Genomic DNA, 144,179 nt, shown 5'->3' on the forward strand with positions numbered 1-144,179 from the left:
GAATCGCTGGAACGAGGTTTTAGAACAGTCCAGACAGGGGATGAGAGTTAATGCACAAGAGAAGGACTGGCTTCCTTAGGAGTGCTGAACAATCTGATAGTTGAAGAGAAAGCTGAGCATGGGCAGAATTGTAGGAAGATGGTATGTATGCTTGCTTCCATTCGGTGCATGAATGAATTAACTGAACTTTTTTTTTTTTCAACAACAGAAACAGAGAGAGAAACAGAGAGGGGGACAAATAGGGATAGACAGGTAGGAAGGGAGAGAGATGAGAAGCATCATTTCTTTGTTGCATCATTTCCTCAGTTGTTCATTGATTGCTTTCTCATATGTGCCTTGACAGGGGCAGGGGGCTCCAGCAAAGCAAGTGACCCCTTGCTCAAGTGCGACCTTGGGTCAAGCCAGAGACCATGGGGTCATGTCTATGATTCCATGCTCAAGCCAATGGCCTAGAGCTCAAGCCGGTGACCTCAGGGTTTTCAATCTGGGTCCTCTGCATCCCAGTCCAATGCTCTATCCACTGTGCCACTGCCTGGTCAGGCCGAATTAACTGAACTTTAAAATGTGCTACCAATTTACCTGAACAACAGTCATATCTATTCTTCTCAGAAGGGAATGAATGGCATTTGGGGAAGGGGTAGGGGGAGAGTGTGGAATGGTATTTTTGAATCTGGAATTGATTACAAGTTCTCATTCATATGATGCCATTTTCTTAAGTGTGACCAACACTTGGACAATTCCTTCCACGTTTTCCTTAGGTCATACTCCTTTTTCTTACCTGCTCAGATATGGCTATTAAAAAATCATTTTCTTTAACTTTTTACACATTTGGGGAAACTATTTCTTAAATGATTTTGAAAATTGTGTTTCAATGTTTGTCTTCAAGCTTTCACTATTTAGGTAAGCTAAGCACAATACTTGAAGGAAGGAGGTAAATCTGAAATAATATTCAAAATTCCAACTTAAATAAGAAATGAATAAAAACAAACTCTGAAGGAGAAATTATCATTCTTGTGATAATGTTTATTTTTCATTAATGTTCTGTTTCAATAGTAACTAAAAAATATTTTTAACACTATTACTAAAGATGCCTACTTATGGAATTTCCAAATAACCCAAATTGCTATTTAAAAAAACTAGTAAAATCCGGCCTGACCTGTGGCAGCGCAGTGGATAAAGTGTCAACTGAGTTCACCAGTTCAAAACCCTGGGCTTGCCTGGTCAAGGCGCATATGTGAGTTGATGCTTCCTGTTCCTCCCCCCACTTCTCTCTCTCTCTTCTCTCTCTCTCATTCTCTCTCTCTAAAAAAATGAATAAATTTTAAAAAATCTAAAACAACAACAAAAACCCTAGCAAAATCCATCAAATTACTTCTTTACCTAAGGAAAAATTACAGTTTTAAGTCCCTATGGAACCTTAAATGAGAAATCTTAAACCCAAGATCCTTCCAATTTAAAAAAATGCCGGTAACAGTTAGAAGTGTGTGAGGATTTCCTTCATCTCTTGTGATAATCATAAACTTAAATATGTCCTTTGTATAAATAAATGCCTTGTGGTAGGGAGGGCAGGGATTTTCAGACACTAGTAAAAAGGGGGGGTATTTTAAAGGAGCATTAAAATTACAGTTTAGATAGCTTCATCTCACTCATATGTCTCATTGGTCAAGAAGACCAAAACTTTCAGGGCCTCTGAGGGTAAAAATCTCAACCTTTAAATAACTCAGCTAGGTGTGAATTGAATTTCCACTTTTAGCTTCATTTTTCTCTGTCCAGTAGTTCCAACTTTTCATCAGGTGAGGGCAGCAAGGAGACACCTATTTGTCTGGTATCAGTATCTTTAGGATTTTTCTCAGAGGCAGAAAGATGCAGATTCTGTTTCCTGTACCTGCCAAAGATACTTCATTTTAATCTAGGATAAACCTAAGTGCTTTTCCTTATCCAATCGGCAAATTCAAGGTCAGGATCAGTTTGGGGGTATGAGGTTAAGAGCTAATGAGAGAAGGCCCAGGGCACTTCTGTTAACCTAAAGGAGTCTGGGAGTCTGGGTAAGGAGGAATCACGGAAAAGGAATAAAAAAATCCAGACGGGAAGGCCAAAGGGCAGGACTTGTTCTAATGCAGACTTTCTCCTTTCTGCCTTGGAGAAACAGGCAGTAGCTAATAATTCTGAGTCCTGGACTGCTTCTCTCCTTGACTGTGGCAATTTTATCACACTGTATAATATCATCATTTAACAATTACATGTTTATGAGGAAGGACATTTTTAAAGTAACTCTTTAAGCTAAATAAACAATGAAAAAATGAGAGAAAAGAGAAATAATGAGATACTGAGTCCATCATTTGTAGATATTGCAGGAAAAGAGATCTTACAGAGAGAATTTTTAGTTCTTACAGCTACTACGGAAGACAGTACGAAGGTTCCTCAAAATATTAAAAGTAGAACTGAGAGGGGAGAAACCAGAAGAATGCAGGAGAAGGAGAAGAAGCATGCAGGAATGACTGACTCAGCCAGTTAAAGATTATCCGCGTCCTATAGATCTCTAACTGATCTCCTGGAAACTTTTACAATACAGTACTCACAAGAAAAACAGGATCTGTAAATAAATAGGACCAGAGGTCCGGAAACCCTTTCCCCTTGCTGCCCCGCTGGAACTCCTCCGCCTCACCTTGAGTCATGAGGTGCATATAGGGCCTAAGACAAAGGAGTCACGTGCCCCTTGCATGGACACTGTAAAAGGTATATAAGATGTAAAAACAGAGGCGGATTTAAGGGTGGGCGCCCCGACTTCTGAAGGGCCCTGCAAAACCTCCAATTTACACTTTTTTCTAATGTAAAGGGCCCAATATTTTCTTCTGCACCTGGGGCCTCAATCAATCTTAAATCACCTCTGTGTAAAATGATCTAACTTCGGGGAGCTTGTGCTTTAGTGCTACTAGCGTCACATGCTCTGCTGGCTACTAATACATTCTTCCTCTATTAAGTTGTCTGGGCATCTATTATCCTCTGTTTGGATGTCATTTCCTGAAACAGAACTACTATATGATCCAGCAATCCCACTTCTGGGTATTTATCCAAAAATTTGAAATAAGAACCTCCAAGAGATATCTGCACTCCCAAGTTCATTATGACATTATTACAATAGCCAAAATATGGAAATAACCTTACCATCTATTGACAGATTAATGAGTCAAGAAAATGTGGTATATACATACAATGGAATATTATTTGGTTTTAATAAAGAGGGAAATCCTGCAACTGCGACAACATGGATGGTCCTTCAGGACCTTATGCTAAGTGAGAAAAACTAGTCATAGAAATACTGCCCAGTACCACTTACATGTGGAATCTAAGAGTCAAACTCATGGAAGCGGAGAGTGGAATGCTGGTTGCCAGGGACTGTGGAGGAGGGGAAAATAGTGAGGCGTTGGTCCAAAGGTACAAAGTTTCAGTTATGCAAGATAAATAGTTTTGGAGATCTACAATACAGCCTAGTGCTTATAGCTAACAGTGCTGCATTATATACCAAAAATTTCCTAAAAGAGTAGATTTTATGTGTTTTTACCATAAACTGAAAAAAATGATAAAGCCTGTGAGGGGAAAACTTAGAGAGTATGACCTTGATGGTAGTGATAGTTTCAGCTGTGCATAGATACTTATCACCAAATCATGGAATTGTAAAAACAGAACACAACTAGTTCTTTAGGAAATTTAATTTTTTTATTGAGTGATTTCAGAGAGAGAGAAGAGAGAGAAACATCGATTTGTCCCACTTATTTGTGCATTCACAGATTGATTCCTGTATGTGCCCTGACTGGGGATCAAACCTGCGGCTTTGGCTATCAGGACGATGCTCTGAGTTACCCAGTCAGGGTTATAGGACATTTAAAAATATACTAGATTCTGTGGACCATACATTTCAGAGAGTCATTTATTTCACGTGCTTCTTTTTTAAGGGCCAAACTGTTTCTAATATTGCGGACTGGACTCCTAAGTTAAATCCCTCTTGAACAGCACATGCTACTTGTAGAGCTGAACATTTAAATTTTTTTCTTCTAGCAGCTTAGTGGAAGGAAGGGTCGTGTGGAATAAAATATCCGAAACTATGCAGTTAAGAGTGTGGGGCACGTTCTCGTTCAATCTTACTAGGTGACCTTCACGCATTAGCCCCGGAAGGACGTCAGCACCGGAGGGCGTCTCCGCGCGTTGCCCTGGCCCCGCCCGCTCGGGCCGGAGGCGGGGCGGCCTGAGGAGTCAAATGGAGTCGAGGTTCGGGCGCCCAGTGGACCCTCCACCTGGTTTCCCCGGCACCACCACCACCATGGATAAGGCGCAAACTGCCGCTCGCCTGCGCGTCATGCTGGCCCACCTCTGTCCCCCTTCCGTCGAGGCCGTCGTATCCTTTGGTCTGCACGGGACGGTTTTCGGGCTGGGAGAGTGGGGATCTCCAGGGTCGATCGCGCAGCCGCCGACCTTTCCGTCCTTGGCGCCGCGGACCCCGTGACAGTCACGGCCCTCCCGGGCGCCCGGCGCGAGGGGCTAGGGGAGAAGGGCGCATCCCCAGGCGCTGGTGCTGGCCGCACTGGGCGATGCGGCATCCTGCCTCCTTTGTTACCGAACTGGCCTGCCCTCGGAGGCCTGGTCAGTTTCTGGACTGGGCTGTGCGTGACCTCCGCGGCTGCGGGGAGAACTAGAAACGTCACAGCGCAGCCGCCCCGAGAGCGGGAACGCAGGGCGGCCTGGAGGAGCCAGGGGAGGGCAGCAGGGGAGTGGGCTCTGCCGGGGACGCGCCCGCAGCTCTGCGAGAAACTCAGGGCTGCGACACCAATGAGTTTACAATTGTCTCCCGGAAAAGAACTTGGTGCCCGGGTCTGCCTCCGGATTCGGCATCAGAAGTTAATTCTGGAGGGATTGAGTGCGTTGCGATGTTGGGTCCAGAGAGCTGTCGATACAGCACCGGACCCGTAAATCAAATTGTTCTATTTGATTTGTTCTTGCTGCCTAGATTAAGTGTTCTCTTTCAGGACACACTTCTGGAAGCTCCCGACAAAATTCTGGCTGGGATTGCTCCTTAAACGACGTGATATTAGCCTCTGTCCGGCTGTGTATACTATACACTGTATAGGATCCTAAAATCTCTCATAAAATGATTATACTGGCCTTTCTTTTACTTTCACTACTGCTCTCCCGGCCCTGTTCCAAGCAGCGATGTATCAGAACCATAGACTGATGGAGGGAATCCAGGAGATCACATAATCTCATTTTATACATGAGAAAACGGGCTAGGAAGAGGATAAAACTCTGGACCAAGGTCGTTTAATTAAAGCAGCAGTTGTAAAAGTGTGCTCCCCAGACCATCCACATCACGTGGGAACTTGTTAGAAATGCAGATTTTCAAGCTCATCTCAGACCTAGAGAATCAAAATACCTGGGGATTGGTCCTCCTGCTGTTTCTGACACATGCTCAATTGAGAGAACCACTACTGTATTGAGCTAGATATAACTGAAACTGCAATTAAGGTTCCTCTCCAGTCTGTTACTACTTTTAAAGTTTGATATTCTGATCCTGCTGGTTCTTGTTATAAGTGTCAAAGTAAGAGCTTAATATTTTCATCTGTATTTACTTTTTTTTTTTTTCGCTGGAATGCTGACATTTGAACTGTCCTGGCAATCACATTTTTCTGAGAATAGATGGCAAAGGTCACTCATTAACTTCTCTGCCACATGGAAAACAGACAGTAGCTGGTAATTCTTCCTTCTGGCCTGCTTTTCTTTTTTTGGACTGTAACATTGTTCCCAGTTATATAAAGATAACAATGTTTAGTATGACCGGTGGTGGTGCAGTGGATTGAGCGGCTGCCCAGGACACTAAGAGCGCTGGTTCAAAACCCTCAGGTCACAAGCTAGAGCACTAGCTTGTGGGTTTGAGCCCCAGGGCTTTCCAGCTTGAGCGCAGGGTCTCAGGCTTGAACATGGGCTCACTGACGTGATCCCAAGTCGCTGGCTTGAGCCCAAGTTTGCTGGCTTGGCTGGAGTCTCCCCCAACTCCCTTTTGTCAAGGCATGTATGAGAAACAATAAACAACTAAAGTGACACAACTACAAGTTGATGCTTTTCATCTCTGTCTTCCCCTTCTTCTTTCCTGTCGCTCTCTCTAAAAAATAATACGTTTACAAGAGGTGACATTCTGCAAATAAATCTTTAAAGGTATGAAGAAAATGATATTTGACTGTATGAATCATATTTTCCTTGGAGTCATTGTTTATTTTATAGATTCTTTTAAAGTGTGTGTTTTTAAAATTTTCTTTTTATTTATTGACTTGAAGGGAGAGAGAGAAAGAGAGAGAGGGAAACATTGATTTGTGTTCCACTTATTTATGCAGTCCTTTGTTGATTCTCATATGTGCCCTGACTAGGGATCAAACATTCAACTTTGTATCTGGACGTTGCTCTATCCAACTGAGCTACCTGGCCAGGGCTTATTTTACAGGATTTTTTTTAAATGACCTGCCAAACTGCTTCTAATATTTTGAACTGGACTTCAAAGAAATTAAATAACTATTCTGAATCTCCTAGAATTGAACCTTTCAATTTTTATTTGTTCATTAGTTTAGTGGAAGGAATAGTCATGTGGAATAAAATAGATAGAAGCTATAAAGTTAAGAATGTGAATCAAGTCTTGGCTCAGCCATGTTCTGTTGGGTGACCTTGAACCAGTTACTGAGCCCTCCAAGCCTAGGTTTCCTGCTCTGAGTGGCAGGACCAATGAATTACAAAGCTCTTGGGCTTCCAGGCACCTCCTCAGGCAACTGTGGAAATGATTTTACCAGCCTGTATAACTGTCAGAGGCTATGTATGTAACCAGTTTGCTTGATATCCCTTTAGGACTAGTCTTCTCTTGTGAGAGCCAATCCAGGCTCTAAAAAAGGATATTTCTACAAAAGTTAACTCTTACATTTTTATTTGCCTTAATTCACATCCTAGATAGCTTACCCCACTTCAGAGGCTATTTCTCCTGCCAGTTTCCTTTCTCAACAATTCCAGTAAGTATATCTAATTTTAATTTTTTAAAATTATTATTAAGTGAGAGACAAGGAGGCAGAGAGACAGACTTCTACATGCACCCCAACCGGGATCCACTTGGCAAATCCCCTACCAGGCAATGCTCTGCCCATCTGGGGCCCCTGCTCCGTTGCTCAACAACTGAGCTATTTTAGCACCTAAGGCAAAGGCTATGGAACCGTCCTCAGCAACTGAGGTCAACTTGCTTGAACCAGTCGAGCCATGGCTGTAAGAGGAGGAGAGAGAAAGAGAAGAGGGAGGGGTGGAGAAGCAGATGGTTGCTTCTCCTGTGCCCCCTGACTGGGAATCAAACCTGAGACTTCCACATGCTGGGCCAATGCTCTACCACTGAGCCAACTGGCCAGGGCTCTGATTTGAATTTTTAACCATACAATGTATATAAAGGCTTTTCTAGTGGTAACTAGGTTATAAAACACAATGTATCGTGTTGCCTGGTAAGATTTCATTATGCAAAGCTTCCATTTCCAGGATTTGTTCTAATTAGAATAATTGTGGAAGTTTTTGAATAGTTAACTTTAATTTTCTATTTGTATTTTAAAATTCAGAAAGAAGGGAAAATGTCAGAAAGGGTGAAATCTGGTTTTTAAAATTTAGGCATGGTATATCTCATTTAAACTCACCTGTCATATGGTCTTAGCATATATCAGCTGTCATCCTTGGTTTGTTTGTTTGTTTATTTATTTATTTATTGTATTTTTCTGAAGCTAGAAACAGGGAGGCAGTCAGACTCCTGCATGTGCCCGACCGGGGATCCACCCGGCACACCCACCAGGGGGCATCGCTCTGTTGCAACCAGAGCCACTCTAGCACCTGGGGCAGAGGCCATGGAGCCATCCTCAGCACCCGGGCCATCTTTTGCTCCAATGGAGCCTTAGCTGCGGGAGAGGAAGAGAGAAACAGAGAGGAAGGAGAGGAGGAGGGGTGGAGAAGCAGATGGGCGCCTCTCCTGTGTGCCCTGGCCAGGAATCGAACCCGAGACTTCCACACACCAGGCCAACGCTCTACCACTGAGCCAACCGGCCAGGGCCATCCTAGGTTTATTTTAAATTACCTTTGAAGAGGAAGTCATTTCATCTCCATGAAATATTCTCACACAGCCACAATTCCAACTAGAGGAATGGAGTAGGTGACTTGAGTTTGTGTGTATGATGTACTCTTCTTTGGATTTTGTTACTTTGACTTCTTTGGAGAATGCATGAACTAGACAATTAAAAATATAAAGTCTATTGCCTGACCAGGCGGTGGCGCAGTGGATAGAGTGTCAGACTGGGATGCAGAGGACCCAGTTTCGAGACCCCAAGGTCATGAGCTTGAGCGTGGGCTCATCTGGTTTGAGCAAAGCTCACCAGCTTGAGCCCAAGGTCGCTGGCTTGAGCAAAGGATTACTCAGTCTGGTGTAGCCCCACAGTCAAGGCACATATGAGAAAGCAATCAATGAACAACTAAGGTGTCGCAACGAAAAACTGATGATTGATGCTTCTCATCTCTCTCTGTTCCTGTCTGTCCCTGTCTATCCCTCTCTCTGATTCTCTGTGTCTCTGTAAAAATATAAAGTCTATTGAATCTGTTGCTGATTTGAAAAACCATGACTGTTCATTACAAAACAAAATTTAAAATCAGAGAAATAAAAGGAATCATTAAAAAGATACATATTTTCATTACCTAGTGACACTCACTGTTAAATTGTTTTTTTTCTTTGCAGCCTTTTTTTATAGTGTCTTAGTTTGTGAACTATAATCATATTTTATTATAATAAGTTTTGTCCCTGTTATTATATGCTGTTCATTTTTTCTTTTTTTCTTTTCTTTTTTTTTTTTTTTTCATTTTTCTGAAGCTGGAAACAGGGAGAGACAGTCAGACAGACTCCCGCATGCGCCCGACCGGGATCCACCCGGCACGCCCACCAGGGGCGACGCTCTGCCCACCAGGGGGCGATGCTCTGCCCATCCTGGGCGTCGCCATGTTGCGACCAGAGCCACTCTAGCGCCTGGGCCATCCCCAGCGCCCGCGCCCGGGCCATCTTTGCTCCAATGGAGCCTTGGCTGCGGGAGGGGAAGAGAGAGACAGAGAGGAAAGCGCGGCAGAGGGGTGGAGAAGCAAATGTGCGCTTCTCCTGTGTGCCCTGGCCAGGAATCGAACCCGGGTCCTCCGCACGCTAGGCCGACGCTCTACCGCTGAGCCAACCAGCCAGGGCTATATGCTGTTCATTTTTAATGTCTGAGTCATATCCCATTGAGTGGAGATGATATAATTAATTAATTATTCCTCCAGTTCTCGGTGACAGTAGTTAATGCTTTGGATTTAATTTTTTATTTATTTATTTATTTTTACAGAGGCAGAGATAGACAGGGACAGACAGACAGGAACGGAGAGAGATGAGAAGCATCAATCATCAGTTTCTCGTTGCGCGTTGTGACTTCTTAGTTGTTCATTGATTGCTTTCTCACATGTGCCTTGACCGCGGGCCTTCAGCAGACCGAGTAACCCCCTGCTGGAGCCAGCGACCTTGGGTCCAAGCTGGTGAGCTCTTTGCTCAAGCCATATGAGCCCGCGCTCAAGCTGGCCACCTCGGGGTCTCGAACCTGGGTCCTTCCGCATCCCAGTCCGACACTCTATCCACTGCGCCACCACCTGGTCAGGCTAATGCTTTGGATTTAAAGCTTTAAATATTTTTTTCTGATTATTTCCTTAAAGTCTTCAAAATAGAAATGTTGGATGGAAGAGAATCACCATTTCTTAGGTTCTTGATACATCTTCTTAGGTTTTATCTGTAAATTAGACTTACTTGAGATTTTTTTTTCTCCTTTAGGTATACTCAGGACAATAACGTTCTAAGCCTAGAACAGAGAAAATTTTATGAAGAAAATGGGTTTCTTGTCATTAAAAATTTGGTATCTGATGCTGATATTGACCGCTTCAGGTATGGTAACTATTTGTTATTGTTTTATTTTTGTGATGGGAATATGGCAAGATAGCTTGTACACGTTTAGACATCCTTCAGTGACATGATTTCTTAGGAAGTGGTCAGGAACAGGGGCTCTGGAGCCAGGCTGGCCAGCTTTCATTTTAGCTCCACCATTTTACGTTGTGTGTCCTGGTGCAGTTTATTTAATTTTTCCATGCCTTTGTATTCCAATCAAAATTGGAATAATAATAGTACTTATGTCCTAAAGTTGTTGTTAGGGCTAAATAAGGTAAAAATACTGAGAGAAGACTTTGAAGAGGGCCTAGCACATGGTAAGTGCTATGGACGTGTTTGCTATTATTCTTCAGATGTAACCAAACCATGTATATTTCCCCAGATGGTCTGCTAGGCTAAGGAATACTTGAATTCTGCTAGTGAATTCCAACCTCACAATTAGGAGGCAAGGACTTCTGAGTTGACCATGTTCTCCTCCTTTCCATCAGAATTATTCAACCTGGGGCTAGAGGCCAACTTAGTGCAGAAAAACACACTCTTACCCCAAATCTATGACTCTTTTCAGAACAGAGCCAGGCAGGTACTTGGATCCAGCAGTAACGACATTATTTGCCAATTTAATTTTCTAGGAATGAGTTTGAAAGAATCTGCAGACAGGAAGTAAAACCATTTGGATTAATGTTAATGAGAGATGTGACCATTGCAAAATCAGAATATTCTCCAAGTGAGAAAGTGATTACCAAGGTCCAAGATTTCCAAGAAGATGAGGAACTCTTCAGATACTGCAGTCTCCCTGAGGTTCAAGACGTTCCTGCTTTTTTTTCTTGTTTAAGCTAATAATCCCTCTGCATGCTTGCCTCTGAGATCTGTTCTTTTTACTTACCTAGTGCCTTTCTACTGTGGCCCTAGAGCAGTGGTTCTCAATGGGAGATGGTATTTTCAGGGTCTGGAGACATGCATGGTTTTCACACACGGACAAGAAGGATGGTGTGCTACTGGCTTCTGAGGCATAGAAGCCAGGGAAGTTGCTGATGGGGCCTAGGGATCCTGTGATGCACAGAACAGCCTCCTCCCCAAAACAAATGATTATTCAGGCCCAAATGTCAGTAGTGCCCAGACGGAGAAACCCCACTGTAGAGTTTGCTAATTATCTTTGGTCGAGAAGCACAGGAATTCTGCGTTAAAGGGAGAGTCTTTCTTACACTCTCTATAGGCATATCACAGGGGTGAAATTGCTGAGGCCATTCACAGTAAATCCATTATGTTGTCCTTTTGTTTTATGAATCGGGTCAGCAGAGCTGTAGGTTTGTTTTCAAATTTAAACTAGTTTTTAAAAAAATTATTCTTCAAAAGCAATTCATACTTATGAAAATATCCAATTAGTCCAGAAGGGTATAAAATGAAAAGTAAAGCCTTCTACCCATAGCCTTTTTATGTGTTCCACTAGAATATTTTGTGTATATGCAAGCATATCTGTATACCCCCACTTTGCAACATGGGAACATACTGGACATCACCTTGTTTTTTCCATTTCTGGTAGATCTTAAACATCTTTCCATTAGTATCTATGGACCTACTTATACTTTTAAAACTACTGCATAGTATTCCCTTGCACACATGTACCATAGTTCATGAACCATTTATTTAGAATAGTCTTAAAGGAAACGTTACATATATTACTTATTAGAAAGTATAACCCGGCCCTGGCCGGTTGGCTCAGTGGTGGAGCGTTGGCCTGGTGTGCAGGAGTCCCGGGTTTGATTCCTGGCCAGGCACACAGGAGAAGCGCCCATCTGCTTCTCCATCCCTCCCCCTCTTCTTCCTCTCTGTCTCTCTCTTCCCCTCCTGCAGCCAAGGCTCCATTGGAGCAAAGTTGGCCCGGGCGCTGGGGATGGCTCTGTGGCCTCTGCCTCAGGCGCTAGAATGGCTCTGGTTGCAACAGATCAACGCCCCAGATGGGCAGAGCATCACCCCCTGGTGGGCATGCCAGGTGGATCCCGGTCAGGCGCATGCGGGAGTCTGTCTGACTGCCTCCCTGTTTCCAACTTCAGGAAAATACAAAAAAAAAAAAAAAAAAAAAAAGAAAGAAAGTATAACTCCACAGGCTCTTAGAGAATTTGACTCACAAAGAAAGACTATATTGGTCCATGATGTCCAGCCCCCTGTGTGGGTGGCCAGAGGAAAAGTGGTCCTTCTGGACCATCCACTCATCTCAACCTCAAGTTGTGTTATGGAAATGGAAGCTTTGTGGTAGGTCAAGAATGAAAATCTCGAGATTATATCCAGCTTGTGGTAAATGAAGCATTACCAGAATTTTCAGATTTTCTACATCTCTAAAGTATGAACCATATATCTGGTAATTCCTGCAATAATTTTTAAGAGGTGTACTGTATTTTAGTAGCTATCTATTTTAATGTGTGTTCAAAAAATAACCAGTACATCTAACCCATGATTTCAAAAATATTAAGTCAAGATAAGACTAAGTAAAAGGAGTTAAAGAAATTATTAGCTAATTATATTGGGAAATTAGCTAATTAAATTCTGTGAAGTGTGGCAGAAATAGTAAGGATGGCTCTTGAATGACTGAAGTTTAGAAAATACTGACCTAAGTGAAAAATGAACAAAAAAAATATTATAGGCTTTATAAAAAATAAGTATTGGACCTGACACCTAGGATTTTTATAACATTTTAAGTGTTTTGTATACATATTACCAATACTCCTTAAGGTCAACAGAGAGAAAGCAGAAAGATGTGTTTCATTTTTTGGAGTCAGGCAGAACTGAGCTTGAATATTAACTTTTTCATGTAACTGGCTCTGCCAACTTGAGCAACTTATTAGCCACAGGCTTATTTGTGTGGGATGTTCATTTTCAAGGATTATTAAATGACAGGGACATTACTTTTCACGGATTACTGGAGCTGAATGGGGCTGATGTGTACAACCTCTGGCAGGTAGCAGGCATTCAGAGTTAAGTGCTTTCTGCTTTTCACCCCTTCCAAAATGATTAGGTACTGGAGGCAGCACCCAGCTGCCGGAGCCTGGGGACGTTTCAGCATCCCTGTCACATGCTCTCATTGCAGCATCTTCTTCATGGCCTGTGCTTCAACCACAATCTCCCATGTCATTATCTGTTTAACGTCTTTCTTTCTACTAGACTAGAATATAAACTCCATGAGGCAGTGATCTGCCTATCTTGTTCACTGTTGTGTCCCCATTTCCTGTTACCCTGCGTGGTTCACAGATCACAGTAAAGAGTTGTTCAGTGAACAGCTACACTGATTGTAAAGTGTCCTCTGCAGTTCTCCTTCTCCCTGGGCTACTCATGATAGCTGCAAGTGTGTTGGGTCCTCTCCTGGTCCCTTCCTATAAACAGTGTCCACAAAGGAAGAGGAAGCTGGCTTCTCACTGGGCAACTGTTGTCAGCTTTGATTGAAAGAAGGGTATACCTGTCTTTTCCACTTGAAATTTCTATGAGAGCATAGAAATTTCTACCTCTCTTGTAGAAAAAGTGGTTCTAACAGGCTCCAAAAAGCTTGCTGATTCAGAGTGTTATAAATTTACAAGTGGTGACTTTTTCATGCTTTGTTTGCAGTGTTGTGAAATACCAATTGTTTTTTTTTAAGCTACTGTCATCTTAGTTCTCATAAAGATAATTGTACTTTGTGCCATTTGCCTGTGTATCTGATCTCCCATGAATTTTTCCCCCTTTCCCTTAGATTCTGAAATATGTGGAGTGCTTCACTGGACCCAATATTATGGCCATGCATACAATGCTGATAAACAAACCTCCAGATTCTGGTAAAAGGATTTTTTATTTGTTAAGGACAAGCAAAAAAAAAATGTTCAATTGAAATTCATATTGTTGATGTTTTAACTATAGACATGTGTATAAGTGCTAAATTTTGCATAGTATATGTATAGTATTAAAAAAGAGAGATGAGAGAGAGACAGAGACAACAGGCCTAAAATGAAGTCACTTGTGCTGGCCATGTCAGTAAACTGAGGCGTAACACCTAACCTGATCGCAGTTTCTGTTGCGCTCTGCCTTCCCCTAAAATAAAGTGACCTTTCCTGAAACAATTCTCTTTTCTAGTAACTTCCTTATCCCTCCACCTTCCACCTACCAAAGCCTTCCACTTTGTACAGCTTCTAGGAGTTCCTTAGTTGTAAATCATTGACTAAAACCAGTTAGATCTTTACATTTACTCAGTTGAATTTTGTTTTTTTATAGTACTTTAATTCAAAATAGCTTTCATCCTAATAATATTGAAATATAATAGTGATGTCAGATATTAACTGTAGAGTTCTTGCTGGACTTTCAGATGACTAAATTGTTAAAAATATAGGTTAAAAAAACAACTATTTATATAGCATAAGCTCCTGTTATTCAACATCTCTAAGCTTTCTTAACCGTTTTCACCTGCGACAGAGTGGATTCTGCTTTCCTGATCTGAAGAAATTATTATTATGAACAGAATTAAAACTATTTTTATAAACCACATACTACAGTTGATTTTCAAATGTCTTATGCTTGCTAAAATGTAGCTTCTAAAACCTCACTTCCCAAGAAACTTATTCGGAAGGTAGAACCCAGGAATCTGCATTTTATTAACCATTCTCCAGAGAGTCTTATGCAACTGGCTGTTGGGCCATGCTGACAAACCTGCACTAGCAGTAATAAAGTGACCAGTAGAGATCCTTTCATCTTCTCTATGTTTTCTTTCTCCTGAGGGCTGGGAGAGTTTATGACACAGGCCTATAGTTTAATATCCCCACATCTCTCCCTCTCTGGCCACCTTTTCTGGAGAGATCAGGTGGCCCGGGAAATTGAAGTCAGAGAGCAAAACCAGGGAAAAATGTAAATGTGGTCAAGGCATCTCTGGATCCACACAGTGATTGTACACCAAATGCTTCTGGTGAAAACTCTTAGAGGCCTTTTAATTTAATTATAATTATTTTTCTTTGCACTAGCTACCTTGCACACTATCAGGGGGCCTCAAAGTTGCTCACTCTCTTCAATATAAGTAGTCAAACTTTTTAAATTAATACTAGGACCTGTGCCCAAAGCAGAGTTAGAAAGGAATAAAGCACAACAGAAATGATGACATATGTACGACTTGCTAGAAAATAGTGTGTGTAAGTACTCAGCTATCAGAAACCCAGAAAAAAATAGAGGATCTGGAGTCCCTGTGTTGATTTGATATTTCAACTTGGTGCTTATCTCTCAAGGCTGATTTTCTAGAATATTGTTTCATTTGTTTGGCTTTTGCAAGGATAGGTCATTTTTCTGATTTTTCAGGCAAAGGGAAAGAATTATGAGACTTGAGCATCTTTTAACAGCAGCTTCCATTTCAGGCAAGAAGACATCCCGCCATCCCATGCACCAGGATCTGCACTATTTCCCATTCAGGCCCAGCAATAGCATTGTTTGTGCTTGGACGGCCATGGAGCACATTGACCGGAACAATGGCTGTCTGGTGGTGCTCCCAGGTACACACAAAGGTACCCTGAAGCCTCATGATTATCCCCAGTGGGAGGTAGGTTTGCCTAGCAGTGAGTCTTGATCAGAATCTTTTATTGTTTTGATTTTCTAGAAGTATAACATAAAGAGCTTTACCAATGACATGGCATTACCTTTCATAGCAGAACATTGGACTAAGATTTGGAATTCAGATAAGGGAATATTCAAGAATGTTAGATAAAATACTTGTTTTTGAACTTTTCAATAAGGGTTTGAAAGCCAGTCAACATGGGGAACTTTGATAGGTGTTGTGTGTAGGATCTAAGATTATAGGGCCTAATTGTAAAGGTAAGTCATAAATACTGCAAGACCAGATACATGTGCCAAGTGCCAAGTAGGTCTTACACACTGATTAATGGCTCTCAGAGTGAAAAAGAGGGAGAAATCATCTCCTTCTGGATGAAGAGACCAGCAGAGGCTCTGGGGAGGAGAGCAGTATTCCACTGCAGAGCTGTTCCATGGTTTATCAAGTCAGCTGTTGATGCTGAAGGACATTAAATGCTTTGAGCTCAAGAGTGATGAGATCAAATTGGTTCTTCAAGAACGACAGTCTTAGGATATGGCACCACTGAGGCAGAGGAACTAGAAAGGAGGCTAATAGTCTTTAGTGCAATAATGTCTTGAAATCCCCTAATGATGGTTAAAGTGGGAAAGGCACCTGTTCTTAAGACAGGAAGAATGAATGTGGTTCTGTAGAAAGAAAAGAGAATATGGCTTTAAGGACTTCTGTCTCAGAATTCATGTGCTGATGATTAGTACTAAGTAAAAGAATTTGAAACTGGATTCTGATATAAAATCTGAAATTGTGAAATTTATCAATTTAGGTGAGGTTTATGAAGGTTTTGTGCAAGCAAAAGGGAGTATTTTGGAGAGCCACAGGGTCATGCTGAGTCCGTGGAAGGCTGGCTAGCTCTGGTGGGCAGGAAAGTGGGCACTGTTGTTTGGTGGGAAGAGTGGAGGTGGAGCATCTGTTATGGGTAGTTGAACCCTGACTATGTCTGGTCTCATCCATCCTCTGCTCTGATTTGAATCTGAGTGTCCTTAGTGGGAGGTCAGATTGGCTTAGCTTGGGTCACATAATCACCCTGGCCAGGAGAGAAATGTACTGGATCACAGTCCTAACACAGTCCAATAGGGAAGCAGTCATTCCTCAAAAGAGATAGTCTTAAGAAGGGGAATGGGATGCTGCCTTCCTCTACCCTAGAAGAACAACTCCTCCATTTCCTCATAAAGGCTTGTAAACTTCAAATCACTTCTCACTGTAGTTTTTAATGGAGACATAACCATTACCTAAAGCAATGACTAACTTTGGAAATAGTTATAAACAAACACAATGTTTTAATATTCCTTCTTTGCTCTGGACGTGATATGAGTGGTTTCTAAGCTTAGAAAAATTGAGCATTTTCTCTTCCCTGGTCTGGGAGAAAAGTGTTTCAGAGAAACTCTGGAGTAATAGAAGAATAAATTATGCAAAGTTCCAGGTGAGAAGAGTATCATGCTGGGAAAGAATGATCATGGGTTCAGGCTGGAAAGGAGTACTCCTGTGTTAACTGAAAAATGCAAAGCTGAACTAGGTCTTCATTTATTATTCAGTAATGAAGGTTAGGTGGAAATTCCAAAGTTTTCATTTGGTTCAAAAAATCTGTGATTTTAATATTAACATGTGGCTTTTTAAAACCAGACACCTAGAAGCTTTTTTGTATATTTACATTGTTTTAAAGAATCTAATTTATTTATTTCTTTCTCTTAGAAGAACTTAGAGGACCTTTGCTTTTCCAGATGAGTCGTAAAGTTTGTAATTACTGGCTTCCTCAAATACAGACTTGGCTTCTTTTCTGTGTTCTAGGGAGGAGTTAACATAATGTTTCATGGGATCCAAGAATATGATAAAAACACCCCCCGGGTTCACCTTGTAATGGAGAAGGGAGACACTGTTTTCTTTCATCCTTTGCTCATCCATGGATCTGGTCAGAACAAAACTCAAGGATTCCGGAAGGTATGCATTAATATTATTGTACTTTCCAAAGATGAATGGTTAAACATGAAAATGTCAAGATACGTTGAAATTGAAAAGATTTGTGACTTTTAACTAAACTTGCTTGCAGTCCAGTTTATTTGCCAGGAAAGATATATGCCTGCTTCATGCTTTTTTTGCTCATATTGGTAAGAAGCCAGGTGATCTCAGGGTCCCAACCTTATTGATACTGAATCATGATCATTCATGATTTGCTTCAGAGCAAGAGCTTACTCGGTAGCTGACAGCCTATGCTTCAGAAGCAAAAACTATTGCTGATATACTGAAATAATAAAATTTTGAATGGGAATGTATATACCTCATAGTCACCATATAAGAGGAAGGTTTATAATACCATTGCTATTGAGAAAAATATTATTCATCCAAAAGAAATGTTCTGAGTTGGCTGCCTAGTAGTTTGTTTTAGCAGGCCATATTTTTCACCCCTCAGTGTTGAGTATTTTAACTTAATGATTTTATTGCTTATATTAAAAATTGACAAATTTTTTATAAATTCCCAGATTTCTTATTTCTCTAAAATTCAGAACATTGGGCAGTACTGTGGACTCAGATTTTCCTCATGACAATATGACTATCAATACTAAATACTGGAGGCTTCCTTGGGACTGAGTGGAGCTGTTTGTTTATTACATTGACCCTTGTTGTCTCCCTGACACAAAGGGTTAGTTTCCAGATTTCATCTTTCATTCATTCATATTTTCACCAGGCTCAACAGGGCCAAAATAAGGCTGAGATGAGAAGGCATTCTCTTTGGGGGCAAAGTTAAACTGTGGGGGTTGACTAAAAAAACTAAAAAAAACCCAGTTAAATAATAGTCTTAACAATAATAGTGTGGTTTTGTGTTTTTGTTTTGTTACAAAGACAGAGAAAGAGAGAGGAACACATAGGGACAAACAGGAAGGGAGAGAGATGAGAAGCATCAATTCTTTGTTGCAGCTCCTTAGTTGTTCATTGATTGCATTTTCATATGTGCCTTGACTGGGGAGCTACAGCAGAGTGATTGACCCTTTGCTCAAGCCAGCGACCATGGGGTCATGTTTATGATCCCATGCTCAAGCCAGCAACTCTGCACTCAAGCTGGTAAGCTAGTACTCAAGCGGATGAGCCTGCGCTCAAGCGGCGACCTTGGGGTTTTGAACCTGAATCCTCTGCATCCCAGTCCGATGCTCTATCCACTGTGCCACTGCCTGCTCAGGTCCCTATCTGTCCCTCTTTCTGTCTCTCTCTCTGTCTCTGTCAAAAAAAAAAATTACTGCAAAACAATCCACGATGAGCACAATGCTAAAATTTTAAATAAAGACAGTATTGGACTCTTTACTAGTATGACCCTTGGCACTATGCAGTGGGGATGGGGCGGGGTACAGGCACCACGATATAGAGATTGAGAATTTTAATATACTGACTTTACAATTTTTCAATATTTTTTCAACTACTTTAATGTTTGGAAAAGCATTAACCTTAACCATTAAGAAAAACACACATAATGTCATAAAGGAGGCACATTTCCCCTTTTGCCTCAGGCTTCATTCACTATTGCTTGGCATGGCACTGGGGCTCACACAAGAGCTTATGGCTCCATTGCATAGAAATGGGATGTTTTGGGCAAAGTGGGAGGTCCTGACAGCTGTGCCTTGCAGCATATCTGTTTATAACTTTTTCAAAAATGGGAAGAGCCAAGTAATTTCTGTCTTACCTTCATTAGGAAACAAGACTGGTATCTTACATGAATGGTGTCAGATTTTAAATGTAAATGTCCTTTTGATTTTAGAGGAGTGTATGTGTGTATTATTTTCCTTTGCAAGGTTTTTTTGTGTTGTTTTTTTTTGTAATTTGTGGCCCTTGAATAACAACCCATCACAGACTTGATTAACTTCTGTGACTTGGAAGATGCTGAAAACCCCTGGAAATACATTCCTTTTTAGCACTTGGGGATATCCATCAAATGTTAAGAAGTTAAAGCTCTTATTTATGTAATTATGTTCCCTGTCCTATAAATGACTTTGAAAAGAAATATGACAGCTAGTTAAAAATTTCTTGTAATTTCTCAAATAACCTTCAGCTGTGGGGAGTGGGAGAAGCCACTGAACACAGAGACTGATTTAAGACACAATGGAACAGCTCTCTCTTTTTTTTTTTTTAATAATATTTTTAATGAGGCGACATCAATAAATCAAGATACATATATTCAAAGATAACAAGTCCAGGTTATCTTGTCGTTCACTTATGTTGCATACCCATCACCCAAAGTCAGATTGTCCTCTGTCACCTTCTATTTAGTTTTCCTTGTGCCCCTCCCCCTCCCCCTTTCCCTCTCCCTCTCCCTCTCCCCTCTCCCCCTGTAACCACCACACTCTTATCAATGTCTTTTAGTTTCACTTTTATGTCCCACCTACGTATGGAATAATGCAGTTCCTGGTTTTTTCTGATTTACTTATTTCACTTCGTATAATGTTATCAAGATCCCACCATTTTGCTGTAAATGATCCGATGTCATCATTTCTTATGGCTGAGTAGTATTCCATAGTGTATATGTGCCATATCTTCTTTACCCAGTCATCTATTGACGGGCTTTTTGGTTGTTTCCATGTCCTGGCCACTGTGAACAATGCTGCAATGAACATGGGGCTGCATGTGTCTTTATGTATCAATGTTTCTGAGTTTTGGGGGTATATACCCAGCAGAGGAATTGCTGGGTCATAAGGTAATTCTATTTTCAGTTTTTTGAGGAACCACCATACTTTCTTCCATAATGGTTGTACTACTTTACATTCCCACCAACAGTGTATGAGGGTTCCTTTTTCTCCACAGCCTCTCCAACATTTGCTATTACCTGTCTTGTTAATAATAGCTAATCTAACAGGTGTGAGGTGGTATCTCATTGCAGTTTTGATTTGCATTTCTCTAATAACTAATGAAGATGAGCATCTTTTCATATATCTGTTGGCCATTTGTATTTCTTCCTGGGAGAAGTGTCTGTTCATGTCCTCTTCCCACAATGGAACAGCTTTCAATCTAGAAAACAAACATTGTGTAAAATAACTGATATTCTAAATTAAAAAAAAAATTTTTTTTTCTTCTACAGAGACAGAGAGAGAGACTCAGAGAGAGGGATAGACAGGCAGGAACGGAGAGATGAGAAGCATCAATCATTAGTTTTTCATTGCAACACCTTAGTTGTTCATTGATTGCTTTCTCATATGTGCCTTGACCGCGGGCCTTCAGCAAACCGAGTAACCCTTTGCTTGAGCCAGCGACCTTGGGCTCAAGCTGGTGAGCTTTTTTCTCAAACCAGATGAGCCCGCGCTCAAGCTGGCGACCTCGGGGTCTCGAACCTGGGTCTTCCGCATCCCAGTCCAACGCTCTACCCACTGCACCACCGCCTGGTCAGGCATAACCGATATTCTAAAAGAAATCTTGCTTGGTTGCTGGTGTTAGTAGGATTTTTCTTTCCCTAATATTAATTAATTGATTCACTTTGCCCAGGCAATTTCCTGCCATTTTGCCAGTTCCAACTGCTACTACATCAATGTGAAGGACACCAGTCAAGAAAACATTGAGAAGGAAATTGTGGCGCTGGCAGAGAAAATGTTTGGAGTTAAAGATGTCGCCCTGAAGGTATGTTTATGAAATGACAAAGTAATGATCTTGGTTTTTTTCTTTTCTTCACATGCTCAATAATTTTCAGACTTGATTTAATTTGAAAGTATAAAGTGCTTGGGTTGAAAGTTCACTGCAGAAATGTGGCTGAGGCCCAAGAAGGACCACGAAATTTCAGCTTGTACTGCTTCCCCAGTGTGGGGAGCTGAGAACGAGTTTGAGTTGTCCTGAGGCACTTTGTTCCAGGACAGACAGGTGGGAAAGAAAATAGAAAACAGATTTAGTTAGAGAACAGGAAATGAAGAACGTATACAAGGGAAGTGACAGGTTTGGAGTGTCAATCATAGTCCTCATTTATTCCCACAGAATAGGATATTTACACATTAGGCAGTGCATTAAGACTTCCAGGAAGCAGTTCTCAGGGCAAGTTTTTGTTTGGGTCACTTTGCACCTGCAGTTTAATGACAGGCACAGCTTGCCTGTAGCAGAGATTAAAGATCATTAATGCTTATCAGTAAGGGGTGTGAGACGATATTTCATATGCTTTTCTAATTCATACACAACAGTTATAAAGTATTTGTTTTTAATTAGTGGACATTCAATGCTTTTGAGGACCAATAGAAAAATTATCAGTCAAGGCAAATAAATGAACATATTTGATTTGTTGACTATATACATTTTAGCCTCTGAACCAAGAAGCTGATCCTATTTTTTAAATTTATGTTAATCATAAATGCATGCATTTCCTATGGGTACGACATGATCCTCACAGAGACTGAGTACAGAAGGCCACAGTGATGGTAACTGTGGGCCTTTCAGTACTGTGAAGAGCATTGCACACCAATGGCAGGCTACCAGTCTGTGGGGAATCATTTTCTGAATACCTTCCTAGCTCAAGAATCTTATTTTGGCCTGACTAGGTGGTGGCGCAGTGGATAGAACATTGGCCTGGGATACAGAGGATCCTGAGGTTTTCGGCTTCAGCATGGGCTCATCTGGCTTGAGTGCAGGCTTAGTAGTTTGAGTGTGGGGTTGCTGGCTTGAGCGTGGGATCATAGACATGACCTTGTGGTTTCTGGCTTGAAGCCTAAGGTCACTGGCTTGGATGGAGCCCCCCAGTCAAGGCACATATGAGAAAGCAATCAATGAACTAAGGTGCCACAGCAAAGAATTGATGCTTTTCATCTCTCTCTCTTCCTGTCTGTCCCTCTCTTTCTCTCACGAAAAAGAAAAAGTTACTTCACCCTTTAGAATCTATGAATGTACTCCGTATCTGAAAATGCTCTGATTTCACATTTGCAAAACCTAGAAAACATTTTCATATCCCTTTTCTTATTTTCTTCAAAATTCAATGGAGCAGTAATTATAGCTTCAAACTCTTTTTTTTCTTTTTAAGTGAGAGAGAGACAGGAAGAGAGAGAGAGAGAAAAATTAGAAGCATCAACTCTTAGTTGTATCACTTTAGTTGTTCATTGATTGTTTTCTCATTGTGCCTTGACAGGGTGGGGGTAGGGGCTCCAGCCAAGCCAGTGACCTTTGGGCTCAAGCCAGCTACAATGGGGTCACATCTATGATCCCACGCTCAAGCTGGTAATGGGGATTCAAACCTGGGTTCTTAGCATCCCAGGTCAATGCTCTATCCACTGTACTACCACCAGGTCAGGCTATAGCTTCATACTCTTAATGAGAAAATAAAGAGTCCTAGAGGTTGGTCTGTTAGGTAAGTGACACAGCTAGACTTTAGAGTCAGGCCAAATTCCAAAATTGCTCTTTCCACCATACCTTGTTGGTTGCACCATACCTTGTTGGTTGCTCAAAAATAAACAATAAGAAATTCATTATAAAGTCTGAATTGGGCCTGACCTGTGGTGGCGCAGTGGATCAAGCGTCGACCTGGAATGCTGAGGTCGCTGGTTCAGAACCCTGCACTTGTCTGGTCAAGGCACATATGGGAGTTGATGCTTCCTGCTCTTCCCTCCCTTCCCTCTTTCTCTCTCTCTCTCTCTCTCTCTCTCTCTCTCTCTCTCTCTCTCACACACACACACACACACACACACTCCTCTCTAAAATGAATAAAAAAAATTTGTAAAGTCTGAATTGTTTAAGAACAAAGAAAAATAATAATAAACCAGTAACCTATAATACCATTTTCATGATTATGATCTAGTCAGTAGGAGGTCATTCAAGATGAATCAGGCAAATAACCTAAATAAAAGCAGGAAGAGGAGTAGTGAACTCTTTGTACTGTGATCAAGCATAACACTCAGCCAGTCACAGTACCTGTGATCAACAAGAGTACCAAATACAACAGGGCTGACAGTTTGGGGACTCCCTGTCTTAGATTATTTAACAGGATATTAGATGTTGGCAAGTAAATTAATCAGTCTCAGAATATGATTATTTTCTAACTGTTAGGACTATTGTGGAGGCTTTTTAACCCTTATTTAACCATTTATAAATGCTAGAAATTTACTTTTATGATGAAGAGACAAATTGAAATGTTCTATAAATTTATTTTGTTTGGCATTATTTCCAGGATATTTGGAGAATTCGAGGACGGCTTGTGAGAGGACAAAGACTCAACCTTTGAAACAGCCCTTTGTTATAACTTTATTAAAGAAAACCAAAATTAAACAAGGTATCTAGGGAAAATATTTTCTTAATGAGTTGACAATCTTTTCTATCACTTGTTAAACAATATCAAAATGCATGTATCAGGTATTTAGTTGCAAGTGAGTAATTTTGCAGTGCAGTGGTGTTGCTTTAATGAATGTAAAGACAATAAAAGTGACATATTACTGTTTTAAGGAAAATGAAGTTAGGATTACAACTGAATAAAGGTGATTGTTCTATAATGTAAGTGTGTTAAATCTATTTCTTTCATTCAGTTAGGTCTTTACCCAAGCAGAAATGAATGCTTTTAAACCCAGGGGGTGTTGAGCTTTGCATCACTGCCCTTGAAAACACACTGTCTGGTTATTTCATGTCATGACAGACTTCTTGTCAAATATAGAACAATAGGTGTATACTATATTAACCCATGTATAGATACACACATTTTTGAAAAATTTGAGGTCTAAAAACTGGGTGCATCTTATACATGGGAAATACGGTAATACAGGGATGGTTACTGAATGGCATAGGAAGAGAATCATGGAATAAAAACAAGGGTGGCTCTTCACACTCTTGATACAGGGTTCCTTCTATGACTTCACCAACCCAGACACCCCTCCCTATGAAAGTAGACTGAACTGTCCAAATCTTTCTAAAAAATGAAAACAAGTGTAACATCTTTTATTTCTTATTGGGTAGGGCAGCTGGAAACCTTCAGTATTTATGAATGATACAAAACCTCTTTTAAGGTACAGGGAAATTTTAAATAGTTTTGGTTTGGATTTTGAATGAGCAAGAACTGGAAGGATTTATTGTGACAGCATCTTTCTCTACCAGCTGAGGGCAGCAAGACGACCCAATCCTTTTCATTTTCTTTTCTCTTTTTTTAAATTGCAGTTTAGTAAGAAAGAAGTAAAGTGTCTTTCTTGTCATTCTGCTAAGTACAAGTTTTCCTAAATCTAACTTCATGGTTTTTCTGTTTTATTTTTTTGTCAGTTTCTCTTGGAAGGACACCCAGGTAAACTCTGTTCCATCTGAAACCGGGAGGACAAGATTATTACTGACAGGGTCTAAGGATGTTAGATTATGGAATAATTGAAAATAAAATATACATAAGGAGTGCCAGTGTAAACAGCATGTAGAGAGCATTGCTCAATATTGTTTGAGTTTCTTTGCCATGGAACCAGGAAAAGCTCATCTTTAAGATTGCTGAATTCATCATACCTTTGGCTTGGGACATTAGACTGAGAGTCTCTTGGGGCTCATCTCTCCCCAAAGAAATAAAGTGAAGGGCGTTTACTCTACTGCTCGGGGCAGCAACTAGAGAAGAGCCCTTAGTCCCACCATCCAGCCTCCAGGTCCGGGCACACTGTGAGCTCTGACCATGACCTACTTGCTTCCCCTCCAGCCTCCTGCCTTATTACCCCAGAGACTAGCCCACTGCCCATCTGCTGAGCTGCGCCAGGCTTTGGGAGTGGCACCTTGGTGCCCAGGGTTGTTGGTGCACCACGGCTTTAACTTCCACTGCTTGGAAACTGACCTGGCAGGGATGTGGAGAGCACCCCGGTCAGGGTGGCCCCAAGCCCCTCTCCAGAGGATGACCCTTGAGGGTGAGAAGCCTGTGCCTAAGGAGTCAGTGCTGTGGGAGATGATGACAGCTTAGCAGTGGCAGCCACCCGGGGAACTAAAGTCTTGACCTAGCTGCTGACCTGAACACAAGTCACCAAGGCCAGGTTCTGGCGTAAACCCCAATCTCACCAGGCCATTGCCTCAAGATCAACCTCCCAAGGTGCAGATTGTATTACTGGGACACAAGATACTTAGCATACAGCCAGAGAGAGACTGAACTTCTGTACTCTGCTATTGCTATCAGATGGGGGGACTTGAATGTCCTCCCTCTAACTATAGATGGAGGTGCCTACCTTTCTTTATAGGGTCCAGGGATATTGTTCTCAGACCTGACTACACATTCCAATCTTCCTGGTGCTTTAAAAACACCAATGCATGGGCCTTGAATGCTAAAAGTCTATGTATGTGTGTGTGCAATTTGGAAAAATTCATGTCTTTTTATAAGCAAGTGTTCATCAAAAAAAAAAAAAACCTGAATCATTCAATTTTTTTTCTGCTTTACTGAGGCATAATGGACAAATAGAAATTGTATATATTTAAGGAGCATAACATGGGCCCTTCCATTTCTGTGCTCAAGGGTGTCATCACCTCCCCCTACTGGATAGACTGAGATTGCCCCAAACCACGTTCAGGTTGCTGACACTTGTATCATACCTTACTATGTGCCAAGTGTTATTGTAAGCACTTAACTTGTATCAATGTTTTTACTCTCATAACAACTTGACAGAGTAAGTACAACTATTCCAATTTTATATATGAAACAACTCATGCCTAGAAAGCTTCAGTAACTTGCCTAAGGTCACACAGCTAGCAAGTGGTGAAGCCAGGATTTGAACCCCAGCAGTAGGGGTCTTTGCCACTTTGTCATTGGAATAATGCATTAGAAGTTTATGTACAATATCACTTATATGTTTTTTAGCTAACAACTTTCTTATATAATGTTTAAGAACTAAATTTTCCCAAAATTTTAGCCCCACTACAATTTAACTTAAATTTCTTAAAATGTAACAACAGACAGAATAATCTTGCCTGACCAGGGAGTGGCACAGTGGATAGAGCATTGGACTTGGATATGGAGGACCTAGGTTCAAAACCCCGAGGTTTCCAGCTTTAGTGCAGGCTCATCCGGCTTGAGCGTGGGCTCACCAGCTTGAGTGTGGGATCATAGACATGAGCCCATGGTCACTGGCTTGAGCCCAAAAGTTGCTGGCCTGAGCCTAAGGTTGCTGGCTTGAGCAAGGGATCCCTGACTCAGCTGGAGCCCCTGGATCAAGGCACATAAGAGAAAACAATCAAGGAACTAAGGTGTCACAATGAAGACTTGATGCTTCTCATCTCTCTCTTTTCCTGTCTCTCTGTCCCTATCCCTGTCTTTGTCTCTGTCACACACACACACACACACACACACACACAGAAAAAGAAAAACGGAATAATCTCTAGTAGAGACTTTAGTTGTTAATGGAAGCCAGTGTCATAAAGGGATTCTACTGTGTATAGAAACTATGTCCAGCAATCCGCTGATAAACAGCTGTCAGGAAATGGACAGGTTACAGAATACACAGAACAAAAGAGCTGGAGAGGATCCTTTCATTCATTCATTCATTCAATTACCAACACTCACTAATCATTTTCTTTTGCCAGGCATATGCTGGGTATGAAGCACTCTTTCTGACTGCAAGGAATGCAGCCCTGAGCTCTGAGAGCCTTGAGCTCAAAGAAAACCCTGGGCTGAAACATGTACCAACAATTTACTAATTGCTAATCAGGGAAGGAGAAAAAACAACCCCCAGCAATACTTTACCTTAAAACAGCTATGATCTTTTCATTTGATTAAAAAGAATGTATTCATATATGTATTACTGTATTTAAAAATTAATTTTGAAAAGTTCATGCCTATTAGTCTTGTTAGTAAAAACACAGTGTAGTTCATTAGGCCAAGCAGAGAGTTTTGAAAGTTTTTTTGTTTTGTTTTACTTTGAAAATAGTAGATAATATTACCGAAACAAATCATTAAGTGCAAAGTCTAAGTTGGACATGCCTATTTGAGTTGAGTTGGCTAGGACCTTGGGTATATGTCGCAGACCTGCACAGCTAGAAATTCTGGATCTTGAAGGAGAACAGTGCGGAATTAAGAAAATAGACTCACTGAGAAAAGAGGATGGGATCAGGAGCCCTCTTCAATGCTGATGGCAATATCTGAGAGCCAATTACCCCCAGTTTGCTTTATTATATAGCCATATTCAAATAAGGAAGTCTTTGATACAAAGTCACACATCTGAGGCAAAACCAGGAACTCTCTTAAGGCATAAAGGGGAATTCCCCTACCATGCAAAAGTGAAATCAACCAGCATCTGAACAAACAAAGGGTGAGAGGAAGGGCATGTAAATTGCTTCCAGCAACTTAAGCAAGCAAGTGAAGTGGGTGCAAATACTCAGCTTCATAGCCAATATGGAGGTGGGGGGGGGAGAACTTAGCCTTTTGCTAAGCCTCAAATTTACAAAGGCTTTTTGCCACTTGCAGTCTACCACAGGTATAGGAACCAGCTTGAGCACAGTAGGCCCTTTACCTCAAGGATACTGGGCCAGTTCATGGCATCTAAGAGAGAAGGACTGCAGGACAGCTGGCCAGGGACACAAGGGTTTCAGGGAACCCAGGACTCCCCTCTCCAGTTCCCAACTCTGCTCCTCTCTGTATAGCTGCTTTGTTCTCTCTCCTCACAGCTTCTCCTGACTCCCAAATGACAGTGGAAATAGGCTTCTGCAAACAGTTCTGAATTTATATATCCCCTTTCCCACAGAATGGTCAGACTGTAGAACCTCTTAGTTTTATTACAGATTCCTAGAGAAGGGGCTAACTGGCTCATTTTAGATCAGGTGCCCCTCCCTGATCTGATTATTTTTTAACATTGTAAGCTTCTCTCTTACATAATGCTAGCAATAGCAAGTAGTCTCAATCAAGTGTGTGCGTCAGGGGATGGGGAGGAAGGTCAGAGGACAAAAGGTGTCAGGTGATGTAGGAACTGGAAAGAGGCTGATCAGATAAAGTACAGGACAGTCAATATATTAGGCAATGTATCGCTATTAAAGTACACTGATCCAATCGGCAATTCCACTTCTGCGCAGTTACTTAAAAGAATTGAGCACAGAGTACACTGTGTTCCTAGTGTAACATCCACTGGGTACAAGAACAAACGTCGGAGACTTTCAGGAGTATAGATGTAACTTTATTGGCCAGTTTTACCTGCGCAGGGGCAAATACCCGAGGTGTCCAGAGACACTGTGCTCACAAGGAGCTACAGATGGGAATCGCACCTAGCGCTCACAGCTAAATCTTTTTATAAGGTAAGCAAGCAAGCCTAATACAGAAGCAGATGTGGTGGTAACCTATTTGCTAAGGGGGCTGCACATAGCATAGCAACAGGGGCTGGGGTCTAGCTCATTGGCGAATTCCAAACCTAAACTTCTGATAAGGGTCTTTTAACCAATAGAATGCAAACGTTTGTCTCTTTTTCTTTTTTTTTTTTCTTCTCTCTCAGCCTCCCAGAGTCCCTATCTGTCTCTGCTTCTTGAACGACCTTGGGCATGTTATTCCTAACAGAATAGGAGCAGGACCTGCCTGTAACCCTTAAGTTCCCTGTTCCATTAGTGCCCTGCTTATTTTCTGATCTTCTCTTGGTCCTTACACCTAGCAGCACTACTTAGAGCAGCCAAAAGGTGGAAATGACTCCAGAGTTCATCGGGGGATAAATGGATAAACAAAAGTGCTCTATACATACAATGGAATATTATTCAATCTTAAAGAGGAAGAAAATGCCAATTCATGCTACAGCATGGATGAACAGTGAAGACATTATGCTAATACTGCCATCATAAAATGACAGGTATTGTATGTCTCTACCTATCTATATGAGGTACCCAGAGCAGTCAAATTTATAGGGACAGGAGCAGGAAGCATCAACTCCCATATGTGCCTTGACAGGGCAAGCCCGCAGTTTCAAACCAGTGACTTAGCATTCCAGGTCAACACTTTATCCACTGCACCACTACAGGTCAGGCTAAAAAAATCTTTGATAAAGAGTCTGACTGGTGGTAGCACAGTAGATAGAACATTGACCCAGAATGCTGAGGTTCTGGATTTAAAACTCTGAGGCCACCAGCTTGAGCACACGATCAACAACATGATCCCAAGGTAACCTTCTTGAGCCCAAAGGTTGCAGCTTGAGCAAGGGGTCAGTGGCTTGGCTTGTGTCCTCTGGTCATGGCACATATGAGAAGCAATCAATGAACAACTAAAGTGAAGCAACTATGAGTTGATGCTTCTTTTTTTTTTTTTTTTTTTTTCATTTTTCTGAAGCTGGAAACAGGGAGAGACAGTCAGACAGACTCCCGCATGCGCCCGACCGGGATCCACCCGGCACGCCCACCATGGGGCGAGGCTCTGCCCACCAGGGGGCGATGCTCTGCCCATCCTGGGCGTCGCCATGTTGCGACTAGAGCCACTCTAGCGCCTGAGGCAGAGGCCACAGAGCCATCCCCAGCGCCCGGGCCATCTTTGCTCCAGTGGAGCCTTGGCTGCGGGAGGGGAAGAGAGAGACAGAGAGGAAAGTGCGGCGGAGGGGTGGAGAAGCAAATGGGCGCTTCTCCTGTGTGCCCTGGCCGGGAATCGAACCCGGGTCCTCCGCACGCTAGGCCGACGCTCTACCGCTGAGCCAACCGGCCAGGGCAAGTTGATGCTTCTTATCTCTCTTTTTCTCTCCTTCCTCTCTCTCCCTTCCTGGCTCTCTTTCAAAATAAAAAAGTCTTTGATAAAACACATCCAAATTTCATAAAAAGCTAGGAAGAAAGAAAGATACACTCAACTTTGGCAATCTTATGGAAAGGACTATTTCCCACTTGTAAAGACTTAGAAAGGGGCACCCAGAAGGAGTCCAACCCCTCTTTGGCTGGGTCTCTGTGTTAGCTCCACAGCTGCTCGAGTTAGCCCCCAGCAGAGGTTTAGGATAATCCTTCCTGCACAGTTCAGCACTGACTCCAGGGGCTTGGTGACTTGACCCTGTGGGTCTGGTCACTGAGACCTGGCTCAGCTCTGAGGAAACCACTTTCTCCCCACCACATACTGTTATAAAGTATGTTACTTTAATCCGCGGGTTACATAGAGACACCAGGCAGGTCACAGAAGAAATTTAATTAGCTGCTAGCCACACGGGGCACAATCCCAAATCATGTAGGTCCTCTTACCATTCTAGACCTTCTTTTATACAAAATAAAGTACTGGTGGGGCCTGACCTGTGGTGGCGCAGTGGATAAAGTGTCAACCTGGCCCTGGCTGGTTGTGTCAGAGGTAGAGCATCAGCCTGGTGTGCAGAAGTCCCGGGTTCGATTCCCGGCCAGGGCACACAGGGGAAGTGCCCATCTGCTTCTCCACCCCTCCCCCTTTCCTTCCTCTCTGTCTCTCTCTTCCCCTTCCGCAGCTGAGGCTCCATTGGAGCAAAGATGGCCCGGGCGCTGGGGATGGCTCCTCGGCCTCTGCCCCAGGCACTAGAGTGGCTCTGGTCGCAACAGAGCGACAGCCCGGAGGGGCAGAGCATCGCCCCCTGGTGGGCAGAGCGTCGCCCCCTGGTGGGTGTGCCAGGTGGATCCCGGTCTGGCACATGCGGGAGTCTGTCTGACTGTCTCTCCCCGTTTCCGGCTTCAGAAAAATACAGAAAAAGAAAAAGAAAAAGAAAAAAAAAAAGCATCGACCTGGAACACTGAGGTTGCCGGTTCGAAACCCTGCACTTGTCTGGTCAAGGCACATATGGGAGTTGATGCTTCCTGCTCCTCCCCCCTTCTCTCTGTCTCTCTCTCTCCTATCTAAAGTGAATAAATTAAAAAAAATAAAGTACTGGTGGGTAAGGAGGGAGCATGGTACAATAGTCAGTTACTAACAAGCTTACCACATCAATCTATAGGATCTATTAAAAGGAAAAAAAACATTCCTACACATTAACTACAAGATAACAATAGTGATAAATGTCATTTTACATATTAACATAGTAGGGGTAAATATTGTTTTACACATCAAAGATATTCCCAAATCTTCTAGTGTCTACCCCCCATCCCTGTCGCCACAGTGAAATGGTTAGCTTAGGATAAGGAGAGAGTGTAAGATATTTTTCCCCACCAAGAAGGAAGAGGAAGGGGCCGGAGCCACAAAGTGTGGAATAATAAAAGGCTTTATTGAGTACAGAGCATGCATCCTGCCTGGCAAAGTTCCCTGGCCTCGAGGAAAGATGGAGGCCAGGGAAGTCACAAGAATTAAACCACGTGGGAGATATTTAAAGGGTCCCTCTAGGGAAGTCGAGCTAATATGATGTGGTGAAATCTCACTGGCTGGCAGATGGTCGCTTTTTTCCAAAGGGTTTCTGCGAAGCTTCTTTTGGCACGCTTGGTTGTGGGCGGTCCTAGCCAAAGTTCACGGGCCTGGGTTCCCCACGTGACCATCCCCCATTATCCACCGACCTTACATTCTGACCTTTTGTGTTAAATAGAAAAAGGGGCACCGTTTATTCGTCTGGCTACTTCCTGCTGATTAGGGGCGTTGTGGGGAAGGCGAGATCAGAAGGTGGTGGCTTGGAGGGGTGTCAGGAGGAACATCTGTGTGGTTGTGAGTTGAGAAACTTCGCAGATGCGGTCCTGTAAGGATTTAAAAAAAAAAGAGGAGTAATAGGGAGATTTGTAGGGTCTAGCTTTTTGGTGAGCTGGAGATGGATGGAGTCCAGTGGTTCCGACTGCCAGTGGTCCTGTAAGGAGGCAAGCTTGAGGCAAAACTGCATGTCAGGAGTGGCGTAAAGGGGGAAAGGAAGGGGTCCCATCCATTCCCATAACCGAGACCTGTGAGGGAACTAGAGGTCCAGAGTGTGATGGCAAAACAGAGAAGGTAGCCCCCGTGTCCACAAGAAATGAGATAGACTTACCCACTTGTTGCAGCATACCCTGGGTTCTTCGAGTCCAGGCCATGTCCTAGGAGTTTGAGCAATGCACCCACCTGGCTGGATTGGCCTCCCATTTGGGCAGCTTGTCCTCCATGTAGAGGCGCCGAGGAAAAGCCTGTTGCCCAAAGGGGCAATTGTTCCCCGCCAGTGACTGGGCTGTTTGCAGTCAGGGCAGGGCTCAGTGGGAAGCTGCCGGCAGGGGCCCTGCCAGGACCAGTGGTCCTGCTTGCCACATTTAAAGGAAGCTGCTGGTGGAGTTTCTCTTTGTGGCTTGGATTTGGTTCGGGAACTTCCTGTGCCTTGCCTCTGTTGTTCTACAGGCCTCAGGGCTGCCACAAGGTCCACATTACCAATAAAAACAAAGAAAATCACTTCTCCAGTAACAACTATGCCTAAGATGTTGCCAGCACCTTGCAGGGAATGCGGTAGGTTAGACCAGCTTAAGTCAGGGAGACTCATGGGATGTAATTTCATGTCAAATCCTCATTGCTCTGATGAAATCATGATCTTCCTCCAAAACCAAACCAACAAAAACAAAAGCATCCACATTTCTTCCATTATCTGATGGTCTGGAGGTCTTTAGATTTTTCCCATTCACTTCTTGTAATTAAAAATAAACAAATAACACCTGGGTGTTGTGTGTGTATGTGTGTGTGTGTCTAATAGGTGATAATCTGCTCAATATGAAGACATTTGTCTCATCAAATCCAGATTACTTGAAGGGGATGTAGAAAAACTCGAGCAGGGTGAGTGGGAATAAAAATAAGTAGAGGGTTGGAAATGAGGACTTAATAAACGGCAAAGACAGCTAAAAAATCTTAGGCTGACAAAAATTTTGAGGAAAACAAAAAATTTTTTTTAAATTTATTTATTAAATTTAATGCAGTGACATTGATAAATCAGGGTACATATGTTGAGAGAAAACATCTCTAGATTATTTTGACATTTGATTGTGCTGTATACCCCTCCCCCAAAGTTAAATTGTCTTCTGTCACCTTCTATCTAGTTTTCTTTGTGCCCCTCCCCTCCCCCAACCCCTCTCTGGAGAATGATTGAGCAATATAAAAAATTGACACCTCCCATCTATCAGAAAATAATATTAGCAAAATAAAAGAAAATGTACCTGTTAAATATTTAAATTGTATGAATATTAGAGAAAAAGTCTATGTTCCTGCTGCAGAGAAGTCTTTGAAATAAACAAGAAAAAACTAATTTGGGCCCTGGCTGGTTGGCTCAGTGGTAGAGCGTCGGCCTGGCGTGCAGGGGACCCGGGTTCGATTCCTGGCCAGGGCACATAGGAGAAGTGCCCATTTGCTTCTCCACACCCCCTCCTTCCTCTCTGTCTCTCTCTTCCCCTCCCGCAGCCAAGGCTCCATTGGAGCAAAGATGGCCCGGGCGCTGGGGATGGCTCCTTGGCCTCTGCCCCAGGTGCAAGAGTGGCTCTAGTCACGGCAGAGCGATGCCCTGGATGGGCAGAGCATCGCCCCCTGGTGGGCAGTGGATATAGATTCACACTGGGAAACAAAGGACCCATGTTTGAATCCCGAGGTTGCTTACATAAGCACGGGCTCACCAGCTTGAGTGCACAGTCATTGTATTGAACATGGGATCATACATATGACCCCCATTGTTGCTGGCTTGAGAAGGGGTCAGTCACTCCCTCAGCTGAAAACCCCCCACCTTTCATCAAGAAACACATGAGACAGCAATAACAAAACACTAAGGAAACTAAGGAGCCATAATAAAAAACTGAAGCTCCTCATCTCTGTCCCTATATGTACCTCTCGTTATCTCTATCTGTCTCTGTAACACACACACACACAGGCACAGAACTGATAGATTCCCAGAGAACAAATCATTAAAAATACACAAATACATTACAGAAATGGCAAATTGGAATCAACGTTTATAGACAATCCTCTCTACCAAAATTTCCTTTGGACATGCACTGAGGCGTGATTCCCAAGATGCACACGAGGTGGAAGCAGAGAAACACGTGTAACAGAGACCATTATTGTATGTGCTATCGAGCAAGTTCCAGCAAATTCAGAGGATTAAAATGATATCAAGTATGTCTCTTGCTTTCACTACAGTTAACATTGAAACAAGTAGCAAACAGTAACTCCAAATTCCTTATATTTACAAGTTATAAAATTATCTTCTAGATAGCATTGGACTCAACATTGATAGATAACGCACAACACACAACTGCTGTATTTATCCAGGTGAACTACTCTGAGCTGTCATTTCCAAGGTGCACACGAGGTAGCAGCAGAAAAACGCACTTGGAAACTATTTACCACAGACAATCCTGTATGTTCTTTCAAGCAAGTTTCAACTACTTCAAACCTTTGAAATGATATAAAGCATGTTTCTTCTAGTCATTACACTCAATCTAGTAATCAGTAATAGAAACTAACTAAAAAATCCTTCCTTTTTTAAGTTAAGAAATTAACTCCTAAATAACCCCTCCTCAATATCACAATTCAAGTTACAAAATACTTTAAAATTAATGGAAATAAAAACTACATAAGAAAACCTATGAAAAAATATAGTGATGAATATATTTTAGAGAAAAAAACCTTAAAATACAGTCTTTCCACCCATACTAAGAACCAGGATACTAAATAAAATCCAGAGAAAGTAAAAGAAAAAAATATTCACAGCCTGAGCAGATGGTGGCACAGTGTCTAGAACATTTGACTGGAAAGCTGAGGACCCAGGTGTAAGATCCTAAGGTCGCCAGCTTAAGTGTGGGCTCATCTGGTTTGAGCAAAGCTCACCAGCATGAGCCCAAAGTTGCTGGCTTGAGCAAGAGGTCACTCGGTCAGCTGTAGCCCCCTGGTCAAGGCACATATAAGTGAGCAGTGAATGAACAACTAAGGAGTCATAATGAAAAACTGATGATTGATCTGTGACCTGGCACATAATAAAAACTCTCTCCATTTCTGTCTCTCTGTCCCTATCTATCCCTCTCTCTGACTCTCTCCCTGTCTCTGTAAAAAAAAAATGTTCACAGAGACATTTGAATGGTGTTTACCATATTTCCCCATATTAAAACTCATCTTTTTTGAAAAATGTGGGGTTTGTAAACTGGGTGAGTCTTATACAGTGGTTGTAGTATTTTTAACTTGCATTTCCTGTTTATTTGCATTTGTTATCATTTTCTCAAATTTTGTGCCCCAAATTTAAGGTGTGTCTTATTCAGGGAGGCATATTATACATGGGGAAATATGGTACTTTACAACCTTACCACTTATTTTCTCTTAGTGTGAAATTTTGAAAAACATAATTCATTCCTCTATAAAATTTAAGCTGCAAAAACAACAACAAAAAATTCATTGTCATTTTTTTCTTTTATTTAATTATTAATGTTAGAAAGATGAAGAGGGGGAAAAGAGACAGACAGATAGTCAGAAACATCAATCTGTTTTTGTATGTGCCCTGACCCAGGACCAAACCTATGACATTAATGTATGGGTGTGATGCTCTAATTACTGAGCTCTCTCTTGAGAGCAAGCCATTGTCTTTTGGGGCAAAAAATTATTAGAGAAAACCTGAGGTAATTAAAAAATTAAATAATATTCTAGTGTGCTGAGGTGACAACACAAGAAGTCTTTTATTTGCTTTTGAAAGTCAGGGGCATAAACACTCTTTCTAATTGTTTAGCCCAAAGTGACCCCTTTCCTTACATGCACTTTTATTTGTGCCATGGCAGCAGTCCAGACTGAGAGACCTCTGAAGCTTTGGACATCAGAATTTATCTGAGCCTGGGTAACCACTTACAAGCTAGGTTGTTTTGGTCACAGAACACCTCCCAGGGTCTTTGTTTCATCACTTGTAAATGTTCTCAGTTTTATAGCTGAGAACACACATTGCTGAAAACCCGAGACTTATGTCTCAGCTCTGCCTTCCGAGAAACTGATATACTGAACCTCGCCATGATCAATCAGAACTGGGACCAAAGACATTGCACTACCATATCCAGTGCTTGTCAAAACTTATAATTATTTTATTTATGTATATTTTCCTTCCTATGTCTACCCCATGACAGTGTAGTATTCATAAAATCAGAAAGTGAGTCTGTCTCCTTCACTATAGGCAACCAGTGTCGAGCACAGTGCCTGGCATGTAATAGAAATAGAATAGGTATTTACTGAATGAATAAATATATAGTCATTTACTTAGGTACACAGATATAAACAAATGACAGATATTGTGGACAAAGAGAGATATGCACATGTGCAATGCACATCTATGCACAAAGATGTAAACACACCAAATGTACCTGAGTACATATAGATAGGGAAATATATTAGGTACACGAACAATATGGAAAGAAAATGTCCTAATATTAACAGTAGATATCTTTGTATGAAAATTTGTTGTTTTGTTTTTTTATCATTTTTCTAGCACTTCCGCAATAAGAATACAGATTTTATAATAAAAAAGCTGTTAAAACTCAACATACTTGTCAATCAAAGCACATCATATTTTACAATACGTTAAGAAGATTTAAATAAAAGAAGTTCTAAAGACAGAAGTAAAAATAGTAGAATGGGAAGTCATTGAGGGCAGGGACATGAGTTCCTAGCACAGTGCCTGGTATATGATGGGCACGTTCAAAGGCTTTATAAAAGCATGGCTGGAAGGTAAGAAGAAAAACAAGATGAACCGATAAATTCCCAGTAAACAAACCACTAAGAATACACAAAAAATTTACAGAAACGGCAAGTTGGAATCAACGTTTGTAGATAATATGCTCTACCAAAACTTTCCTTTGAAAATCTACTGAGGCGTGATTCCCAAGATGCACATGAGGTGGCAGAGGAGAAGCACTTGTAACAGAGACCATTATTGTATGTGCTAAAGAGCAAGTTCCAGCAAAGTTCAGAGGATTGAAATGATATTAAGTATGTCTCTTGCTTTCACTACAGTTAACGTTGAAACAAGTAGCAAAGAGTAACTAGAAATTCCTTATATTTACAAGTTAAAAAAGTATCTTCTAGATAGCCTTGGATTCTACATTGATAGATAACACACACACACCCAACTGCTGTATATTTCCTGGTGAATTGCTCTGAGCTCTTATTCCCAAGGTGCACACGAGGTGGCAGCAGAGAAGTGCACTTGAAAAACATTTACCACAAACAATCCTGTATGTTCTTTTAAGGAAGTTTCAACTACCTCAAACCTTTGAAATGATATAAAGCTTGTTTCTTGTTGTCATTACACTTACTCTAGTAATCAGTAATAGAAACTAACTAAAAAACATTTCCTTTTTTAAGGTAAGAAATTCACTCTTAAATAGTGTCCCCTCAAATACAAACTTCAAGTTACAAAATACTTTAAAATTAATGAAAATAAAAACTACATAAGAAAACCTATGAAAAAATGTAGTGATGAATACATTTTAGGGAAAAAAAACCCTTCAAATACACAGCCTTTACACTCATACTAATAACGAGGATACTGAATGAAATTTAGACAGAGTAAAAGAAAAAAATATTCACAGCCTGAGCAGGCGGTTACACAGTGGATAGAACATTTGACTGGAATTTGGAGGACCCAGGTTTGAGAACCCAAGGTCACCAGCTTGAGAGTGGGCTCATCTGGTATGAGCAAAGCTAACCAGCTTGAGCCCAATAGGGTTGCTGGCTCGGGCAAGGGGTCACTTGGTGAGCTGTAGCCCCTTGTTCAGGGCACATATGAAAGAGCAGTCAATGAACAACTAGGTGTCAAAACAAAAAACTGATGATTGATCTGTGACCTGGCACATAATAAAAAACTCTCTTCATTCCTGTCTGTCTGTCCCTATCTAGCCCTCTCTTTGACTTTCCATCTGTCTCTGTGAAACAAAAAACAAAACAAAACAAAAAACAAACAAATAAAAAAGAAATGTTCAGAGACAAATGCTTGACTGCCTAGAATAAGGGTCCCCAAACTTTTACACAGGGGGCCAGTTCACTGTCCCTCAGACCGTTGGAGGACCGGACTATAAAAAAAAAACTATGAACAGAGATGGCAGCGGAGTAGGTGGATGCACAGACGCCCAGCTCTCACCACCAAACTGGAATACAAATCAATTTAGGAAAAATCAGCATGAAAAACCAACTCTGAACTATAAGAACAGCTCTCAAAAACCAAGGAGCAAAGAAGAAACCACAACAATCCTGATAAGGAGTGCCTGAACCTCCTCTGCTTACTGGAACAGAGGGGGGGGGGTGAGGCTGAGAGCCCAGAGAAGATCTCACAGAGGGAAAAGTCAGAAACTACTGCTCACAGCCACTTGCCTGGCGACCAGGGAGCGAGATAAGCGAGAAAAGTCCAGCTTATCTCCCAAGTGGAAAGGACAGGGAGAGGGACAAACTGTCAGGGGCTAAGGAATGAAGGAAATGAACTAAGAAAAGCTGACTCATCCATGCTGGAGGCGGCCATAGCTGGGTGAGGGACTGAACCTTTCACAAAACAGAGCCTAAGTGCTTCTGGATCAGAGATCTCTGGACATCTCTCCAGCTCCAATCAGCGCAACAAGACACAGCTGAAAACAAGAAGTGGGGAGGAGGGGCAGTAACTCAGGTCTCCATGGAGATCTGAGAAACACCTCCCCCTACTGGAAGCTGAGAAAACACCCTGATCCCAGTGAGATTAGCTGGCTAAAGAGGACTTCAGAGTCTCAGGTTACACCCATCGCATTCCTGGATACAGTTTCAAGGAAGCCCCCTGCTGAGATCAGTAAACAAGACTATCACCTGTTAAGAAAACAAATAAATCAAGACTTCAAAGCTGCCTAAATCCAAAAGTGGATTACAGATAACAGCTGATACCAACCCAAGAAGACTTAGAAATAACACAACTGAAAACTGGAGGCAGAGAACACCAAGCCTAGACTCAACCAACTCTACAAATAAAACATCATGATGAGAAGACAAAGGAGTGCAATCCAAATGAAACCACAAGAGACACCTTCGAGAGATGAACTGAGTGATATGGAAATAATCAAACTTCCAGATGCGGAGTTCAAAATAATGATTGTAAGGATGCTTAGGGATCTTAGAACAACAATGGATGGTCATTATGAAAACCTAAATAAAGAAATAGCAAGTATAAAAAAGAATCAGTTGGAGATGACAAATACAATATCAGAAATAAAGACCACAATGGAGGAATTAAAAACAGGATAGATAGAGCAGAGGACCGAATCAGCGAGATAGAGGACAACTGGAATGAAGGCATGAAAGCAGAGAAGAAAAGAGAAAAGAGACTCAAAAAGTCTGAGGAAACTCTTAGAGAGCTCTGTGACAACATGAAGAGAAATAACATCTGCATCATAGGGGTTCCTGAAGAAGAAGAAAAAGAACAAGGGATAGAGACTTTGTTCAATAATATCATAGCTGAAAACTTCCCTAAATTAATGCAAGAGAAACTCTCACAAATCCAAGAAGCACAGAGGACTCCATTAAAGAGAAACCCAAAGAAACCTACACCAAGACACATAATAATTAAAATACCACAGCTAAGCGATAAAGAGAAAATATTAAAAGCTGCAAGAGAAAAAAAAGTTATCACCTACAAAGGAGCCCCCATAAGGATGACATCTGACTTCTCAACAGAAACACTTGAGGCCAGAAGGGAATGGCAAGAAATATTCAAAGTAATGCAGAACAAGAACCTACAACCAAGACTACTTTATCCAGCAAGGCTATTGTTTAAAATTGAAGGAGAAATAAAAAGCTTCCCAGACAAAAAACAACTCAAGGAGTTCATTACAACCAAACCAATGCTACAGGAAATGTTAAGGGGCCTGTTGTAAACAGATCAAAGTGGGAAAATAATATAGCAAAAAAAGGAATACACCTTTAAAAAAGAAAATGGCAATAAACAACTACATATCAATAATAACCTTAAATGTAAATGGATTAAATGATCCAATCAAAAGACATAGGGTAGCTGCGTGGATAAGAAAACAGGACCCATACATATGTTGTCTACAAGAGACACACCGTAGAACAAAAGCCACACATAGATTGAAGGTAAAAGGATGGAAAAAAACATTTCATGCAAATGGAAATGAAAAAAAAGCTGGGGTAGCCATACTTATATCAGACAAATTGGACTTTAAAATAAAAGATATAGTAAGAGATAAAGAAGGCCACTACATAATGATAAAGGGAGTAATCCAACAGGAAGATATAACTATTATAAATATCTATGCACCTAATATAGGAGCACCCAAATATATAAAGCAGACTTTGATGGATTTAAAGGGTGAGATCAACAGCAATACTATAATAGTAGGGGATTTCAATAACCCACTAACATCACTAGCTAGATCCTCAAGAAAGAAAATTAACGAAGAAACAGCAGACTTATTAGAAACACTAGATCAACTCGATTTAATAGATATCTTCAGAACCTTTCACCCTAAAGCAGCAGAATATACATTCTTTTCAAGTGCTCATGGTACATTCTCTAGGATAGACCACATGTTAGGGCACAAAAGTGCTCTCAACAAATTTAAGAAGACTGAAATCATATCAAGCACTTTCTCCGATCACAATGGCATGAAACTAGAAATGAATCACAACAGAAAAGCTCAAAAATTCTCAAACACATGGAAACTAAATAGCAGGTTGTTAAATAATGAATGGATTAAGAATGAGATCAAAGAAGAAATAAAAAAATTGCTAGAAAGGAATGACAATGAGCATACAACAACTCAAAATTTATGGGACACAGCAAAAGCAGTGCTGAGAGGGAAGTTCATAGCACTACAGGCACACTTTAAGAAGCTAGAAAAAGCTCAAAAAAACAACTTAACCCTGCATCTAAAAGAATTAGAAAAAGAACAGCAAGTAAAGCCCAAATGTAGTAGAAGGAAGGAAATAATAAAGATCAGAGCAGAAGTAAATGACATAGAGGCTAAAGAAACAATACAGAGGATCAATGAAACTAGGAGCTGGTTCTTTGAAAAGGTAAACAAGATTGATGAACCTTTAACTAGACTCACCAAGAAAAAGAGAGAGAGAGGACTCAAATAAAATTAGAAATGAGAGAGGAGAAATAACAACGGACACAACAGAAATACAAAATAGTGTAAGAAAATACTATGAAGAACTGTATGCCAAAAAACTAGACAACCTAGATGAAATGGACAAATTCCTGGAAACATACAATCTTCCAAAAATCACTCTGGAAGAATCAGAAAACCTAAACAGACCAATTACAACAAAGGAGATCGAAACAGTTATCAAAAAACTCCCAACAAATAAAAGTCCAGGGCCCGATGGCTTCACAACGGAATTCTACCAAATATTCATGGAAGAACTAACTCCTATCCTTCTCAAACTATTTCAAAAATGTCAAGAAGAAGGAAGACTTCCAAGCTCCTTTTATGAGGTGAGCATAATTCCAATTCCAAAACCAGGCAAAGACAACACAAAGAAAGAAAATTATAGGCCAATATCTCTGATGAATATAGATGCTAATATCCTCAAGAAAATATTAGCAAACCAGATCCAACAATATATGAAAAAAATCATACACCATGATCAAGTGGGATTTATTCTGGGGAGGCAAGGCTGGTACAATATTCACAAATCAATCAATGTGATTCATCACATAAACAAAAAGAAGGAGAAAATCCATATGATAATTTCAATAGATGCAGAAAAAGCATTTGATAAAGTCCAGCACCCATTCATGATCAAAACTCTCAGCAAAGTGGGAATACAGGGAACATACCTCAACATGATAAAGGGCATCTATGAGAAACCCACAGCCAACATCATACTCAATGGGCAAAAATTAAAAGCAATACCCTTAAGATCAGGAACAAGGCAGAGGTGCTCCCTTTCACCACTCTTATTTAACATAGTCCTGGAAGTCCTAGCCACAGCAATCAGACAAGAAGAAGAAATAAAAGGCATTCAAGTTGGAAAAGAAGAAGTAAAACTATCATTATTTGCAGATGATATGATATTGTATATAGAAAATCCTAAAGTCTCAGTCAAAAAGCTACTGAACCTGATAAATGAATTCAGCAAAGTGGCAGGATATAAAATCAATACCCAGAAATCAGAGATATTTTTATACACCAACAATGAACAGTCAAAAATAGAAATTAAGGAAACAATCCCCTTCACAATTACAACCAAAAAAATAAAGTACCTAGGAATAAACTTAACCAAGGAGACTAAAGACTTGTACTCGGAAAATTACAAAGCATTAATAAAAGAAATCAAGGAAGATTCAAACAAGTGGAAGCACATACCGTGCTCATGGTTAGGAAGAATAAACATCATTAAAATGTCTATAATACCCAAAGCAATCTATAAATTCAATGCAATACCAATTAAAATACCAATGACATACTTCAAAGATATAGAACACATATTGCAAAAATTTATACGGAACCAAAAGAGAACACGAATAGCCTCAGCAATCTTAAAAAAGAAGAATAAAGTGGGAGGTATCACACTTCCTGATATCAAGTTATACTACAAGGCCGTTGTATTCAAAACAGCCTGGTACTGGCATAAGAACAGGCATATAGATCAATGGAACAGAACAGAGAACCCAGAAATAAACCCATAATTTTATGGACAACTGATATTTGACAAAGGAGGTAAGGAAATACAATGGAGTAAAGACAGTCTCTTTAACAAATGGTGTTGGGAAAATTGGACAGCTACCTGAAAAAAAATGAAACTAGATCACCAGCTTACACCACTCACAAAAATAAACTCAAAATGGATAAAAGACTTAAATGTAGGCCGTGAAACCATAAGCATCTTAGAAGAAAACATAGGCAGTAAGCTCTCGGACATCTCTCGGAGCAATATATTTGCTGATTTATCTCCATGGGGAAGTGAAATAAAAGGCAGGATAAACAAATGGGACTATATCAAACTAAAAAGCTTTTGCACAGCTAAAGACAACAAGAACAGAATAAAAAGACAAACTACAATGAAAGAATATATTTGACAATATGTCGGATAAGGGGTTAATAACCAAAATTTATAAAGAACTCGTAAATCTCAACACCAGGAAGACAAACAATCTAATCCAAAAATGGGCAAAAGAGATGAATAGACACTTCTCCAAAAAGGACATACAGATGGCCAACAGGCATATGAAAAAACGCTCAACATCACTAATCATTAGAGAAATGCAAATTAAAACCACAATGAGATATCACCTCACACCAGTCAGAATGGTGCTTATCAACAAAACAACACAGAATAAGTGCTGGTGAGGATGTGGAGAAAAGGGAACCCTCCTGCACTGCTGGTGGGAATGCAGACTGGTGCAGCCTCTGTGGAAAACAGTATGGAGATTCCTCAAAAAAACTGAAAATCAAACTGCCTTTTGACCCAGCTATCCCACTTTTAGGAATATACCCCAAGGACACCATAGAACGGCTCAAAAAGGAGAAATGCACCCCCATGTTTGTGGCAGCATTGTTCACAATAACGAAGATCTGGAAACAGCCCAAGTGTCCGTCAGAGGATGAGTGGATTAAATAGCTTTGGTACATATATACTATGGAATACTACTCAGCCATAAGAAATGATGACATCAGATCATTTACAATAACATGTTTGGACCTTGATAACATTATACGGAGTGAAATAAGTAAATCAGAAAAAAAAACTAAGAACTATATGAATCCATACATATAGTTGTATGAAAGGACATAAAAATGAGACTCAGAGACATGAACAAGATTGTGATGGCAACAGGGGTGGGGGGTGGGGGGAGGGGGGATGGGGTGAAGAAGGAGAGAGGGGTTGGAGGAGGGGAGGGTCACAAAGAAAACCAGATGACAATTTAACTTTGGGGGAGTGGTATACAGCACAATCAAATGTCAAAATAATCTAGAGATGTTTTCTCTCAACATATGTACCCTGATTTATCAATGTCACTGCATTAAATTTAATAAAAAAAAAACTATGAACAAATCCCTATGCACACTGCACATATCTTATTTTGAAGTAAAAGAACGAAACGGGAACAAATACAATATTTAAAATAAAGAACAAGTAAATTTAAATAAATAAAAAAAAAAGAAATGTTCCTAGACATTTGGAGTGTTTATACCATATTTCCCATGTATGAGACTCATCTCTTTTGAGAAATGTGGGGTTTGAAATCTTGGTGCGTCTTATACAGTGGTTGTAGTATTTTTTACTTGCATTTCCTGTTTATTCGCATTTGTTACCATTTTCTCAAATTTTATGCCCCAAAATTAAGGTGCGTCTTATACACGGAGGCATCTTATACATGGGAAAATATGGTACTTTACAACTTTACCACTTATTTCTTCTTGGGGTGAGATTTTGAAAAACATAATTCATTCCTCTGTGCAATTTAAGCTGCAGAAACAACAACAAAAAAGCCATTGTCATTTTTACTTTTATTTAGTTATTAATGTTAGATGCAGAAAGAGGGGGGAAACAGACAGACAGATAGTCAGAAACATCAATCTGTATCTGTATGTACCTTGACCCCAGACCAAACCTATGACATTAGAGTATGGGTGTGATGCTGTAACTACTGAGCTCTCTGGTTAAAGAAAGCCATTAATTTTGGGGGGAAAATTATTAATAGAGAAATCCTGAGGTAATTAAAAAAATAAAATAATTATGTAGACTGCTGTGGAGACAACAGCAGAAGACTTTTCTTTGCTCTTGACAGTCTGGGGTATAAACACCATTTCTAATTGTTTAGCACGATGTGAACCCTTTCTAACAAGCACTTTTTCTTGTGCTGTGACAGCAGTCTAGACTGAGAGACCTCCTAAGCTTTAGACATCAGAATTTATCTGAGCCTGGGTCACCACTTACAAGCTAGTTTCTTTTGGTCACAGAACACCTCCCAGGATCTTTGTTTCATCACTTGAAAATTTTCTCAGTTTTATAGCTGAGAACACGCATTGCTGAAGAAGCGAGACTTATGTCTCAGCTCTGCCTTCCGAGAAACTGATATACTGAACCTCGCCATGATCAATCAAAACAGGACCAAAGACATTGCATTACCATCTGGTGCTTGTCACAACTTATAATAATTTTATTTATGTATATTTTTCCTACCTCTGTCAACCCATGACAGTGTAGTAGTCATAAAGACAGAAAGTGAATCTGTCTCATTCACTATAGGCAACCAGTGTCGAGCACAGTGCCTGGCATGTAATAGAAATACAATAAGTGTTGGCCCTGGCCGGTTGGCTCAGTGGTAGAGCGTCGGCCTAGCGTGAGGAGGACCCGGGTTCCATTCCCGGCCAGGGCACACAGGAGAAGCGCCCATTTGCTTCTCCACCCTTCCCCCGCGCTTTCCCTCTCTGTCTCTCTCTTCCCCTCCCGCAGCCAAGGCTCCAATGGAGCAAAGATGGCCCGGGCGCTGGGGATGGCTCTGTGGCCTCTGCCCCAGGCGCTAGAGTGGCTCTGGTCGCAACATGGCGACGCCCAGGATGGGCAGAGCATCGCCCCCTGGTGGGCAGAGCATCACCCCTGGTGGGCATGCCGGGTGGATCCCGGTCGGGCTCATGCGGGAGTCTGTCTGACTGTCTCTCCCTGTTTCCAGCTTCAGAAAAATGAAAAAAAAAAAAAAAGAAATACAATAAGTGTTTTCTGAATGAATGAATAAATAATCATTTGCATACCTACACAGATATCCACAAATGACAGACACTGTGGACACAGAGAAATAAGCTCACGTGCAATGCACATTTATGCACATAGATGTACACACACCAAATGAACCTGAGTACATATAGATAGAGAGGGATTTTGCCTTCAGTTTTAAAAGAAAAAAAAAATAGGGCAACATCTATGAAGCACAATGAAGTTACACAGAATAGAATGAGGTCTACCTATACAACCTTCTGGTTTTCTGCTTCACAGCTGTCTTCCCTGTCTTCCCTTTATTTCTGTGTCTTCCTTCCAAAGCTTAGACACACTTAAGCAAGAGGGGATGCCAATCAGCTCTTCTGGACACCAGTTTTTTTTGACTTGGTCGTGTGAACCAGCTTTTATGGAATCATTAAGGCTTAAACACAAAAACAGGAGAAACAGCTTCAATTATCTAGAATGTTGTCATTAGAAAATTAAGGAAGATGCTATTTTCAATTCTGTCTCCTATTATTTTTACCATTGCTGTTTTCTCTTTAAATTATAAACAGTTGGTGACCTTGGCTGGTTGGCTTAGCGGTAGATCATCGGCCCAGTGTGTAAAAGTCCTGGGTTCAATTCCCAGCTATAACACACTGAAGAGGCACGCATCTGCTTCTTCAACCTCCCCCCCTCCTTCTTCTTTATCTCTCTTTTCCCATTTTGCAGTCAAAGCTCCATTGGGGCAATGTTGGCCTCGGGCACTGAGGAATGCTCCATAGCCTCTGCCTCAGGTGCTAGAATGGCTTCTGTTGCAACAGAGCAATGCCGCAGATGGGCAGAGCATTGCCCACAGGTGGACATGTTGGGTGAATCTTGGTCGGGGTGCATGTGTGGATTCTGACTGCCTTCCCGCTTCTAACTCAGAGAGAAAAATATTAATAAATAAATTATGAACAGGTGGTATTAGTCTTTTAGCATCTGTGGTCTCCAGAGTTCCTCATCTCACTGTGCTACTTTAGACATTTTTCTCTGTTGTAGCACTGAGTAATTATTTGGCTTCTCCACCAGACTTGTTGTTTTTAAGAGAAAGGGACTGAGTTTTAACTATCACTGGACCCCAGTGCCTAGCATGGAGCTTAGCAGATAGTAGGTGCTTAGTAATATTTATAGAATTAATGACGAAACTGAGGCCTACAGAGAACACATATTTCTGCCATGGTTTTTGACTGATGTCAAGCTTTTATTTTGTGCCAGGCACTATACTAGGTGCTTAACATGTAGCATCTCATTTAACTCTCATATAATAACCCTGCTTTTCAAATGAGGAAATAAAAGCATAAATATGAAGCAGTTCACTTATTCATAAAGCCTGCAATGAGTGCTGAGGTGTTCAGCCAATTGATTGGGACCTTACTCAATTGTCTGCTGGACCTCCAATCCTGGATTGAGGTTTCTGGGGTGTGTGCTCATCAAGACCCACTGTGTTGTCATGGGTCTCCCCAGACTCCCTCCTTTCACAAACTTTTTGGTTATCTCTGATATACTGTGGCCTAGCCTAGTGTATAAAATATATATTACAGTACGAATCATATTTTCTGTTACTCCCATGTAACAGCACCATGAAATCTGTCACCCTTTGGAATAAGAATTTCTACATCATTTAAAAATTTTACTGGTGGCAGGGGAAGTTTGGGATTATGAAAGATCAAAACTATGTGGCCTGATTGACACTAATAACTTTAAAAGTCACGGATAAGTTAAAACAGCTGACAAAAAGCCTTTAGTGGATTTTGGCTTTTCTATATGAGAAGTTAAATTTAGTAACTGGTAGAATTTCTACATATCCATATACTCAGCTATAATTAATTAAAAATATAAACTTGTCAACATTTAGTGCATATAAATAACCTGATATTTTGCTAAAATGCAGATTCTCATTCTGTACGTCTGGGATACTACAACACTCCTTTTGCTAGAGATTAAGAAGCCATACTTGGAGTAGCCTGGGACTAGATGCAGCCAGGAGTGGAGGTGTGAAATGTGGGCCTTTTATCTGTGGCAACTACAAGTAACTAGAGAAGAGTCTCTGGCGACTGGGATTAAGGGGTGGGGGTTTGTTGACCGGTTCTTTTAGCAGAAAAAAAAAAAGAATTGTTGTGAAAGTGAGACTCGAGGTCTCTGTTCGCATCACCAAATATGCAGGCACTGAAAAAAATGCAGTAGTATCTCATACTGCAGCAAACACCAAAAAGCAGAAAGAAAATATGAGGATATTATTAAAGAGTGATAGAAAAAAATCAAAATATAATGGTTTAACATGATTTCACGTTGAATATTCCCCCCCCCTTTTTTTTGAGAAAGAGAGAGGGACAAACAGGCTGGGAGAGATGAGAAGCATCAACTTTTCATAACCCTAACCCTAACCCTACCCTAAACCTAACCCTAACCCTAACCGTCACCCTCACCCTCACCCTAACCCTAATTCTCCTAACACTCACTCTCACCCTCACCCTCAACCTAAACATCACCCAAACCCTAAACCTAACCCTCACCCTAACCATAACACCCGCCAAGCCCCACTTCCCAAGGCTCCAAACCCAGTGATCTCCTTCACTCTGCCATATAAGGCTGGCTGCCATTACCCCGCCTCTCATCTGCAGGCCCCACCTCCTCCAGAAGCTCCGTCTTCAGCGATGGCACTCAGCCTGCCCTACCTGTTGGGCTCCTTCTCCTCTGCCCCGCCCTTTCCCTTCCCCTCACTGTTTAAGTGGGCTCACCTGGACTCTGGCCTTAGTGGCCTTTAGAAGGCTTCAAGTGGCTCCAATCGCCCTCCGCAGTTGAAAAAGTTTTAAATCAATACGTGACAGGCTTCTTCCCCTTAGCGGCCAGTCTGGAAAAACGGAGGTCCATTCTCTCTCTTTCTCCCTCCCTCTCCCGGCATTTCTGAGGACGCCTTGTGTCTCCTGCACAGGTTGATGGCTTTTCTGTGGAAAGGGCAGTGTCTGGCGCCAGTCCTTCACCCTCAAGTTCTTTCTCCCAGACCAGCCCCCAGACCAGAGCACAGTGGGCTGCAGGGCAGGGTGGGCGGGACCAACTCCCCTGCCCCATCAGCTCAGACTTCTGCATGGAGCTACCTCGTGGACTGATTTTCTTCTGAGAAGACAGAGCAATACCTAACTCCTTTTAATTTCCGAGTTTTACAGTAGAAAACTGGCTACAATCTTTGGTTTAAAATTAGTTCTTTTTACTTTTTTGTTGTTGTTTTTGAGAGAGAGGCAGAGAGATACAGAAACCTCGACATGTTTCTGTATGTGCCCTAACCAAGAAATCAAACCGACAACTTCCGTGGTCCAGGACGATGCTCTAACCAACGAAGCTATCTGGCCAGGGTTTAATTTTTATTGATTTATAGAGAGACAGAGAGAAGAAAGGAGAGAGAAGGGAGTGGGAAGGAAAACATTCATTTGTTGTCTTTTTTAACAAAGTAAAATAGAACCTAATTTGCATCAGTAACAACAATCTTTACTTTAAGACAAAACTAATTCCCGTGTGCTGTTGTTTAGGAAGCAGGGATTACACTGAGCCTTTATCACAGCCCATGCAGAAGGCTACTGCTGACAGTTTCTAATCCTGCCCCTCTGTCAGGGAATGTGGATGCCCATGACCAGGGCACAAGGAGGAACCACTAGCACACTGTCCTCAATCACCAACCAGAATATTGAGGTAATAAGGGAAAAGGCTTGCTTGCCTTTGCCAGGGTTTGGTGCCAGCATTAGCTCATGTGGGCTGAGCCACTGTGGACACACTGTTTCCTTGGCTTGAAATTCTCTGCTTCAGCCCAGCTTGTTCCATGCCCCTAGCCCTCACTTTCTCTCAGTTCCAAGTGAAAGAGTTCTTGCTCAGGTCAGTGAAGAAGGTGGAGTGTTCCATTCTTCATCTTATTTCTTTCAGGGTAGATTATATATTTAGCCACCTTTTCACCAAATCATACCTTTGTTCTTTGTGTGGGACTTACAGACACTCCTGGAATTTTCTGTTTCTAGTTGTAGAACTTTTTGAAATTTTGGAAAGAGGTATTGAGAGTGCATTTTATGGTGCTATTTCTGATATCACCCTCAAATTTATAATTATATATTTGAAAACAAAATGCTATTTTTATAATACAAAATGCATACAAAGATCTTGCTCAAAAGAAATACATAAAAACAATTCTTCAAATGAAGAAACAGTATGGTGGGGAAAAATGAGGCAAAGTATAAATTAAATACTTTTACATTTAAGATGACCTGAGTTAAAAAAATCTTACAAGAAACGGAAAGTAAAGCCTGACTCATGGTGTTGCAATGAATAGGCATTGACCCTGAATGCTGAGATTGCAATTTGAAACCCCAAGGTCGCCAGTTTGACCACAAGGTGATCAACAAGATCCAAATGCTGGCTTGAGCCTAAAGGTCATGGTCTTGAAGCCTGAAGTTGCTAGGGGCTTGAGGTCCTCCTTCTTTCCTCACCCACCCATTCCTGTGCAGGCAAATACAAGAATCAATCAATGTGGAACTGAAATGAAGAAATGATGACTCGATGCTTCTCTCTTTCTTCCTCTCTCTTCCTTCCTATCTCTTAAAAAAAAAGAAAGAAAAGAAACAGTACAATATAACTATAAAGGAAATAAGTATAAGTAATTGCTGAAGCAAAAATATGTGAGCAATTAACTTCTCACAGTAAAGCAGGTAAGTTTTCACTGAAGAGGAGATACTTAAATACAGTCTTGAAGAATTAACATGCACTTCCTAATGTGCAACCATTTATTTGGTTTGCCTATGTTCCTCAAACCCTTCACATTCTTAAGGAAAGTTGTCAATACCAGCCCTGGACAAATTTTTGGGAGATGACTTCTGAACTCTTGGAATTTTATACCTGATCACTTCTTGGCCTTTTGCCTAAGCTCAAGTGTACTATGTGTAAAATATTACACCTTGTAAGAATGTTTCTATATGCCTGAGGTCGTGGGCCATGCTGTATTCAGTTTGACCTCTGGGTGGTTGGACTTCAAGGAGATGGTGTCAGTAATGTGGAGGCTGAACACAATGGGACTTAACACCCCCCAATAAAAGACCATAGGTACAAAGGCTCTGGCAAGTTTTCCTGGTTGGAAATACTATAAACTGTCCCACATTGTTACTAATAGAATTAAGCATCTTCATGTGACTTTACTGAAAGGAAATACTTGGAAGCTTGTGCCTGGTTCCTCCTGGATTTCATAACATGCACTATTTCTCTTTTCTAATTTTAATATATGTCCTTTCACGTTAATAAAACACAACCATGAGTATAACAGTTTTCTGAATCCAGTGAGTCTTGGACAATCATTGAGACTGAGGGTGGTCCTGGAGACCCCTAACTCAACTAGGATAGAAAAATACAGCATATAAACTAAGAAAAGCAGGTGCAAAGTTTTCAAATGAATAAATGGAGTCTATAAAAATAGAAATATAATTAAATATACATTTACATTTACATATATAATTATATACATATATATACATAAATTAAAAAAGTTTTAAAAATTTCAACATCTAAATTAAGGAATATTTTTGTTGAAAACAACAAAGGAGAAAAAGACATTCTGTTCTGAGCATGGAAACACCCAATATCACAAAATAATCCATTTTACCTATTTAAATGAGTGACTTGATAAAAGTAATATCAGGTGTTTTGGAGGTTTTGAACTGAATAAGATGATTCTCAGAGTCTTTAAATTTTTACATCCATCTGGCAAGCTGGCATCACTGACAATGACAACAAAAACCCATCTTTTCCTCATTTCAATTTCTGTTGAATTAACATTACGGAATTTAGAAGATACACAATACTGAAAACAATTCAGGTAGAAAAGGAGGCAAGGCACACAAATCAGAATTATGCAATTTCAAGAAATGTACATGCAAAAGAATATATGAACAATATGAAGAAACCCTTCCAGAGCACACAAGGAGTGTTGGAGTACATCTTAGAAAGACTGTTATTGGCCATAAAGATTTTCATAAAGAAGCTAAATTCAGAAATTTGAAGCATGAAGTGAAGTCCCAAGGAGACACCAGAAAAAAAAAGTAAAGTATGTATACATCAGTAAATTTTACCTTTTTAAAAAGAATTTAGTGAGAGGACGGGAAGTAGAGACAGACTGCTGCATGTACCCTGACCAGAATCCACCCAGCAAGACCAATAGGGGGTGATGCTCTGCACATATAGGGTTTCTGCTCCATTGCAACTGGAGTCATTAATTAGTGCCTCAGGCAGAAGACAAGGAGCCATCATCAGTGCCTGTGGATAACTCATTCCAATTAAGCACAAGGGAAGAAGAAAGTGATAAGTGAGATGAGGAGGTGTGGAGAAAATTATGGGCGTGTCTCCTGAATGCTTTGACCCAGAATTGAACCAAAGGTTTATGTGCTGGGTCAATGCTCTACCACTGCACCAACCAGCCAGGGTCACCATTTGTATGAGCAAGTATACCGTTATAATAAGGATAGATCAAGTGAATGTGCCCCCAACTCAATCTCACTCAGTGTGCCAGTTCTCATGGTTAAGTTTTGATGATTATACAAAAATAAAACCCAAAATCAAAAACCAAATTTTCTGACCAGTTTTATGTATAAAGTCCCTAATAACAGATTCCATTACTTCAAAGCTCAAGTTTTGAGAGTCCCATTCATATCTATTACATTAATTTCTTTTAAATGCCAATTCACTAAAATGTATAATTATGGAAAATGGTAGTAGGAAGACATTTCTTTTAAAAGACAGAAAAAAAAGATAGGGAGGCAGAGATTGAGAGAGAGGAGGGTAAGGAATGAAAAAGACAGAAAGATAGAAATGGAAAGCATCAACTTGTAACAGTGGCACTTTGGTTAATCTTTAATTACTTCTCACATGTGCATTGAAAGTTGGGGGGGCTACAGAAGAGTGAGTAATTCTCTGGTCAAGCCAGCGACCTTGGGCTTAAGACATTGACATCTGGGCTCAAGCCAGGGACAATGGGATCATATCAGTTTTCCCATGATCAAGCTGGTGACTTTGCACTCAAAACAAATATCTTGGGGTTTCAAACCTGGGCCCTCAGCATCCAGATCAACACTCTATCCACTGTGTCACCACCAGTTAGGCAGAAAACTCTTCCTAACAGACAAAACCACAAAAATCTACAAACTACTTAATCTCTACTGTGTTAAAAAATTTAGTTTCAGTAAATTTACTGGTGGCTTTTCATTCAAGATGGATGCCTAAGCAGACTTGTAAAGACCATCTGAAATCCAACACAAACACAGAAATGTCTACTATATAACAAATCATAAGTAAAAAATATATAATTAAGTCTGCATCCAAGAAGGCAAAGTTTTGAAGTACTGAAAACAAAAAGAAAATTTCACAGCCCAAGTGGTGAGGCATTAATGCCAGTGGAAATAGGACAAAGCTTTAAAGGTAAAACTAAACTTCTTCATAAGCCACAGGGCAGGCTAAAATCTTTGTCATCCCTGCAGTCATCCACAAGAAGTTAGAATTGCAAACATGCTTCATGTATAGATATATAATGAAAGTTTCTATTATCTGCACAGTTCAAAGAAAGCCAAATCAAGAAAAAAATCTTGAATATTAAGAAGCTGATCTATGAGTTCCAAGCAGGTAAACTTGGAGAAATTTGGAATAGTGGCACAGCACACTTAGAGAATAAAAATAGCCACACCATTTCCTAAACACCTTGCCTTACGATCCTCTTTCATCTAGCTGTTATTGAGTCACATGCTTTTCAAATGAACAGGTAAAGTTCATGTAGGGATACAACCTCGAGTTTTGCATCTTCATATCCTGGCACCAGTTTTCCTGAGACTTCAGAAACACTGGGAGTACATCTACCATAACTGAAAAACACCCAGCCCATAACTCTCGTCATTTTCTCCAAGGCTGAAATCAACACTTCTGTTTTCTATTTAAGTTATTTAAAATTCATCTTTAATCAACTCAAAACTCCAAACAAAATATACACAAAGCAGAAGTCATTAACTATGCCTCATATCTCTTTTGCTTTCTGTATTGCCTATTTAAGTGAATTCACAGTTATTCAACAACGACCAATATAAAAATAAAATAAAATAATCAAGGCAGCCGCACCTTTTCTGAAACCATATACAAACACAAAACCATTTCATAAAAACGCCTCCCTACCCGGGGTACTAATGGGGTCTCTATTGAGAATAAGTTTGTAAATAAAAGTACAATGGTAATGAAGAAACCAATACTATTAGAGTGAGACAACAAACACAATAAAACAAGTAATAACGTAAATCACAAAAATAAAGCAGTCTGAAAAGGACTTTAAATATGTGTAACATATTCAGGATTATGAAAGAATAATCTATGGAAATTGGTAGATATAAAAAAACAATCGAGAAGAAAATATACTCATTGAATAAACTCAAAATACAGTTTCAGTAGTAAGCAAGAGGTAAATAAAAATAAAATTATCAAGGTAAAAGATAGATATGAAGAATTTACAAAGAATTTGGCACAGAGATGAGGAGAGATGGAAACTACAAAAAACGTTAACAAACTGAATGAGAAACTCCAGCATACGTGAAATAGAAGCTCTAGAAATTTATTTTAAAAAATGAGGCAAAGATGCTATTTAAAGTAATAATGACCAAAAATTTTCACAAATGAAGAAATAAGTTCTCAAATTGTAATCCAAGTCCTAAGCAGAATAATTCAAAATAAATCCACACCTAAACAAAACAAAGATGGAGCAAGAACTTCTATTAGTAAATAACAGCTAGTATTAAAATCAAATCAAGGAGATGATGTCAGAGTAATGGCGGGGTAGGAAGCGATACTGATAAATCTCCCCCAAAACTCAACAAGATCTTCAACCAGAAACAGAAAAACCTATCCTTGGAGCCTCCAGATGTTTCGCAATACACCCAAAAGTATGGTCGAGCAAAAAATTGGCTAAATGTATAACCAAACCCTGAAGGAAATAGGGAGTAAGAAATGCTCCGCCTTCCTCACTAACCTAAACAGGACGGCTTTCTCTGGGAACTGTGAATATAGAAACTGAGGCGGGCAAAGGGGGTGAACAGATCCAGGCCGTGGCATAAATGGCCGAACCAGGCTGTGGCACAGAGATCCAAGCTGAGGAAAAACTGTTCCTGTGGCAACCTGGGCAATACAAGCTAACACTCGCGCCAAACCCAGACAAAGAAAGACAAGCGGGGCAGCCATTTTACCCAATCTCCTGGTCGGCGCGCGCAGATAGTGGGCGAGAGATTTATTCCAAAGCTCCGGGAGTGGGTGCCCGTGTTACCCCACAGAGAGGCAGAGTCAGAGGCCTTTGTGTGGGCGAAAGTAGAATCTCTGGGCAGCCCCAGTGCCCTGGGAAAGCTGCGCATGGGAGGGAGCGAGAACTAATTCCAACGGTGGAACTTTTCCATGCCGGTGGGGGTTTCACTCAGAGGGAAACGCGGCCAGCCTGATATCCTGGTCTGCGTGCGCAGATAGCGAGAGATTCCTCCGAGTGCCTCGGCAGTGCACGCCCATGTTATCGCACAGAGGGGCAGAGTCAGGGATCTTTGTGTGGGCCAAAGCGGAATCTCGGGCTGCCCCAGCGCCTTGCAAAAGCCGCGCATGGGGACGGAGCAAGAGCCAATTCCAACGCTGGAAGTTTTCCATGCGGTTGGGGGTTTCACTCAGAGCGTGAGATTGCCGACCGGATATCCTGGTCTGTGCGCACAGATAGTGAGCGAGAGTTTCCCCCAAGCACACCGGGAGTGGGCGCCTGCCCGTGTTACCGGATAGAGTGGCAGAGCCAGAGGTCTTTGAGTGGATGGAAACCCTGCCTGATTATGCTAGCAGCTCTGACTGACTGAGCCTTACCCAGAGCCCTGTGCTGAGTGGAAATAGAGTGGGGAGTTGCCAGCTCTTTGAGCCTCTTACTATCCAGGCAGAGGCAGCAGCAACCCCATAGCTGGATTATCAGGCTACTAATTGAGGAAGGAAAGACTAGGAGAAAGGCTCCAGGAACACGGACTCTCTCACTGTCGGAGCCTATAAATGCTAATGAGCCTCGACTGCCAAGAAGACTAAAGCACAATACATGACATCGCCATAGAGACTTATCAACTGCAAACCTCTACCTGAGCATGCCAAAGGGGCAGAACCCGGGGTACAGAGTCACCGACCAGGAAGATGGAGAGAAAAGAAAAAGCAAGAAGATAACCTCTCAAAATCAAGAATAATCTGCAGACTTTATAACCTATCCCATTTTATTATATTTGTTCGTTTGTTTCTCTTATCTTCATTCTTGATACTTTTTTTCCTCCTCCAATTTGGCCGATTAACTCTCTGCCAGTCTTACTCTATCCTCTCCTTGAACTATACTACCCATAAGTGTTACTCTCCCATTATCTTTTCGCTCCTCTTCCTCTCTCTCTATGAGGGTTGCACTCCAAAACCCTTAACTCTCTCTCTCTCCTCTTTTTTTTTCTTTTTTTAGTGGTTCCATTTTCTCTCTCTCTCTCTCTCTCTCTCTCTCTCTTTTCTCCCTCTATATTAGTCTCTTCCCTTCTCCTTTACGTCTTCTCTCATTCAAACCTCAATAACGAACAAATTATCTTATCTGGGACTCAAACTTAAGTTTGTGGCATTTTGGGGGGTTTTTACTTCACCTTTTTAACTCACTAGCAGTGCTCCCATCCCTGGCTCTCCATTTTATCTAGTTCTTCTTCCACTAAACACAATAGTAATTTTTAAATATGTCCCCCCATTTTTCTGTTTCCCTCTTATTCCTCTCATCATAACTCTTAGTCAACCAATACCTAAAAGCAAATCATTTTATTCTTGACCCAAATTTTTTCCTTATTTGCTTTTTGTGGGTCCATACACCCTTCTTTTTTTCTTTCTTTTTTTTTTGTCCCTTTATTACTTTTCCCCAATTCAGGCCCTCCATTACAGGCATTGTTTGTTATAATTCACAGTTCACCACAAGATTTTCTCAAGAAAGAGGGGAGAGGAGAGGAGAGGAAAAAAGGAGGGGGGGAATACTTTCCTTTTTAAAAAATTTTTATTTTATTTTATTTTTCTTTATTTCATTATTAATTTTTTTAAAAAACCAACTCTTTTCGATTTTTTATTTTTTTAACTTTTTATTAAATCTCATTAATACTATCAACAAAACCACCCTCAGATGCCATTAAGGAAGAGAAAATCGAATATCATGGATACAAAAGAAAGAGAGGTAACACAGCTAGATGAGGAAAAATCTATGGAGAAAAAATTTAATATATTGGAAACCTTGGAGCTAAATGACAGAGAATTCAAGATAGAAATCCTAAAAATGCTCTGAAATATACAAGAAAACACAGAAAGGCAATTTAGGGAGCTCAGAAAACAACTCAATGAACACAAAGAATATATGTCCAAGGAAATTGAAACTATAAAAACAAATCAAACAGAGATGAAAAACTCAATTCACGAGCTGAAATATGAAGTAACAAGCTTAGCTAATAGAACAGGTCAGATAGAAGAGAGGATTAGTGAAATAGAAGACAAGCAACTTGAGGCACAACAGAGAGAAGAAGAAAGAGACTCAAAAATTAAAAAAAATGAGATAGCCCTACAAGAATTATCAGACTCCATCAAAAAGAATAACATAAGAATAATAGGTTTATCAGAGGGAGAAGAGAGAGAAAATGGAATGGAGAGCATACTCAAACAAATAATAGATGAGAACTTCCCAAGCCTGTGGAAAGAACTAAAGCCTCAAGTTCAAGAAGCAAACAGAACACCGAGTTTTCTTAACCCCAACAAACCTACTCCAAGGCATATCATAATGAAATTGGCACAAACCAACAGCAAAGAAAAAATTCTCAAGGCAGCCAGGGAAAAGAAGAATACAACATATAAAGGAAGGCCCATTAGATTATCATCAGATTTCTCAGCAGAAACTCTACAAGCTAGAAGAGAGTGGATCCCAATATTTAAAGTCCTGAAAGAGAGGAACTTTCAGCCACCAATACTATACCCATCAAAGCTATCCTTCAAATATGAAGGAGAAATAAAAACATTCACAGATACAGAAAAGATGAGGGAATTTATCATCAGAAAACCCCCACTCCAGGAATTACTAAAGGGGGTTCTCCAATCACATACAAAGAACAAAAAAAAAAAAAACAAAACAGAGCCACAAGTAAAAGCTCCAAGAAGAACACAATAAAACCAAATTTAAACTGTGACAACAACAAAATGAAAGGGGAGGGAGAAGATGGAGATTAACAGTAGCAAAGGACAATGGAGTACAAAAGTACTCAAAAAATAGTGCGCTACAATGAACAGGGTAGGAACCCTTTTCATTACTTAAAGTAACGACCATTGAAAAAACCACCACAGAAGCACATAAGATAAAAAAGATAGCAACAGAGGAAAGATGTATGGAATACAACCAAATAAAAACAAAAGATAGAAAAACAAAAGAGAAGGATCAAACAAGACACAAAACTAACAGAAAGCAAGATGTAAAATGGCAATAGGGAACTCACAAATGTCAATAATTACACTAAATGTAAACGGATTAAACTCATCAATAAAAAGGCACAGAGTAGCAGAATGGATTAAAAAAGAAAATCCAACTGTATGCTGCCTACAGGAAACTCATCTAAGTAACAAGGATAAAAACAAATTCAAAGTGAAAGGCTGGAAAACAATATTCCAAGCAAATAACATCCAAAAAAAAGCAGGCATAGCAATACTCATATCTGATAATGCTGACTACAAGACAGCAAAAGTACTCAGAGACAAAAATGTTCATTTCATAATGGCTAAGGGGACACTGAATCAAGAAGACATAACAATTCTTAATATATATGCACCAAACCAAGGAGCACCAAAATATATAAGACAGCTACTTATTGACCTTAGAACAGAAACTGACAAAAATACAATCATACTTGGAGACCTCAATACACCGCTGACGGCTCTAGATCAGTCATCCAAACAGAGAATCAACAAAGACATAGTGGCCTTAAACAAAACACTAGAGCACCTGGATATGATAGACATCTACAGGACATTTCATCCCAAAGTGACTGAGTATACATTTTTCTCCAGTGTACATGGATCATTCTCAAGAATTGACCATATGTTGGGCCACAAAAACAACATCAGCAAATTCAGAAAAATTGAAGTTGTACCAAGCATATTTTCTGATCATAAAGCCTTGAAACTAGAATTCAACAGCAAAAAAGAGGGAAAAAATCCCACAAAAATGTGGAAACTAAACAACATACTTTTAAAGAATGAATGGGTCAAAGAAGAAATAAGTGCAGAGATCAAAAGATATATACAGAGTAATGAAAATGACAGTACGACATAGCAGAATCTATGGGATGCAGCAAAAGCAGTGATAAGAGGGAAGTTCATATCGCTTCAGGGCTATATGAACAAACAAGAGAGAGCCCAAGTGAACCACTTAACTTCCCACCTTAAGGAACTAGAAAAAGAAGAACAAAGACAACCCAAAACCAGCCGAAGAAAGGAGATAATAAAAATCAGAGCAGAAATAAATGAATTAGAGAACAGAAAAACTATAGAAAAAATTAATAGAACAAAGAGCTGGTTCTTTGAAAAGATCAACAAAATTGACAAACCCTTGGCAAGACTTACCAAGAAAAAAAGAGAAAGAACTCATATAAACAAAATCCAAAATGAAAGAGGAGAAATCACCACGGACACCATAGATATACAAAGAATTATTGTAGAATACTATGAAAAACTTTATGCCACTAAATTCAACAACCTAGAAGAAATGGATAAGTTCCTAGAATACAACCTTCCTAGACTGAGTCAAGAAGAAGCAGAAAGCCTAAACAGACCTATTAGTAGAGAAGAAATAGAAAAAACCATTAAAAACCTCCCCAAAAATAAAAATCCAGGCCCTGACGGCTATTCCAGCGAATTTTATCAAACATTCAAAGAAGACTTGGTTCCTATTCTACAGAAAGTCTTCCAAAAAGTTGAGGAAGAAGCAATACTTCCAAACACATTTTATGAGGCCAACATAACCGTCATACCAAAACCAGGCAAGGATGGCACATGAAAAGAAATCTACAGACCAATATCTCTAATGAATACAGATGATAAAATACTAAACAAAATACTAGCAAATCGAATACAACAACATATTAAAAAAATAATACATCATGATCAAGTAAGATTCATCCCAGAATCTCAAGGATGGTTCATCATACGTAAAACGGTTAACGTAATACACCATATCGACAAAACAAAGAACAAAAACCACATGATCTTATCAATAGACGCAGAAAAGGCTTTTGATAAAATACAACACAATTTTATGTTTGACTCTCAACAAAATGGGTATAGAAGGAAAATATCTCAACATGATAAAGGCCATATATGATAAACCATCAGCTAACATCATATTAAATGGCACTAAACTGAAGGCTTTCCCCCTTAAATCAGGATCAAGACAGGGTTGTCCACTCTCTCCACTCTTATTTAATGTGGTACTAGAGGTTCTAGCCAGAGCAATCAGATAAGACAAAGAAATAAAAGGCATCCATATCGGAAAAGAAGAAGTAAAGGTATCACTTTTTGCAGATGATATGATCCTATACATCGAAAACCCCAAGGAATCCACAAAAAGACTACTAGAAACAGTAAGCCAATACGGTAAGGTCGCAGGATACAAAATTAACATACAGAAGTCCATAGCCTTTCTATATGCCAACAATGAAACAATTGAGAAGGAACTCAAAAGAATAATCCCCTTCACGATTGCAACAAAAAAAATAAAATACTTAGGAATAAACATAACAAAGAATGTAAAGGACTTATATAATGAAAACTATAAACCATTGTTAAGGGAAATCAAAAAAGATATAATGAGATGGAAGAATATACCTTGTTCTTGGTTAGGAAGAATAAATATAATCAAGATGGCTATACTACCCAAAGCAATATACAAATTTAATGCAATTCCCATCAAACTTCCAATGATATTTTTTAAAGAAATAGAGCAAAAAATCATCAGATTTATATGGAACTATAAAAAACCCCGAATAGCCAAAGCAATCCTAAAGAAAAAGAATGAAGCTGGGGGCATTACAATACCTGACTTCAAACTCTATTATAGGGCCACGACAATCAAAACAGCATGGTATTGGCAGAAAAATAGACACTCAGACCAATGGAACAGAATAGAAAGTCCAGAAATAAAACCACATATATATAGTCAAATAATTTTTGATAAAGGGGCCAACAACACACAATGGAGAAAAGAAAGCCTCTTCAATAAATGGTGCTGGGAAAACTGGAAAGCCACATGCAAAAGAAAGAAACTGGACTACAGTTTGTCCCCCTGTACTAAAATTAACTCAAAATGGATCAAAGATCTAAACATAAGACCTGAAACAATTAAGTACATAGAAGAAGACATAGGTACTCAACTCATGGACCTGGGTTTTAAAGAGCATTTTATGAATTTGACTCCACAGGCAAGAGAAGTGAAGGCAAAAATTAATGAATGGGACTACATCAGACTAAGAAGTTTTTGCTCAGCAAGAGAAACTGATAACAAAACAAACAGAAAGCCACCTAAATGGGAAATGATATTTTCAAACAACAGCTCAGATAAGGGCCTAATATCCAAAATATACAAAGAACTCATAAAACTCAACAACAAACAAACAAACAATCCAATAAAAAAATGGGAAGAGGATATGAACAGACACTTCTCCCAGGAAGAAATACAAATGGCCAACAGATATATGAAAAGATGCTCATCTTCTTTAGCTATTAGAGAAATGCAAATCAAAACTGCAATGAGATACCACCTCACATCTGTTAGATTAGCTATTATTAACAAGACAGGTAATAGCAAATGTTGGAGAGGCTGTGGAGAAAAAGGAACCCTCATACACTGTTGGTGGGAATGTAAAGTAGTACAACCATTATGGAAGAAAGTATGGTGGTTCCTCAAAAAACTGAAAATAGAATTACCTTATGACCCAGCAATCCCTCTACTGGGTATATACCCACAAAACTCAGAAACATTGATACGTAAAGACACATGCAGCCCCATGTTTATAGCAGCATTGGTCACAGTGGCCAGGATATGGAAACAATCAAAAATCCCATCAATAGATGACTGGATAAAGAAGATGTGGCACATATACACTATGGAATACTACTCAGCCATAAGAAATGATGACATCGGATCATTTACAGCAAAATGGTGGGATCTTGATAACTTGATACGAAGTGAAATAAGTAAATCAGAAAAAACCAGGAACTGCATTATTCCATACGTAGGTGGGACATAAAAGTGAAACTTAGAGTCATTGATAAGAGTGTGGTGGTTACGGGGGGGAGGGGGGAAAGGGAGAGGGAAAGGGGGAGGGTGAGGGGCACAAAGAAAACTAGATAGAAGGTGACAGAGGACAATCTGACTTTGGGTGATGGGTATGCAACATAATTGAACGACAAGATAACCTGGACTTGTTATCTTTGAATATATGTATCCTGATTTATTGATGTCACCCCATTAAAAAAATAAAATTATTTATAAAAAAAGAATCAAATCAAGACTAACAGCAGAACTGGTTAGTAAAAAACACCAAAATAATCAGCAGGCAAAATTCAAGATGGTGGCAAAGTAGATGGATGTTACACTCAACTCCTGCCAGGAGTTACAACTAAATTTAATTACAATCATTCTGAATAACCAACTTTAAACTAAATGAAGAGTAATCTTATAACCTCCTAAGAAACAAAAGTCACAGTCCCACACCAGGACACCATCTCAGAGTTCCAGAGATAGAAAGAGAAGTCTCCATAATTTTTGGTGTAAAAAACCAGGGGGATTGAGGTTGAGGTTGATGATTGAGGCTGAGGAAAACAGAGGGCTACTGGTGTTCCAGGCAGTTTTCCTTAAAGTGTATGCACACCTCACACACATACTTAAACTGACTCCCTCTGAGTTCAAGCACTGGTGCAACTGTAAGAAAGGCACAAGAGACAAAAAGGAAAGAAATGAATTGGACAGAATCAAGGCAAAAGCTGGAGAAACAGCCTTCTCCCAGGCAGAAGTGCTGGCAGAGGCTATAATTGTATCTTTGATAAAGTATTCACCACAGAAAGTCCAGCAGATGGCATATCTGAATCTAACCAATATGGTCACAAGTTTGCCCTGCCCCAGTGATTACCTAAGCCCACTGCACCCTATTTCTGAGCCCAGCCAAGGTGTTTCAAGTGGTTTTTCCATATGAGTGTCCTGTCTTAGTTAATGCCTCAGAATTTCCTAAAATCTCAAACAAGCAGCACCTGGCCTCAGCACGTTTGTACATCTTGCAAAGTAGCCTCAGGTCCTGCAGTAGTAGCTGCCAATGGTTTGCAACTTGGCCTCTTGCCCAGACACTTCCAAGTCCAGCACAAGAAGCAGACATCTGCAAATTAATTTTTTTTGTGTGTGAGAGAGATAGATATAGACAGAGAGAGGAACAGATAGGGATAGACAGACAGAAAGGGAGAGAAATGAGAAGCATCAATTTTTTGATGTGGCACCTTAGTTGTTCATTGATTGCTTTCTAATATGTACCTTAACTGGAAGGCTACAACCGACCAAGTGACACCTTGCTCAAACCAGCGATCTTGAGCTCAAGCTGGTGACCCTTCCTTAAATCAGATAAGCCTATACTCAAGCTGGCGACCTTGAGGTTTCTAACTCGGTTCCTAAACATCCCGTTCTAACTCACTATCCACAGCATTACCACCAGGTCAGGCTGCAAATCATTTTGCAACTCCATACCAGGTGGTCCTAGGAAAGAACACAGGTGAAGGCTGACTGTGGCTTACAAATTCCAGAGATTCCCAGATTCAGCACACCCAGTGGACAGCTTCAGACCATATAAAACTATTACCACTAATTCTCTTTCTCTCAAAAACTTATCCCAGTATATCATGTATTTTAATTCAATTAGAACATATATTTGTTTCATTTTATACAGAGTTCATTTTGTTATTCATTTTTCTGTAGCTTTATTGATATATACTAGTATTCTAATCATTTTAGAAAATTTTAATTCTGGTAAAAAACAAAATTAAGTAATTGTATATGTTATGCCAGTATTCTTTACATTGATATTCATAAACAAAATCAATCTTGTTGTTGGTTGAGCTGTATTTACTAGTAGCATGATTTTTTAAATATTTTGCAAGACATATTTACTAGTTGTCACATATATGCTTAGTTTCTTGGTAATATAAAGGGAAGTATACATAAACATATAATTCCAATTCTCACGCAAATTCCCACTACCCTACACCACAAAAAAATATCTTTTAAGAAACCCACAATGTTAAATACCAAAACATTTCTCTGCTGGTCCTCTGTATATAGACACTTTCCAGTCTTATCTCTTTCTCTCAGTTCCATGGCAATGCCTCCCAAGTGGCTGCTGGAGCAATTAAATTGCCTCAGCATAACTAGAAGAAGCAGACACTATCTCAGGAGCATTTTCAGATAAGGTAAAGTTTATCCTAACTGTGCAACAAAATAAAAATATGCAAGTGCCATTTGGGTCAGAGAGGCAGCTAAGGAACTCTATGCCTACTTAAGAAGCCGATTATTCTATACCTCACTCAGTTTAGTGGCTGACTCATTCTAGCAGTTCCTACTTAAATCCATTAAATTGGTGAAACATCAAGCTGAACGGAAGCAATATATACCATGATTTCTAAAAAAGTCAAAACAAAACTGGAAACTATCAACCTTAGAAAATGAAGTGATGGAGTATTCAAATAACTCCCCACTAAATATGGGCATATAAAAATACTCCATGTCAGAAATCAGGAGAGAAATGCAAATTAAAACGGCTATGACACATTACTTCACACTTGTCAGAAGGGCTTTCTCTTACAAATCCATAAAAAACCAGAGATGATGAGGATGTGGAGGAAGGAAACACTTCTCCAGCATTGCCTGCCTGCAAGCAGTTTTTCAATTTCTGCTCCCCTTTCCGAACTTTCAAAATTGCACTTTAGTATATATGGCTGCAAGACAGAAACACTAGAAACACATTGATGCCAAGTGCGCTTCCCTGCTGCCACCTCGTGTGCACCTTGGGAATAACAGCTCAGATCAGTTCATCTGGATAAATACATCAGTTGGGTGTTTTGCGTTATCTATCAATGTTGAATCCAAGGCTATCTATAAGAAAGTTTTATAACTTGTAAATATAACGAATTTCTAGTTACAGTTACTACTTCTTTCAACGTTAATTGTCGTGAAAGCAAGAATTATTCTTGGTATCATTTCAATCCTTTGATTTTGGCTGGAACTTGCTCCATAGAACATACAATAATGGTCTCTGTTACATGTGCTTCTCTGCTGCCACCTCATGTGCATCTTGGGAATCAAGCATCAGAACAGGTCCAAAGGAATAGTTTGGTACAGAGCATTGTCTTTAAATGTTGATTTCAATTTTCCATTTCTGGAAAGGTTTTGTGTATCCTCAGTGGTTTGTTTTCTGAAAATCTCTGGGTTCAACTTATTTTTCTTCTTTACTTCCTGCCATGCTTTCATAAAGCCTTTGAAAGTGCTCATCATATACTGGGCACTGTGCTAGGAATTCATGTCCGTGCACTCAATGACTTCCCATTCTACTCTCTTAACTTCTGTCTTTTGAAATTCTTTTACATAAATCAACTTCATGTATTGTAAAATAGGATGTGCTTTGATTTGACAAGTATGTTGAATTTTAACAGCTTTTTTATTATAAAAAAGTATTCTTATAGCAGAAGTGGAAGAAAAATGATCTCAAAAACAACAACAACAAATTTTCATACAGATATATCTACTGTTAATATTAGGACATTTTCTTTCCATATTCTTTGTTTACGTATTATATTTCTGTATGTTTATATACTCAGGTACATTGGGTGTGTGTACATCTGTGTGCATAAATGTGCATTGCACATGAGCATATCTCTCTGTGTCAAGAGTGTCTGTGATTTGTGGATATCTGTGTACATATGTAAATGACTATTTATTCGTTCATTCAGGAAACACTTATTGTATTTGATTAATTGCCAGGAACTGCGCTCGACACTGGTTGCCTATAGTGAATGAGACAGTCTCACTTTCTGTCTTTATAAATACTACACTGTAATGGGGTAGACAGAAAGAGAAAAATATACATAAATAAAATAAACATAAGTGTAAGAAGCACTTAATTTGGTAGTGCAATATCTTTGGTGTCAGTTATGATTTATTGTGGTGATGTTCAGTATATCTGTTTCTCAGAAGGCAGAGCTGAGACATAAGTCTCAGTTTTTCAGCAATGCGTGTTCTCGGTATAAAATGGAGAAAATATAAAAGTAATGAAAGCAAGACCCTGGGAGGTGTTCTTTTAGCAAAAGAACCTAGCTTCTATGTAGTGACCAATGCTCAGTTAAATTAATGATGTCCAAAGCTTAGGAGATCTCTCAGTCTGGATTGCTGCCACAGCACAAGAGAAAGTGTATGTTAGAAAAGGGGTCACTTTGTGCTAAACAATTAGAAATACTGATTATGCCCTTGAATTTCAAGAACAAATAAAAGTCTTCTGATGTTGGCACCACAACAGACTAATTATCATTTTATTTTTTAATTACCTCTGGTTTTCTCTAGTAAATTTTTTCACCAAAGACAATGGCTTGCTCTCACCAGAGAGCGCAGTAGATAAAGCATCACACCCATACGCTTATATCATAGGGTTGGCCCTGCGTCAAGGCACATACAAAACAGATTGATGTTTCTGACTGTCTGTCTGTCTTTTCCCCTCTTTATCCTGCCTCTAACATGAATAAATATATAAAAGAAAAAATGAGAATGGCTTTTTTGTTGTTGTTTTTTGCAGCTTAAATTGAATAGAAGAATGAATTATGTTTTACAAAATCTCACCCTAGGAGGAAATAAATGGTAAGGTTGTAAAGTACCATATTTCCCCATGTATAAGAAGCTTCCCTGTATAAGATGCACCTTATTTGGGGGGCTCAAAGTTTGAGTAAATGATAGCAAAAGCGAATAAATGAGAAATGCAAGTAAAAAATTCTACAACCACTGTATAAGACACACCCAGTTTTCTAACCCTACATTTTTCAAAAAAGATGAGTCTCATTCATGGGAAAATATGATATACACCCACAAAATGTCTCTGTGAACATTCCTGTTTTTCTTTTTCTTTTCCAGAGACAGGGAGAGAGTCAGAGAGAGGGATAGATAGAAACAGACAGACAGAGAAAGAGTTCTTATTATGTGCCAGGTCACAGATCAATCATTAGTTTTTCGTTGTGACCGCTTATTTGTTCATTGACTCCTGTTTCATATGTGCCTTGATCAGGGGGCTATATCTCATAGAGTGACCGCTTGCTCTAGACAGCGACCTTGGGCTCAAGATGGTGAGCTTTGCTCAAACCACATGAACCCAAGCTCAAGATGGCACCCTTGGGATCTGAAACCTGAGTCCACCACATTCCAGTCAATTGCTCTAACCACTGCACCATTGCCTGCTCACGCTGTGAACATTTTTTCTTTTACTTTCTAGTTAATTTGTATTACTGTTTACTATATAAAGTGTGAGGACAACAAGAAACATGCTTTATATCATTTTAAGGTTAGAGGTAGTTGAAACTTGCTTGAAAGAAAATACAGGATTATCTGTGGGAAATATTTTCCAAGTGTGCATCTCTGCTGCCACCTCTTGTTCACCTTGGGAATAACAGCTCAGAGCAGTTCACCTGAAAAAACACAGCAGTTGGGAGTTGTGCTTTATCTATCAATATTGAAACCAAGACTATTTAGAAGATACTTTTATAACTTGTAAATATAAGGAATTTCCAGTTACTGTTTGCTACTCGTTTCAATGTTAACTCTAGTGAAAGCAATAGACATATTTGATATTATTTCAATCCTCTGAAGTTGGCTGAAACTTGCTGCATAGCACATACAATAATGGTCTCTGTTACATGTGCTTCTCTGCTGCCACCTTGTTTGTGTATGCATGCAAATTACTATTTATTCTTTCATTCATTAAAACTTATTGTATTTCTATTATGTTCCAGGCACTGTGCTCTACAGTGGTTGCCACTGTAAAAGATGCAGGCATTTTTCTAACGTAACATTTTTCTAAAAAGATGAGTCTAATACATGGAGAAATATGATATACACCCTCCAAATGTCTCTGTGAACATTTCTTTTATTCCTTTTTTTTTTTACAGAGACTGGGAGAGAGTCTGTGAAAGGAATAGATAGGGACAGACAGACCAAAATGGACAGAGTTTTTATTATGTGCCATGTCACAGATCAATCATCAGTTTTTCGTTGTGACCCCTTACATGTTCATTGACTCATGTCTCATATGTGACTTGACCAAGGGACTACAACTGATCCAGTGACCGATTGCCTGAGCCAGTGACCTTGGGCTTAAGCTGGTGAGCTTTGCTCAAATCATATGAGCCCTTGGTCAAGCTGGCCACCCTGGAATCTCAAACCTGAGTTCCCTGCATTCCAGTCGAATGCTCTAACCACTGTACCATCGCCTGCTCAGGCTGTGAACAGTTTTTTTTTAGTTTCTCTGGATTTTTTTAGTATCCTGGTTCTTAATATAGGTAGAAAGGCTGTGTATTTTAAAGTTTTCTTGCCATAAAATATATTGATCAGAACATTTTACAATAGATTTCTTTTTGTAGTTTTTATTTCCAATAATATTAAGGTATCTTGCATTTTGAATTGTGATTTTGAGGGGGGGTTATATAGGAATAATTTTCTTACCGTCAAAAAATGGAATTTTTTTGGTAATTTCTATTACTGCTTACTATATTAAGTGTAATGACAACAAGAAACATGTTTTATATCATTTCTAAGGTTTGAAGTAGTGGAAACTTTCTTGAAAGAACATACAGGATTATCTGTGATAAATGTTTTCCAAGTGCGCTTCCCTGGCTCAACCTCATGTGCACATTTTGAATAACAGCTCAGATGAATTCACCTGGAAAAATACATCAGTTGGGTGTTGTCCGTTATCTATCAGTGTTGAATTCATCTAAAAGAAACATTTACAACTTGTAAATATAAATTCTAGTTACTGCTTTCTAGTTCTTTCAACGTTAATTGCAGTGAAAGCAAGACATATACTTGGTATCATTTCAATCCTCTGAAGTTGGCTGGAACTTGCTCCATAGCACATACAATAATGTTCTCTGTTACATGTGCTTCTCTGCTGACACCTCATGTGCACCTTGGGAATCACGCCTCATTACTGGTGCAAAGGAATATTTTGGTTGACAGCGTTATCTATAAACTTTGATTCTAATTTGCAGTTTCTGTAAAGATTTTATGTATCCTTAGTGGTTTGTTTTTTGAAAATCTCTCGGTTCATCTTGTTTTTTTCCTTTCTTTCCAGCCATGCTTTTATAAAGCCTTTGAAAGTGCCCATCATATACCAGGTACTGTGCTAGGAACTCATGTACGTGCACTCAATGACTTCCATTTCTATGCTTTTAACTTCTGTCTTTTTAACTTCTTTTTTTTCTTTATTTTTCTGAAGCTGGAAACGAGAGAGACAGTCAGACAGATTCCCACATGCGCCCGACCGAGATCCACTCGGCATGCCCACTAGGGGGCGAAGCTCTGCCAACCAGGAGCGGATGCTCTGCACCCCCGGTTCATAGCCCTGTTGAGACCAGAGCCACTGCAGCGCCCGGGTTATCTTTGCTCCAATGGTGCCTTGGCTGTGGGACGGGAGGAAAGAGACAGAGAGGAAGGAGAGGGCGAGGGGTTGAGAAGAAAATGAGCGCTTCTCCTGTATGCCTTGGCCAGAAATCAAACCCCGGACTTCTGCACGCGTGGCCAACGCTCTACCACTGAGCCAACCAGCCAGGGCTTAACTTCTTTTACATACATCTACTTTGTGTATTGTAAAATAGGATGTGCTTTGATTTGACAAGTACGTTGAATTTTAACAGCTTTTTCATTATAAAAAATGTATTCTTATTGCAGGAGTGCAAGAAAAATGATCTAAAAACAAGAACATCAACAAATTTTCATACAGATATATCTACTGTTAATATTAGGACATTTTCTTTTCATATTTTTTGTGTACCTCTTATATTTCTCTGTGTATATATACTCTGGTATATTGGGTGTGTTTACATCTGTGTGCATTGATGTGAACTGAACCTGAGCATTTCTCTCTGAGTCCACAGTGTCTGTCATTTGTGTAATCTGAGTACGTATGCAAATGAATATTTATTTAGTCATTCAGGAAACATTTATTGTATTTCTATTATGTGCCAGGCACTGTGCTTGACACTGTTGGCCAATAGTAAATAAGACAGACTCATTTTTTGTCTTTATGAATACTACACTGTCATGGAGTGACAGAAAGAAAAAAATATACATAAATAAAAGAATCGTAAGTTTATCAAGCACTGTATTTGGGAGTGGAATATCTTTGGTGTCAGTTATGATTTATTGTGGCGAGGTTCAGTATATCAGATTCTCAGAAGGCAGAGCTGAGAAATCAGTCTCGGTTTTTCAGCAATGCATGTTCCCAGTTATAAAACTACAAAAATATAGAAGTTATGAAACAAAGACCCTGGGAGGTGTTCTGTGAGGAAAAACCCTAGCTTGTATGTGGTGACCAATGCTCAGATAAATTCTGATGTCGAAAACTTAGGAGCTCTATTAGGAGTCTGGACTGCTGCCATGGCACAAGAGATAGTCCATGTTAGGAAAGGGGTCACTTTGTCTAAACAATTAGTAATAGTGATTATGCCCCTCAATTTCAAGAGTAAAGAAAAGTCTTCTGGTGTGGTCACCACAGCAGACCAGATTATCATTTTATTTTTTAATTTCCTCTGGTTTTCTCTAGTAAATTTTTTCCCCAAAAGACAAAGTCTTGCTCTCACCAGAGAGCTCAGTAGTTAAAGCATCACACACATATGCTAATGTCATAGGTTTGCTCCTGGGTCAAGGCACATACAGAAACAAATTGATGTTACTGACTATCTGTCTGTATTTTCCCCCCTTTATCCTGCATCTAACATGAATATCTAAATTAAAGAAAAATGACAATGGCTTTTTTTTGTTGTTTTTGCAGCTTAAATTGCAGAGAAGAATGAGTTATGTTTTTCAAAATCTCACCCCAAGAGGAAATAAATGGTAAGGTCTTAGAGTCCCAGAGTTCCCCATGTCTAAGAAGCCTCTCTGTATAAGACGCACCTTAATTTTGGGGCACATATTTTGTGAAAATGATAACAAATGCAAATAAACGGAAAATGCAAGTAAAAAATACTACAACCACTGTATAAGACGTACGCAGTTTTCTAATTCCACAATTTTCAAAAAAGATGAGTCTTATACATGGAGAAATATGGTATACACCCTCCAAATGTCCCTGTGAACATTTCTTTTTTTCCTTTTTTTTAACAGAGACAAGGAGAGAGTCAGAGAGAGAAATAGATAAGGACAGACAGACAGAAATGGACAGAGTTTTTATTAAGTGCCAGGTCACAGATAAATCATCAGTTTTTGGTTTGACCCCTTACATGTTCATTGACTCCTGTCTCATATGTGACTTGACAAGGGGGCTACAACTGATCGAGTGACTGATTGCTTGAGCCAGTGACCTTGGGCTTAAGCTGGTGAGCTTTGCTAAAATCATATGAGCCCTCGGTCAAGCTGGTGACCTTGGAATCTCAAACCAGGGTTCCCTGCATTCCAGTTGAATGCTCTAACCACTGTGCTTAGCCTGCTCAGGCTGTGAACACTTTTTTTTTACATTCTCTGGATTTTATTCAGTATCCTGGTTCTTAATATAGGTAGAAAGGCTGTGTATTTTATGGTTTTCTTGCCATAAAATATATTCATCACTACATTTTTGAATAGGTTTCTTCTTGTAGTTTTTATTTCCAATAATATTAAGGTATTTTGCAACTTGAATTGTGATTTTGAGGGGGGGTTATTTTGGAAAAATTTTGTTATCGTCAAAAAATGGAATTTTTAGTTAATTTCTATTACTGCTTACTATATTAATTGTAATGACAACAAGATACATGCTTTATATCATTTCTAAGGTGAGAGGTAGTGGAAAATTCCTTGAAAGAACATACAGAATTATCTGTGGTAAATGTTTTCCAAGTGCGCTTTCCTGCCTCAACCTCATGTGCACCTTTGGAATAACAGCTCAGATGAGTTCACCTGGAAAAATACATCAGTTGAGTGTTGTGCATTTTCTATAAATGTTGAATTCAAGGCTATCTAAAAGAAACTTTTATAACTTGTAAATATAAGGAAATTCTTGTTACTGCTTGCTAGTTCTTTAACGTTAATTGTAGTGAAAGCAAGATAAATACTTGGTATCATTTGAATCCTCTCAAGTTGGCTGGAACTTGCTCTATAGCATGTACAATAATGGTCTCTGTTACATGTGCTTCTCTGCTGATAACTCGTGTGCATCTTGAGAATCACGCCTCATTACTGGTGCAAAGGAATATTTTGGTTGACAGCGTTGTGTAAACTTTGATTTAATTTGCAATTTCTTTAAAGATTTTATGTATCCTTAGTGGTTTGTTTTCTGAAAATGTCTTGGTTCATCTTGTTTTTCTCCTTTCTTTATAACCATGCTTTCATAGAACCTTTGAAAGTGCCCATCATATACCAGGCACTGTGCTAAGAACTCATGTATGTGCACTCAATGAATTCCATTTCTACGCTTTTAACTTCTGTCTTTTTAACTTCTATTTTTTCTGTATTTTTCTGAAGCTGGAAAAGAGAGAGTCAGACAGATTCCCGCATGCACCCGACCGAGATCCACTCGACACGCCCACCAGGGGTCGAAGCTCTGCCAACCAGGGGAGGATGCTCTGCACCCCCAGATCATAGCCCTGTTGCGACCAGAGCCACTGGAGCGCCCTAATTTTCTGTGCTCCAATGGTGCCTCAGTTGCGGGAGGGGAAGGGAGAGACAGACAGGAAGGAGAGGGGGAGAGGTGGAGAAGCAGATGGGCGCTTCTTCTGTATGACCTGGCCGGGACTCGAACCCTGGACTCTGCATGTGAGGCTGACGCTCTACCACTGAACCAACCAGCGAGGGCTTAACTTCTTTTATATACACGTACTTCGTGTATTGTAAAATAGTATGTGCTTTAATTTGACAGGTATGTTGAATTTTAACAGCTTTTTCATTGTAAAAAATGTATTCTTATTGCAGGAGTGCAAGAAAAATGATCTCAAAAACAAGAACATCAACAAATTTTTATACAGATATATCTACTCTTAAAATTAGAACATTTTTTTCCCATATTTTTTGTGTACCTCTTATATTTCTCTATGTATATATACTCTGGTACATTGGGTGTGTTTACATCAGTGTGCCTAAATGTGCATTGCACATGAGCATATCTCTCTGTGTCCACAGTGTTGGTCATTTATGCATATCTGTGTCCGTATGCAAATGAATATATATTCATTCATTCAGGAAACATTTATAGTATTTCTATTATGTGCCAGGCACTCTGCTCGACACTGTTTGCCTATAGTGAATGAGACAGACTCACATTTTGTCTTTATGAATACTACACTGTCATGGGGTGACAGAAAGAAAAAAATATACATAAATAAAATAATCGTAAGTTTATCAAGCACTGTATTTGGGAGTGGAATATCTTTGGTGTCAATTATGATTTATTGTGGCGAGGTTCAGTATATCAGATTCTCAGAAGGCAGAGCTGAGAAATCAGTCTCGGTTTTTCAGCAATGCATGTTCCCAGTTATAAAACTACAAAAATATAGAAGTTATGAAACAAAGACCCTGGGAGGTGTTCTGTGAGGAAAAACCCTAGCTTGTATGTGGTGACCAATGCTCAGATAAATTCTGATGTCGAAAACTTAGGAGCTCTATTAGTCTGGACTGCTGCCATGGCAGAAGAGAAAGTGCATGTTAGCAAAGGGGTCATTTTGTCTAAACAATTAGTAATAGTGATTATGCCCCTCAATTTCAAGAGGCAAAGAAAAGTCTTCTGGTGTGGTCACCACAGCAGACCAGATTATCATTTTATTTTTTAATTTCCTCTGGTTTTCTCTAGTAAATTTTTTCCCCAAAAGACAAAGTCTTGCTCTCACCAGAGAGCTCAGTAGTTAAAGCATCACACACATATGCTAATGTCATAGGTTTGCTCCTGGGTGAAGGCACATACAGAAACAAATTGATGTTACTGACTATCTGTCTGTATTTTCCCCCCTTTATCCTGCATCTAACATGATTAACTAAATTTAAAAAAATTACAATGGCTTTTTTTTTGTTGTTTTTGCAGCTTAAATTGCAGAGAAGAATGAGTTATGTTTTTCAAAATCTCACCCCAAGAGGAAATAAATGGTAAGGTCTTAGAGTCCCAGAGTTCCCCATGTCTAAGAAGCCTCTCTGTATAAGACGCACCTTAATTTTGGGGCACATATTTTGTGAAAATGATAACAAATGCAAATAAACGGAAAATGCAAGTAAAAAAATACTACAACCACTGTATAAGAGGCACCATGTTTTCTAACCCCACAATTTTCAAAAAAGATGAGTCTTATACATGGGGAAATATGGTATACACCCTGGAAAAGTCTCTGTGAATATTTCTTTTTTTTTCTATATTTTCTTTTACAGAAACAGGGAGAGAGTCAGAGACAGGGATAGATAGGGACAGACAGAAAAAATGGAGATTTTTTATTACGTGCCAAGTCACATATCAATATTCAGTTTTTGGTTGTGATCTCTTACATGTTCATTGACTCCTGTCTCATATGTGACTTGACCAGGAGACTACAACTGATCGAGTGACCGATTGCTTGAGCCAGTGTCCTTGGTCTTAAGCTGGTGAACTTTGCTCAAATCATATGAGCCCATGGTCAAGCTGGCGCCCTTGGGATCTCAAACCTGGGTTCCACGCATTCCAGTTGAATGGGCTAACCACTGAGCCATCACCAGCTCAGGCTGTGAACATTTTTTTCTTTTATTATCTCTGGATTTTATTTAGTATCCTGGTTCTTAGTATGGGTTGAAAGGCTGAGTATTTTAAGGTTTTCTTGTTCTAAAATATATTTATCACTGCCTTTTTCCATAGCTTTCCTTTTGTAGTTTATAGTTCCATTAATTTTAAGGTGTTTTACAACTTGAATTGTGATTTTGAGGGGGGGTTATCTAGGAGTGAATTTTCTTACCTTCAAAAAAGGGATTTTTAGTTAATTTCTATTACTGTTTACTATATTAAGTGTAATGACAACAAGAAACATGCTTTATATCATTTCTAAGGTTAGAGGTAGTTGAAACTTGCTTGAAAGAACATACAGGATTATCTGTGGTAAATGTTTTCCAAGTGCACTTCCCTGCTGCCACCTCATGTGCAACTTGGGAATAACAGGTCAGATCAGTTCACCTAAAAAAATATATCAGTTGGGTTATCTATCAAGGTTGAAACCAAGGCTATCTAAAAAGAAACTTTTATAACTTGTAAATATAAGGAATTTCTAGTTAGTGCTTCCTCCTTCTTTCTACTTTAATTGTAGTGAAAGCAAGAGATGTACTTGGTATCATTTCAATCCTCTGAAGTTGGCTGGAACTTGCTCCATAGAACATACAATAATGTTCTCTGTTACATGTGCTTCTCTGCTGACACCTCGTGTGCATCTTGGCAATCATGCCTCATTACTGGTGCAAAGGAATATTTTGGTAGACAGCGTTGTCTATAAACTTTGATTCTAATTTGCAGATTCTTTAAAGATTTTATGTAAACTTAGTGGTTGTTTTCTAAAAATCTCTCAGTTCATCTTGTTTTTCTTTTTTCCTTCCAGGCATGATTTCATAAAGCCTTTGAAAGTGCCCATCATATACCAGGCACTGTGCTAGGAACTCATGTACGTGCTCTCAATGACTTTCATTTCTATGCTTTTTACTTCTGCCTTCTTAACTTTTTTTTTCTTTATTTTTCTGAAGCTGGAAACGAGAGAGACAGTTAGACAGACTCCCGCATGCGCCTGACACAGGTCCACTCGGAATGCCCACCAGAGAGCGAAGCTCTGCCACCAGGGGCCAATGCTCTGCACCCCTGGGTTGTAGCCTTGTTGTGACCAAAGCCACTCTAGCACCTGGGGCAGAGGCCAAGGAGCCATCTGCAGCTCCCGGGTTATCTTTGCTCCAATGGTGACTCGGCTGCGGGAGGGGAAGAGAGAGACAGAGAGGAAGGAGAGGTGGAGTGGTGGAGAAGCAGATGAGTCTTCTCCTGTGTGCCCTGGCCGGGAATCAAACCTGGGATCTGCACTCGAGGCCGACCGACGCTCTACCACTGAGCCAACCAGACAGGGCTTACCTTCTTTTATATACATCTACTTCGTGTATTATAAAATAGGATGTGCTTTGATTTGAAAAGAATGTTGAATATTAACAGCTTTTGCATTATAAAAAATGTATTCTTATTGCAGGAGTGCAAGAAAAACGATCTCAAAAGCAATCACAACAAATTTTCATACAGATATATCTACAGTTAATATTAGGACATTTTCTTTCCATATTCTTTGTGTACCTCTTATATTTCTTTATGTATATATACTCAGGTACATTGGGTGTGTGTTCATCTGTGTGCAGAGATGTTAATTGCACATGAGCATATCTCTCTGTGTCCACAGTGTCAGTTATTTGTGGATATCTGTGTATGTATGCAAATGACTATTTATTCATTCATTCAGGAAACATTAATTGTATTTCTATTATGTGTCAGGCACTGTGCTCAACATTGGTTTCCTATAGTGAATGAGTCAGACTCACTTTCTGTCTTTTTGAAAACTACACTCTCATGGCGTAGACAGAAAAAAGTATATATACATGAATAAAATAATCGTAAGTTTAACGAGCTCTGAATTTGGTAGTGCAATATCTTTGGTGTCATTTATGACTTATTGTGGCAAGGTTCAGTATATCAGTTTCTCAGAAGGCAGATCTGAGACATAAGTCTCGGTATTTCAGCAATGCATGTTCTGCAGATATAAAACTGAGAAAATATAGAAGTTTTGAAACAAAGACCTTGGGAGGTGTTCTGTGAGCAAAAGAACCCAGCTTGTATGTCGTGACCAATGCTCAGATAAATTCTGATGTCCAAGGCTTAGGAGGTCTCTCAGTCTGGACTGCTGCCATGGCACAAGAGAAAGTCCATGTTAGGAAAGGGGTCACTTTGTGCTAAAAAATTAGAAATAGTGATTATGCACCTGAATTTAAAGATGAAAGAAAAGTCTTCTGGTGTTGTCACCACAGCAGACTAGATAATCATTTTATTTTATTTACCTCTGGTTTTTTCCAGAAAATTTTTTTTCCCAAAAGACAATGGCTTGCTCTTACCAGAGAGCTCAGTAGTGAGAGCATCACACCCATACGCTAATGTCATAGGTTTGCTCCTAGGTCAAGGCACATACAGAAACAGGTAGATGTTTCTGACTATCTGTCTTTTTCCCTCTTTATCCTGCCTTTACCATGAATAAATAAATAAAAGAAAAAATGACAATGGCTTTTTTGTTGTTGTTTTTGCAGCTTAAATTGCATAGAAGAATGAATTATGTTTTTCAAAATCTCACCCAGAAGGGAAATAAATGGTAAAGTTGTAAAGTACCATATTTCCCCATGTATAAGAATCCTCCCCATATAAGACACATCTTAATTTTGGGTCATAAATTTTGAAAAAATGATAACAAATGCGAATAAATGGGAAATGCCAGTAAAAAATACTCAACCAGTGTATAAGGCGCACCTAGTTTTCTAACCCCAAATTTTTCATAAAATATGAGTCTTATACATTGGGAAATATGGTATATACCCTCCAAATGTGTCTGTGAACATTTCTTTTTACCTTTTTTTTTAAGAGACAGGGAGTCAGAAAGAGGGATAAATAGGGACAGAGAGACAAAAATGGAGAGTTTTTTATGTGCCAGGTCAGAGATCAATCATCTGTTTTTCGTTGTGACCCCTTATATGTTCATTGACTCCTGTCTCATATGTGCCTTGACCAGGGGGCTATAGCTGATCGAGTGACCGCTTCCTCGATCCAGCAACCTTGGGCTCAAGCTGGTGAGCTTTGGTCAAACCACATGAGCCCATGCTCAAGCTGGCGCCATTGGGATCTCAAACCTGCGTCCTTCGCATTCCAGTCAAATGCTCTAACCACTGTGACATCGCCTGCTCAGGCTGTGAAGATCATTTTCTTTTACATTCTCAGGATTTTATTTAGTATTCTGGTGCTTAGTATGGGTGAAAAGGCTTTGTATTTTAAGGTTTTCTTGCCCTAAAATATATTCATCACTACATTTTTCCATAGGTTTCCTTATGTAGTTTTTATTTCCATTAATTTTAAGGTATTTTGCAACTTGAATTGTGATTTTGAGGTGGGTGTTATTTAGGAGTAAATTTCCTTACCTTCAAAAAGGGATTTTTAGTTAATTTCTATTACTGTTTACTATATTAAGTGTAATGACAACAAGAAACATGCTTTATATCATTTCTAAGGTTAGAGGTTGTTGAAACTTGCTTTTAAGAACATACAGGTTTAACTGTGGTAAATGTTTTCCAAGTGCGATTCCCTGCTGCCACGTCGTGTGCAACTTCTGAATAACAGCTCAGATTAGTTTACCTGGAAAAATATATCAGTTGGGTGTTCTGCTTTATCTATCAATGTTGAATCCAAGGCTATCTAATAAAAACATTTATAACTTGTAAATATAAGGAATTTCTAGATACTGCTTGCTACTTCTTTCAACTTTAATTGAAATGAAAGCAAGAGATATACATGTTATCATTTCCATCCTCTGAATTTGGCTGGAACTTGCTCCATAGCACATACAATAATGGTCTCTGTTACATGTGCTTCTCTGCTGCTACCTTGTGTGCATCTTGGGAATCATGCCTCAGTACAGGTCAAAAGGAATAATTTGGTAGAGAGCATTGTCTATAAACGTTGATTCCAATTTGCCGTTTCTGTAAAGGTTTTGTGTATCTTTAGTGGTTTGTTTTCTGAAAATCTCTCTGTTCATCTTGTTTTTCTTCTTTCCTTCTACCATGCTTTCATAAAGCCTTAAAAAGTGCCCATCATATACCAGGCACTGTGCTAGGAGCTCATGTTCCTGCACTCAATGAATTCCCATTCTACTCTTTTAACTTCTGTCTTTTGAACTTCTTTATATAAATCTACGTCATGTATTGTAAAATTGAATGTGCTTTGATTTGACAAGTATGTTCTATTTAAAATGCTTCTTTATTATAAAAAAATGTATTCTTATTGCAGAAGTGCAAGAAAAATGATCTCAAAAACAACAACAAATTTTTATACAGATATATCTACTGTTAATATTAGGACATTTTCTTACCATATTCTTCGTGTAATTATTATATTTCTCTATGTATATATACTCAGGAACATTGGATTTGTGTACATCTGTGTGCATAGATGTGCATTGCACTTGAGCATATCTTTCTGTGTTCACAAGGTCTGTCATATTTGGATATCTGTGTATGTATGAAAATGATTATTTATTCATTCATTAATTCAAGAAACACTTATTGTATTTCTATTATGTGCCAGGCACTGTGCTCAAAACTGATTGCCTATAGTGAATGAGACAGCCTCACTTTTTGTCTTTATAAATACTACACTGTCATTGGTAAACAGAAAGAAAACAATATACATAAATAAAATATTGGTAAGTTTAACAAGCACTGAATTTGGTAGGGCAATATCTTTGGTGTCACTTATGATTTATTGTGGCGAGGATCAGTATATCTGTTTCTCAGAAAGCAGAGCTGAGACATAAGTCTCAGTTTTTCAGCAATACATGTTCTCAGGTATAAAACTGAGAAAATATAGAAGCTATGAAATAAAGACCTTGGGAGGTGTTCTGTGAGCAAAAGAACTTAGCTTGTATGTCATGACCAATTCTCAGATAATTTCTGATGTCCAAAATTAGAAGGTCTCTCAGTCTGGATTGCTGCCATGGCACAAGAGAAAGTGCATGTTAGGAAAGGGGTCATTGTGTGCTAAACAATTAGAAATAATGATTATGCCCCTGAATTTCAAAAGTAATGAAAAGTCTTCTGGTGCTGTCACCACAGCAGACTAGATTATCATTTTATTTTTTAATTACCTCTGGTTTTCTCTAGTAAATATTTTCCCCAAAATACAATGGCTTGCTCTCACCACAGAGCTCAGTAGTTAAAGCATCACACCCATACGCTAATGTCATAGGTTTCCTCTTGGGTCAAGGCACATACAGAAACAGATTGATGTTTCTGACTCTCTGTCTGTCTTCCCCCCCCCCTTTATGTTGCCTCTAAAATAAATAAATAAATAATATAAGAAATAATAATGGCTTTTTTGTTGTTTTTGCAGCTTAAATTGCATAGAAGAATGAATTATGTTTTTCAAAATCTCATCCCAAGAGGAAATAAATGGTAAGGTTGTAAAGTACCATATTTCGCCATGTAGAAGAAGCCTCCCTGTATAAGACGCACCTTAATTTTGGGGCACAAATTTTGAGAAAATGATAACAAATTTGAATAAATGGTAAATGCAAGTAAAAATACTACAATCACTGTATAAGACGCACCCAGTTTTCTAACCCCACATTTTTTAAAAGAGATGAGTCTTCTACATGGGGAAATATGGTATACACTCTCCAAATGTCTCTATGAACATTTCTTTTTTCTTTTTTTTTTTTTACAAAGATAGTGAGAGAACCAGAGTGAGGGATAAATGGGGACAGACAGAAAGAAATGGAGAAAGTTTTTATTATGTGCCAGGACACAGATCAATCATCAGTTTTTCTATGTGACCCTTTACATGATCATTGACTCCTGTCTCATATGTGCCTTGACCAGGGGGATACAGCTCATAGAGTGACCGCTTGCTCGAGGCAGCGACCTTGGACTCATGCTGGTGAGCGTTGCTCAAACCACATGAGCCCATGATCAAACTGGAATCCTTGGGATCTCAAATCTGGGTCCTCCGCATTCCAGTAAAATACTCTAACCCTGTGTGTCATCCCCTATTCAGGCTGTGAACATTTTTTTTTACTTTCTCTGAATTTTATTTATTATCGTGGTTCTCAGTATGGGTGGAAAAGCTGTGTATTTTAAGGTTTTCTTGCCCTAAAATATATTCATCACTACATTTTTTCATAGGTTTTCTCATGTAGTTTTTTTTCCATTAATTTTAAGGTATTTTGCAACTTGAATTGTGATTTCAAGGGGAGGGTTATTTAAGAGTGAATTCCCTTACCTTATAAAAAAGGAATTTTAGTTAATTTCTATTACTGTTTACTATATTAAGTGTAATGACAACAAGAAACATGCTTTATATGATTTCTAAGGTTAGAGGTAGTGGAAACTTGCTTGAAAGAACATACAGGATTATTTGTGGTAAATGTTTTCCAAGTGCGCTTCCCTGCCTCCACCTCGTGTGCACCTTTGGAATAACAGCTCAGATTAGTTCACCTGGAAAAATACGTCTGTTGGGTGTTGTGCATTATCTATCAATGTTGAATCTAAGGCTATCTAAAAGAAACTTTCATAACTTGTAAATATAAATAAATTCTAGTTATTGCTTGCTACTTCTTTCAATGTTAATTGTAGTGAGAGCAAGAGATTTATTGGTATCATTTCAATCATCTGAAGTTGGCTGGAACTTGCTCCATAGCACATACAATAATGGTCTCTGTTACAGGTGTTTCTCTCCTGACACCTCGTGTGCATCTTGGGAATCACGCCTCATTACTGTTGTAAAGGAATATTTTGGTAGACATTAAGTTTGATTCAAATCTAAACTTTGATTCTAATTTGCAGTTTCTGTCAATATTTTATGTATTCTTAGTGGTTTGTTTTCTAAAAATCTCTCGGTTCATCTTCTTTTTCTCTTTTCCTTCCAGCCATGCTTTCATAAAACCTTTGAAAGTGCCCATCATATACTTGGCACTGTGATAGAAACTCATGTACATTCACTAAATGACTTCCATTTCTACACTTTTAACTTCTGTCTTTTAACTTCTTTTTTTTCTTTATTTTTCTGAAGCTGGAAACTAGAGAGACAGTCAGACAGACTCCCGCATGCGCCCGACTGAGATCCACTCGGCACGCCCACCAGGGGACGATGTTCTGCAACCCCGGGTCGTAGACCTGTAGCGACCAGAGCCACTCTTGTGCCTGGGGCAGAACCAAGGAGCCATCTCCAGCGCACGGGTTATCTTTGCTTTAATGGAGCTTCTGCTGCGGGAGGGGAAGGGAGAGACAGAGAGGAAGAGGAGGGGGAGAGGTGGAGAAGCAGGTGGTTGCTTCTCCTGTGTGCCGTGGCCGGGAATCAAACCCGGGACTTTTGCATGCGAGGCCGACACTCTAGCACTGTGCCAACCAGCCAGGGCTTAACTTCTTTTATATACATCTACTTCGTGTATTGTAAAATAGGATGTGCTTTGATTTGAAAAGTATGTTAAATTTTAACATCTTTTTTATTATAAAAATGTATTCTTATTGCAGAATTGCAAGAAAAATGATCTCTAAAACAACAACAAATTTTCATAGAGATATATCAACTGTTAATATTATGACACTTTCTTTTTCTATTCTTTGTGTACTTATATTTCTCTATGTATATATACTCAGGTACATTGGGTTTGTGTACATCTGTGTGCATAGATGTGCATTGCACATGAGCATATCTCTCTGTCCACAGTGTCTGTCATTTCTGGATATGTGTACGTATGCAAATGATTATTTATTCATTCATTCATTCAAGAAACACTTATTGTATTTCTATTATGCCAAGCACTGTCCTCAACGCTGGCTGTCTATAGTGAATGAGACAGACTAACTTTCTGTCTTTATGAATACTACACTGTCATGGGGTAGACAGAAAGAAAAGAAATATACATAAATAAAAAAATCGTAATTTTAAGAAGCACTAAATTTGGTAGTGCAATATTTTTGGTGTCAGTTATGATTTATTGTGGTGAGGTTCAGTATATCAGTTCCTCAGAAGGCAGAGCTGAGACATAAGTCTCAGTTTTTCAGCAATGCGTGTTCTTAGGTAAAACTGAGAAAATATAGAAGTTATGAAGCAAAGACCCTGGGAGGTGTTCTGTGAGAAATAAATCCTAACTTTATGTGGTGGCCAAAACTCAGATAAATTCTGATGTCCAAAGCATAGGAGGTCTCTCAGTCTGGACTACTGCCAAGGCACAAGAGAAAGTGTATGTTACGAAAGGGGTCACTTTGTGCTAAGCAAATAGAAATAGTGATTATGCCCATGAAATCCAAGAGTAAAGAGAATTCTTCAGGTGCTGTCACCACAGCAGATTAGATTATCATTTTATTTTTTAATTACCTCTGGTTTTCTCTAGTAAATTTTTCCCCCAAAATACAATGGCTTGCTCTCACCAGAGAGCTCAGTAGTTAAAGCATCACACTCGTACGCTAACGTCATAGGTTTGCTCCTCGGTCAAGGCACATACAGAAACAGATTGATGTTTCTGACTCTCTGTCTGTCTTTTTACCCCTTTATGTTGCCTCTAAAATAAATAAATAAATAAAATAAAAAATGACAATGGCTTTTTTGTTGTTGTTTTTGCAGCTTAAATTACATAGAAGAATGAATTATGTTTTTCAAAATCTCACCCCAAGAGGAAATAAATGATAATGTTGTAAAGTACCATATTTCCCCGTGTGTAAGAAGCCTCCCTGTATAAGACGCACCTTAATTTTGGGGCATTAATTGTGAGAAAATGATAACAAATTCCAATAAATGGGAATGCAGGTAAAAAATACTACAACCACTGTATAAGACGCACCCAGTTTTCTAACTCCACATTTTTCAAAAGATATGAGTCTTATACATGGAAAAATATGGTATACACTCTCCAAATGTCTCTGTGAACATTTCTTTTTTCTTTTCTTTTTTTTACAAAAACAGGGAGAGAGTCAGAGAGAAGGATAGATAGGGACAGACAGACAGAAATGGAGAAAGTTTTTATTATGTGCCAGGACACAGATCAATCATCAGTTTTTCTTTGTGACCCCTTACGTGATCATTGACTCCTGTCTCATATGTGCGTTGACCAGGGGGTTACAGCTGATCTAGTGACCACTTGCTCGAGCCAGCGACCTTGGACCAATGCTGGTGAGCTTTGCTCAAACCACAGGAGCCCATGTTCAAGCTGGCGCCCTTGGGATCTCAAACCTGGGTCCTGCTGCATTCCAGTTAAATACTCTAACCCCTGCGTCATCACCTGTTCAGGCTGTGAACATTTTTTTTTTACTTTTTCTGAATTTTATTTAGTATCGTGTTTTTCAGTATGGGTGGAAAAGCTGTGTATTTTAAGGTTTTCTTGCCCTAAAATATATTCATCACCATATTTTTACATAGGTTTCCTTATGTAGTTTTTATTTCCATTAATTTTAAGGTATTTTGCAATTTGAATTATGATTTTAAGGGGAGGGTTATTTAGGATTGAATTTCCTGACCTTCAGAAAAGGAATTTTTCATTAATTTCTATTACTATTTACTATATTATGTGTAATGACAACAGGAAACATGCTTTATATCATTTCTAACGTTAGAGGTAGTTGAAACTTGCTTGAAAGAACATACAGGATTATCTGTGGTAAATGTTTTCCAAGCGCACTTCCTTGCTGCCACCTCGTGTGCACATTGGGAATAACAGCTCAGATCAGTTCACCTGGAAAAATAGATCAGTTGTGTGTTGTGAATTATCTATCAATGTTGAAGGCAAGGCTAACTTAAGTAAACTATTATAACTTGTAAATATAAGGAATTACTAGTTACTGCTTGCTCCTTTTTTCAACGTTCATTGTAGTGAAAGCAAGAGATACACTCATTATCATTTCCATCCTATGAAGTTGGCTGAAACTTGCTCCATAGCACATACAATAAAGGTCTCTGTTACATGTGCTTTCCTGCTGACATCTCGTGTGCATCTTGGGAATCACGCCTCAGTACAGGTCCAAAGGAATATTTGGTTAGAGAGCATTCTCTATAAATGTTGATTCCAATTTGCCATTTCTGTCAAGTTTTTGTGTATTTTTAGTGGTTTGTTTTCTGAAAATCTCTCGGTTCATCTTGTTTTTCTTTTTTCCTTCCAGCCATGCTTTCATAAAGCCTTTGAAAGTGCCCATCATATACCAAGCAGGGTTCTAGGAACTCATGTCCCTGCACTCAATGACTTCCCATTCTACTCTTTAAAATTTTGTCTTTTGAAGTTCTTTTATATAAATCTACTTTGTGTATTGTAAAATAGGTTGTGCTTTGATTTGACAAGTATGTTGAATTTTAACTGCTTTTTTATTTTAAAAAATGTATATTTATTGCAGAAGTCAAGAAAAATGATCTCAAAAGCAACAATAACAAATTTTCATACAGATATATCTACTGTTAATATTAAGACATTTTCTTTCCATATTCTTTGTGTACCTATTATATTTCTCTATGTATATATACTCAGCTACATTGGGTGTGTGTACATCTGTGTGCATAGATGTGCATCGCACATGAGCATATCTCTCTGTGTTTACAGTGTCTCTCATTTGTGGATATCTGTGTATATATGCAAATGATTATTTATTAATTCATTTGGGAAACACTTATTGGATTTCAATTATGAGCCAGGCACTGTGATCGACACTTGTTGCCTATAGTGAATGAGACAGACTCACTTTCTGTCTTTATGAATACTACACTCTCATGTGGTAGACAGAAAGAAAAAAATATACATAAATAAAATAATCATAAGTTTAATAAGCACTGAATTTGGAAGTGCAATATTTTTGGTGTCAGTTATGATTTATTGTGGTGAGGTTCAGTGTATCAGTTTCTCAGAAGGCTGAGCGGAGACATAAGTCTCAGTTTTTTAGCAATGCATTTTCACAGATGTAAAACTGAGAAAATATAGAAGTTATGAAGCAAAGACCCAGGGAGGTGTTCTGTGAACAAAATAACCCAGCTTGAATGTGGTGACCAATGCTCAGAGAAATTCTGATGTCCAAGGCTTAGGAGGTCTCTCAGTCTGGACTGCTGCCACGGCACAAGAGAAAGTGCATGTTAGGAAAGGGGTCACTTTGTGCTAAAGAATTAGAAATAGTGATTATGCACCTGTATTTAAAGAGCAAAGTAAAGTCTTCTGGTGTTGTCACCACAGCAGACTAGATAATCATTTTATATTTAATTACCTCTGATTTTTTCTAGAAAATTTTTCTCCCGAAAGACAATGGCTTGCTCTCACCAGAAAGCTCAGTAGTAAAAGCATCACACCCATATGCTAATGTCATAGGTTTGCTCCTGGGTCAAGGCACATACAGTAACAGTTGATGTTTCTGACTGTCTGTATTTTCCCCACTTTATCCTGCATCTGACATGAATAAATAAATTAAAGAAAAAATGACAATGGCTTTTTTGTTGTTGTTTTTGCAGCTTATACTGCGTAGAATAATGAAATATATTTTTCAAAATCTCACCCCAAGAGGAAATAAATGGTAAGGTCTTAAAGTCCCAAATTTCCCCCTGTATAAGAAGCCTCCTTGTATAAGATGCACCTTAATTTTGGGGCACAGATTTTGAGAAAATGATAACAAATGTGAATAAATGGGAAATGCAAGTAAAAAATACTACAACCACCGTATAAGATGCACCCAGTTTTCTAACCCCACATTTTTCAAAAAATATGAGTCTTATACATGGGGAAATATGGTATACACCCTCCAAATGTCTCTGTGAACATTTCTTTTTTTCCTTTTTTTTTTTTTTACGGAGACAAGGAGAGAGTCAGAGAGAGATAGATAGGGACAGACAGACAGAAATGGGCAGAGTTTTAATTGTGGGCCATGTCACAGATCAATCAACAGTTCTTTGTTGTGAGCATTACGTGTTCACTGACTCCTGTCTCATATGTGCCTTGACAAGGGGGCTACAGCTGAATGAGTGACCACTAGCTCGAGTCAGCGACCTTGGGCACAAGCTGCTGAGCTTTAGCAAACCACATGAGCCCACGCTCAAGCTGGCGCCCTTGGGATCTCAAGCCTGGGTCCTCCGCATACCAGTCAAATGCTCTAACCACTGCGCAAATCGCATGCTCAGTCTATGAACATTTTTTTTTACTTTCTCTGGATTTTATTTAGTATCCTGGTTCTTAATATAGTTAGAAAGGCTGTGTATATTAAGGTTTTCTTGCTGTAAAATATATTCATCACTACATTTCTTCAATAGGTTTTCTTATGTAGTTTTTATTTCCAATAATTTTGAGGTATTTTGCAACTTGAATTGTGATTTTTTTGGGGGGGGTTATTTAGGAATAATTTCCTTACCGTCAAAAAAGGGATTTTTAGTTAATTTCTATTACTGTTTACTATATTAAGTGTAATGACAACAAGAAACATGCTTTATATAATTTCTAAGGTTAGAGGTAGTGAAAACTTGCTTGAAAGAACATACAGGATTATCTGTGGTAAATGTTTTCCAAGTGTGGTTTCCTGCCTCACAAATTTTTATACAGATATATCTATAGTTAATACTAGGACATTTTCTTTTTATATTCTTTGTGTACTTATTTTATTTCTCTATGTATATATACTCAGGTACATTGGGTGTGTGTACATCTGTGTGCATAGATGTGCATTGCACATGAGCATATCTCTCTGTGTCCACAGTGTCTGTTATTTGTGGATATCTGTGTATGTATGCAAATGACTATGTATTCATTCATTCAGGAAACATTTATTGTATTTCTATTATGTGCCAGGCACTATGCTTGACATTGGTTGACTATAGTGAATATGTCAGACTCACTTCATGTCTTTATAAATACTACACTGTCATGGCATAAACAGAAAAAAAAATATACATAAATAAAATAACCATAAATTAAACGAGCACTGAATTTGTTAGTGCAATATCTTTGGTGTCAGTTATGACTTGTTGAGGCAAGTTTCAGTATATCAGTTTCTCAGAAAGCAGAGCTGAGCTTGGTTTTTCAGCAATGCATGTTCTCAGATATAAAACTGAGAAAATATAGAAGTTACGAAACAAAGACCCTGGGTGGTATTCTGTGAGCAAAAGAACCTAGCTTGTATGAGGTGACCAATGCTCAGATAAATTTGATGTCCAAAGCATAAGAAGTCTCTCAGTCTGGACTGCTACCATGGCACAAGAGAAAGTGCATGTTAGGAAAGGGGTCACTTTGTGCTAAGCAATTAGAAATACTGATTATGCCCCTGAATTTCAAGAGCAAAAAAAGTCTTCTAGTGTTGTCACTACAGCAGACTAGATAATCATTTTATTATTTAATTACCTCTGGTTTTCTCTAGTAAGTTTTTTCCCCAAAAGACAATGGCTTGCTCTCACCAGATAGCTCAGTAGTTAAAGCAAAACACCCATACGCTAATGTCATAGGTTTGTTCCTGGGTCAAGGCACATACAGAAACAGATTGATGTTTCTGACTATCTGTCTGTCTTTTTCCCCCTTTATCTTGCCTCTAAAATAAATAAATAAATAAACGAAAAAATGACAATGGTTTTTTTGTTGTTGTTTTTGCAGCTTAAATTGCATTGAAGAATTAATTATGTTTTTCAAAATTTCACTGCAATAGGAAATAAATGGTCAGGTTGTAAAGTACCATATTTCCCCATGTATAAGAAGCCTCCCTGTGTAAGATGCACCTTAATTTTGGGGTACAAATTGTATGAAAATGATAACAAATGCCAATAAATGGGAAATGCAAGTAAAAAAATTCTACAACCACTGTATAAGACACACCAAGACTTCTAACTCCACATTTTTCAAAAGATATGAGTCTTATACATGGGGAAATATGGTATACACTCTCCAAATGTCTCTGTGAACATTTCGATTTTCTTTTTCTTTTTTTTTTACAGAGACAGGGAGAGAGTCAGAGAGAGGGATAGATAGGGGACAGATAGACAGAAATGGAGAAAGTGTTTATAATGTGCTAGGACACAGATCAATCATCAGTTTTTCTTTGTGACCCCTGAGCTTTTCATTGACTCCTGTCTCATATGATCCTTGACCAGGAGGCTACAGCTGGTCCAGTGACTGCTTGCTCACGCCAGCGACCTTGGGCTCAAGATGGTGAGCTTTGTTCAAACCACAGGAGCCCTCGCTCAAGCTGGTGCCCTTGGGATCTCAAACCTGGGTCCTGCACATTCCAGTTAAATTCTTTAACCCCTGCTTCATTGCCTGTTCAGGCTGTGAATATTTTTTTCTTTTACTTTCTCTGGATTTTATTTAGTATCCTGTTTCTTAGTATGTATGGAAAGGCGGTGTATTTTAAGGTTTTCTTTCCCTAAAATATATTCCTCACTACATTTTTTCATAGGTTTTCTTATGTATTCTTTATTTCCATTAATTGTAAAGTATTTTGTAACTGGAATTGTGATTTTAAGGGGAGGGTTTTTTAGGAGTGAATTTCCTTACCTTCAAAATAGGGATTTTTTGTTAATTTCTATTACTGTTTACTATATTATGTGTAATGACAACAGAAAACATGCTTTATATCATTTTTTACATTAGAGGTAGTTGAAACTTGCTTGAAAGAACATACAAAAAGATCTGTGGGAAATGTTTTCCAAGTGCGCTTCCCTGCTGCCACCTTGTGTGCTCCTTGGGAATAACAGCTCAGAGCAGATCACCTGGAAAAATACAGCAGTTGGGTGTTGTGCGTTATCTATCAATGTTGAATCCAAGGCTATCCAGAAGATACTTTTATAACTTGTAAATATAAAAGAGTTCTAGTTACTGTTTGCTACCTGTTTCAACGTTAACTGTAGTGAAAGCAAGAGATATACTTGATATCATTTCAATCCTCTGAAGTTGGCTGGAAATTGCTCCATACCACATACAATAATGGTCTCTGTTACATGTGCTTCTCTGCTGCCACCTCGTTTGCATCTTGGGAATCACGGTTCAATACAAGTCTAAAGGAAAGTTTTGGTATATAAGATTGTCTACAACCGTTCATTCCAATTAACTGGTTCTGTGAAGTTTTTATGTATCCTTAGTGGTTTGTTTTTTGGAAATCTACCATTTCATTTTGTTTTTCTTCTTTCTTTTAGCCATGCTTTCATAAAGCCTTTGAAAGTGCCTGTCATATACCAGGCACTGTGCTCAGAACTCATTTCCCTGCACTCAGTAACTTCCCATTCTACTATTTTTACATCTGTCTTTTTAACTACTGTCATTTAAATCTACTAAATGTATTCTAAAATATGATGTGCTTTGATTTGACATGTATATTGAATTTAAACAGATTTTATTATATAAATGGTATTCTTATTGCAGAAGTGGAAAAAACTGATAAGAAAAACAAAACAACAAATTTTCATACATAGATATCAGCTGTTAACTTTATGCCATTTTCTCTTTATATTCTTTGTGTACCAATTATATTTCTCTATGTATATGTACTCATGCACATTGGGTGCATGTACCCAAAGTGTGCATAGATGTGCATTGCACATATGAGCATACCTCTCTGTTTCAATAGTGTCTGTCCTTTGTGGATATCTGTGTACGTATGCAAATGACTATTCACTTTTTCAGTAAAAACTTATTGTATTTTTTTATATGCCAGGCACTGTGCTCGACACTGGTTGCCTATAGTGAATGAGACAGACTCACTTTCTGTCTTTATGCATATTACCCTGTCATGGAGTAGACAGAGGAAGGAAAAATATACATAAAAAAATTAAAGTTGTGACAAACACTGGATTTGGTAGTGCAATACCTATGGTCCCAGTTGTGATTGATCGTGGCAAGGTTAAGTATATCAGTTTCTCAGAAGGCAGACCTGAGACATAAGTCTCAGTTCTTCACCAATCCTTGATATCAGCTATAAAACTGAGAAAATTTACAAGTGATGAAACAATGAACCTGGGAGGTGTTCTGTGACCAAAAGTACCTAACTTGTAAGTGCTGACCCAGGCTCAGATAAATTCTGAAAACCAAAGCTTAGGAGGTTTCTCAGTCTGGACTGCTGCCACGGCACAAGAAAAATTGCATGTTAGGAAAGGTATCAATGTGTGCTCTACAATCAGAAATACTGTTTATCACTGTTTATGCCCTTGACTATCACGAGCATAGAAAAGTCTTCTGTTACTGTCACCTCAGCAAACTAGATTATTATTTTATTTTTTAATATGCCTCAGGTTTTCTCTAGTAATTTTGTCCCCCTAGAGAGAATGGTTTGCTTACACCAAAGAGTTCAGTAGTTAGAGCATCTCACCCATATAGTAATGTCATAGGTTTGGTCCTGTTTCAAGGCACATAGAGAAACAGATTGATGTTTCTGACTATCTGTCTGTTCCCCCCCCCACTTCCTTCCTCTACCATTAATAATTAAATAAAAGAAAGAATGACAATGGCTTTTTTTGTTGTTTTTGCAGCTTATATTGCATAGAGGAATGAATTATGTTTTTAAAATCTCACCACAAGAAAAAATAGGTAGTAGAGTTGTAAAGTACCATATTTCCCCATGCATAACCTGTCTCCCTGTAGAAGACACACCTTTCATTTTTGGGCACATAATTTGAGGAAATGATAACAAATGCGAAGAAACAGGAAATGCAAGTAAAAAATACTACAACCACTGTATAAGACGCACCCTGTTTTCAAACCGCACATTTTTCAAAAAAGATGAGTCTTAAATGAGGGGTAATATGATATACACCCACCTGAATGTCTCTGTGAACATTAGATTTCTTTCTTTCTTTCTTTTTTTTCAGAGACAGGGAGAGAGTCAGAGAGAGGGATAGATAGGGACACACAGACAGGAACGTAAAGAGTTTTTTTTTATTATGTGCCAGGTCACAGATCAATCATCAGTTATTTGTTGTGTCAACTTAGTTGTTCCTTGACTGCTTTCTCATTGTGCCTTGACCAGGGAACTACAGCTACCGAGTGACCTCTTGCTTGAGTAGTGAGCCCATTGGGCTAAAGCTGGTGAGCTTTGCTCAAACCAGATAATCCCACGCTAAAGCTGGTGACCTTGGGATTTCAAATCTGGGTCCTTCGCATTCCAGTCAAATGCTCTATCCACTGTGCCACTGCCTGCTCAGGCTGTGACAAGTTTTTTCTTTTACTTTCTCTGGATTTTGTTTAGTATCCTGTTTCATAGTATTGGTGGAAAGGCTTTGTATTTTAAGGGTTTTTTTGCACTAAAATATATTCATCACAACATTTTTCCATAGGTTTTCTTATGTAGTTTTTCTTTCCATTAAGTTTAAAGTATTTTGTAACTTGAATTTTGATTTTGAGCGGGGGTTATTTAGGACTGAATTTCTTAACTTAAAAAGGAAGGGTTTTTCAGTTAGCTTTTAGTTCTGATTTCTATAGTACGTGTAATGACAACAAGAAACATGCTTTATATGATTTCAAAGGTTTGAGGTAGTTGAAACTTGCTTGAAAGAATATACAGGATTGCCTGTGGAAAATGTTTTCCAAATATGCTTCTCTGCTGCCACCTCGTGTTCAACTTGGGAATAACAGCTCAGAGCAGTTCACCTGAAAAATACAAAAGTTGGGTGCTGTGCATTATCTATCAATGTTGAAACCAAGACTATTTAGAAGATAATTTATAACTTGTAAATATAAGGAATTTCTAGTTACTGTTTGCTACTTGTTTCAACGTTAACTCTAGTGAAAGCAATAGACATACCTGATATAATTTCAATCCTCTGAAGTTTGCTGAAACTTACTGCATAGCACATACAATAATGGTTGCTCTTACATGTGCTTCTCTGCTGCCACCTCGTGTGCATCTTGGGAATCACGCCTTAGTACAGATCCAAAGGTTAGGAATGGTAGTGAGGATTGTCTAAAAATGTTGATTCCAAATTGCCGTTTCTGTAAATCTTTTGTGTATTCTTAGTGATTTGATTTCTGGGAATTTATCAGTTCATCTTGTTTTTTTTTCTTTCCTTCCAGCAATGCTTTCATAAGATCTTTCAATGTCCCTATCATATACTAGGCACTGTGCTAGGAACTACATGAGTAGTTGCTGCACTAAATGTCTTCCCATTCTACTATTTTTACTTCTGTCTTTTGAACTCCTTTATTTAAATCTTCTTAATGTATTGTAAAATAGGATGTGCTTTGATTTGACGAGTACATTCAATTTAACTATGTTTTTTTATTTTATTATATTTATTTTTTTGTATTTTTCTGAAGCTGGAAACGGGGAGAGACAGTCAGACAGACTCCCGCATGAAGCCGACTGGGATCCACCTGGAATCCCTCCAGGGGCGATTGTCTGCCCACCGGGGGTGATGCTCTGTTCCTCTGGGGCGTCGCTCTGCCATGACCAGAGCCACTCGAGCGCCTGGGGCAGAGGCCAAGGAGCCATCACCTTATCCTGGGCCATATATGCTCCAATGGAGCCTTGGCTGTGGGAGGGGAAGAGAGAAACAGAGAGGAAGAAGGGGAGTGGAGAAGCAAATGGGCGCTTATCCTACATGCCCTGGCCAGGAATCAAACCCGGTTCCTTTGCATGCTAGGACGACGTTCTACCGCCGAGCCAACCTGGCCAGGGCCTAACTACTTTTTTATTATAAAAACTGTATTCTTATTGCAAGTGCAAAAAAAATTATAAAGAAAGGAAACAACAAATTTTCATACAGAGATATCTACTGTTAATATTATGACATTATCTTTCCATATTCTTAGTGTACCTATTATATTTCTCTATCTACACATTCTAAGGTACATTGGGTGTGCATACATCTGTGTGCATAGATATGCATTGCACATGAGCATATCTCTCTGTGTCCACAGTGTCTATCATTTGTGGATACCTGTGTATGCATGCAAATTACTATTTATACTTTCATTCATTAAAAAGTTATTGTATTTCTATTATGTGCCAGGCACTGTGCTCGACACTGGTTGCCTATAGTGAAAGAGACAGAATAACTTTCTGTCTCTATGAATAATAGACTGTCATGCTGCAAACAAAGGAAAGAAAAATATACATAAATAAAATAATTATAAGTTGTGACAAGCACTGGATATGGTAGTGCAATGTCTTGTTCCCAGGTTTCATTGATCGAGGCGACGTTCAGTATATCAGTTTCTCGAAAGGCAGAGCTGAGACATAAGTCTCACTTCTTCAGCAATGCATGTTCTCAGCTATAAAACTGAGAAAATTCTCAAGTGGTGAAATAAAGTCCCTGGGAGGTTTTGTGTTACCAAAAGAACCTGGCTTGTAAGTGGTGAACCAGGCTCAGATAAATTCTGATGTGCAAAGCTTAGGAGGTCTCTCAGTCTGGACTGTTGCAATAGCACAAGAGAAAAGTGCGTGTTAGGAAAGAAGTCACACCGTGGTAAACAATCAGAAATATTTTTTATGCCCCTGACTGTCAGGAGCAAAGAACAGTCTTATGGTGTTGTCAAAACAGCAGCCTAGATTATTATTTTCCTTTTTAATTACCTCAGGATTCTTTAGTAATTATTTCCCCCTAAAGACAATGGCTTGCTATTACCAAAGAGCTGAGTAGATAGAGCATCACATCCATTCACTAATGTCATAGGTTTGGATCTGGGTCTAGGCACATAGAGAAACACATTGATGGTTCTGACTATCTGTCTGTCTGTTTTCTCCCCTCTTCCTCCCACTAACATTAAAAAGTAAATGAAAAAAAAATGACAATGGCTTTTTGTTGTTGTTGTTTTTGCAGCTTAAATTGCTTAGAGGAATGAATTATATTTTCCAAAATCTTACCCCAAAATGAAATAAGTGGTAAGATTGTAAAGTACCATATTTCCTCATGTAAAGTAGCCTCCCTGTATAAGAAGCACCTTAATTATGGGGCACAAAATTTGAGAAAATGATAACCAATGCAAAGAAACAGGAAATGCAAGTAAAAATTCAAAAACCACTGTATAAGACGCACCCAGTTTTCAAATCCAACATTTTTAAACTGATGAGTTTTATAAATAGAAAAATATGGATAGAACTTCCAAATGTCTCTGTGAACATTTCTTTCTTTCTATTATTTTTCTTTTTTACAGAGACATAGAGACAGTCAGAGAGAGGGATAGATAGGGACATACAGACAGAAATGGAGAAAATTTTTTATTATGTGCCATGTCACAGATCAATCATCAGTTTTTCGTTGGGACACCTTAGTTGTTCATTGACTGCTCTCTCATATGTGCCTTGACCAGGGGGCTACAGCTGAACAAGTGACCCCTTGCTCGAGCCAGCGACCTTGGGCTCAGCTGTTGAGCTTTGCTAAAACAAGATGAGCCCACACTCAAGCTGGCGAACTAGGTATCTCAAAACTGGGTACTGCGCATTCCAGTCAAATGCTCTACACACTGTGCCACTGCCTTGTCACTCTGTGAACATTTTTTTTTACATTCCCTGGATTTTATTTAGTATCCTGGTTCTTAGTATGGGTGGAAAGACCATGTATTTTAAGGATTTTTTCCCCTAAAATATATTCATCACTACAATTTTCCATAGATTTTTTATGTAGTCTTTATTTTCATTAATTTTAAAGTATTTTGTAACTTGAATTGTGAGTTTGAGGGGGGGGTTATTTAGGATTGAATTTCTTAACTTAAAAAAGAAAGGGTTTAGGCCCTGGCCAGTTGGCTCAGTAGTAGAGCATAGGCCTGGCATGCAAAAGTCCTGGGTTTGATTCCCGGCCAGGGAACACATGAGAAGCACCCATATGCTTATCCACCCCTTCTCCTCTCCTTTCTCTCTGTCTCTCTCTTCCCCTCCCGCAGGCGAGCTCCACTGGAGCAACGATGGCCCGGTTGCAGTGGATGTCTCCTTGGCTTCTGCCCCAGGCGCTAGTGTGGCTCTGGTTGCAACAGAATGACGCCACGGAGGGGCAGAGCATCGCCCCCTGGTGGGCAGAGAGTCTCCCCCGGATGGGCATGCCGGGTGGATCCCGGTTGGGTGCCTGCGGCAGTTTGTCTGACTCTCTCTCCCCATTTCCAGCTGCAGAAAAAAAAATATATATATAATATAAAAAAGAGAAAAAAATAAAAAAGAAAGGGTTTTTTAGTTATTTCTATGAATGATTACTAGAGTAAGTATAATGACAACAAGAAACATGCTTTATATGATTTCAAAGGTTTAGGTTGTTAAAACTTGCTTGAATGAACATACAGGAATGTCTGTGGTAAATGTTTCCCAAGTGCGCTACTCTGCTGCCACCTCTTGTTGAAACTTGGGAATAACAGCTCAGAGCAGTTCACCTTGAAAAATACAGCAGTTGAGTGTTGTGCGTTATCTATCAAGGTTGAATCCAAAACTATCTAGAAGATACTTTTATAACTTGTAAATATAAGGGAGTTCTAGTTACTGTTTGCTACCTGTTTCAACATTAACTGTAGTGTAAGCAAGAGATATACTTGATATCATTTCAATCCTCTGAAGTTGGCTGGGACTTGCTGCATAGCACATACAATAATGGTCTCTGTTTCATGTGCTTCTCTGCTGCCACCTTGTGTGCATGTTGGGAATCACGCCTCAGTACAGATCCAAAGGAAAGGAATGGTAGAGCGGATTGTCTACAAACGTGGATTCCAATTTGCCTTTTCTGTAATGTTTTTGTTTATTCTTTGTGGGTTTTTTTCTGGGAGTCTATCGTTTCATCTTGTTTTTCTTCTTTCCTTCCAGCCATGCTTTCATAAAGCCTTTGAAAGTGCCCATCATATACCAGGCACTGTGCTAAGAACTCATGTCTCTGCACTCAGTCCCTTCCCATTCTACTATTTTTACATCTGTCTTTGGAACTTCTTTCATTTAAATCTACTTAATGTATTGTGAAACATGAACATGATGTGCTTTGATTTGACAAGTATATATAATTTTAACACCTTTTTTATTATAAAAATGGTACTCTTATAGCAGAAGTACAAAAAAATAATAAGAAAAACCAAACAAAAAATTTTTATACATAGATATCAACTGTTAACGTTATGTCCATTTTCTTTCCATATTCTTCATGTACCAATTATATTTCTCTATGTATATGTACTCAGGTACATTGGGTGAGTGTACCCAATGTGTGTATAGATGTGCATTGCACATGAGCATACCTCTCTGTTTCAATAGTGTCTGTCATTTGTAGATATTTGTGTACGTATGCAAATGAATATTTATTCACTCTTCCAGTAAAAACTTATTGAATTTTTATTATATGCCAGGCACTGTGCTCGGCACTGGTTGCCAATAGTGAATGGGACAGACTCACTTTCTGTCTTTATGGATATTACACTGTCATGGAGTAGAAAGAGGAAGGAAAAATATACATAAAAAATTATAAGTTGTGACAAACACTGGATTTGGTAGTGCAATACCTTTGGTCCCAGTTGTGATTGATCGTGGCATGGTTAAGTATATCAGTTTCTCAGAAGGCAGAGCTGAGACATAAGTCTCGGTTCTTCAGGAATGCGTGATCTCAGCTATAAAACTGAGAAAATTTACAAGTGATGCAACAAGTATCCTGGGAGGTGTTCTGTGACTTAAAGAACCTAACTTGTAAGTGCTGACCCAGGCTCAGATAAATTCTGAAAACCAAAGCTTAGGAGGTTTCTCAGTCTGGACTGCTGCCAGGCACAAGAAAAAGTGCATGTTAGGAAAGGTGTCAATTCGTGCTCAACAATCAGAAATACTGTTTATGCCCCTGACTGTCAAGAGCATATAAAAGTCTTCTGGTTTTGTCAACACAGAAGACTCGATTATTATTTTATTACTTAATTGCCTCAGGTTTTCTCAAGTAATTTTGTCCCTCAAGAGACAATGGCTTGCTTACACCAGAGAGGCTCAGTAGTTAGAGCATCACACCCAAACAGTAATATCATAGGTTTGGTCCTGTTTAAGGCACATACATAAACAGATTGATGTTTCTGACGGTCTGTCTTTTTCCCCCCAATGCCTCCCTCTAACATTAATAATTAAATAAAACAAAAAATGACAATGGCTATTTTTTTGCTGTTTTTGCAGCTTAAATTGCATAGAGGAATGAATTATGTTTTTCAAAATCTCACCACAAGAGGAAATAGGTAAGTTTGTAAAGTACCATATTTCCCCATGCATAATATGCCTTCCTTGTAGAAGACGCACCTTCATTTTTGGGCACAAAATTTGAGAAAATGATAACAACTGCGAAGAAACAGGAAATGCAAGTAAAAAATACTACAACCACTGTATAAGACGCATCCCATTTTCATACCCCACATTTTTCAAAAACGATGAGTCTTAAACGAGGGAAATATGCTATACAGCCACCGAATGTCTCTGTGTACCTTTTATTTCTTTCTTATCTTTTTTTTTTACAGAGACAGGGAGAGAGTCAGAGAGACGGATAGATAGTGACACACAGACAGGAATGTAAAGAGTTTTTTTTATTCTGTGGCAGATCAAAGATCAATCATCAGTTTTTTGTTGTGACACCTTAGTTATTCATTGACTTCTGTCCTATATGTGCCTTGACCAGGGGGCTACAGCTGATCGAGTGACCACTGGCTTGAGTCAGCAACATTGAGCTCAAGCTGGTGAGCTTTGCTCAAACCGCATGATCCCACGCTCAAGCTGGCACCCTTGGGATCTCAAAACTGGGTCCTATGCATTCAAGTCAAATGCTCTAACCACTGCACCATCGCCTGCTCAGGCTGTGAACATTTTTTTCTTTACTTTCTCTGGATTTTATTTAGTATCCTGGTTCTTACTATTGGTGAAAAGTCTGTGTATTGAGTTGTGGGTCAGAGTAATGGCGGAGTAGGAAGCGATACCGATAAATCTCCCCCAAAACTCAACAAGATCTTCAACCAGAAACAGAAAAACCTATACTTGGAGCTTCCAGATTCTTCGCAATACACCCAAAGGTATGATTGAGTGAAAAATTGGCTAAATATATAACCAAACCCCGAAGGAAATAGGGAGTAAGAAATGCTCCGCCTTCCTCACTAACCTAAACAGGGCGGCTTTCTCTGGTAACTGTGAATATAGAAACTGAGGCGGGCAAAGGGGGTGAATAGATCCAGGCCCCCGCAGCAAAAACGGCCGAACCAGGCTGTGGCTCAGAGATCCAAGCCGAGGAAAATCTGATCCTGTGGCAACCCGGGCAATACAAGCTAACACTCGCGCCAAACCCAAACAAAGAAAGACAAGCAGAGCGGCCATTTTACCCGGTCTCCTGGTCGGTGCGCAGTTAGTGGAAGAGAGATTTCTTCCTAAGCCGCGGAAGTGGGTGCCCGTGTTGCCCCACGGAGAGGCAGGGTCAGAGGCCTTTCTGTGGGCTGAGGGCAGAGTCTCTGGGCAGCCCAGTGCCCTGGGAAAGCCACGCACGGGAGGGAGTGAGAACTAATCCCAACGGTGGAGATTTTCCGTGCTGGAGGCTGTTTCACTCAGAGGGAACCACGGCCGGCCTCATATCCTGGTTTGCGCGCGCAGATAAGGAGTGAGCGATTCCTCCGAGTGCCTCGGCAGTGCGTGCCCGTGTTATCGCAGAGAGGGGCAGAGTCAGGGGCCTTTGTTTGGGCCAAAGCGGAATCTCGGGCCGCCCCAGCGCCTTGCAAAAGCCGCACACGGGGACGGAGCGAGACTCAATTCCAACGCTGCAACTTTTCCCTGCGGTTGGGGGTTTCACTCAGAGCGTGAGACTGCTGGCCGGATATCCTGGTTGCAGACAGTGAGTGAGAGTTTCCTCCAAGCGCCCCGGAAGTGGGCGCCCGCTTGTGTTACCGGATAGAGTGGCAGAGCCAGAGGTCTTCGAGTGGGCGGAAAGCCCGCCTGATTATGCTAGCAGCTCTGACTGACTGAGCCTTACCCAGAGCCCTGTGCTGAGTGGAAATAGAGTGGGGAGTTGCCAGCAATTTGAGCCTCTTACTATCCAGGCAGAGGCAGCAGCAACCCCATACCTGGACTATCAGGCTACTAATTGAGGAAGGAAAGACTAGGAGAAAGGCTCCAGGAACACGGACTCTCTCACTGTCGGAGCCTATAAATGCTAATGAGCCTCGACTCCCAACGAGAATAAAGCACAATACATGACATTGCCATAGAGACTTATCAACTGCAAACCTCTACCTGAGCGTGCCAAAGGGGCAGAACCCGGGGTACAGAGTCACCGACCAGGAAGAGGGAGAGAAAAGAAAAAGCAAGAAGATAACCTCTCAAAATCAAGAATAATCTGCAGACCTTATAACCTATCCCATTTTATTATATTTGTTCGTTTGTTTCTCTTATCTTCATTCTTGAGACTTTTTTTTCCTCCTCCAATTTGGCCGATTAACTCTCTACCGGTCTTACTCTCTCCTCTCCTTGAACTACACTACCCATAAGTGTTACATCTCCCATTATCATTTCTCTTCTCTTCCTTTCTCTCTATGAGGGTTGCACTCCAAAACCCTTAACTCTCTCTCTCTCTCTCCTTTCTTTTTTCTTCTTTAAGTGGTTCCCTCTTTTTTTCTCTCTCTCTCTTTCTTTTCTCCCTCTATATTAGTTTCTTCCTTTCTCCTTTACATCTCCTCTCATTCAAACCTCAATAACAAACAAATTATCTTATCTGGGACTCAAACCTATGTTTGTGGCATTTTGGGGGGTTTTTACTTCACCTTTTTAACTCACTAGCAGTGCTCCCATCCCTGGCTCTCCATATTATCTAGTTCTTGTTCCACTAAATACAATAGTAAGTTTTTAATTTGTCCCCCCATTTTTACATTTTCCTCTTATTCCTCTCATCATAACTCTTAGAAAACCAACACCTAAAAGCAAATCATTTTATTCTTGACCCAAATTTTTTCCTTATTTGCTTTTTGTGGGTCCATACGCTCTTTTTTTTTTCTTTTTTCTTTTATTTTTTTTCCTTTTTTTTTTTTTTCTTTCTCTCTTTTTTGCCCCTTTATTACTTTCCCCCAATTCAGGCCCTCCATCACAGGCATTGTTTGTTATAACTCACAGTACACCACAAGATTTTCTCAAGAAAGAGGGGAGAGGAGAGGAGAGGAAAAAAAGAGAGGGGAAATAATTTCCTTTTTAAAATATTTTTATTTTATTTTATTTTTCTTTATTTCATTATTAATTTTTTTTAAAAAAAAAACAACCCTTTTCGATTTGTTATTTTTTTATTTTTTTTAACTTTTTATTCTTTATTAAATCTCATTAATACTATCAACAAAACCACCCTCAGATGCCATTAAGGAAGAGAAAATCGAATATCATGGATACAAAAGAAAGAGAGGTAACACAGCTAGATGAGGAAAAATCTATGGAGAAAAAATTTAATATATTGGAAACCTTGGAGCTAAATGACAGAGAATTCAAGATAGAAATCCTAAAAATCCTCCGAGATATACAAGAAAACACAGAAAGGCAATATAGGGAAATCAGAAAACAACTCCATGAACACAAAGAATATATGTCCAAGGAAATTGAAACTATAAAAACAAATCAAACAGAGATGAAAAACTCAATTCACGAGCTGAAAAACGAAGTAACAAGCTTAGCTAATAGAACAGGTCAGATAGAAGAGAGGATTAGTGAAATAGAAGACAAGCAACTTGAGGCACAACAGAGAGAAGAAGAAAGAGACTCAAAAATTAAAAAAAATGAGATAGCCCTACAAGAATTATCTGACTCCATCAAAAAGAATAACATAAGAATAATAGGTATATCAGAGGGAGAAGAGAGAGAAAATGGAATGGAGAACATACTTAAACAAATAATTGATGAGAACTTCCCAAGCCTGTGGAAAGAACTAAAGCCTCAAGTTCAAGAAGCAAACAGAACTCCAAGTTTTCTTAACCCCAACAAACCTACTCCAAGGCATATCATAATGAAATTGACACAAACCAACAGCAAAGAAAAAATTCTCAAGGCAGCCAGGGAAAAGAAGAATACAACATATAAAGGAAGGCCCATTAGATTATCATCAGATTTCTCAGCAGAAACTCTACAAGCTAGAAGAGAGTGGACCCCAATATTTAAAGTCCTGAAAGAGAGGAACTTTCAGCCACGAATACTATACCCATCAAAGCTATCCTTCAAATACGAAGGAGAAATAAAAACATTCACAGATACAGAAAAGATGAGGGAATTTATCATCAGAAAACCCCCACTCCAGGAATTACTAAAGGGGGTTCTCCAATCAGATACAAAGAACAAAAAAAAACAGAGCCACAAGTAAAAGCTCCAAGAAGAACACAATAAAACCAAATTTAAACTGTGACAACAACAAAAAGAAAGAGGGGGAGAAGACGGAGATTAACAGTAGCAAAGGACGATGGAGTGCAAAAGTACTCACAAAATAGTTCGCTACAATGAACAGGGTAGGGACCCTTTTCATTACTCAAAGGTAACCACCATTGAAAAAACCACCACAGAAGCACATGAGATAAAAAAGATAGCAACAGAGGAAAGATGTATGGAATACAACCAAATAAAAACAAAAGATAGAAAAACGAAAGAGAAGGATCAAACAAGACACAAAACTAACAGAAAGCAAGATATAAAATGGCAATAGGGAACTCACAAGTATCAATAATTACACTAAATGTAAATGGATTAAACTCACCAATAAAAAGGCACAGAGTAGCAGAATGGATTAAAAAAGAAAATCCAACTGTATGCTGCCTACAGGAAACTCATCTAAGTAACAAGGATAAAAACAAATTCAAAGTGAAAGGCTGGAAAACAATACTCCAAGCAAATAACATCCAAAAAAAAGCAGGTGTAGCAATACTCATATCGGATAATGCTGACTACAAGACAGGAAAAGTACTTAGAGACAAAAATGGCCATTTCATAATGGCTAAGGGGACACTGAATCAAGAAGACATAACAATTCTTAATATATATGCACCAAACCAAGGAGCACCAAAATATATAAGACAGCTACTTATTGATCTTAAAACAAAAACTGACAAAAATACAATCATACTTGGAGACCTCAATACACCGCTGACGGCTCTAGATCGGTCATCCAAACAGAGAATCAACAAAGACATAGTGGCCTTAAACAAAACACTAGAGCACCTGGATATGATAGACATCTACAGGACATTTCATCCCAAAGTGACTGAGTATACATTTTTCTCCAGTGTACATGGATCATTCTCAAGAATTGACCATATGTTGGGCCACAAAAACAATATCAGCAAATTCAGAAAAATTGAAGTTGTACCAAGCATATTTTCTGATCATAAAGCCTTGAAACTAGAATTCAACTGCAAAAAAGAGGAAAAAAATCCCACAAAAATGTGGAAACTAAACAACATACTTTTAAAAAATGAATGGGTCAAAGAAGAAATAAGTGCAGAGATCAAAAGATATATACAGACTAATGAAAATGACAATACGACATATCAGAATCTATGGGATGCAGCAAAAGCAGTGATAAGAGGGAAGTTCATATCGCTTCAGGCATATATGAACAAACAAGAGAGAGCCCAAGTGAACCACTTAACTTCCCACCTTAAGGAACTAGAAAAAGAAGAACAAAGACAACCCAAAACCAGCCGAAGAAAGGAGATAATAAAAATCAGAGCAGAAATAAATGAATTAGAGAACAGAAAAACTATAGAAAAAATTAATAGAACAAGGAGCTGGTTCTTTGAAAAGATCAACAAAATTGACAAACCCTTGGCAAGACTTACCAAGGAAAAAAGAGAAAGAACTCATATAAACAAAATACAAAATGAAAGAGGAGAAATCACCACGGACACCGTAGAGATACAAAGAATTATTGTAGAATACTATGAAAAACTTTATGCCACTAAATTCAACAACCTAGAAGAAATGGATAAATTCCTAGAACAATACAACCTTCCTAGACTGAGTCAAGAAGAAGCAGAAAGCCTAAACAGACCTATCAGTAGAGAAGAAATAGAAAAAACCATTAAAAACCTCCCCAAAAATAAAAGTCCAGGCCCTGACGGCTATACCAGCGAATTTTATCAAACATTCAAAGAAGACTTGGTTCCTATTCTACTCAAAGTCTTCCAAAAAATTGAAGAAGAAGCAATACTTCCAAACACATTTTATGAGGCCAACATAACCCTCATACCAAAACCAGGCAAGGATGGCACAAAAAAAGAAAACTACAGACCAATATCTCTAATGAATACAGATGCTAAAATACTAAACAAAATACTAGCAAATCGAATACAACAACATATTAAAAAAATAATACATCATGATCAAGTGGGATTCATCCCAGAATCTCAAGGATGGTTCAACATACGTAAAACGGTTAATGTAATACACCATATCAACAAAACAAAGAACAAAAACCACATGATCTTATCAATAGACGCAGAAAAGGCTTTCGATAAAATACAACACAATTTTATGTTTAAGACTCTCAACAAAATGGGTATAGAAGGAAAATATCTCAACATGATAAAGGCCATATATGATAAACCATCAGCTAACATCATATTAAATGGCACTAAACTGAAGGCTTTCCCCCTTAAATCAGGAACAAGACAGGGTTGTCCACTCTCTCCACTCTTATTTAATGTGGTACTAGAGGTTCTAGCCAGAGCAATCAGACAAGACAAAGAAATAAAAGGCATCCATATCGGAAAAGAAGAAGTAAAGGTATCACTTTTTGCAGATGATATGATCCTATACATCGAAAACCCCAAAGAATCCACAAAAAGACTACTAGAAACAATAAGCCAATACAGTAAGGTCGCAGGATACAAAATTAACATACAGAAGTCAATAGCCTTTCTATATGCCAACAATGAAACAACTGAGAAGGAACTCAAAAGAATAATCCCCTTCACGATTGCAACAAAAAAAATAAAATACTTAGGAATAAACATAACAAAGAATGTAAAGGACTTATATAATGAAAACTATAAACCATTGTTAAGGGAAATCAAAAAAGATATAATGAGATGGAAGAATATACCTTGTTCTTGGCTAGGAAGAATAAATATAATCAAGATGGCTATACTACCCAAAGCAATATACAAATTTAATGCAATTCCCATCAAAATTCCAATGACATTTTTTAAAGAAATAGAGCAAAAAATCATCAGATTTATATGGAACTATAAAAAACCCCGAATAGCCAAAGCAATCCTAAAGAAAAAGAATGAAGCTGGGGGCATAACAATACCTGACTTCAAACTCTATTATAGGGCCACGACAATCAAAACAGCATGGTATTGGCAGAAAAATAGACACTCAGACCAATGGAACAGAATAGAAAGTCCAGAAATAAAACCACATATATATAGTCAAATAATTTTCGATAAAGGGGCCAACAACACACAATGGAGAAAAGAAAGCCTCTTCAATAAATGGTGCTGGGAAAACTGGAAAGCCACATGCAAAAGAATGAAACTGGACTACAGTCTCTCCCCCTGTACAAAAATTAACTCAAAATGGATCAAAGATCTAAACATAAGACCTGAAACAATTAAGTACATAGAAGAAGACATAGGTACTCAACTCATGGACCTGGGTTTTAAAGAGCATTTTATGAATTTGACTCCAATGGCAAGAGAAGTGAAGGCAAAAATTAATGAATGGGACTACATCAGACTAAGAAGTTTTTGCTCAGCAAGGGAAACTGATAACAAAATAAACAGAAAGCCAACTAAATGGGAAATGATATTTTCAAACAACAGCTCAGATAAGGGCCTAATATCCAAAATATACAAAGAACTCATAAAACTCAACAACAAACAAACAAACAATCCAATAAAAAAATGGGAAGAGGATATGAAGAGACACTTCTCCCAGGAAGAAATACAAATGGCCAACAGATATATGAAAAGATGCTCATCTTCTTTAGCTATTAGAGAAATGCAAATCAAAACGGCAATGAGATACCACCTCACACCTGTTCGATTAGCTGTTATTAGCAAGTCAGGTAATAGCAAATGTTGGAGAGGCTGTGGAGAAAAAGGAACCCTCATACACTGTTGGTGGGAATGTAAAGTAGTACAACCATTATGGAAGAAAGTATGGTGGTTCCTCAAAAAACTGAAAATAGAACTACCTTATGACCCAGCAATCCCTCTACTGGGTATATATCCCCAAAACTCAGAAACATTGATACGTAAAGACACATGCAGCCCCATGTTTATTGCAGCATTGTTCACAGTGGCCAGGACATGGAAACAACCAAAAAGCCCATCAATAGATGACTGGATAAAGAAGATGTGGCACATATACACTATGGAATACTACTCAGCCATAAGAAATGATGACATCGGAACATTTACAGCAAAATGGTGGGATCTTGATAACATGATACGAAGCGAAATAAGTAAATCAGAAAAAAACAGGAACTGTATTATTCCATACGTAGGTGGGACATAATAGTGAAACTAAGAGACATTGATAAGAGTGTGGTGGTTACGGGGGGGGGAGGGGGGAATGGGAGAGGGATAGGGGGTGGGAGGGGCACAAAGAAAACAAGATAGAAGGTGACAGAGGACAATCTGACTTTGGGTGGTGGGTATGCAACATAATTGAACGACAAGATAACCTGGACTTGTTATCTTTGAATATATGTATCCTGATTTATTGATGTCACCCCATTAAAAAAATAAAATTATTATAAAAAAAAAAAAAAGTCTGTGTATTTTAAGGTTTTCTTGCCCAAAAATATTTTCATCATTACATTTTTTCAATAGGTTTTCTTATGTAGATTTATTTCCATTAATTTTAAGGTATTTTATAAATTGAATTGTGATTTTGAAGGGGGGTTATTTAGGAGTTAATTTTCTTACCTTAAAAAAGGGGATTTTTAGTTAATGTCTATTACTGTCTACCATATTAAGAGTAATGACAAGAAACAAGCTTTATATCATTTCTAAGGTTAGAGGTAGTTGAAACTTGCTTGAAAGAACATACAGGATTAACTGTGGAAAATATTTTCGAAGTGCGCATTTCTGCTGCCACCTCGTGTGCACCTTGGGAATTACAGCTCAGATCAGTTCACCTGGAAAAATACATCAGTTGTCTGCTGTGCATTATCTATCAATGTTGAATCCAAGGCTATCCTAAAGAAACTTTTATAATTTGTAAATATAAGGAATTTGTACTTACTGCTTGCTAATTCTTTCAACGTTAACTGTAATAAAAAAAGAGATATACTTGGTATCATTTCAATACTCTGAAGTTTTCTGGAACTTGCTCCATAGCACATACAATAATAGTCTCTGTTCCATGTGCTTCTCTTATGGCACCACGTGTGCATGTTGTAAATCAAGCCGCAGTGCAGGTCCAAAGGAAAACTTTGGTAGAAAAGATTGTCTATAAATGGTGAATCCAATATGCCATTTTTGTTTACACTTAGTGCTTTGCTTTCTGAAAACCTATCTGTTCATCTTGTTTTCCTTCTTTCCTTCCAGCCATGCTTTTATATAGCATTTTAAAGTGCCCATCAAATACCAGGCACTGTGCTAGGAACTCATGTCCCTGCACACAATGACTTCCCATTCTACTCTTTGAACTACTGTCTTTTTCACTTCTTTATATAAATCTACTTCGTGTATTTTAACATGGAATGTGCTTTGATATGACAAGTATGTTGAATTTCAACAGCTTTTTTATTATAAAAAAGTATTCTTATTGCAGAAGAGCAAGAAAAATGATCCCAAAAACAACAACAAGAAATTTTCATACAGATATAACTACTGTTAATATTAGGACATTTTCTTTCTATATTCTTTGTGTACCTCTTATATTTCTCTATGTATATATACTCAGGTACATTGGGTTTGTGTACATTTGTGTACATAGACGTGCATTGCACATGAGCATATCACTCTTTGTCCACAGTGTCTGTCATTTGTGGATACCTGTGTATGTATGCAAATGACTATTTATTCATTCATTTATTCAAGATACACTTATTGTATTTCAATTATGTGCCAGGGAGTGTGCTCGACACTGATTGCCTATAGTGAATAAGACAGACTCACTTTCTGTCTTTATGAATACTACACTGTCGTGGGGTGACAGAAAGAAAAAAATATACATAAATAAAATAATCGTAAGTTTATCAAGCACTGAATTTTGTAGTGCAATATCTTTGGTGTCAGTTATGATTTATTGTGGCCAGGTTCAGTATATCAGTTTCTCAGAAGGCAGAGCTGAGAAATAAGTCACAGTTTTTCAGCAATGCATGTTCTCATGTATAAAACTGAGAAAATATAGAAGTTATGAAACAAAGATTCTGAGAAGGTGTTCTGTGAGCAAAAGAACCTAGCTTTTATGTGGTTACCGATGCTCAGATAAATTCTGATGTCCAAAACTTAGGAGGTCTCTCAGTCTGGACTGCTGTCACGGCACAAGAGAAAGTACATGTTACAAAAAAAGGTCACTTTGTGCGAAGCAATTAGAAATAGTGATAATGCCCCTGAATTTCAAGAGCAAAGAAAAGTCTTCTGGTGTTGTCACCACAGCAGACTAGATTATCATTTTATTTTTTAATTACCTCTGCTTTTCTCTAGTAAATTTCTTCCCCAAAAGAGAATGGCTTGCTCTCACAGAGAGCTCCATAGTTAAAGCATCGCACCCATATGCAAATGTCATAGGTTTGGTCCTGGGTCAAGGCACATACAGAAAAAGATTGCTGTTTCTGACTATCTGTCTGTCTTTTTCCTTCTTTATCCTGCCTCTAACATGAATAAATAAATAAAAGAAAAATGACAATGGCTTTTTTCTTGTTGTTTTTGCAGCTTAAATTGCATAGAAGAATGAATTATGTTTTTCAAAATCTCACCCCAAGAGGAAATAAATGGTAAATTTGTAAAGTACCATATTTCCCCATGTAAAAGAAGCCTCCTGTATAAGACGCACATTTTGGGGCACGTATTTCGAGAAAATCATAACAAATGCGAATGAATGGAAAATGTAAGTAAAAAATATTACAACCACTGTATAAGACGAACCCAGTGTTCTAACCCCACATTTTCAAAAAAGATGAGTCTTATACATGGGGAAATATGGTATACACCGCCAAAAGTCTCTGTGAACATTTCTTTTTTTTTTTTTCTTTTTTACAGAGACAGGGAGAGAGTCAGAGAGAGGGATAGATAAAGACAGACAGACAGAAATGGAGAGAGTTTATATTATGTGCCAGGTCACAAATCAATCATCAGTTTTTTGTTGTGACCCTTTACGTGTTCATTGACTCCTGTCTCACATGTGCCTTGACCAGGGGGCTACAGCTGATCAAGTGACCGATTGCTCGAGCCAGCAACCTTGGGCTCAAGCTGGTGAGCTTTGTCAAACCACATGAGCCCACACTCAAGCTGGGTCCCTTGGGATCTCAAACTGGGGTCCTCCACATTCCAGTCAAATGCTCTTACCACTGCGCCATTGCCTGCTCAGGCTGTGAACATTTTTTTCTTTTATTTTTCTAGATTTTATTTAGTATCGTGGTTCTTAGTATGGGTGGAAAGGCTGTGTATTTAAAGGTTTTCTTGCCCTAAAATATATTCATCACTACCTTTTTCCATAGTTTTTCCTTATGTAGTTTTTATTTCCATTAATTTTAAGGTATTCTGCACCTGGAATTGTAGTTTTGAGAAGGGTGTTATTTAGGAGTGATTTTCTGTACCTTCAAAAAAGGGATTTTTAGTTAATTTCTATTACTGTTTACTATATTAAGTGTAATGACAACAAGAGACATGCTTTATATCATTTCTAAGGTTAGAGGTAGTTGAAACTTGCTTGAAAGAACATACAGGATAATCCATGGTAAATGTTTTCCAAGTGCGGTTCCTTGATGCCACCTCGTGTGCACCTTTTGAATAACAGCTCAGATAAATTCTCCTGGAAAAATGCATCAGTTGGCTGTTGTACTTTATCTATCAATGTTGAAACAAAGGCTATCTAAAAGGAGCTTTTATAACTTGTAAATATAAGGAATTTCTAGTTACTGCTTCCTACTTCTTTCAACATTAATTGCAGTTATAGGAAGAGATATACTTGTTATCATTTCAATCCTCTGAATTTGGCTGGAACTTGCTCCATGGCACATATACTAATGTTCTCTGTTACATGTGCTTCTCTGCTGCCACCTCGAGTGCATCTTGGAAATCATGCCTCAGTAAAGGTGAAAAGGAATAGTTTGGTAGAGAGCATTGCTATAAACATTGATTCCAATTTGCCATTTCTGTCAAGTCTTTCTGTATCCTTAGTGGGTTTTTTTCTGAAAATCTCTCGGTTCATCTTGTTTTTCTTCTTTCCTTCCAAACATGATTTCATAAAGCCTTTGAAAGTTCCCAACTTATACCAGGCACAGTGCTAGAAACTCATGTCCCTGCACTCAATGACTTCCCATTTTACTCTTTTAACTTCTGTCTTTTGAACTTCTTTTATATAAATCTACTTCCTGTATTGTAAAAGAGCATTTGCTTTGATTTGACTAGTATGCTGAATTTTAACAGCTATTTATTATAAAAAAGGTATTCTTATTGCAGAAGTGCAAGAAAAAAGATCTCAAAAACAACAACAATAATTTTTCATAGACACACGTGTACTGTTAATATTAGGACATTTTCTTTTCATATTCCTTGTGTACCTATCATATTTCTCTATGTATATATACTCAGGTACATTGGGTGTGTGTACATCTCTGTGCATAAATGTGCATTGCACATGAGCATATCTCTCTGTGTCCACAGTGTCTGTCATTTGTGGATATCAGTGTATGTATGCAAATGACTATTTATTCATTCATTTAGGAAGTGCTTATTGTATTTCTATTATGTGCCAGGGACTGTGCTTGACACTGGTTGCCTATCATGAATGAGACGGTCTCACTTTCTGTCTTTATGAATACGACACTGTCATGGGGTAGACAGAAATAGAAAAAAATACATAAATAAAATAATCGTAAGTTTAACAAGCACTGAATTTTGTAGTGCAATATCTTTGGTGTCAGTTATGATTTATTGTGGCCAGGTTCAGTATATCAGTATCTCAGAAGGCAGAGCTGAGACATAAGTCTCGGTTTTTCAGCAATGCGTGTTCTCAGGTATAAAATGGAGAAAATATAGAAGATATGAAACAAAGACCCTGGGAGTTGTTCTGTGAGCAAAAAAACCTAGCTTGTATGTGGTGACCAATGCTCAGTTAAATTAATGATGTCCAAATCTTAGGAGGTCTCTCAGTCTGGACTGCTGCCATGGCACAAGAGAAAGTGCATGTACGAAGAGGGGTCACTTTGTGCTAAAAAATTAGAAATAGTGATTATGCCCCTGAAATTCAAGAGCAAAGAAAACTCTTCTGGTGTTTTCACCACAGCAGACTAGATTATCTTTTTATTTTTTAATTACCTCTGGTTTTCTCTAGTAAATTTTTCCCCAAAGTCAATGGCTTGCTCTCACCAGAGAGCTCAGTAGTTAAAGCATTACACCCATATGCTAATGTCATAGGTTTGCTCCTGTGTCAAGGCACATACAGAAACAGATTGATGTTTCTGTCTGTCTATCTTTTCCCCCCTTTATCCTGCCTCTAATATGAATACTTAAATAAAAGAAAAAATGAAAATGGCTTTTTTGTTGTTGTTTTTGAAGCTTAAATTGCATAGAAGAATGAATTATATTTTACAAAATCTCTCCCCAAGAGGGAATAAATGGTAAGGTTGTAAAGTACCATATTTCCCCATGTCTTAGAAGCTACCCTGTATAAGACGCACCTTATTTGGGGCGCTCAAAGTTTGAGTAAATGATAGCAAATGCCAATAAACAAGAAATGCAAGTAAAAAATTCTACAATCACTGTATAAGAGGCACCCAGTTTTCTAACCCCACATTTTTCAAAAAAGATGAGTCTCATTCATGGGAAAATATGATATACACCCACCAAATGTCTCTCTGAACATTTCTTTTTTTCTTTTTCTTTTTCAGATACAGGGAGAGAGTCAGAGAGAGGGATAGATAAGGACAGACAGACAGAGAGAGAGTTCTTATTATGTGCCAGGTCACAGATCAATCATCAGTTTTTGGTTGTGACCCCTTATTTGTTCATTGACTCCTGTCTCATATGTGCCTTGACCAGGGGGCTATAACTTATAGAGTGACCGCTTGCTCTAGACAGCGACTTTGGGCTCAAGATGGTGAGCTTTGCTCAAACCACATGAGCCCATGCTCAAATGGCACCCTTGGGATCTCAAACCTGAGTCCACTACATTCCATTCAATTGCTCTAAACACTGCACCATCGCCTGCTCACGCTGTGAACATTTTTTTTTTTACTTTCTCTGGATTTTATTTAGTATCCTGGTTCTTAGTACTGGTGGAAAGACTGTGTGTTCTAAGGTTTTCTTGCCCTAAAATAGATCCATCACTACATTTTTTGTAGGTTTCCTTATGTAGTTTTTATTTCCATTAATTTTAAGCTATTTTGCAACTTGAATTGTGATTTTGAGCAGAAAGAGGTTATTTAGGAGTTAATTTCCTTACTTTCAAAAAAGGGATTTTAAGTTAGTTTGTATTACTGTTTACTATATTAAGTGTGAGGACAACAAGAAACATGCTTTATATCATTTCTAAGGTTAGAGGTAGTAGAAACTTGCTTGAAAGAACATACAGGATTATCTTTGGTAAATGTTTTCCAAGTGCGCGTCCCTGCTGCCACCTCGTGTGCACCTTGGGATTAACAGCTCAGATCATTTCATCTGGATAAATACATCAGTTCGGTGTTGTGCATTATCTATCAATGTTGAATCCAAGGCTATCTATAAGAAAGTTTTATAACTTGTAAATATAACGAATTTCTAGTTACAGCTACTACTTCTTTCAATGTTAATTGTTGTGAAAGCAAGAATTATTCTTGATATCATTTCAATCCTTTGATTTTGGCTGGAACTTGCTCCATAGCACATACAATAATGGTCTCTGTTACATGTGCTTCTCTGCTGCCACCTCGTGTGCATCTTGGGAATCAAGCCTCAGTACAGTTCCAAAGGAATAGTTTGGTACAGAGCATTTTCTGTAAACGTTGATTTCAATTTGCTGTTTCTGGAAAGGTTTTGTGTATCCTTAGTGGTTTGTTTTCTGAAAATCTCTGGGTTCAACTTATTTTTCTTCTTTACTTCCAGCCATGCTTTCATTAAGCCTTTGAAAGTGCCAATCATATACCGGGCACTGTGCTAGGAATTCATGTCCGTGCACTCAATGACTTTCCATTCTTCTCTCTTAACTTCTGTCTTTTCAACTTCTTTTACATAAATCAACTTTGTGTATTGTAAAATAGGATGTGCTTTGATTTGACAAGTATGTTGAATTTTAACAGCTTTTTTATTATAAAAAAGTATTCTTATAGCAGAAGTTGAAGAAAAATGATTTCAGAAACAAAAACAACACATTTTCATACAGATATATCTACTGTTAATATTAGGACATTTTCTTTCCATATTCTTTGTGTACGTATTATATTTCTGTATGTGTATATACTCAGGTACATTGGGTGTGTGTACATCTGTGTGCATAAATGTGCATTGCACATGAGCATATCTCTGTGTCAACAGTGTCTTTGATTTGTGAATATCTGTGTACATATGTAAATGACTATTTATTCGTTCATTCAGGAATCACTTATTGTATTTGATTTATTGCCAGGGACTGTGCTCGACACTGGTTGCCTATAGTGAATGAGACAGTCTCACTTTCTGTCTTTGTAAATACGACAGTGTAATGGGGTAGACAGAAAGAGAAAAATATACATAAATAAAATAAACATAAATTTAACAAGCACTTAATTTGGTAGTGCAATATCTTTGGTTTCAGTTATGATTTATTGTGGTGATGTTCAGTATATCAGTTTCTCAGAAGGCAGAGCTGAGACATAAGTCTCGGTTTTTCAGCAATGCGTGTTCTCAGGTATAAAGTGGAGAAAATATAGAAGTAATGAAAGCAAGACCCTGGGAGGTGTTCTTTTAGCAAAAGAACCTAGCTTATATGTAGTGACCAATGCTCAGTTAAGTTAATGATGTCCAAAGCTTAGGAGATCTCTCAGTCTGGATGGCTGCCATGGCACAAGAGAAAGTGCATGTTAGGAAAGGGGTCACTTTGTGCTAAACAATTAGAAATACTGATTATTCTCTTGAAGTTCAAGAACAAATAAAAGTCTTCTAATGTTGGCACCACAACAGACTAGATTATTATTTTATTTTTTAATTACCTCTGGCTTTCTCTAGTAAATTTTTTCACCAAAGACAATGGCTTGCTCTCACCAGAGAGCTCAGTAGATAAAGCATCACATCCATATGCTAATATCATAGGTTTGGCACTGTATCAAGGCACATACAAAACAGATTGATGTTTCTGACTGTCTGTCTGTCTTTTCCCTCTTTTATTCTGCCTCTAACAAGAATAAATATATAAAAGAAAAAATGAGAATGGCTTTTTTGTTGTTGTTTTTGCAGCTTAAATTGAATAAAAGAATGAATTATGTTTTACAAAATCTCATCCCAAGAGGGAATAAATGGTAAGGTTGTAAAGTACCATATTTCCCATGTATAAGAAGCTTCCCTGTATAAGATGCACCTTATTTGGGGGGCTCAAAGTTTGAGTAAATGATAGCAAATGCGAATAAACAAGAAATGCATGTAAAAAATTCTACAACCACTGTATAAGATGCACCCAGTTTTCTAACCCCACATTTTTCAAAAAAGATGAGTCTCATTCATGGGACAATATGATATACACCCACAAAATGTCTCTGTGAACATTTCTTTTTTTTTTTTTCCAGAGTCAGGGAGAGAGTCAGAGAGATGGATAGATAGAAACAGACAGACAGAGAGAGAGTTCTTTTTATGTGCCAGGTCACAGATCAATCATCAGTTTTTTGTTGTGACCTCTTATTGGTTTATTGACTCCTCTTTCATATGTGCCTTGATCAGGGGGCTATATCTCATAGAGTGTCCGCTTGTTCTAGACAGCATCCTTGGGCTCAAGATGGTGAGCTTTGCTCAAAGCACATGAGCCCATGCTCAAGATGGCACCTTTGGGATCTGAAACCTGAGTCCACCACATTCCAGTCAATTGCTCTAACCACTGCACCATCGCCTGCTCACGCTGTGAACATTTTTTCTTTTACTTTCTAGTAAATTTGTATTATTGTTTACTATATAACGTGTAAGGACAACAAAAAACATGCTTTATATCATTCTAAGGTTAGAGGTAGTTGAAACTTGCTTGAAAGAAAATACAGAATTGTCTGTGGGAAATACTTTCCAAGTGCGCATCTCTGCTGCCACCTCTTGTTCACCTTGGGAATAACAGCTCAGAGCAGTTCACCTGAAAAAATACAGCAGTTGGGAGTTGTGCTTTCTCTATCAATATGGAAACCAAGGCTATTTAGAAGATACTTTTATAACTTGTAAATATAAGGAATTTCCAGTTACTGTTTGATACTTGTTTCAACGTTAACTCTAGTGAAAGCAGTAGACATATTTGATATTATATCAATCCTCTGAAGTTGGCTGAAACTTGTTGCATAGCACATACAATAATGGTCTCTGTCACATGTGCTTCTTGCTGCACCTCGTGTGCATCTTGGGAATCACACCTCAGAACAGATCCAAAGGAAAGAAATAGTAGAGAAGATTGTCTACAAATGTTGATTCCAATTTGCCGGTTCTGTAAATATTTTGTGTATTCTTAGTGATTTGATTTCTGGGAATCTATCGGTTCACCTTGTTTTTCTTCTTTCCTTCTAGCAATGCTTTTATAAAGCCTTTGAATGTTCCCATCATATACCAGGCACTGTGCTAGGAACTGTATGAGTAGTTGGTGCACTCAATGTCTTCACATTCTACTATTTTTACTTCTGCTTTTGGACTCCTTTATTTAAATCTTCTTAATGTATTGTAAAATAAGATGTGCTTTAATTTGAAAAGTATGTTGAATGTAACTGCTTTTTTATTATAAAACTGTATTCTTATTGCAGAAGTCCAATAAAAAATGAATAGAATACAAAACAACAAATTTTCATCCAGAGATAACTACTGTTAATATTATATTATCTTTTCATATTAGTGTACCTATTATATTTCTATATCTATACATACTAAGGTACATTGGGTGTGCATACATCTGTGTGTATAGATGTGCATTGCATATGAGCATATCTCTCTGGGTCCACAGTTTCTATCATTTGTGGATATCTGTGTATGCATGCAAATTATTATTTATTCTTTCATTCATTAAACAACATTTTGTGTTTCTATTATGTTCCAGGCACTGTGCTCTACACTGGTTGCCTATAGTGAAATAGACAGACTATATTTATGAATAATACACTGTCATGCTGTAGACAGAGAAAGAAAAGTGTACATAAATAAAATAATTATAAGTTGTGACATGCACTGGATATAGTAGTGCAATGTCTTGTTCCCAGTTTTCATTGATCATGGCGATGTTTAGTATATCAGCTTCTCGAAAGATAGAGCTGAGACCTAAGTCTCAGTTCTTCAGCAATGCGTGTTCACAGCTATAAACCTGAGAAAATTCTCAAGCACTGAACAAAGACCCTGGGATGTGTTCTGTGAGCAAAAAGAACCTAGCTTGTAATTGATGACCCAGGCTCAGATAAATTCTGATGTCCAAAGCTTAAGAGGTCTCTCAGTCTGGACTGCTGAAACAGCACAAGAAAAAAGTGCATGTTAGGAAAGGGGTCACATTGTGGTAAACAATCAGAAATATTTTTAATGCTTCTAACAGTCAAGAGCAAAGAGAAGTCTTCTGGTGTTGTCACCACAGCAGACTAGATTATTGTTATATATTTTATTGTGTCAGTTATTCTCTAGTAATTTTCCCTCTAAATACAATGGCTTGCTATCACCAGAGAGCTCAGTAGAAAGAGCATCACACACATACACTAATGTCATAGGTTTGGTCCTTGGTCTAGGCACATACAGAAACACATTGATGTTTCTGACTATCTGTGTGTCTGTTTTCCCCCTTTTTTCTCCCTCTAACATCAATAACTAAATAAAAGAAAAAAGAGGTTTTCTTTTGCTGTTTTTGAAGCTTAAATTGCTTAGTGGAATGAACTATTTTTTTCAAAATTTCACCCCAAGAGGAAATAAATGGTAAGGTTGTAAAGTACCATATCTCCCCATGTATAAGTAGCCTCCCTCTATAAGTAGCACCTGAATTTTGGGGCACAAAATTTGAGATAATGATAACAAATGCAAAGAAACAGGAAATACAAGTAAAAATACAACAATCACTGTATGAGATGCACCCAGGTTTCAAACTCCACATTTTTTAAAATGATGAGTTTTATACAGAGGAAAATATGGATAGAAACTTCAAATGTCTCTGTGAACATGTCTTTCTTTCCTTTTTTCTTTTTTCCAGAGTCATAGAGAGAGTGAGAGAGAGGGATAGATAGGGACAGACAGACAAGAATGGAGAAATTTTTTATTATGTGCCAGGTCACAGATCAATCATCATTTTTTCTTAAGGACATCTTAGTTGTTTATTGACTGCTCTCTCATATGTGCCTTGACCAGGGGGCTACATCTGACCGAGTGACCCCTTGCTCGAGCCAGTGACATTGGGATCAAGCTGTTGAGCTTTGCTAAAACGAGATGAGCCCACGCTCAAGCTGGCGAATTTGGGATCTTAAATCTGGGTACTGCGCATTCCAGTCAAATGCTCTACCCACTGCGCCACTGCCTTGTCAGTCTGTGAATATTTTGTTTCTTTTACATTCTCTGGATTTTATTTAGTATCCTGGTTCTTAGTATGGGTGGAAAGGCTGTGTATTTTAAAGTTTTATTCCTCTAAAATATATTCATTACTACATTTTTTAAATAGATTTTCTTATGTAGTTTTCTTTTCATTAAGTTTAAGGTATTTTGCAGCTTGAATTGTGATTTTGAGGGGGGGGTTATTTAGGAGTGTATTTCATAACCTTAAAAAAGGGATCTTAGTTAATTTTTATTACTGTTTAGTATATTAAGTGTATGACGACAAGAAACATGCTTTATATCATTTCTAAGGTTAGAGTTAGTTGAAACTTTCTTGAAAGAACATGCAGGATTATCTGTGGAAAATGTTTTCCAAGAGCGCTTTTCTGCTGCCACCTTGTGTGCAACTTGGAAATAACAGGTCAGAGCAGTTCACCTGGAAAAACACAGCAGTTGGGTGTTGTGCGTTATCTATAAATGTTGAATCAAAGGCTATCTAGAAGATACTTTCATAAGTTGTAAACATAAGGGAGTTCTAGTTACTGTTTTCTACCTATTTCAATGTTAACTGTAGTGTAAGAAAGAGATACACTTCATATCATTTCAATCTTCTGAAGTTTGCTGGAACTTGCTCCATAGCACATAAAATATTGGTCTCTGTTACATGTGCTTCTCTGCTACCACCATGTTTGCATCTTGGGAATCACGCTTCAGTACAGGTCCAGAGGAAAGGTTTGGTAGATAAGATTGTCTACAACCATTGATTCCAATTAGTCACTTCTGTGAAGTGTTTCTGTATCTTTAGTGGTTTTTTTTCTGGGAAACTATTGTTTCATCTTGTTTTTCTTTTCCAGCAATGCTTTCATAAAGCCTTTGAAAGTGCCCTTCATATACCAGACACTGTGCTAAGAGCTCATGTCCCTGCACTCAGTCACTTCCCATTCTACTATTTTTACATCTGTCTTTTGAACTTCTTTCATTTAAATCTACTGAATGTATTGTAAATTATGATGTGCTTTGATTTGACAAGCATATAGTATTTTAACAGCTTTTTATTATAAAAGTGGTATTCTTATTGCAGAAATGCAAAAAAAATGATAAGAAAAACATAACAACAAATTTTCGTACATAGAAATCAACTGTCAACTTTAGCCATATTTTTCCATATTCTTTGTGTACCAATTATATTTCCCTATGTATATGTACTCAGGTACATTGTGTGCTTGTACCCAATGTGTGCATAGATGTGCATCGCACGTGAGCATACCTCTCTGTTTCAATAGTGTCTGTCATTTGTGGATATTTGTGTACATATGCAAATGAATACTTATTCACTCTTCCAGTAAAAACTTATTGAATTTTCATTATGTGCCAGGCAATGTGCTCAACACTGGTTGCCAATAGCGAATGGGAGAGACTCACTTTCAGTCTTTATGGATATTACACTGTCATGGAGTAGAAAGAGGAAGAAAAATATACATAAAAATTATAAGTTGTGACAAACACTGGATTTGGTAGTGCAGTACCTTTGGTCCTAGTTGTGATTGATCGTGGCATGGTTAAGTATTTCAGTTTCTCAGAAAGCAGAGCTGAAACATAAGTCTCAGTTCTTTAGGAATGTGTGATTTCAGCTATAAACCTGAGAAAATTTACAAGTGATGCAACAAATAACCTGGGAGGTGTTCTGTGACCAAAAAAACCTAAATAGTAAGTGCTGACCAGGCTCAGAAAAATTCTGAAAACCAAAGCTTAGGAGGTTTCTTAGTCTAGACTGCTGCCACAGCACAAGAAAAAGTGCATGTTAGGAAAGGTGTGAATTCGTGCTCAACAATCAGAAATACTGATTGTACATGCCACTGACTGACAAGAGCCTAGAAAAGTCTTCTGATGTTGTCACCACAGCAGACTAGATTATTATTTTATTTTTATTTGCCTCTTCGTGTCTCTAGTAATTTTGTCACCCTAGAGACAATGGCTTGCTTACACCAGAGAGCTCACTAGTTAGTGCATCACACTCATACAGTAATGTCATAGGATTGGTTCCGGTTCAAGGCACATACAGAAACAGATTGATGTTTCTGACTATCTGTCTGTCTTTTACCCCCCCACTTCCTCTCTCTAACATTAGAAATTAAATAAAAGAGAAAATGAAAATGGCTATTTTTTTGTTGTTTTCGCAGCTTAAATTGCATAGAAGAATGAATTATGTTTTTCAAAATCTCACCACAAGAGAAAATAGGTAATAAGTTTGTAAAGTACCATATTTCCCCATGCATAATATGCCTCCCTGTAGAAGATGCACCTTGATATTTGGGCACAAAATTTTTTTTTTTAAATAATTTTATTTTTTTAATGGGGTGACATCAATAAATCAGGATACATATATTCAAAGATAACAAGTCCAGGGTATCTTGTCGTTCAATTATGATGCATACCCGTCACCCAAAGTCAGATTGTCCTCTGTCACCTTCTATCTTGTTTTCTTTGTGCCCCTCCCTCTCCCCCTTTCCCTCCCCCATTCCCCCCTCCCCCCCGTAACCACCACACTCTTATCAATGTCTCTTAGTTTCACTTTTATGTCCCACCTACGTATGGAATAATGCAGTTCCTGGTTTTTTCTGATTTACTTATTTCACTTCGTATCATGTTATCAAGATCCCACCATTTTGCTGTAAATGTTCCGATGTCATCATTTCTTATGGCTGAGTAGTATTCCATAGTGTATATGTGCCACATCTTCTTTATCCAGTCATCTATTGACGGGCTTTTTGGTTGTTTCCATGTCCTGGCCACTGTGAACAATGCTGCAATAAACATGGGGCTGCATGTGTCTTTACATATCAATGTTTCTGAGTTTTGGGGGTATATACCCAGTAGAGGGATTGCTGGGTCATAAGGTAGTTCTATTTTCAGTTTTTTGAGGAACCACCATACTTTCTTCCATAATGGTTGTACTACTTTACATTCCCACCAACAGTGTATGAGGGTTCCTTTTTCTCCACAGCCTCTCCAACATTTGCTATTACCTGTCTTGCTAATAATAGCTAATCGAACAGGTGTGAGGTGGTATCTCATTGCAGTTTTGATTTGCATTTCTCTAATAGCTAAAGAAGATGAGCATCTTTTCATATATCTGTTGGCCATTTGTATTTCTTCCTGGGAGAAGTGTCTCTTCATATCCTCTTCCCATTTTTTTATGGGATTGTTTGTTTGTTTGTTGTTGAGTTTTATGAGATCTTTGTATATTTTGGATATTAGGCCCTTATCTGAGCTGTTGTTTGAAAATATCATTTCCCATTTAGTTGGCTTTCTGTTTATTTTGTTATCAGTTTCTCTTGCTGAGCAAAAACTTCTTAGTCTGATGTAGTCCCATTCATTAATTTTTGCCTTCACTTCTCTTGCCATTGGAGTCAAATTCATAAAATGCTCTTTAAAACCCAGGTCCATGAGTTGAGTACCTATGTCTTCTTCTATGTACTTAATTGTTTCAGGTCTTATGTTTAGATCTTTGATCCATTTTGAGTTAATTTTTGTACAGGGGGAGAGACTGTAGTCCAGTTTCATTCTTTTGCATGTGGCTTTCCAGTTTTCCTAGCACTATTTATTGAAGAGGCTTTCTTTTCTCCATTGTGTGTTCTTGGCTCCTTTATCAAAAATTATTTGACTATATATATGTGGTTTTATTTCTGGACTTTCTATTCTGTTCCATTGGTCTGAGTGTCTATTTTTCTGCCAATACCATGCTGTTTTGATTGTCGTGGCCCTATAATAGAGTTTGAAGTCAGGTATTGTAATGCCCCCAGCTTCATTCTTTTTCTTTAGGATTGCTTTGGCTATTCAGGGTTTTTTATAGTTCCATATAAATCTGATGATTTTTTGCTCCATTTCTTTAAAAAACGACATTGGAAGTTTGATGGGAATTGCATTGAATTTGTATATTGCTTTGGGTAATATAGCCATCTTGATTATATTTATTCTTCCTAGCCAAGAACAAGGTATATTCTTCCATCTCATTATATCTTTTTCAATTTCCCTTAACAATGGTTTATAGTTTTCATGATATAAGTCCTTTACATTCTTTGTTATGTTTATTCCTAAGTATTTTATTTTTTTTGTTGCAATCGTGAAGGGGACTATTCTTTTGAGTTCCTTCTCAGTTGTTTCATTGTTGGCATATAGAAAGGCTATTGACTTCTGAATGTTAATTTTGTATCCTGCGACCTTACTGTATTGGTTTATTGTTTCTAGTAGTCTTTTTGTGGATTCTTTGGGGTTTTTGATGTATAGGATCATATCATCTGCAAAAAGTGATACCTTTACTTCTTCTTTTCCGATATGGATGCCTTTTATTTCTTTGTCTTGTCTGATTGCTGTGGCGAGAACCTCTAGTACCACATTAAATAAGAGTGGAGAGAGTGGACAACCCTGTCTTGTTCCTGATTTAAGGGGGAAAGCCTTCAGTTTAGTGCCATTTAACATGATGTTAGCTGATGGTTTATCATATATGGCCTTTATCATGTTGAGATATTTTCCTTCTATACCCATTTTGTTGAGAGTCTTAAACATAAAATTGTGTTGTATTTTATTGAAAGCCTTTTCTGCATCTATTGATCAGATCATGTGGTTTTTGTTCTTTGTTTTGTTGATATGGTGTATTACGTTAACCGTTTTACGTATGTTGAACCATCCTTGAGATTCTGGGATGAATCCCACTTGATCATGATGTATTATTTTTTTCATATGTTGTTGTATTCGATTTGCTAGTATTTTGTTTAGTATTTTAGCATCTGTATTCATTAGAGATATTGGTCTGTAGTTTTCTTTTTTTGTGCCATCCTTGCCAGGTTTTGGTATGAGGGTTATGTTGGCCTCATAAAATGTGTTTGGAAGTATTGCTTCTTCTTCAATTTTTTGGAAGACTTTGAGTAGAATAGGAACCAAGTCTTCTTTGAATGTTTGATAAAATTCGCTGGTATAGCCGTCAGGGCCTGGACTTTTATTTTTGGGGAGGTTTTTAATGGTTTTTTCTATTTCTTCTCTACTGATAGGTCTGTTTAGGCTTTCTGCTTCTTCTTGACTCAGTCTAGGAAGGTTGTATTTTTCTAGGAATTTATCCATTTCTTCTAGGTTGTTGAATTTAGTGGCATAAAGTTTTTCATAGTATTCTACAATAATTCTTTGTATCTCTACGGTGTCCGTGGTGATTTCTCCTCTTTCATTTTGGATTTTGTTTGTATGAGTTCTTTCTCTTTTTTCCTTGGTAAGTCTTGCCAAGGGTTTGTCAATTTTATTGATCTTTTCAAAGAACCAGCTCCTTGTTCTATTAATTTTTTCTATAGTTTTTCTGTTCTCTAATTCATTTATTTCTACTCTGATTTTTATTATCTCCTTTCTTCGGCTGGTTTTGGGTTGTCTTTGTTCTTCATTTTCTAGTTCCTTAAGGTGGGAAGTTAAGTGGTTCACTTGGGCTCTCTCTTGTTTGTTCATATATGCCTGAAGTGATATGAACTTCCCTCTTATCACTGCTTTTGCTGCATCCCATAGATTCTGATATGTCGTATTGTCATTTTCATTAGTCTGTATAAATCTTTTGATCTCTGCACTTATTTCTTCTTTGACCCATTCATTTTTTAAAAGTATGTTGTTTAGTTTCCACATTTTTGTGGGATATTTTTCCTCTTTTTTGCAGTTGAATTCTAGTTTCAAGGCTTTATTATCAGAAAATATGCTTGGTACAACTTCAATTTTTCTGAATTTGCTGATGTTGTTTTTGTGGCCCAACATATGGTCAATTCTTGAGAATGATTCATGTACACTGGAGAAAAATGTATACTCAGTCACTTTGGGATGAAATGTCCTGTAGATGTCTATCATATCCAGGTGCTCTAGTGTTTTGTTTAAGGCCACTATGTCTTTGTTGATTCTCTGTTTGGATGACCGATCTAGAGCCATCAGCGGTGTATTGAGGTCTCCAAGTATGATTGTATTTTTGTCAGTTTTTGTTTTAAGGTCAATAAGTAGCTGTCTTATAAATTTTGGTGCTTCTTGGTTTGGTGCATATATATTAAGAATTGTTATGTCTTCTTGATTCAGTGTCCCCTTAGCCATTATGAAATGGCCATTTTTATCTCTGAGTATTTTTCCTGTCTTGTAGTCAGCATTATCCTATATGAGTATTGCTACACCTGCTTTTTTTTGGATGTTATTTGCTTGGAATATTGTTTTCCAGCCTTTCACTTTGAATTTGTTTTTATCCTTGTTACTTAGATGACTTTCCTGTAGGCAGCATATAGTTGGATTTTCTTTTTTAATCCATTCTGCTACTCTGTGCCTTTTTATTGGTGAGTTTAATCCGTTTACATTTAGTGTAATTATTGATACTTGTGAGTTCCCTATTGCCATTTTATGTCTTGCTTTCTGTTAGTTTTGTGTCTTGTTTGATCTTTCTCTTTCGTTTTTCTATCTTTTGTTTTTATTTGGTTGTATTCCATACATCTTTCCTCTGTTGCTATCTTTTTTATCTCATGTGCTTCTGTGGTGGTTTTTTCAATGGTGGTTACCTTTGAGTCATGAATAGGGTCCCTACCCTGTTCATTGTAGCAAACTATTTTGTGAGTACTTTTGCACTCCATCATCCTTTGCTACTGTTAATCTCCATCTTCTCCCCCTCTTTCTTTTTGTTGTTGTCACAGTTTAAATTTGGTTTTATTGTGTTCTTCTTGGAGCTTTTACTTGTGGCTCTGTTTTTTTTTTTGTTCTTTGTATCTGATTGGAGAACCCCCTTTAGTAATTCCTGGAGTGGGGGTTTTCTGATGATAAATTCCCTCATCTTTTCTGTATCTGTGAATGTTTTTATTTCTCCTTCATATTTGAAGGATAGCTTTGATGGGTATAGTATTCATGGATGAAAGTTTCTCTCTTTCAGGACTTTAAATATTGGGGTCCACTCTCTTCTAGCTTGTAGAGTTTCTGCTGAGAAATCTGATGATAATCTAATGGGCCTTCCTTTATATGTTGTATTCTTCTTTTCCCTGGCTGCCTTGAGAATTTTTTCTTTGCTGTTGGTTTGTGTCAATTTCATTATGATATGCCTTGGAGTAGGTTTGTTGGGGTTAAGAAAACTCGGTGTTCTGTTTGCTTCTTGAATTTGAGGCTTTAGTTCTTTCCACAGGCTTGGGAAGTTCTCATCTATTATTTGTTTGAGTATGTTCTCCATTCCATTTTCTCTCTCTTCTCCCTCTGATATACCTATTATTCTTATGTTATTCTTTTTGATGGAGTCAGATAATTCTTGTAGGGCTATCTCATTTTTTTAAATTTTTGAGTCTCTTTCTTCTTCTCTCTGTTGTGCCTCAAGTTGCTTTTCTTCTATTTCACTAATCCTCTCTTCTATCTGACCTGTTCTATTAGCTAAGCTTGTTACTTCGTTTTTCAGCTCGTGAATTGAGTTTTTCATCTCTGTTTGATTTGTTTTTATAGTTTCAATTTCTTTGGATATATATTCTTTGTGTTCATTGAGTTGTTTTCTGAGCTCCCTAAATTGCCTTTCTGTGTTTTCTTGTATATCTCAGAGGATTTTTAGGATTTCTATCTTGAATTCTCTGTCATTTAGCTCCAAGGTTTCCAATATATTAAATTTTTTCTCCATAGATTTTTCCTCATCTAGCTGTGTTACCTCTCTTTCTTTTGTATCCATGATATTCGATTTTCTCTTCCTTAATGGCATCTGAGGGTGGTTTTGTTGATAGTATTAATGAGATTTAATAAAGAATAAAAAGTTAAAAAAAATAAAAAATCAAAAAAAGTTGTTTTTTTTAATAAAAATTAATAATGAAATAAAGAAAAATAAAATAATAATTTTTTAAAAAAGGAAATTATTCCCCCCCTCCTTTTTTCCTCTCTTCTCCCCTTTTTCTTGAGAAAATCTTGTGGTGAACTGTGAATTATAACAAATAATGCCTGTGATGGAGGTCCTGAATTGGGGAAAAGTAATAAAGGGGCAAAAAAAAAAAAAGAAAAAAAAAAAAAAAGAAAAAGGGGGCGGTATGGACCCACAAAAAGCAAATAAGGAAAAAATTTGGGTCAAGAATAAAATGATTTGCTTTTAGGTGTTGGTTGTCTAAGAGTTATGATGAGAGGAATAAGAGGAGAACAGAAAAATGGGGGGACAAATTAAAAAAATACTATTGTATTTAGTGGAACAAGAACTAGATAAAATGGAGAGCCAGGGATGGGAGCACTGCTAGTGAGTTAAAAAGGTGAAGTAAAAACCCCCAAAATGCCACAAACATAAGTTTGAATCCCAGATAAGATAATTTGTTTGTTATTGATGTTTGAATGAGAGGAGATGTAAAGGAGAAAGGAAGAAACTAATATAGAGGGAGAAAAGAAAGAGAGAGAGAGAAAAAAAGAGGGAACCAGTAAAAGAAGAAAAAAGAAAGGAGAGAGAGAGAGAGTTAAGGGTTTTGGAGTGCAACCCTCATAGAGAGAAAGGAAGAGGAGAAAAAAGATAATGGGAGATGTAACACTTATGGGTAGTGTAGTTCAAGGAGAGGAGAGAGTAAGACCGGCAGAGAGTTAATCGGCCAAATTGGAGGAAGAAAAAAAGTATCAAGAATGAAGATAAGAGAAACAAACGAACAAATATAATAAAATGGGATAGGTTATAAAGTCTGCAGATTATTCTTGATTTTGAGAGGTTATCTTCTTGCTTTTTCTTTTCTCTCCCTCTTCCTGGTCGGTGACTCTGTACCTCGGGTTCTGCCCCTTTGGCATGCTCAGGTAGAGGTTTGCAGCTGATAAGTCTCTATGGCAATGTCATGTATTGTGCTTTAATCTCGTTGGGAGTCAAGGCTCATTAGCATTCATAGGCTCCGACAGTGAGAGAGTCCGTGTTCCTGGAGCCTTTCTCCTAGTCTTTCCTTCCTCAATTAGTAGCCTGAGAATCCAGCTATGGGGTTGCTGCTGCCTCTGCCTGGATAGTAAGAGGCTCAAAGAGCTGGCAACTCCCCACTCTATTTCCACTCAGCACAGGGCTCTGGGCAAGGCTCAGTCAGTCAGAGCTGCTAGCATAATCAGGTGGGCTTTCTGCCCACTCAAAGACCTCTGGCTCTGCCACTCTGTCCGGTAACTTCCGGGGTGCTTGGAGGAAACTCTCATTCACTATCTGCGCGCGCAGACCAGGATATCCGGCCAGTAGTCTCATGCTCTGAGTGAAACCCCCATCCGCATGGAAATTTGCAGCGCTGGAATTCGCTCTCGCTCCGTCCCCGTGCGCGGCTTTTGCAAGGCGCTGGGGTGGCCCGAGATTCCGCTTTTGCCCACACAAAGGCCCCTGACTCTGCCCCTCTGTGCGATAACACGGGCGCACACTGCCGAGGCACTCGGAGGAATCGCTCACTACCTATCTGCGCGCGCACACCAGGATATGAGGCCGGCCGCGTTTCCCTGAGTGAAACCCTCACCAGCCCGGAAAATTTTCACCGTTGGAATTAGTTCTTGCTCCCTCCCGTGCGCGGCTTTTCCAGGGCACTGGGGCTTCCCAGAGATTCTGCTTTCGGCCCACAGAAAGGCCTCTGACCCTGCCTCTCTGTGGGGCAACACGGACACCCACTTCTGGGGCTTAGGAAGAGATCTCTCGCCCACTAACTGCGCACCAACCAGGAGAACGGGTAAAATGGCTGCCCCGCTTGTCTTTCTTTGTTTGGGTTTGGCGCGAGTGTTAGCTTGTATTGCCTGGCTTGCCACAGGAACAGTTTTTCCTCCTCTAGGATCTCCGTGCCACAGCCTGGTTCGGCCCTTTGTGCCGCAGCCTGGATGTATTCACCCCCTTTGCCCGCCTCAGTTTCTATATTCACAGTTACCAGAGAAAGCCGCCCTGTTTAGGTTAGTGAGGAAGGCGGAGCATTTCTTACTCCCTATTTCCTTCAGGATTTGGTTATATATTTAGCCAATTTTTCACTCGACCATACCTTCGGGTGTATTGTGAAGCATCTGGAGGCTCCAAGTATAGGTTTTTTCTGTTTCTGGTTGAAGATCTTGTTGAGTTTTGGGGGAGATTTATCGGTATCGCTTCCTACTCCGCCATTACTCTGACGTCATCCTGGGCACAAAATTTGAGAAAATAACAAATGTGAAGAAACAGGAAATGCAAGTAAAATATACTACAACCACTGTATAAGACGCACCTAGTTTTCAAACCCCACATTTTTCAAAAAAGATGAGTCTTTTTTTTTATTTTTATATAATTTTATTTTTTTAATGGGGTGACATCAATAAATCAGGATACATATATTCAAAGATAACAAGTCCAGGGTATCTTGTCGTTCAATTATGTTGCATACCCACCACCCAAAGTCAGATTGTCCTCTGTCACCTTCTATCTTGTTTTCTTTGTGCCCCTCCCCACCCCCCTATCCCTCTTCCATTCCCCCCTCCCCCCCCGTAACCACCACACTCTTGTCAATGTCTCTTAGTTTCAGTATTATGTCCCACCTACGTATGGAATAATGCAGTTCCTGGTTTTTTCTGATTTACTTATTTCGCTTCGTATCATGTTATCAAGATCCCACCATTTTGCTGTAAATGTTCCGATGTCATCATTTCTTATGGCTGAGTAGTATTCCATAGTGTATATGTGCCACATCTTCTTTATCCAGTCATCTATTGATGGGCTTTTTGGTTGTTTCCATGTCCTGGCCACTGTGAACAATGCTGCAATAAACATGGGGCTGCATGTGTCTTTACGTATCAATGTTTCTGAGTTTTGGGGATATATACCCAGTAGAGGGATTGCTGGGTCATAAGGTAGTTCTATTTTCAGTTTTTTGAGGAACCACCATACTTTCTTCCATAATGGTTGTACTACTTTACATTCCCACCAACAGTGTATGAGGGTTCCTTTTTCTCCACAGCCTCTCCAACATTTGCTATTACCTGACTTGCTAATAACAGCTAATCGAACAGGTGTGAGGTGGTATCTCATTGCCGTTTTGATTTGCATTTCTCTAATAGCTAAAGAAGATGAGCATCTTTTCATATATCTGTTGGCCATTTGTATTTCTTCCTGGGAGAAGTGTCTATTCATATCCTCTTCCCATTTTTTTATGGGATTGTTTGTTTGTTTGTTGTTGAGTTTTATGAGTTCTTTGTATATTTTGGATATTAGGCCCTTATCTGAGCTGTTGTTTGAAAATATCACTTCCCATTTAGTTGGCTTTCTGTTTATTTTGTTATCAGTTTCTCTTGCTGAGCAAAAACTTCTTAGTCTGATGTAGTCCCATTCATTAATTTTTGCCTTCACTTCTCTTGCCATTGGAGTCAAATTCATAAAATGCTCTTTAAAACCCAGGTCCATGAGTTGAGTACCTATGTCTTCTTCTATGTACTTAATTGTTTCAGGTCTTATGTTTAGATCTTTGATCCATTTTGAGTTAATTTTTGTACAGGGAGAGAGACTGTAGTCCAGTTTCATTCTTTTGCATGTGGCTTTCCAGTTTTCCCAGCACCATTTATTGAAGAGGCTTTCTTTTCTCCATTGTGTGTTGTTGGCCCCTTTATCAAAAATTATTTGACTATATATATGTGGTTTTATTTCTGGACTTTCTATTCTGTTCCATTGGTCTGAGTGTCTATTTTTTCTGCCAATACCATGCTGTTTTGATTGTCGTGGCCCTATAATAGAGTTTGAAGTCAGGTATTGTTATGCCCCCAGCTTCATTCTTTTTCTTTAGGATTGCTTTGGCTATTCGGGGTTTTTTATAGTTCCATATAAATCTGATGATTTTTTGCTCTATTTCTTTAAAAAACGTCATTGGAAGTTTGATGGGAATTGCATTAAATTTGTATATTGCTTTGGGTAATATAGCCATCTTGATTATATTTATTCTTCCTAGCCAAGAACAAGGTATATTCTTCCATCTCATTATATCTTTTTCGATTTCCCTTAACAATGGTTTATAGTTTTCATTATATAAGTCCTTTACATTCTTTGTTATGTTTATTCCTAAGTATTTTATTTTTTTTGTTGCAATCGTGAAGGGGATTAATAAAAGATGAGTCTTAATCGAGGGCAAATATGGTATACACCCACCAAATGTCTCTGTGAACCATTTCTTTCTTTCTTTCTTTCTTTCTTTCTTTCTTTCTTTCTTTCTTTCATTTCCTTTCTTTCTTTTTTTTTTTCGTTTTTACAGAACAGTGAGAGAGTCAGAGAGAGGGATAGATAGGGACACACAGACAGGAAGGTAAAGAGTTTTTTTTATTATGTGCCAGGTCACAGATCAATCATCAGTTTTTTGTTGTGACACCTTAGTTGCTCATTGACTGCTCTCTCATTGTGCCTTGACCAGGGAACTACAGCTGACCGAGTAACCTCTTGCTTGAGCCAGTGAGCCCATTGGGCTAAAGCTGGTGAGCTTTGCTTAAACCAGATAAGCCCATGCTCAAGCTGGAGACCTTGGGATCTCAAACCTGGGTCCTCTGCATTCCAGTCAAATGCTCTATCCACCCGCCACCAGCCTCCTCAGGCTGTGAAAATTTTTATCTTTTACTTTCTCTGGATTTTGTTTAGTATCCTGTTTCATAGTATGGGTGGTAACGTTGTGTATTTTAAGGTTTTTTTCCACTAAAATGTATTCATCACAACATTTTTCCATAGGTTTTCTTATGTAGTTTTTATTTCCATTAAGTTTAAAGTATTTTGTAACTTGAATTTTGATTTTGAGCAGGGGTTATTTAGGAGTGAATTTCTTAACTTAAAAAAGGAAGGGTTTTTTAGTTAGTTTTTATTACTGATTTCTAGAGTAAGTGTAATGACAAGAAGAAACATGCTTTATATCATTTCAAAGGTTTGAGGTAGTTGAAACTTGCTTGAAAGAAAATACAGGATTGTCTGTGGGAAATGTTTTCCAAGTGCGCTTCTCTGCTGCCACCTCGTGTTCACCTTGGGAATAACAGCTCAGAGCAGTTCACCTGAAAAAACACAGCAGTTGGGAGTTGTGCTTTATCTATCAATGTTGAAACCAAGACTATTTAGAAGATACTTTTATAACTTGTAAATATAAGGAATTTCCAGTTACTGTTTGCTACTTGTTTCAACGTTAACTCTAGTGAAAGCAATAGACATATTTGATATTATTTCAATCCTCTGAAGTTGGCTGAAACTTGCTGCATAGCACATACAATAATGGTCTCTGTTACATGTGCTTCTCTGCTGCCACCTCGTGTGCATCTTGGGAATCACGCCTCAGAACAGATCCAAAGGAAAGAAATAGTAGAGAGGATTGTCTACAAACGTTGATTCCAATTTGCCGGTTCTGTAAATATTTTGTGTATTCTTAGTGATTTGATTTCTGGGAATCTATCGGTTCACCTTGTTTTTCTTCTTTCCTTCCAGCAATGCTTTCATAAAGCCTTTGAATGTTCCCATCATATACCAGGCACTGTGCTAGGAACTGTATGAGTAGTTGGTGCACTCAATGTCTTCCCATTCTACTATTTTTACTTCTGCTTTTGGACTCCTTTATTTAAATCTTCTTAATGTATTGTAAAATAAGATGTGCTTTGATTTGAAAAGTATGTTGAATGTAACTGCTTTTTTATTATAAAAACTGTATTCTTATTGCAGAAGTGCAAGAAAAAATGAATAGAATACAAAACAACAAATTTTCATCCAGAGATAACTACTGTTAATATTATGACATTATCTTTCCATATTCTTAGTGTACCTATTATATTTCTATATCTATACGTACTAAGGTACATTGGGTGTGCATACATCTGTGTGTATAGATGTGCATTGCATATGAGCATATCTCTCTGTGTCCACAGTTTCTATCATTTGTGGATACCTGTGTATGCATGCAAATTACTATTTATTCTTTCATTCATTAAACACTTATTGTATTTCTATTATGTTCCAGGCACTGTGCTCTACACTGGTTGCCTATAGTGAAAGAGACAGACTGTCTATATGAATAATACACTGTCATGCTGTAGACAGAGGAAGAAAAATGTACATAAATAAAATAATTATAAGTTGTGACAAGCACTGGATATAGTAGTGCAATGTCTTGTTCCCAGTTTTCATTGATCGTGGCGATGTTCAGTATATCAGTTTCTCGAAAGGCAGAGCTGAGACCTAAGTCTCAGTTCTTCAGCAATGCGTGTTCTCAGCTATAAAACTGAGAAAATTCTCAAGCGCTGAAACAAAGACCCTGGGAGGTGTTCTGTGAGCAAAAGAACCTAGCTTGTAAGTGGTGACCCAGGCTCAGATAAATTCTGATGTCCAAAGCTTAGGAGGTCTCTCAGTCTGGACTGCTGCAACAGCACAAGAAAAAAGTGCATGTTAGGAAAGGGGTCACATCATGGTAAACAATCAGAAATATTTTTTATGCCCCTAACAGTCAAGAGCAAAGAAAAGTCTTCTGGTGTTGTCACCACAGCAGACTAGATTATTGTTTTATTTTTAATTACCTCAGTTTTTCTCTAGTAATTTTTCCCCCTAAATACAATGGCTTGCTATCACCAGAGAGCTCAGTAGATAGAGCATCACACACATACACTAATGTCATAGGTTTGGTCCTTGGTCTAGGCACATACAGAAACACATTGATGTTTCTGACTATCTGTGTGTCTGTTTTCCCCCCTCTTCCTCCCTCTAACATTAATAACTAAATAAAAGAAAAATGACAATGGCTTTTTTTGGTGTTTTTGCAGCTTAAATTGCTTAGAGGAATGAATTATTTTTTTTCAAAATCTCACCCCAAGAGGAAATAAGTGGTAAGGTTGTAAAGTACCATATCTCCCCATGTATAAGTAGCCTCCCTCTATAAGTAGCACCTTAATTTTGGGGCACAAAATTTGAGAAAATGATAACAAATGCGAAGAAACAGGAAATGCAAGTAAAAATACAACAACCACTGTATAAGATGCACCCAGGTTTCAAACCCACATTTTAAAAATGATGAGTTTTATACATAGGAAAATATGGATAGAAACTCCAAATGTCTCTGTGAACATTTCTTTCTTTCCTTTTTTTCTTTTTTCCAGAGTCATAGAGAGAGTGAGAGAGAGGGATAGATAGGGACAGACAGACAAGAATGGAGAAAATTTTTTATTATGTGCCAGGTCACAGATCAATCATCATTTTTTCGTAAGGACACCTTAGTTGTTCATTGACTGCTCTCTCATATGTGCCTTGACCAGGGGGCTACAGCTGACCGAGTGACCCCTTGCTCGAGACAGCGACATTGGGATCAAGCTGTTGAGCTTTGCTAAAACGAGATGAGCCCACGCTCAAGCTGGCGAATTTGGGATCTCAAATCTGGGTACTGTGCATTCCAGTCAAATGCTCTACCCACTGCACCACTGCCTTGTCAGTCTGTGAACATTTTGTTTCTTTTACATTCTCTGGATTTTATTTAGTATCCTGGTTCTTAGTATGGGTGGAAAGGCTGTGTATTTTAAGGTTTTATTCCTCTAAAATATATTCATCACTACATTTTTTATAGATTTTCTTATGTAGTTTTTATTTTCATTAATTTTAAGGTATTTTGCAGCTTGAATTGTGATTTTGAGGGGGGTTATTTAGGAGTGTATTTCATTACCTTAAAAAAGGGATTTTAGTTAATTTCTATTACTGTTTAGTATATTAAGTGTAATGACGACAAGAAACATGCTTTATATCATTTCTAAGGTTAGAGGTAGTTGAAACTTGCTTGAAAGAACATACAGGATTATCTGTGGAAAATGTTTTCCAAGAGTGCTTCCCTGCTGCCACCTCGTGTGCACCTTGGAAATAACAGCTCAGAGCAGTTCACCTGGAAAAACACAGCAGTTGGGTGTTGTGCGTTATCTATCAATGTTGAATCAAAGGCTATCTAGAAGATACTTTCATAACTTGTAAATATAAGGGAGTTCTAGTTACTGTTTGCTACCTGTTTCAATGTTAACTGTAGTGTAAGCAAGAGATACACTTCATATCATTTCAATCATCTGAAGTTTGCTGGAACTTGCTCCATAGCACATAAAATATTGGTCTCTGTTACATGTGCTTCTCTGCTGCCACCTCGTTTGCATCTTGGGAATCACGCTTCAGTACAGGTCCAAAGGAAAGTTTTGGTAGATAAGATTGTCTACAACCATTGATTCCAATTAGCCGCTTCTGTGAAGTATTTCTGTATCTTAGTGGTTTTTTTTCTGGGAATCTATCGTTTCATCTTGTTTTTCTTTTTTCCTTCCAGCCATGCTTTCATAAAGCCTTTGAAAGTGCCCTTCATATACCAGGCACTGTGCTAAGAGCTCATGTCCCTGCACTCAGTCACTTCCCATTCTACTATTTTTACATCTGTCTTTTGAACTTCTTTTATTTAAATCTACTTAATGTATTGTAAATTATGATGTGCTTTGATTTGACAAGTATATAGTATTTTAACAGCTTTTTATTATAAAAACGGTATTCTTATTGCAGAAATGCAAAAAAATGATAAGAAAAACAAAACAACAAATTTTCATACATAGATATCAACTGTTAACTTTAGCCATTTTCTTTCCATATTCTTTGTGTACCAATTATATTTCTCTATGTATATGTACTCAGGTACATTGGGTGCGTGTACCCAATGTGTGCATAGATGTGCATTGCACGTGAGCATACCTCTCTGTTTCAATAGTGTCTGTCATTTGTGGATATTTGTGTACATATGCAAATGAATATTTATTCACTCTTCCAGTAAAAACTTATTGAATTTTCATTATATGCCAGGCACTGTGCTCGACACTGGTTGCCAATAGTGAATGGGAGAGACTCACTTTCTGTCTTTATGGATATTACACTGTCATGGAGTAGAAAGAGGAAGGAAAAAATATACATAAAAAATTATAAGTTGTGACAAACACTGGATTTGGTAGTGCAATACCTTTGGTCCCAGTTGTGATTGATCGTGGCATGGTTAAGTATATCATTTTCTCGGAAGGCAGAGCTGAGACATAAGTCTCGGTTCTTCAGGAATGCGTGATCTCAGCTATAAAACTGAGAAAATTTACAAGTGATGCAACAAATACCCTGGGAGGTGTTCTGTGACCAAAAGAACCTAAATTGTAAGTGCTGACCAGGCTCAGATAAATTCTGAAAACCAAAGCTTAGGAGGTTTCTCAGTCTGGACTGCTGCCACGGCACAAGAAAAAGTGCATGTTAGGAAAGGTGTGAATTCGTGCTCAACAATCAGAAATACTGATTGTATATGCCCCTGACTGACAAGAGCCTAGAAAAGTCTTCTGATGTTGTCACCACAGCAGACTAGATTATTATTTTATTTTTTATTTGCCTCAGGTTGTCTCTAGTAATTTTGTCCCCCTAGAGACAATGGCTTGCTTACACCAGAGAGCTCACTAGTTAGAGCATCACACTCATACAGTAATGTCATAGGATTGGTCCCGGTTCAAGGCACATACAGAAACAGATTGATGTTTCTGACTATCTGTCTGTCTTTTCCCCCCACTTCCTCTCTCTAACATTAAAAATTAAATAAAAGAAAAAATGACAATGGCTATTTTTTTGTTGTTTTCACAGCTTAAATTGCATAGAAGAATGAATTATGTTTTTCAAAATCTCACCACAAGAGAAAATAGGTAGTAAGGTTGTAAAGTACCATATTTCCCCATGCATAATATGCCTCCCTGTAGAAGACACACCTTCATTTTTGGGCACAAAATTTGAGAAAATGATAACAAATGCGAAGAAACAGGAAATGCAAGTAAAATATACTACAACCACTGTATAAGACGCACCCAGTTTTCAAACCCCACATTTTTCAAAAAAGATGAGTCTTAAACGAGGGCAAATATGGTATACACCCGCGAATATCTCTGTGAACCCTTTATTTCTTTCTTTCTTTTCTTTTTTTTTTACAGAGACAGTGAGAGAGTCAGAGAGAGGGATAGATAGGGACACACAGACAGGAAGGTAAAGAGTTTTTTTTTTTATTATGTGCCAGGTCACAGATCAATCATCAGTTTTTTGTTGTGACACCTTAGTTGCTCATTGACTGCTCTCTCATTGTGCCTTGACCAGGGAACTACAGCTGACCGAGTAACCTCTTGCTCGAGCCAGTGAGCCCATTGGGCTAAAGCTGGTGAGCTTTGCTTAAACCAGATAAGCCCATGCTCAAGCTGGCGACCTTGGATCTCAAACCTGGGTCCTCCGCATTCCAGTCAAATGCTCTATCCACCGGCCACAGCCTCCTCAGGCTGTGAAAATTTTTATCTTTTACTTTCTCTGGATTTTGTTTAGTATCCTGTTTCATAGTATGGGTGGTAACGTTGTGTATTTTAAGGTTTTTTTTCCACTAAAATGTATTCATCACAACATTTTTCCATAGGTTTTCTTATGTAGTTTTTATTTCCATTAAGTTTAAAGTATTTTGTAACTTGAATTTTGATTTTGAGCAGGGGTTATTTAGGAGTGAATTTCTTAACTTAAAAAAGGAAGGGTTTTTTAGTTAGTTTTTATTACTGATTTCTAGAGTAAGTGTAATGACAAGAAGAAACATGCTTTATATCATTTCAAAGGTTTGAGGTAGTTGAAACTTGCTTGAAAGAAAATACAGGATTGTCTGTGGGAAATGTTTTCCAAGTGCGCTTCTCTGCTGCCACCTCGTGTTCACCTTGGGAATAACAGCTCAGAGCAGTTCACCTGAAAAAACACAGCAGTTGGAGTTGTGCTTTATCTATCAATGTTGAAACCAAGACTATTTAGAAGATACTTTTATAACTTGTAAATATAAGGAATTTCCAGTTACTGTTTGCTACTTGTTTCAACGTTAACTCTAGTGAAAGCAATAGACATATTTGATATTATTTCAATCCTCTGAAGTTGGCTGAAACTTGCTGCATAGCACATACAATAATGGTCTCTGTTACATGTGCTTCTCTGCTGCCACCTCGTGTGCATCTTGGGAATCACGCCTCAGAACAGATCCAAAGGAAAGAAATAGTAGAGAGGATTGTCTACAAACGTTGATTCCAATTTGCCGGTTCTGTAAATATTTTGTGTATTCTTAGTGATTTGATTTCTGGAATCTATCGGTTCACCTTGTTTTTCTTCTTTCCTTCCAGCAATGCTTTCATAAAGCCTTTGAATGTTCCCATCATATACCAGGCACTGTGCTAGGAACTGTATGAGTAGTTGGTGCACTCAATGTCTTCCCATTCTACTATTTTTACTTCTGCTTTTGGACTCCTTTATTTAAATCTTCTTAATGTATTGTAAAATAAGATGTGCTTTGATTTGAAAAGTATGTTGAATGTAACTGCTTTTTTATTATAAAAACTGTATTCTTATTGCAGAAGTGCAAGAAAAAATGAATAGAATACAAAACAACAAATTTTCATTCAGAGATAACTACTGTTAATATTATGACATTATCTTTCCATATTCTTAGTGTACCTATTATATTTCTATATCTATACAGTACTAAGGTACATTGGGTGTGCATACATCTGTGTGTATAGATGTGCATTGCATATGAGCATATCTCTCTGTGTCCACAGTTTCTATCATTTGTGGATACCTGTGTATGCATGCAAATTACTATTTATTCTTTCATTCATTAAACACTTATTGTATTTCTATTATGTTCCAGGCACTGTGCTCTACACTGGTTGCCTATAGTGAAAGAGACAGACTGTCTTTATGAATAATACACTGTCATGCTGTAGACAGAGGAAGAAAAATGTACATAAATAAAATAATTATAAGTTGTGACAAGCACTGGATATAGTAGTGCAATGTCTTGTTCCCAGTTTTCATTGATTGTGGCGATGTTCAGTATATCAGTTTCTCGAAAGGCAGAGCTGAGACCTAAGTCTCAGTTCTTCAGCAATGCGTGTTCTCAGCTATAAAACTGAGAAAATTCTCAAGCGCTGAAACAAAGACCCTGGGAGGTGTTCTGTGAGCAAAAGAACCTAGCTTGTAAGTGGTGACCCAGGCTCAGATAAATTCTGATGTCCAAAGCTTAGGAGGTCTCTCAGTCTGGACTGCTGCAACAGCACAAGAAAAAAGTGCATGTTAGGAAAGGGGTCACATCGTGGTAAACAATCAGAAATATTTTTATGCCCCTAACAGTCAAGAGCAAAGAAAAGTCTTCTGGTGTTGTCACCACAGCAGACTAGATTATTGTTTTATTTTTAATTACCTCAGTTTTTCTCTAGTAATTTTTCCCCTAAATACAATGGCTTGCTATCACCAGAGAGCTCAGTAGATAGAGCATCACACACATACACTAATGTCATAGGTTTGGTCCTTGGTCTAGGCACATACAGAAACACATTGATGTTTCTGACTATCTGTGTGTCTGTTTTCCCCCTCTTCCTCCTCTAACATTAATAACTAAATAAAAGAAAAATGACAATGGCTTTTTTTGGTGTTTTTGCAGCTTAAATTGCTTAGAGGAATGAATTATTTTTTTCAAAATCTCACCCCAAGAGGAAATAAGTGGTAAGGTTGTAAAGTACCATATCTCCCCATGTATAAGTAGCCTCCCTCTATAAGTAGCACCTTAATTTTGGGGCACAAAATTTGAGAAAATGATAACAAATGTGAAGAAACAGGAAATGCAAGTAAAAATACAACAACCACTGTATAAGATGCACCCAGGTTTCAAACCCCACATTTTTAAAAATGATGAGTTTTATACATAGGAAAATATGGATAGAAACTCCAAATGTCTCTGTGAACATTTCTTTCTTTCTTTTTTTCTTTTTTCCAGAGTCATAGAGAGAGTGAGAGAGAGGATAGATAGGGACAGACAGACAAGAATGGAGAAAAATTTTTATTATGTGCCAGGTCACAGATCAATCATCATTTTTTCCTAAGGACACCTTAGTTGTTCATTGACTGCTCTCTCATATGTGCCTTGACCAGGGGGCTACAGCTGACTGAGTGACCCCTTGCTCGAGACAGCGACATTGGGATCAAGCTGTTGAGCTTTCTAAAATGAGATGAGCCCATGCTCAAGCTGGCGAATTTGGGATCTCAAATCTGGGTACTGCGCATTCCAGTCAAATGCTCTACCCACTGCGCCACTGCCATGTCAGTCTGTGAACATTTTGTTTCTTTTACATTCTCTGGATTTTATTTAGTATCCTGGTTCTTAGTATGGTTAAAAAGGCTGTGTATTTTAAGGTTTTATTCCTCTAAAATATATTCATCACTACATTTTTTATAGATTTTCTTATGTAGTTTTTATTTTATTAATTTTAAGGTATTTTGCAGCTTGAATTGTGATTTTGAGGGGGGTTATTTAGGAGTGTATTTCATTACCTTAAAAAAGGGATTTTAGTTAATTTCTATTACTGTTTAGTATATTAAGTGTAATGACGACAAGAAACATGCTTTATATCATTTCTAAGGTTAGAGGTAGTTGAAACTTGCTTGAAAGAACATACAGGATTATCTGTGGAAAATGTTTTCCAAGAGCGCTTTCCTGCTGCCACCTCGTGTGCACCTTGGAAATAACAGCTCAGAGCAGTTCACCTGGAAAAACACAGCAGTTGGTGTTGTGTGTTATCTATCAATGTTGAATCAAAGGCTATCTAGAAGATACTTTCATAACTTGTAAATATAAGGGAGTTCTAGTTACTGTTTGCTACCTGTTTCAATGTTAACTGTAGTGTAAGCAAGAGATACACTTCATATCATTTCAATCTTCTGAAGTTTGCTGGAACTTGCTCCATAGCACATAAAATATTGGTCTCTGTTACATGTGCTTCTCTGCTGCCACCTCATTTGCATCTTGGGAATCACGCTTCAGTACAGGTCCAAAGGAAATGTTTGGTAGATAAGATTGTCTACAACCATTGATTCCAATTAGCCGCTTCTGTGAAGTGTTTCTGTATCCTTAGTGGTTTTTTTCTGGGAATCTATCTGTTTCATCTTGTTTTTCTTTTTTCCTTCCAGCCATGCTTTCATAAAGCCTTTGAAAGTGCCCTTCATATACCAGGCACTGTGCTAAGAACTCATGTCCCTGCACTCAGTCACTTCCCATTCTACTATTTTTACATCTGTCTTTTGAACTTCTTTTATTTAAATCTACTTAATGTATTGTAAATTATGATGTGCTTTGATTTGACAAGTATATAGTATTTTAACAGCTTTTTATTATAAAAACGGTATTCTTATTGCAGAAATGCAAAAATAATGATAAGAAAAACAAAACAACAAATTTTCATACATAGATATCAACTGTTAACTTTAGCCATTTTCTTTCCATATTCTTTGTGTACCAATTATATTTCTCTATGTATATGTACTCAGGTACATTGGGTGCATGTACCCAATGTGTGCATAGATGTGCAGTGCACGTGAGCATACCTGTCTGTTTCAGTAGTGTCTGTCATTTGTGGATATTTGTGTATGTATGCAAATGAATATTTATTCACTGTTCCGGTAAAAACTTATTAAATTTTTATTATATTTTAGGCAGTGTTCTCGACACTGGTTGCCAGTAGTGAATGGGACAGACTCACTTTTTGTCTTTATGGATATTACATTTTCATGGAGTAGAAAGATTAAAAAATATATACGTAGAAAAATTATATGTTGTGACAAACACTGGATTTGGTAGTGCAATACATTTTGTCCCAGTTGTGATTGATCATGGCACGGTTAAGTATATCAGTTTCTCAGAAGGCAGAGCTGAGACATAAGTCTTGGTTCTTCAGGAATGCATGTTCTCAGGTATAAAACTGAGAAAATGTACAAGTGATGTAACAAATACCCTGAGAGGTGTTCTGTGACCAAAAGAATTTAACTTGTAATTGCTGACACAGGCTCAGATAAATTCTGAAAACCAAAGCTTAGGAGGTTTCTCAGTCTGGACTGCTGCCATGGCACAAGAAAAAGTGCATGTTAGGAAAGGTGTGAATTCGTGCTCAATAATCAGAAATACTGATTGTATATGCCCTGACTGTCAAGAGCCTAGAAAATCTTCTGGTGTTGTCACCAGAGCAGACTAGATTATTATTTTATTTTTTATTTGCCTCAGGTTGTCTCTAGTAATTTTGTCCCCTAGAGACTATGGCTTGCTTACACCAGAGAGCTCACTAGTTAGAGCATCACACTCATACAGTAATGTCATAGGATTGGTCCCGGTTCAAGGCACATACAGAAACAGATTGATGTTTCTGACTATCTGTCTGTCTTTTTCCCCCACTTCCTCTCTCTAACATTAAAAATTAAATAAAAGAAAAAATGACAATGGCTATTTTTTTGTTGTTTTCGCAGCTTAAATTGCATAGAAGAATGAATTATGTTTTTCAAAATCTCACCACAAGAGAAAATAGGTAGTAAGGTTGTAAAGTACCATATTTCCCCATGCATAATATGCCTCACTGTAGAAGTCGCACCTTCATTATTTGGCACAAAATTTGAGAAAATGATAACAAATGCGAAGAAACAGGAAATGCAAGTAAAATATACCAGAACCACAGTATAAGACGCACCAGTTTTCAAAACCCACATTTTTCACAAAAGTTCAGTCTTAAACGAGGGCAAAGATGATATAGACCCGCCAAATGTCTGTGTGAATCTTTTATTTCTTTCTTTCTTTCTTCTTTTTTTTTACAGAGACAGTGATCAAGTCAGAGAGAGGGATAGATAGGGACACACAGACAGGAATGTAAGAAGTTTTTTTTTTTATGTGCAAGGTCACAAATCAATCATCAGTTTTTTGTTGTGACACCTTAGTTGCTCTTTGACTGCTCTCTCATTGTGCCTTGACCAGGGAACTACAGCTGACCGAGTAAACCCTTGCTTGAGCCAGTGAGCTCATTGGGCTAAAGCTGGTGAGATTTGCTCAAACCAGATAAGCCCACGCTCAAGCTGGCGACCTTGGGATCTCAACCTGGGTCCTCCGCATTCCAGTCAAATGCTCTATCCACCGCGCCACGCCTCCTCAGGCTGTGAAAATTTTTATCTTTTACTTTCTCTGGATTTTGTTTAGTATCCTGTTTCATAGTATGGGTGGTAACGTTGTGTATTTTAAGGTTTTTTTCCACTAAAATGTATTCATCACAACATTTTTCCATAGGTTTTCTTATGTAGTTTTTATTTCCATTAAGTTTAAAGTATTTTGTAACTTGAATTTTGATTTTGAGCAGGGTTATTTAGGAGTGAATTTCTTAACTTAAAAAAGGAAGGGTTTTTTAGTTAGTTTTTATTACTGATTTCTAGAGTAAGTGTAATGACAAGAAGAAACATGCTTTATATCATTTCAAAGGTTTGAGGTAGTTGAAACTTGCTTGAAAGAAAATACAGGATTGTCTGTGGGAAATGTTTTCCAAGTGCGCTTCTCTGCTGCCACCTCGTGTTCACCTTGGGAATAACAGCTCAGAGCAGTTCACCTGAAAAAACACAGCAGTTGGGAGTTGTGCTTTATCTATCAATGTTGAAACCAAGACTATTTAGAAGATACTTTTATAACTTGTAAATATAAGGAATTTCCAGTTACTGTTTGCTACTTGTTTCAACGTTAACTCTAGTGAAAGCAATAGACATATTTGATATTATTTCAATCCTCTGAAGTTGGCTGAAACTTGCTGCATAGCACATACAATAATGGTCTCTGTTACATGTGCTTCTCTGCTGCCACCTCGTGTGCATCTTGGGAATCACGCCTCAGTACAGATCCAAAGGAAAGAAATAGTAGAGAGGATTGTCTACAAACGTTGATTCCAATTTGCCGGATTCTGTAAATTTTTTGTGTATTCTTAGTGATTTGATTTCTGGGAATCTATCGTTTCATCTTGTTTTTCTTCTTTCCTTCCAGCAATGCTATCATAAAGCCTTTGAATGTTCCCATCATATACCAGGCACTGTGCTAGGAACTACATGAGTAGTTGGTGCATTCAATGTCTTCCGATTCTACTATTTTTACTTCTACTTTTGGGCTCTCTTTATTTAAATCTTCTTAATGTATTGTAAAATAAGATGTGCTTTGATTTGAAAAGTATGTTGAATGTAACTGCTTTTTTATTATAAAAACTCTATTCTTATTGCAGAAGTGCAAGAAAAGATGAATAGAAAACAAAACAAATTTTCATCTAGAGATAACTACTGTTAATATTATGACATTATCTTTCCATATTCTTAGTGTACCTATTATATTTCTATATCTATACGTACTAAGGTACATTGGGTGTGCATACATCTGTGTGTATAGATGTGCATTGCATATGAGCATATCTCTCTGTGTCCACAGTTTTATCATTTGTGGATACCTGTGTATGCATGCAAATTACTATTTATTCTTTCATTCATTAAACACTTATTGTATTTCTATTATGTTCCTAGGCACTGTGCTCTACAGTGGTTGCCACTGTATAAGATGCATGCATTTTTCTAACCTAACATTTTTCAAAAGATGAGTCTTATACATGGAGAAATATGGTATACACCCTCCAAATTCTCTGTGAACATTTCTTTTTTCCTTTTTTTTTTTTACAGAGACTGGGAGAGAGTCTGAGAAAGGAATAGATAGGGACAGACAGACAGAAATGGACAGAAGTTTTATTATGTGCCAGGTCACAGATCAATCATCAATTTTTCGTTGTGACCCCTTACATGTTCATTGACTCCTATCTCATATGTGACTTGACCAAGGGACTACAACTGATCGAGTGACTGATTGCTTGAGCCAGGTGACCTTGGGCTTAAGCTGGTGAGCTTTGCTCAAATCATATGAGCCCTCGGTCAAGCTGGCCACCCTGGAATCTCAAACCTGGGTTCCCTGCATTCCAGTCGAATGCTCTAACCACTGTACCATCGCCTGCTCAGGCTGTGAACAGTTTTTTTTTTTACTTTCTCTGGATTTTATTTAGTATCCTGGTTCTTAATATAGGTAGAAAGGCTGTGTATTTTAAGGTTTTCTTGCCATAAAATATATTGATCACTACATTTTACAATAGGTTTCTTTTTGTAGTTTTTATTTCCAATAATATTAAGGTATTTTGCATCTTGAATTGTGATTTTGAGGGGGGGTTATTTAGGAATAATTTCCTTACCGTCAAAAAATGGAATTTTTGGTTAATTTCTATTACTGCTTACTATATTAAGTGTAATGACAACAAGAAACATGTTTTATATCATTTCTAAGGTTAGAGGTAGTGGAAACTTCCTTGAAAGAACATACAGGATTATCTGTGGTAAATGTTTTCCAAGTGCGCTTCCCTGGCCTCAACCTCATGTGCACATTTGGAATAACAGCTCAGATGAGTTCACCTGGAAAAATACATCAGTTGGGTGTTGTCCGTTATCTATCAGTGTTGAATCCAAGGCTATCTAAAAGAAACATTTATAACTT

At 38.5% G+C, this 144,179-nt stretch overlaps 1 protein-coding gene and 1 long non-coding RNA gene across 5 annotated transcripts; both read left to right on the top strand.

The window, feature by feature from the left end:
• The first annotated feature begins 4,216 nt into the window (after nucleotides 1-4,216).
• On the top strand, nucleotides 4,217-24,010 carry PHYH (phytanoyl-CoA 2-hydroxylase). Of its 2 annotated transcripts, XM_066280471.1 has the most exons (10): nucleotides 4,217-4,393; nucleotides 6,982-7,040; nucleotides 9,890-10,000; nucleotides 10,630-10,798; nucleotides 12,909-12,953; nucleotides 13,719-13,800; nucleotides 15,358-15,539; nucleotides 17,370-17,519; nucleotides 21,042-21,173; nucleotides 23,692-24,010. In XM_066280471.1, exons 1-10 carry the CDS (start codon nucleotides 4,256-4,258, stop codon nucleotides 23,743-23,745), a joined length of 1,122 nt encoding a protein of 373 aa, XP_066136568.1. In that variant the 5' UTR covers nucleotides 4,217-4,255; the 3' UTR covers nucleotides 23,746-24,010. The 2 variants fall into 2 exon arrangements, with proteins under 2 accessions (XP_066136568.1, XP_066136569.1); XM_066280472.1 differs by lacking the exon at nucleotides 12,909-12,953 and having other exon boundaries at nucleotides 4,219-4,393.
• A 4,537-nt stretch (nucleotides 24,011-28,547) lies between these two features.
• On the top strand, nucleotides 28,548-74,464 carry LOC136338177 (uncharacterized). Of its 3 annotated transcripts, XR_010731926.1 has the most exons (7): nucleotides 28,548-28,739; nucleotides 29,087-29,278; nucleotides 66,948-67,009; nucleotides 69,636-70,034; nucleotides 71,190-71,251; nucleotides 72,854-73,247; nucleotides 74,403-74,464. It is a non-coding gene; the product is annotated as an uncharacterized lncRNA (long non-coding RNA). The 3 variants fall into 3 exon arrangements; XR_010731928.1 differs by lacking the exon at nucleotides 66,948-67,009; XR_010731927.1 differs by lacking the exons at nucleotides 29,087-29,278; nucleotides 66,948-67,009.
• Nucleotides 74,465-144,179: the final 69,715 nt, after the last annotated feature.

The sequence above is a fragment of the Saccopteryx bilineata genome, chromosome 5, assembly GCF_036850765.1.
Source record: "Saccopteryx bilineata isolate mSacBil1 chromosome 5, mSacBil1_pri_phased_curated, whole genome shotgun sequence".
Classification (NCBI taxonomy): domain Eukaryota; kingdom Metazoa; phylum Chordata; class Mammalia; order Chiroptera; family Emballonuridae; genus Saccopteryx; species Saccopteryx bilineata.

Bases quoted from the DNA above. Each gene is read 5' to 3' on its own strand.
- PHYH (XM_066280471.1), top strand. From the start codon at position 4,256: ATGGAGTCGAGGTTCGGGCGCCCAGTGGACCCTCCACCTGGTTTCCCC. The intron at 10,799-12,908 runs GTTCAAGACGTT...ATTACTTTTCAC, and splicing joins GATACTGCAGTCTCCCTGAG to GGATTACTGGAGCTGAATGG. The intron at 21,174-23,691 runs GTATGTTTATGA...CATTATTTCCAG, and splicing joins TTAAAGATGTCGCCCTGAAG to GATATTTGGAGAATTCGAGG.